The sequence below is a fragment of the Chelonia mydas genome, chromosome 13 (genome assembly GCF_015237465.2).
Source record: "Chelonia mydas isolate rCheMyd1 chromosome 13, rCheMyd1.pri.v2, whole genome shotgun sequence".
NCBI lineage: Eukaryota > Metazoa > Chordata > Testudines > Cheloniidae > Chelonia > Chelonia mydas.
This window is the reverse complement of record NC_051253.2, coordinates 13,106,070-13,250,248: the sequence shown is the minus strand read 5'-3', so window position 1 is coordinate 13,250,248 and position 144,179 is coordinate 13,106,070. Positions and strand designations below refer to the sequence as shown.

At 41.3% G+C, this 144,179-nt stretch overlaps 2 protein-coding genes across 5 annotated transcripts; both read right to left on the bottom strand.

Moving 5' to 3' along the window:
• Window positions 1–39,775: 39,775 nt before the first annotated feature.
• On the bottom strand, window positions 39,776–48,518 carry CBLN4 (cerebellin 4 precursor). Its single transcript, XM_007059760.3, has 3 exons — window positions 47,679–48,518; window positions 44,807–44,923; window positions 39,776–41,050 (listed from the first exon to the last, which is right to left on the bottom strand). Exons 1-3 carry the CDS (start codon window positions 47,967–47,969, stop codon window positions 40,853–40,855), a joined length of 606 nt encoding a protein of 201 aa, XP_007059822.2. The 5' UTR covers window positions 47,970–48,518; the 3' UTR covers window positions 39,776–40,852.
• Window positions 48,519–61,514: 12,996 nt separating this feature from the next.
• On the bottom strand, window positions 61,515–124,628 carry LOC119563663 (formin-like protein 19). Of its 4 annotated transcripts, none has more exons than XM_043527224.1 (17): window positions 124,412–124,628; window positions 107,246–107,377; window positions 104,315–104,401; window positions 101,503–101,676; window positions 99,186–99,334; window positions 94,546–94,722; window positions 93,544–93,946; window positions 90,789–90,951; window positions 85,381–85,492; window positions 80,525–80,615; window positions 79,863–79,949; window positions 76,903–77,055; window positions 74,150–74,279; window positions 74,006–74,038; window positions 72,276–72,379; window positions 70,446–70,529; window positions 61,515–64,738 (listed from the first exon to the last, which is right to left on the bottom strand). In XM_043527224.1, exons 1-17 carry the CDS (start codon window positions 124,445–124,447, stop codon window positions 64,634–64,636), a joined length of 2,220 nt encoding a protein of 739 aa, XP_043383159.1. In that variant the 5' UTR covers window positions 124,448–124,628; the 3' UTR covers window positions 61,515–64,633. The 4 variants fall into 4 exon arrangements, with proteins under 4 accessions (XP_043383159.1, XP_043383160.1, XP_043383161.1 ...); XM_043527225.1 differs by lacking the exon at window positions 124,412–124,628 and adding an exon at window positions 108,040–108,152; XM_043527226.1 differs by lacking the exon at window positions 124,412–124,628 and adding an exon at window positions 107,994–108,140 and having other exon boundaries at window positions 63,705–64,738.
• Window positions 124,629–144,179: the final 19,551 nt, after the last annotated feature.

The window sequence follows — 144,179 nt, the reverse complement described above, 5'->3', positions numbered from 1 at the left end:
GGAGTGGGTGGTGGAAGTTCTGTGGCCTGCAATGTGCAGGAGGCCAGAGTACATGATCATGATGGTCCCTTCTGTCCTTAAAGTCAGAGTCACTAGAATTGTGTCAGTTTACACCATCTGAGGATCTAGCCCATAAAAAATAGAACATTAGCCCAGAAAAATTGTTATATGGCAAGATAAATTTCTGGTTTCTGATGCATCCCAAACCATTATAGCAAGGGAAGCTGCCAACATTGTTATTATTCCAAGAGATTTCGAAGTTTTAATACAGATTAACAGCATTTAATGGGTTTATTCTCCTATGCATGCATGCACATTATTTCCATTAACACTAACATGAGTTATTCATTTCACATTCTGAGAATGCTAGACCCCCTTAAAGAGTATGTTAATCACTTGCTCTACCCATAAAACCTCACTTGGTAAAATTAGAAATGTGTAAAAATCTCCTACTGTTTGGGTACATATTAATTAAGAGCCTTCCACATTAGGCTGAAGATTTTTTTTTTTATTTTTATTTTTTTTGCATAACGGTACACTGACACTTTTATTAGCTGACAAAGCCACTCCATGAATTAAAACAGAAACACAAAAATAAGTTTGTCATTTAAAAATAACTGGGCTCTATCTTAAGTTTTTGGCAAGAGCGGGGATGATGTGTGCCTGACTTGCATGGGCAATTACAGTAATTGTGCATCAAAATTGGCTAACTGATTATGCAAACGTATATTTACGTCTATAATTACCTGATTGGGATGCACAGCCATGGGAATTGCTCAGTCAGTTTAGGAAAGCAATTACACATGCATTTTATGAATTGCATGGCTACACTATATAAAAATCAGTCTCTCAATTCATCTAATCTAATCTAATCTGAGGGCACTGCAGGACTGTTATGCGATATATGTAATGTTAGTTTGAGCCTCTATGGCACTTGTACTATGTTCCCTACAGTATATTTGGCTTAGACCTTTCCAGATATGCATTTAAATGTATATCCATGGAAAGAGGAACTTTCCATGTTCTTCCTGTTAATTGTAAATCCTTGTTATATCTGCATTGTCTAAATTAATTCTATCAGCAACCATTACTTTCCATGATGGTGGAATATTCCATAAATAAATTACCAGTCCAGAGAAGGCAATGTTTGGGCATAACAGGGACACACGCACAAGGTTAGCTATTAACCATTATATGTATGGGCTTTTAAAACAGTGGAGAACAGTGTGGATTTCCAAAAATTGCTGAAGGAATTTGGAATCTTAAATCCTATTACCAAAAGTGACTCAGGCACTTAAGATCTAAGGTCTCACTGACTTGTGATGAGACTTGGGCCCAGATCGTCAAAGGCATTAAGGTACCTAACTCCCACTGAGGTCAATGGGAATTAGGCACCTAAATATCCTCGAGGATCTGGGTACTCTTTAATTTCAGAGGGAGTTTGTCTGACTAATGTGAGTGAAAGGAGTTCAGGACCAGGCCTCCATTTTTGTAACATTAGGGTTTTTAGTATGGCCATGCTTAATATATAAGTACAATAAGAAATATTTGGGAGTTAATCTGGCTTTCCAAATATAGACGCAGCTTAATAACCACATGTTTTCTAGCTCTGATGGCACAAAGGAGTCCACGTTTATTTACAAGTGTCAAATTACCTGTTATCTAAGGTTCTGTGTACCACTGATTTACAGTGAAACGAGCTAATTAATACAACATATTTCAAGTGGCAGGACAGTTTTTGCTACGTCTTAAACAGAACCCTTGTTATGAATTAACATACACAAATACAACTAATAACAGTAAAGGCTCAGTTGTTAAAAGTGAATGGAAGGATTTGAAGTCCAGAGACCACAAACCTGACACATTGGGATGATTGAAAGACAATAAAAAGAAACTATAGTACCATCTCTCGTCTTGTCCAAGAGATGAACCCCTGACTGTCGCATGGAACGATCCCTGACCATGCAACGAGGATGGTTCTGGAATCCTGGACAGAACCAATGAAACTGGAATGCTGGATCACAGGAACACTGGAATGCTGGAACACAGGACACAATGACCACCAGGTAAGTGGCTTGTCCTCTTCTTTCTTCTGTCTTCCATCTCCTATGTGTTGTCCTGAGTGGTAGTGCGCGGACTTGCTGATGGAAGTGGAAACGGGTGTTTGCGCTGCATAACACAGAGGTAACCTGGTATCATAAATTATAATCCTGGCCTAGCTAGGACTCCTTTCAAAGGCTAGCAATATGGCAGACACTGACTGTCACTCGGATGGACAGCTCCAAGCAGGACTGAGGCTGCCACCTAAATAGTCTGCGGTTGCTAGGCAGATTATTCAGTCATGTGATCCTAACCGCTCCATGGCTTTTCCCGCTCTAATTTGAAAACGGCAGGGGAGGAGGGGCGGGAAGCTCTCCATGAAAGGGGGGGGCTAAAATGGAGTCCTAGTTGTTGTTTTGTAAAACAAGATGGAGAACCATACCAATTAAGATTTTTCCTCAACAGTGCTTCCTCCGGAACTGCATTTCAGCTCTGTTAAATGAAAGTGTATTCAATGTGTGTGGCTTATAATCTAAAGCCAAAGGACCTGGTTCCCCTCTTGATTATTCCAATGGATTTAGGAGTAACTCCAGTCCATGAAGTCAAAGTATAAAACAAGTGAAAGTGGGAGAAGAATCAGGCCCAAAATTTGTTGGGTTCTTTTGGCTAAGTAATACAGGAACTACATTTATCATCATCATCTTTAATCATCAACAATCCTATTTATGCAGATCTAAGATTGTGTAAGAGTGACTCTAACTCCTACCCAGGTAGCTGGATGAGTGAGTTTTCTGCTGCTCTTCTAAAACAGTAGGGCAAATCAACCATTGAGTTTCACTGTGGCCCCTCTAATAATTTCATCAGTTTTCTCATGTCAATCTGAGCTCATCTTCCATCCACTGCAAATGTAGCAGTTAAATCAATTGCTTTTAGTTTATTTGTGCAATACTGTTAGATCAGCTTGCGTCATAATTAAAAAAAAAAAAAAGGGAATCGGGGTGCCAGGTGCTACATGGGAGTCCAGTCTTTCAAAGCTTTCCCCTCACTAGCCTTGTTCCAGGCTCACAAAGATAATTGATTTGGAAATGTAAGGGGTAACAAATTTACTGGGCCACCCCTCAGGACTGAGGAGATGGCTGGGAGACCCCTCCAAGAACTGAAAGGAACTGCCCACCTGCGCTCACTTCAGGATATTTGAAGGGACAAAGGGATTTTCTACAGAACTTTCTGCAACTTACAGTGCTCCTCTCAGCTTTGGAATTTTACTTCAGCTCTCACAATCCACAATGTGGCACATACAGGCCACAACTACCTGGCTGTGTTTCAAACTTGCATGCAGAAATTCATTGACTCACCACCAAGAAATGGTTCTGAAACTTGAATAGACCGGCCCACATTTTGTAAAACTTGAGATGTTCCAAGTTCACTATCAAATCCAGTCTCCCTCCTTTTCTTCTAAGGATATCCCCCAGACAGACAGGGTTGCTGGAACTAGGGGTGTTGGGGGTCGCGGTAGCACCCCCTTGCTTGAAGCAGTTTCCCCCCTGTACAGGGTTTACAGTTTTGTTCAATGGCTTTTGGCACCTCCACTATAAAAATTGTTCCAATGCCACTGCAGGCAGTTTTCAAAAGAAGATCTATACTACTGCCATATATATGGAAAAATGTATAAAATGATCTGGAAAGCACTATGAGAAGAATACATGTTCTTTGTTTTGCCCAAATCATATAAAATCAAAAAAAGTGCTCTCTAGCCACCATATAATGGAGAAGACAGTTATGTAAGCACGGGCAGCCCTCATGAAACACTATCCCTACAGAGGCCCTATTTCATGCTGACGGAAGTTTGGCTGACCTGGAGTCATTTTCTAAAGATAGATTCCACTACATTGCGGAGATAAAGGAAGAAGGAGGCACGCCTCAGGGCCCTATTTCACCCCGGGGTGTTCGCTACTTCCCACCACCCAACACAGATGTAATGAGGTTAAGTGGTGTCCATATAAAATAAGTAAGAACTGTTAATTATTCCTCAAGAAAGGCTTTTAATGATTTTCGACTATAATAACAGCATAAACAAAACAAGAAAAGGAAAACCAAAGACTAGCACTGAATAAGAATTAATACAAAAGGCATATTATATTGAACACAAGCGCAAGTACATGTAATATTGTGGACCATTTGCGAGTTTCTGAACAGTGACTCTACATATGCTGATCCTGGCAGGTCATAATAAAAGCCCCAAAGACAAGCATAAGTAAAGCTATTATTCACCAGCTCTATATTTCTGGTGACAAACTATTTTAAAGACAACATAAAGCTGATGAACGACAGCACTACATGCAGCCGCTCGGACTACTTAAAAGACAAGCACAAATACATGCAAAGCTATTATGCATCAGCCACTTACTATTGATTTTGTGCTACAGTATCGATACAACTATGATCAATTCGGCTCGAGCAACCAGACTTCTTTACTCCATAGACTTGCCTTGCGTTCATCTGAAAATACGTTACCCTTCAGTCGGCTGCTTTCCACACTGGCCAGGTACAGACAGTCTAGAAGTGCACGTCCCTTTGGTTCAGGGGGTGTGGGTCAGGTTTACCGAAAACACACACACACACACAGTCTAGTGCCTTTGTTCTTTTTATCTGGTCTGACGGCCGTGTTTTAGAACAGACCAACCAATCAGGGTGGGCCACATTGTTTATGTGGTTGCCCTAGTTGTATAATTGATGTGTATTTAATTTTTATGTCAATTGTTATTTGTTTGCATAATTGAGGCCTATTTATTTTCTGTGGCCAATTAGATCTTGAATGTGGGTAATTTGGGGTTGATAAGTACATAGGAGTCAGCATAAATTGTTATCTGGTTGCAGCGTGTACTGACCACAAGCCACAGGCTTAAGCTTTGTTTTTGCAAGGCTTACATTTTGAAGTATATGTATGTTTGAGGCCTAACATTTGCAATACTTCTATTTCGTTCAAGCTTGACAAGACAGTTGCTCAATTTATTCACATACATCATGAGCTATAGAGTCCCTGCTCCACAAGAAGGTAATATTTCCTACAACGGAATGTTCATCTGCTCAGTTCAGGGCTCAGTTATTAAACCTGTAGGCTATCATATTTTAGTTCAGTCAGGAATGAATATAATTCCTTTCTGTGAATTAGGAAGCAGCTCCTCAGCTAACGTAAATTGTCACCACTCCATTGAAATCAACGAAGATATGACAATATACATCAACTGAGGATCTGCCTCTAGGTTTCAGTGTCTTGTGTCCATGATTCCCCTCAGCTTAATAAGGTTAGAATTTGACTTGAAGACTCTGGAGAGAGTCCTTGGATGAGTGGAACTCTAGATTTTGTTTCTTTTAGGCAAAAAAATTAGGAGGGAGAAAGGAGGTGGGTCAAGATGGAAGTGGCATGAAAATTTCTGAAATTTCACTGTTTGCCAATCTTCTTGAATGTTAGAAAAAGCAGCAGAGATGCTCATCTAGCCACCTTCTTTATATCCAAGAGTTAGCCACCATCTCTTGGAAGTCAGAATGCAATATTGAGGCCACTGAAAGCAGGTCAAACAATTTGTGTTATTGGATTACAAGTCACTGTGAAATGGAAAAAAAAAATCTTAAACAACAGGATAATTTATGCAGTAATTGCTACATAATGAGCGAGTTCAACAGCAGATAATTACATGGAAAGTACTTAAATGATAACTATGTACTTTAAAAATTGTTGCAAAATTGGGTTCATAATTAAATTATAATTATAGCAAACTCTAGACATTGATCATTCGCAGAGAAATGTGTATGTTTTATTTTCAGTGTTTTGCAGCTTATTCTTTCTGTGTGATTCATCTTCTTTTTCATACTCACTGTGTTCCTTCTTCTGTTGCATGAAGGATGTTAACCTTTTACATTAGATTGCATATTACTAATTATAGAAAATATTTTCAATGAAATATTAAAGTTCATGTTGAAATAAGGTTCATGAACATGCAAATTCTTAACCATGTATATTTTGTGGGCATTGGGGGAAAATCTGCTCATTTAAAGTATGTGAAACAGCAATAATAAGCTATGAATAGGAAAACTTGGGACCAGCTCCTCAGCTGATGTAAATTGGCATAGGTCTGTTGGTGTGACACTGATTTTTACACCAGCTGAGGATCTGGTCCTTTAAGTCTAAGAACAATACGTCCAATTGATCATTATGTAGCACTTTCAATTATATAAGTTTTCTACATGGGGTAAAAGGGTAAATGATAGTACAGTAGAACCCCTATTTGATGAACTAACTGGGAACTGAGAAGATAAAAATTCATACAGCTGAACATCTCAATTACAGTAGGTACAGTTCATAGGTTAATTAATTAATCATTCAGTGATGATATAATGTATACAACGTGCCCGATTTTTCTTTGCTGCCAAATCTTAGTGTTTTTAAACCTGTATAAGCAGTTGAACGTTCTCTGAAGGCCTGAAGTCACATTTGGTGTCAGCAAGATGATTTCAGCAGTTGAAAAGAGATTAATCTTTATAGATAAATCTTTGTTAAAAAAAAAGGGTTCTACTATTCTTTACACGTCAGTTGTATCTTTATATGAAATAAGGTTCTTTAAGGCTGCACTGGAGTGGCATCAAGCCTAGCTGCCTCAGGAGAAGATCAAGGAGAGATTGTGCCTCAAGGAGAAAGATAGGATGCAGTGTTCACTATCCACTGGGGAAGTGTATTCCCCCATAGGCACAGAGAGGGAGCAGTTCTGGGCTCCATCAGGCACAAGGAGTGTAATTGTGGCTGACCCTTGCCTGGGGTGAGCAACAGAGGACTCTTCTTGTGTTCTCCAAAACTCCTGCAAAAGAACCATTCATGATCTAGTGCTAATTAAGCTACTCAGCTCTACTTGTAAATAAACATATTTTCAAATGAGCCTGTCCACTAATTCTCGAGTGCCTGAACTAAGATGTCTGATTTTCAGAGTTGCTGACCACCTGCAGTGACTGCAGTTGGATCTGTGAGTGCTCAACAATCCTGCTATCGTACTTTAGATTTCTCAGATTTGGCCACCCAAAAGTCAAGGCACCAAAAGTGAGTGGACCCCTTTTGAAAATGTTGGCCTCATCATTTTACAGGTAAGTAAAATAAGGAATACATGGGTAAAGTGACTGGCTCTAGGTCACACGGTAATTCAATGATAGAGCTTGGAATGGATCCCAGATGTTCTGGCCACTAGGCCGCATTTTGTTTCCCTCTGAAATTCCTCTTACAAGGAAATGTATGTTTTGGATGTAGAAGAAGAATGGGGATTTTCCCATCTTGGATTAATTCACTGATGAAATAGTGAATAGACGAGAGTTATGGGATCTGCTGGCTACTCGTATGGCATTTACCCTCTTTTGGCTGAGCCTGTTACTAATATTGTTAAATGGAAGCAACTGAGGAACAGCCACTATGTTTTAAATTGATACTTTTGTAAATGAAAAGAGGTTAATGCTCTCACTTAAGTGAGAGAGCTTGATCTTTGCAGGTTTGAAGGAGGAAACGCTTTTTAATTGCCAGTGCACAAGATCAAACTTGATTTCTTTGAGGTCTGTTCTGCCGTTAAGAGATCCTTTTAAGGAGCTAATAGTATGAACAGGATCTAGTATTTGGTCAGTTTGCGTGGATGGTGAGGAATTTTGAGGAATCTGTAGACACACCAGTAGCCAAGAAGAAATTAAAAGTCCACAAAGCAGAGTCAGAGCCAAATCCTCATCTGGTACAAATAAATGTAACGCTACTGGTCTATATCAGTTAATACCAGCTGAGGATCTGGCCTTCAGAATTTACGCAACAAGGGATTAAGCACAATACATTGCAAGACTCATAAGGTCTGATTTGTCTTTCACTTACAGCAATTTTATATAGGTGTGGCTCATTTGAGTTTAGTGAGGTTACTCTTGGCTTACATCAGTATAAATGAGAGAAGAGGAAAACAAACCCAAGGCAAAGATTTTTTTCAAGAAATGCCATCTCTTAGTGAGTCACTCTCCATTACTTTAAATATATCTCTACACACAGATGTATGGTAACACTGCATTTCTCACAAAAATTAACTGCCCTTAACATCTCCAGCAAAACCTCAAGTAAATATGCAGTAAATACACATCTCCTGCTCAGTAACACATTCACAAACCCTCTCCCACTGACAAAGGGGGACATTTATCCAGGGTTGCGGAGAACCCCCAGGCATTTGCTTATGCTCTCCAGTGGCTAATGACAATATTCACTTCCCAATCACGGGGATTCCATCCCTTCCTCTTGAAATATGAAGCCTGGACCAAACCTCCCTGTGACATTTCACCCTGTGTTCTTTATGAAAATATACTTATGATATGAATATGACATAACTGAGATGTACTTTATGCAAGATGGGTCTTGTAAGATATCATTGGAAAGGTTATAATTTACTGAATGTGATTATCCAATTTGTATGCCTGTATCGTTTCTGTATCTGAAGTTAGGAATATTGACTATGTATCTGTATTTCAACTATGCTACTTTGGGTGACGCCCACTGCTCATACTTCAGGTACAACAATGGAAAAGCCAGACAGGGCTGATGGCCCATCTGTGAGGACAATGAACTTTGAAAAGCTTGGCCTTCTTGCTCCATACTGCCACTGACTCATGGACGCTGTGATACTACAGAGTCAGGTGATCTTGTCACCAGATACAAAACATTACCTGGGACTTTTGTAACTTTCCACTGGAAGGGAAGGGGAGTCAAGTTTGGGAAACAAAGGATTCCCGCCATATGTAAATCCTATTTAAGGGTGGGGAAGAAGGCAAACGGGACTCCTCCTCTCCATAGCCTATCTGCCCAAGAAGAAAGACTGCAAAAGCCACCTGAAGGGCAGGCAAGAGGGAGTCCATACTGAGACAGGGGTCCAGTCTGAAAAGGAATATAACTGGAACTCTGAACCACAGAAACTTTCAACCTGCCTAAAATGACATTTAGGGTGAGAATTTATATTTTGTAACCTGTTTCTTAAGTATATTGAGCTTAGCTTGCTTATTTTGCTTTATTTGGTCAGTAATCTGCTTTGTTCGGTCTGTTATCTCTTATATTCACTTAAAATCCACCTTTAGTAGTCAATAAACTTATTTCTTTATAATAAAACTCAGTTAATGCAATTTCTAATTTGGGGGGCAAGAAGTGTGCACATCTCTCTTCACATTGAGGAAGAGGGCAGATTTTTATGAGCTTGTGCTGTGCAGATTTTTCTGTACAGCACAAGACAATATTATTATGGGTTATCTCACCAAAAGGGGTGTGCACGTGAGTCCTCACACAGAGCTGACTTCAGGCTGTGCCTGCAGTGGGGTGTGGCCTTACCTGTGTGTGTGTGCTGCAAGAGGCCAGAGAGTCTAATTCAGCAAAGCAGGGAGAGGGAGCCCAGGCTGATTGAGCAGGGGAGGCTCAGTGAAATCCAGTACGTCAGTTGGCATCCCAGAAGGGGGGTCCAACGCATCATACTCCCAACTCCCACTGAAGACAAGGACATTGATCCGCCTCCAACTAATTGGTCCTCAATCACAAGCACATCCATGCCTTACTACATGACATTTAATTCTACCCACAGATAGAACTAAATGTGGAATAGAGAACTTAATTGAGACTCCTCCCCATATATAACCAAAAGCAGTTCAATAGGCAACCCCAAGTCCTAGGGCTATCCCTGCATTTACCCTGAATGATTTTGTTTCCTTATGGAGAAAGTTTTGTGGATGTGTAAATGAGTGGGGAATTTAGTACAGTCTTTTACAGTATTTTTAAATATGTTGTCATGCTAGTGACACACCAGACAAATCTGCCAACCAAAGAGATAAAGAGCCTGTTTAGTTAAAGGCATTTTTTCTTACATTTTCACATTCATATCCATTCCTGCATTTACATGTAGTTATGATGATTCTATACACAACCATTCGGTCTGCACAAGTGTGGCAATTGCATGCAGAAAATTCGGTGCTTATTTTAACACACAAGCATTCATATAAATCTCAGGTCTCTGTCAATTTGTAGCTGGCTAATATGCCATCATGTCTGCTTTAAAGGGTATACAAGAGCAAGACTTGTGCTAAACTCAAAACATCTCTCTCAAATTACATTCCTTCTATAGTCCTCACCACTTTTACTTAGGATGAGCCCCAACCCTAGAGCTATACTCAACATAAATCAAATCCATCACATTAATGTCAATGGGAGTTATTTATGCCCATAGAGAGGAGGATACCCCTTCAGAGGTCTTCTCATGCACAGAGAGATCTTAAATTATTATTTTTAATGCTTTGATTGAATGACACATTTCATTTGTGTCATCAGAGCCCTTTCCTCTTGCCTCTTCTTTCAAACTGTACAACTCTGTCAATACTTGCTTTAGGAAGAGTCACGTGGAAAGCAGTGTGGCTTTGGGAGTATAAGTGGGTTTTCTGACCAAGTACAATGCTTTAGCAATGCCACAAGGGACAACAGCTTCTTGCTGTGAAAATAACACAACACAAAAACGTCTCCTATTACAAGTATTATTTTGGCATGGGCCTTAATTTTGCTACTAGCCAGAGTTATGAGCAAAATGGCGACACTTCCATTTTTCACTGAGTTGATTCAGAAAAAGATTTGCTTTTTCATAAAAACAGTGGACAATATGGTCCCTTGGTTGGAGGAGAAGGAGAATGGCAGTCAGGCTCTGACAATGACTTGCTGCGTGACGTTGGATAACTCATTCAATCTGTGTCTGTCTTCTCATTTGAAGAAAGGGGATGAGCCCACCTATAGATGTTGAGGCCCTTTCTTGCTCATTCAGTGCTACTGGTAGTTCTTGTGGCTCCTGACACAGTGTTCAGGGAATGCAAGGAGCTATGTTATGGGTACAGAAAGAATGAGTTCCTTATGCTCTTTCCAACCCGCCTACTATGTGTCTATCCAAGTCCATAATTTAACTTTAAACAGGTATTTGTACAGATCACTACAGGCCTAATCCTTTCCTGCATTGTATGGGGTTATTGGAGGGAAAGAGGTTTGCTTTGAGTCATCCTGCCCCAAACCAATGAAATAGCTCTAAGGGACAGATTTACACATTAGCATTACTGAAGATACAGATAGGTGCCTAACAGGATTTAAGTGCCTTTGCAGGTTAGCACCTAACTCCCATTAATATTCCGCTCACTCAATGCTAGCACTGTTCCAGTTCAAACTCTCTTCCTCATGCCGCTTCACACATTTGACCTACTACATGGATAGGGTGACCAGATAGAAAGTGTGAAAAATCTGGACAGCGGTTGGGGGGTAATAGGTGCCTGTATAAGAAAAAGCCCCCAAAATCGGGACCGTCCCTATACAATCGTGACATCTGGTCACCCTATACGTGGAATATTGCTCCAAACTAAATCGCTAAAAACATAATTAATATTTGCCTTCCCCATCACATGTACATGGTATCTTTATAGCAATAATGCTTAGTGAGCCAAGAGTACAGTCTGCATTTTCTTCTACTTTGCAAAATCTAGACAGTCCCAGTTCCTTTCTGCAAATGCCAACTAGCTGTTGGCGTCCAGGTTCCTCTATCCAGCCTTGAAAACTAATCATATTAGCTGCCACTCTGTGAAAATCCTAGTGACAGTACTAGTTTCATTGTCTCAGATAAGAAAAATGTGACCCTGATGGATATTGTCCACTTCCTCTATACGAACAGGGTAGGGTAGCTCTGCTATTGAGACCAATATAAACAGCTTTTGCTTCACAATCTCTCATGAAAGAGAATCGGCATAACGAAATAAATCAGTACGGCAGCAGAGCAGCCTTCTGTTAAACCTTTTATTTGCATCATTGTGATATGAATCTCTATCTCTTTGCTCTGATAAATATTTCACTTTCTCCCTCCCTCCTGCTCTAGTTTCCGTTAGCACTATCCCAAATCCCTCACACTGTATTACAGACTTGTTTTATTTATAATTAAGCAGTGTTGCAGACATATATATTGTTGCATTTGATAAATACTCTCAACTCCCGCAGTAAGTGGGGGATTCTAAACAGAGTGCATTAAGGTTAATTACCTAGTAATTTACATCACAAAATGCATCCTCAGACACTTTGATTTTCACTAATTGTGGCATTGAACAAAGTAAACAAGAGTTTGCTCAAATTCCAGTAGCGTGACTGCGTTGAAAGGAAGCTTTATAGGAATTTGTGGTGTCCTTTCTTTGTCCTTGAGTGCAGTTGCACATGAACAGCCTTCTGTAGGGCATGAGCTAGAGTACTGGAATCTCACCATATTGGTTTTATAATGATTTTATTTTCTTAATACAATTCAGATGTCAAATATAGACCAACTAAATGTTATTGCATTTTAGTATATCAAAAATGTCATGCTACAAAAGCAATACTAATAAGGTTTGATGATAATTCCCAGGGTCTCAGATCTAAGTGGAAGGACATACAACAAAGGAGCTGAATGGAAAGAATGCTGAACGGCAGGATCATGCTTACTGTTCTGTTAATCTGAGACTTCACAACAGACCATGAGCCAGATCTCCAGCTAGAGTAAATCATTGTAGCTCCATTGACTTCAGCAAAATGTTCAACACACTAAATGTTACAAGAGAAATGCTTAATGCTGGTAATGTATCTGTGTCACTCAACCTGTAATTCCACTCGTCATAGTTTGTTTTATATAACTAAATAATTATTTCTGTCAAAGAGAGGCTGAGGGGCCCAAATCTGCAGCCTTTGCTCCCATGAGTCTTACTGAAGGCAAAGTAATTTACTCACAGGACCAAAGGATTCAGGTCAAGCCTTAAGGATTCAGTGTACTAGCAATCACATTGGTCTGAATTTTCCAAGGAAAGCAAAATGGGTGTGGGTTTTGCACCTGCAAAAGCATTAATTTGTATGCCCAAACATGCATTTGCACATGCACCCTGGATAACTGCACACTTAACCACTCTTTTTTTTTTAACATATCTGTCTTGCATGGACAAATGCCTGTTTGTTGGCACAACAGGAATGTATGCGACTACAAAGGTGCATCTACTGCTTTTTTCCTCTAACATCCCATCCCTTAATGTAGCTGGGTCGTATGTCTAGTAATCAGTCACTGGGAGATATGCTAGTGACTTCAGTGGGGCCAGGATTTCATTTTTAGCTTCTAATTCCTTCTCTGACACTGTCTTGTTGTGCGATCTTGGTGAAGGCATCTATCTTCTCCTTGCCTCAGATTTCATATCGGTTAAAATGGGGCTGATTCTTACATTACTGACATATCAGGAAAATTGTGAGGATTAAGCAAGCAATTGTTGTGAACTGCTTGGATGGACGGTGATTAAAAAAAAGGTCATGTTATTAGGCTGAGATTTCTCAGTGCCTACGGGATTTGGATACCTGATTCTCTTTTAAACGGTATAGAGTATTTAAAAGACATAAAAATTATAACTCATTTGCAACTGGAACTAAGAGCAGAATTAAGAAAAACCTTAAATCCCGTCTACAGATTTGTTTCTGTGTGGAAAAAAGCCCATATTACAGTTTTTTCAATATCCACATAAGAACAAAGGAGTTTTTGCCAGGAAATTATATATTGTTTGTTTTGAGAAGCAATTAGGAAAATTTTTGTATGGGTTATAGAGGAAATGGATCTGAAAATCCAAAATGTCAGCTCTTTGTTTCTTTGGATGTCAAACTCAGAATGCACTATAATCATTAATTGTGAAAACCATTAGATTACTGTACAGCTTTAAAAAACCACCAAGTAAAATGGAATAGAAGATGAGAGCAGAGAAAAAGGTGAAAGTATTAGAATATATGCCATTAGACATGGAGAACACCACAGCTGTTCACTCTACTACAGAAAGGGTATTTTTCCACTGGCCAAGGTTTATCCTAATGGCAACGAGATGATTCCAGGTAGGCTTCTCTGGAATACTATCATAGGAGCCCAGCCAAAAACAAGCCCCATGGGCACAGAAGCAACTCACCAGCCAGTACCCTCTTGTGACTGTGTGTGGGGTTCCTGGGCCTTCCCCTTGGTCGTTGCCTCCTGTTGGTCACTCCATCTGAGTCTTCTATGGCCAAGCCTTCCAGCCAGGAGCCTTAAAAGTTCCAGTCCCCTTCCAGGGTACAGGAGTCCCCAATTCTCTTCCTGGAGCAGGGTGTACCTTAACCAGCAAGAGGGCCTTAGCCAGCTTCTCCCTCAGCAGGCCTCTTTTCCCCCAGCTACTCTTAGGGTCAGAGGATTAGGCAACCTTCTCCTGCTGGTATCTGTCCCACTAGTAGAAAGGAGGCAGCATTTATACTGGTCCCCTTGTCCTAGTTCATCCCCAATTGGTTGGGTGAGAGGGGACCCTTGCCCCACCCTCTCTGCAAGGCTCTAGGCCCTGGGCACAACCGCTAAGCCCTTAAGGGGCAGACTACCCCATCACAAAGACAGTTAATAGATAAATGAATAATATTATTAATATTCATCACTGCATTTATATTGCATACTTTCATCCATGGATCACAAGTTGCTTTACAAAGGAAATAAGTATTGTTTCTATTGCTATACAGTATATTTCACAGCTGGAGTTCTTGAAAGAGAAATGAAGGGCCAGCTCTTTAAAGGTAAGAGATGCAGATATGTGCTGGTGGGATTTTCAAAAGGGCCCAGGCACTTTTGAAAATCCCACTGTCTCTCAACATCTTTAGGCACCTAAATACCTTTAAATATCTAGCCCAAAGTGACTCATTGAAGGCCACAAGACAGTGAAGGTCACAAGAGAGTGTAAAGTAGGTCTCCAGACTATAGCTGGGCAAAGTTTTTTCAACCAAATTTTTTTTTGGAAAAAAAGCAGATTATTTTTCAAAAGGAAAAAAAACTTTTTAAAAATTCTGAAAAAATCAAAACATTTTGCAAACAAAACATTTCAATTTTTCCATTCAAAATTGTACTTAATTTTGAAATTTCTTTTAATAATAATATTTTTTAAATAAAAAATCTTAAAAAGTGCTTGAAATCACAATGAAATGTTTTGTGTTGGGTTTAAGGAAATGTTTCCTTCAACTGAAAATTTTTTTTTCAACTTTTTGATTTCCTGAAAATTTTGAAAAATATTTTCAGGATGACACAACATGAAATTTTGATTAATTTTTTTTTTCATTACCAGTGAACCAAAAAAGCTGTTCACTGAGGTCTGTTCCTGATTCCCATACCATATCCTCTTTCTTATATGGCTGCCATTTAAACAGGGGAAATCTCAGTATATATTAACTGTCTTACATGTAAATTAAATGACCTTATTTCAAAGACACAGACTGCATTCAGGCCTTGACATAAAGCCTCAAGACTTTTCTGTGAGTTACAAATGGAAAAATATTAATCTTTCCTCATTGGATAAGTGGGGATTTTAAGTTTACCCTCTAGATATGGCACTATCAAATGCATGCTAGGGATATAGAGAATACATTACATTAAAGGAAAACTCTTTTTGTACCGAGGAAGCAGCTATAATCTAAAAACTAGGAAATTTAGTTGTACTGAATATGGAATTGTTTTACTATAAAGTTAATAAATAGATTAATGTATAAATTACCAAGGATGATGGTTGAAGCAAAGATTATGAGTTAAACAGATACACTTGTTTAGAGAGAGGGAGTGAAATTGATATGCTGAATAAACATGGAAAGATGAAATTAAAATCATCCCCAAACCATGTAGGCTTTTCTTTAACTATTTATGTATGCCCGTTCTTTTCTTATTCCCATATCATTACCATTGAAAAAGAGAGATCTTTGTAGAAGAATTTATTTCCACCTCTATGAAGACCATTTGTTCACTTCTTTATTTAAAAATACTGGACCAGATTCTCAGCAAGTATACATTGATTAACTGTCCCATTAAGCCAACATTCAAGGAAGTAGCAATTCACAGGTTCTGTTCTGCCCAGTATCATTTTTTGGAATACTACTGTTCATGACAGACTTCCTGTTGCTTCTTTACTTAACTTCTCTATTGAACTGCACAGTAAATAATTCATCTATATGTAGATACAAATTACATGAGTTTCCCAACATTAAACACAGACACAATACATAGGAGTGATGTAGATTATTTACAGATTCCTGTGAACATACTACATTAGTCTTTGGAATAACTGTGGGAAATCTATATTGGAAACAATGGTAACCCACTGACCATGCACTACTTACTATTTGTGCCACGCTATCTCCAACAGAAATATTCAATAATTCATGTCACCGTGGTAAATATTTATAGCTTATCCTTCAGAAAGTTGATATTCTGGCTTCATCATTTGATTACTATTATTTTTGATTTAGATCTTCTCTGGCGTTTTCCAAAATGGTTTTTCTTTACTGAATTCATTGCTTTCTATGTATATGCTTAATGCTCCTTGGATGAAAATCATCCCTGCACAGATTGCTGCATCTGCCTTGTACTGGCACTTAAATTCCTTTTAATCCTTCCCTCTGTACACGGATGAATTTCACGCAGTTACCAGATGTTTTATAGCCAACTTTTTGTGACATTGACTATAATAACAGTCTGACAATCCATTAAAATACAAGAAGGGAAAAGTAGCTTATTATTCTCTAGAGTTAGACAAAACAATTTACACATTTTTGACAAATCTACAGATTTGAAATCACTTATTTGAGGTGTAAATTGAAAGTGAACGCTTTAATTGCACTGAAGAATTCTTCTCCAGCTTCCCAGAGTTCTTTGACAATGGTATACAGGACATAGGCGGTGAAAGATCTATCCTGCACCAGGTATGTCACCCTGTGTCTAAACAAAGGATAAAAAGACCAAGCACAGGCACCTGCTTGTAAAATGATGCTACAACCAGAGATGATTGACCACTGTGTTTTCTTTTTCCCATGAGAAAATTTTTTCATTCCACGTTCATTTTGAAATTTTCCATGAAAAAATTTGAATGAAAATTTTTCACTTTCACAGCAAATTTAAAAAAAAATGAAACAGTAATTTTAGTTTCATTTTTGTTTGTTTCAACTTTAATAAAAAAATTGGTTTCATTGCAATTTATGAAATCTAAAAAAGTTAGTTTTGCCTTCAAGTTCTGGAGGTGAAGCATAAACAAGTAAAATAAAATGGTAAAACCACACTTTTTCAGACTTTTTTACCACTAGAAAAAGTTGGGGGGAAAGAAAAAATCTTCATATACATTCCAGTTTAAAAAAAAAAAGGGCGGGGGGGGTGGGGAGAATCATCAAGAAAGTGTTTTTCCCATACTTTATCAGACTTTTTCCCCAAACTTTTTTCAAAGTGTTGAGAAGAGAAAGTGGTTTTTTTTCACATTTCTCAACTTTCCCAGCCCACCTTCTTCCAGTGGAAAAAGGGAGGTAAAGTGAAAAAAGGAGAAAGTAAGAGGGAAAAAACCCAGAACAAAAAATTGAAAACTTGAGATTTAGACAAAAAAGAAAATAGTGCAATTTGAAACTAAACAAAAAAAAAGTTTTCATTTCAAAATTTTCTGTTGAATAATTGAAAATTTTCATTTAAAATGACATTTTTTGTCAAACCCTCATTTTTCAGTAGAAAAAATTTCAGCCAGCTGTAGTCACTAGTCACTTCCTCCTAGAAGCAAGGGTAGAAAATACGAGGAATTGTGTCCCTTTGAGTCATGAGATCTTCCTTGGACAACGGTGCTACATGCTAACCTTACAGCTCAGTCTCTCCCACAGTAAGTTCGTGGAAAAGCCGGTTATAGCATTCGTGAATGGGTGCCAGGCATTTCTGAGTTCTCATACCATCTCCGATATTGACTTTTTGTGGCTAAACTTACCGCTTAACCTTTTGTATCTCATTTTTCTCCATCTTTAAAATGGGATAGTGCTTAAGTAGCTACTTCCTTCAGAAGAGTGTTGTGAATATGAATTAATCAAAGCATATACAGCATTTCACAGATAAAAGTCATAGATGTGCTAAGCAGTAGTATTACGAGTTTGTTTTCCAGTACTGTGCACTAAGCATTAGACCCCACTCTTTCCACCACACACATGCATACACTCCACATGAACCTGATTCCATAACCCTACTCACATTGAGCAATACTTCCTTACCAACTAAACTCAATATGACTACTTACATAAATGTTACCCAAAGGTGTGAGCATAAGGTCCTAAATGTGTACATACAATATTGGACCTGTACAATTAATTAAAAGAAAGATCATTAGAAAAAGAATATATATATACATTTGGCATTGCAAACTGATTAACTTTCTTTTAACACATACTAGAGTTTTCATTATTAAAAAGCAAAAAGACATTAATTTATGAAGAGACGCAAGGTGGGTGAGGTAATATCTTTCATTGGAACAAATTCTGTTCATGGAAAGGACAAGCTTTCGAGCTTCACAGAGTTCTTCAGGACTGGAGAAGAAAACTAGTGTGACCAAGCTACATAGAAGGTGGGACAGATTATTAAGCAGAAGGTGTTCACATATGTTGTCGGCAACTACTCGAAATGAAATAAAACAGTATTGTTAAACCAAGGGTGATTTATTAAAGAAGAGACCTTAACGAACCAGGCAAAATCTTTTTCTCAAAGATGCCATTGTTGCAACTGGAAGTTGAACGGTGCAGTCTTTATATTCGAAGGGAAATCAGTATAATTGATTAAACAAAATACAAGCTGCTCCCGAAGAATCTATTACTAAAGTTGGCCATTGAAATAACACTGTTTTTAAATCAAACTGATAAAAATCAGTGAGAGTTTCGTATGGCTGAACATGATAACTAAACTGTACAATGGAAAACAGAATTATGCATTTTATGAAGAAAACATATGCCACTAGTTTGAAAGAGCTTCTTATGAATCCTGCTTCTTTCGCATGTAAACATCATCTCTGCAGTGAGCAATTTGCTGGGGGCCTTTATTTAACTGTAACATTTTAATAGATTTCTTTTTCTTTTTCAGGAGGATGTCTGCAGCAGTCAATCAAATTATCATCAAAGCCCTATGCACAATAAAAAATATCTGGCTTAGAATGGTTTTTGATGGCACAGCCCACATATTTAGTTTTGTACACCTTTATAGTGCAGTCCTGAGCTTCCATCCCTTAATACTTCAACCTAACGCCTTGTATATTGGAAAAAATTTAGTAATGCCAGGAAAGAGCTAAAAGGCTATTTTTCCATTTTAGTAGCACCGTTCTAGCCTGGCACTGAATTTCAGTTTTAATAGTTTTATCAGTATTACAAAGGCTGACATTAGATAATTAAATTGGCATCCAGATCACCAATGTAAATGTACAATAGAATACTTGAAGGCATGGAATGAAATAAATTATGCCCTAGCCTGATGTAAAACAATTTTTTTTATGATAAGCAGAGTTTCTGCTGCATAGATTTGTTTCAGGAGATTGTCTTTTTAAGAATACAATCATTTTAAAAAAAATCAAAGTAATTGTCAAAAATACTATTAATTTTACATTTTTTCCCCTCTGGTAGTCATGCTAAACAAGCTGTTTTTAACATTTTCACACCTGCTAATAAACTCTTTGTGATTTGCAAGCAGAATTAATTGTGGAAATTAAAGAAAGGATTTTTAAATTGAAAATATGGGTTTTGTCATTTGTTGTTATGGCTAAACTCTGTGTGGCTTATGTCATAATTAAACCCAGGGGTAACATTTTCAATACATTATTAAGATTTTCATTAAACCTCATGTAGGGAAATATGTACAACAAAAGCTAACACTTCAATAAACATTATGATGTAGTTCATGATTATGCTACAGTAAAACTCAGATGGCTATCTCATAAATATGTTTCCTTTATGTTTGCCAGAAGAGCTGATTAAATGAAATTTTAAATGAAATTGAATGCTCTATACTTTGTGAAAGAATAACAAAGATACCTGCATTTAGTAGGCAGTCAAAGCATTTTTTTGCCCCTGATTTATAAAACAATTAAATGAAATTAGACAGTTGCAAGGCCAGAGTTTGTTCTGGCCTGATATACAACACTGTGCATGGGGGGCTGGGAAGATATTCCTGAAGTTGTCATAGGAGACTTTGCTTGTTAATGAATCACCCCAAAGAATCTCAAGAGTGAAATAGCATAACATGAGAGAGCTGTTACATTATATTGACCTCTCTCTGCTTCAACAGGTGTGAATGCTGCTGCTGCTTCTGCTCCGCCATATACAATAAGATGCATTTTACTAAGGTAGGGAAAAGCTGCTCACTGATAATAGAGGACTAGAGCCTGAAGTTCTTACTCAATTATTTATTCAGTTTCTTACTCAGGCAAAACTCCCATTCACTTCAGCAACCACTGAGTCAAAATTAAGTAAGGACTTTGAGATTTGGTCCAGTATTTGGAGGCGTTCTTAAGTAAATAGTTAGACGTCACCAGTCAGTGTTTTTAGACTTGTAGATGTCTACTGACTTTGATTCCAATAAGCTTTTCAGCCACATTCTTTGGCTGGTCTTCTTAATAAAAAGTTCTGAGCTACTGATCCCACATTTTTCTTCTTTCACTTTTAATTCATTATTTCTATTCCTTTAAGTCAGTATTCACATAGTTTTTGTATTCATGTAACTGTGTCTGTTAAGGGTGTATTATTTTTATTGTATAATTATAGCAGTACAACCCCTAGTGAGGCCACAGTTATAGCATGGTATAAAGGTGCCTTATGCTAGTTACATTTAGTACCCTTCCCAGATGGGAGAAGTTATACCACTCTAAAGCATTTTTATACCTGTATAACTGTAGCCACATCAGGAAGATTGTACAACTTGTATATGTAGATTAAAACGTAGTGTAACCCTTCCGCCCGTCAGAGTTGGCAGCAACAAGGGCCGGGTTCAATATCTAGGGGATCCATTCCAATAACACAATGCAAACCGGCTCGAGCCCCCACCCAGTGACCTGGGACAAATATATACCACCCCCGCTGGGCGCCTCCAAGAGGCAATACTTCCCCTCTCGCAAGCACATAGTCTGAGTGTAGCAAAAAGCCTTTTAATAACAGAGAGAAACAATGCTGCATTATGTTGGGGAAACACCACCAACAGGATTCATAACACAACCCATGAACAAAAAAAAACCCACCCCAAGCAAATTGGGGCATGCCCCTTTCCCTTTGGTTCTTGAGTCCAGCAACCCCAAATCACCCAAAGTCCCAAAAGTCCAATGACCCAAAAGTCTCTGTCCCTGGTCAGGGCAGCCCCAGAGTTCGAAAGTTCATCTGTGAAGCTTTACCTCCCACCCTGGGTGGAGATGGGACGGGGGTAAGAGGCACCTTACATGATCTGAAGCTGACCGCCCCACAGCTCCATAGGCCTTCGCTCCGCTCTGCTCTGCCAGCCGCCCCACAAACTCCTTCACTCAGCTCCGCGTCCCACCAACAGCTCCCCCCGTCCTACGAACTGCTCTGCCAGCCTGTCCACAAGGCACTCCAGCCATCCCGCAAACTGCTCCACGATATATCTTCAGGCTCCCCCACTACTTAACACAATGCTCAGTGATTTCAGCTCTTAGGTGAATTCAGCTTGTAGTAGGGGAGCCTCAGTGCTGGTGCACTATTAGCCCAAAGTGAGCGCAGCAGCCTGTAAATAGACTTCTAATGAAATCAAAATTAGCTCTGATATTCCACAGTGGAGAGAGGAGGAAGTGCAATTAGCATGTAAGGCCCTCACCAAGGGGCCCATGCCACCAAGTATTAATACTTGTCCCCAGCCTCTCTCAATTCACACAGTTTTGGAACCCATGACCCTTGCCTAGCGAGTGCTACTTAGTTGATGGTGAGTCCCTCCATCATAACAAAAGGCCAAGCACAGTTCCCATAATCAGGGTAATAACAATTTATTCTTCCTGCCCCAATAACAGAGACACTGGGGATCCCACAGCAGCCGAAGTGACCATTTGGGCAGCTATGGCCTCATTCTAGGCGGGGTGGGTGTGCCTATGCAAATGAGATCGGCCCCTGAAGTTTTTTTCCACAACTTGCCACACCTCACCACCAGATGTCAGGGTGGAGCTCATCCTGACACTGCTTACATCAGCACTAGGGCTCCGTTGCTTAAAGTTAAGCCTGTGCTTAAAGTGCTTTCCTGAATCAGGGTCTATTTTTTGGCCACTGGAGCCACTATCACAGGGAGCAAGGAAGGAGAGATGGCTAAATTTGACTGTTGCCTGGAGTGAGTCACCAATATCTTACTTCTTCTTGCCAGGACCCCACCTGACTTGCCTTCCCACGTGTCTTGCCTAATCCCTCTGTTAGTCCCAACCCATCCCTCAGGCTGAGAACCAGCAGGTGGGAGGCCTTAGTGTTTGTGGTTTATGCGGTACAGTTTGATGTCTTATTCAGTTACCTGTTTGGGACACTGACTGTATTTTCAGTAGCACACCGAGCATGGAGGAAAGTGGAAATTATAAATACAATTATTGGGACAAAATCTCTAGATGTGGCGCACACACAACTTGGTTTGGCTTTTGATTTTGATACTTATCATTGCAGGAAACTCACTGAACAACACTCCATTCTCAAGAGCCATCAGACTATCTCAGCTTTATGTTCCTATTAGTTAGCACTGTGGATTTCCGATGCCCTGACCCCATCCTGGGTGCATAGCGTGTGGTTTCTGATCCCTATAAGGCAATCACTGTGAGAATAATAGAGCTTTCTTTGCTGTCATCTCATACGGACCATAAGTGTCTTCCTCAACACCCACTGTAGAGCTGGCCTTTTACAAGCGAACAGGTTGCATAAGCCAAACTTTCTTCTCTGTGTCCTTGTTTGCAAAACCCATGCCCTTGATTTTCAGTGGCACTGCCAGGAGTGAACCACAGGTTCTACACGTTGTCATAAATATAAAGGGAAGGGTAAACACCTTTAAATCCCTTCCGGCCAGAGGAAAAACCCTTTCATCTGTAAAGGGTTAAGAAGCTAAGATAACCTCACTGGCACCTGACCAAAATGACCAATGAGGAGACAAGATACTTTCAAAGCTGGAGGGGGGGAAACAAAGGGTTCTCTCTGTCTGTGTGATGCTTTTGCCAGGACCAGAGCAGGAATGCAGGTCAGAACTCCTGTAAAGAATCAGTAAGCAATCTAGTTAGATATGTGTTAGATTCTGTTTTGTTTTAACGGCTGATAAAATGAGTTGTGCTGAATGGAATGTCTGTTCCTGTTTTTGTGTCTTTTTGTAGCTTAAGGTTTTGCCTAGAGGGATTCTCTATGTTTTGAATCTGACTACTCTGTAAGGTATTTATCATCCTGATTTTACAGAGGTTTTTCTTTTACTTTTTCTTTAATTAAAATTCTCTTTTAAAAACCTGATTGCTTTTTCATTGTTCTTAAGATCCAAGGGTTTGTGTCTGTGTTCACCTATGCAAATTGGTGAGGATTTTTATCAAGCCTTCCCCAGGAAAGGGGGTGTAGTGCTTGGGGGGATATTTTGAGGGGGAGACATTTCCAAGTGGGCACTTCTCCTGTTATTTTTGTTAGACACTTTGGTGGTGGCAGCATAAGGTCAAACATAAGGTCCAAGGACAAAAGGTAAAACCTTTGGGGAAGTTTTAACCTAAGCTGATAAAAATAAGCTTAGGGGGTCTTTCATGCAGGGCCCCACATCTGTACCCTAGAATACAGAGTGGGGAAGGAACCTTGACACAGGTCTTAGCCATGCAGAAATGATATTTACCCAAATAGCAGAAATGGTATGAGAAAATATCTATATTTTAGAGGTGGACCAAGGGGGAAGGGTTCAGATCCAGATAAGGTATAGGCTGGGTGTCAAGAATAAAACAGAGATAAAGTTCAGGTGTAGATCTGATTGCACCAAATTCTCACATCCTTGTGAAATTTCAGGTCCATATTGTGAAAGATTTGGGGCCGAAATCTACTGAGAATAACTCATGAGATTTCAACCACATCAAAAGGAAATCCAAAATCCAAAAAATCAGCAATTTAGGACTTTACAAATCAGCCTCATTATTTGCAGATATAGCTTGTGTTTGTTTGAAAGTGGTCAAAAACTATCACATACAAATAATTGCTGGTCTGTGGAGCACAGGCAAAATATCTGTACCTCAGTATGCAGGTGCTTTGAAATTGCTCATCCAACCTACATGGTTTTCTTTCTGTTCCCTGATTACTGCTGCTTAAAATAACAATCACTCAGATAGGCACTGAATAAACAATGTCCATGGCAATAAGTGATAGATGAACATTGGAACATGCAAAACACACTCAGTTTTCTCCATGTTTCTGACTAGGATAGCTAAAGGACTGTCGATAGCTCCAGGATGAAAACTGTGGTTGACAAGTACATTCCTCTGGCACAATGGAGTGAAGTTCATCTGTGCGGGAGACAGAACTTTCCCTGGGGATGGTCCTAGGCTGTGGAATGAACTCCCCCAAGAACAGCCTACCACAAACCTCACCATTTTCAGCTCTAAGCGCAAGGCATGTTTCTTTGACCTAGCCCTATGTAAAATAGCATTGCAAAAGGTACATTTATTTATTTTTTTAAATAAGCCACACTACCAAAACAAGCCACTCCACTGTCCATGCTTCTCCCTCTGGGGAAAGGATGAGAGCTCAGATAATACATGACAGATATGTTGTCACGTTGCTTAATGCATTATTGGGATGCACTCAAATATTACAATGTGAGCCTGGTGTTAGACCCTAAATAGAACAGAATAGAATGCTTTCCTAAGGGCTTGACTACATAAACATTTAGTTTTCAGCAAGCAGGGGTATGAATCTACCCAATACTAGCCATGTTTCAAAGAGGACTAGATCAAAGCTTGTTAGCAAACTGTTAATGCATGTCAGAAGGGTAGGTTCAACTTTTAGTCCATGGCAGGCTAGTGCAGGGTAGGTTCAGACCCCAGCTTGCAGCAAACTAATTGTCTGCGTAGACAAGCCTTAAGTCTCCTGCTCCTGCACTAATATGTGACAAAGAGAGGTCTAGTACATTTAGGGCCGGAAGTGGGGGCTATCTATTAGTGGCTCAAATACGTATATTTGTTGTCAAATACCCCATTCAACCAAAGTCTCTCAGAGCTTTGCAAAGTTGCAAATACTAACAGGTTTGAATGAGTCAAACTAAAGCCCCAGTATTTATGAAATGTTCATGATTTTTTTCCCAGTAGCCGACCATCTTTAGAAATAATCCCATTCTAATTTTGATATCACTTGTATCAAGGCCACAGGGATGAATTTGGTGCCTGTGAGTTGAATCCAACTCCACTATCACCTGAAATGTGAAATTCAGAATTCTGGCTTGACCCTATCTTTCTCTCATCGCTGTCACACAGAATGCTTTCTAGCGGAAGTTTTCTATTTCGAGACAGAATATTGTATTTTAAGACTCTGCATGTCCTTTAGATCATCCTTTGAGTGGATCTGTTCTGGACAGACTATTATAATACAGCATAAGGTTTCTTGTTAGTGCATCTCTAGGTCATCATGCGGAAAAAGGTTAGCAAAGACACATTTTCCCTTATTCATACATTTAGTTGTCTTTATTTCAGCACTCAGACCTGTAACTCAGCCTGATCAGCCAGACAGCCAGTCCAGCCCCTCTGATACACAAAAACCCTGAGATTTGCAAATTCAGTAACCAAGGTGATGCTGAGACCACCACTTTACTGTAGTCCCAACTAAGCAACTGTTGATTTTCCACAGTCCCCCTCACACTGCAGGTTTTGGAAGCTATCAGTTATTGAGCATTGCGCTGACGGGGATGCTTTTGTAGTGAAGTAGAATGTTGCACACTGATTCTAACGTATATAATCTCAGGACCTCAGTATATACAGAATACATTCAAATATATTTATTTAATGTATTTATTGGCATTTCTATAGCCTATGGCACCAAAATAATGAGAATAGAATGAGGGTAAAATATGCATAACTTTAATGTAGAAGGCTCTCATATTTTTATAAAGATAGTGGAAAGACAGCAAGACTGGGAACTAGGAATTTCTCCAGCCTAATCCTGGCTTTGATACTGAGTTATTCTGTGACCTTAGATGAGGTGTTTAACCTATGTTCCTCAATTTCTCCAACTTCCAGAAGAAGCATAATACTTACCTTTTTCATATGGCTAGGAAACCTAGATTCTGTGCCCATTTCTGATACTGACTCACCGTGTGACTTCAGGCAAAATCAATTAGCTTTTCTGAGGCTCAATTTCCTCTTCTTTAAAACAGAGATAACTCCTTCTGCCTTCTGCACAGTGTTTTGAGATGTTTCAGCTGCTAAGAGCATTAAGTATAGTGTTCGCAAAAAGAAAAGGAGTACTTGTGGCACCTTAGAGACTAACCAATTTATTTGAGCATAAGCTTTCGTGAGCTACAGTCACTTCATCAGATGCATACCGTGGAAAGTGTAGATACTTTCCACAGTATGCATCCGATGAAGTGAGCTGTAGCTCACGAAAGCTTATGCTCAAATAAATTGGTTAGTCTCTAAGGTGCCACAAGTACTCCTTTTCTTTTTGCGAATACAGACTAACACGGCTGTTACTCTGAAACCTAAGTATAGTGTTGTTATTGTCATGTCTCAATTAGGGAGGGTCTCATTTCTTTAGAACCTGTTCACCCGTTTGAACCATTTACACAGGAAGAAATAAGAGGGTCAAAACACCTACTTTCCATCTGCTAAAAGGAATCCTTTCTTTTTCATGTTTTCTTCTGACCAAGTGTATGTAAAATGATACTTTTGCTCTGAAACACTAGTTACTTTGCTGTAAGAGTCCATTTCCCAATGTTTTGTCTGAGCAACACTTTTATTCCCAGCCACAAGTACACTACATAAATAAAGCAGCTAAGATTTTCTTTTAGGGAGTGGAACATCTGGTGGTGATGTCCTATGGCATGGCAACACACTGCTTACCTCAGCGAAGGCACATGTCTTGGTGCTGTGGCTGGGATGCAGGGTCTCGATGTGAGGAGAGTGTTAGAAATTCTGGCAAGAATGAACATTAAGGATATTCCCCATTTGTGTAGGGAGTATCTAATGCAAACCTAGTGATGTTGCTCCATCCAATCAAACAAACAAACAAAAAACCACCAGCACAAGCACACACTTAATGCTGGAGAGAATATACTAAAGGCCAGTTTCTAGAAGGCTTCTGGTGGGATTTTCAGAAATGCTTCAGTGATTTAGCACCCACTGAAAGTCAATTGGACTTATGCTTTTGAAAATCCCACTTTCGATCTTCCCTAAGTGTGGGTCTTTGAACAGAGGAAGAAGGAATAATTGTCTTGACAGACAGATTCCTGCTGGGGATTCTGCTACTTCAGCACCTCCCTTTTCACAACCCCTAGAACAGGGAAGTTACTGAAAATGGGAAAGGGAATGGCCAGAAGGCAATACTCTCCTCAGGAACCATCCCACAACTAACACAAGTTAAATCAGCCCCCAAGAACCCCTGTGCCATTGCACAGAATTAAAGTTATAGAGCAGACACAAAAGGACAAGTTCTGTCCTAAAACAGGATCAAGTTTACCTCAAAAAATGGATGGCATTGTAGCTAAAGTGTTAATGTGCATACAGATTTTGGATTAAAGCAGGCTGAATGTATTTCTGCACATCATGTTTCCTGGAAAGAAGGTGTGGTTCAAATACCTACTCCCTGACCAAATGTGTACCTTCAGTAACATAGCCTATGCTCATGTATCAGGGTTTCAGTTGGTCATCGGTAGGGTCAGGAATGGATCCCCCCCACGCAGTGAATTCTGGGAGGGTTTTTAATCTCCTTCCTTTGAAGCATCAGGGTTGGCCACAGGTGGAGCTGGGACATTGGGCAGGGTGAGCCAGGGCACCAATCATTCTCTCTCTTCATTTCAGGTGCTTGAGTGGCTGGTTCTTGGTCATATGCTCAGGCTCTAACCGATCACCTTGTGTGGGGTTGGGAAGGTCTGATTGCCAGTTTCTTCCTCTGCAGCATGTGGGTGCAGGTTGTTTGCCAGGATTATCTGTATATATCTCATTTAATTATTTCCCTGCCATTTTGGGGGCCTCGGGGACCGGTTCATCTCTGTCCCTCCTATTCAATGCCTGTCGCCCATCGTCGTCTAGTGTCCTGTGGGTCTCATTTACTTTGATCTCATTTCAGTTGTTGGGTGTAGTGTGTGGGTGCTGGATGGCATTGGTGGCCTGGAACAGGAGTCAGACTAGATGACTGAATGGTCCCTTCTGGCCTCAAACTCTGTGATGCTGCTGGAACAGTGCATTGCTAAAAAGGAAATGTGAGGCGTGCTGCTGTGCTTACACCTGCCCACTCATGCAGCGTATTTTGGTCCAAGCTGGAAGAGCAGGTGAAATGACACATTACCCAGTCAATTGGCCATAGATAGCGGCATTTTCAGAATTAGCACAACTCCTTTAAACGTGGCCACACACAGATCATGAGATAGGGCACTCCATGTATTTTGAAGAGGCAAGGACTGGGGTACAAATATTTCTACAGACCTTTTTGCACAAGTTTTTCTTCTGTATCCACAAGCGTATACAGTGGGCCAGGAGTCTGCCTGACTTACAAAGGCTCCTGCAAACTGGGAGAAGCCCTTCATCTTTGAGGAATGCTCTCAATTTACCACAGCTAATGATACGACATTTATTGAAATTAAAATACCAAATTAATTTCAAAGGGCTATGGCCAAGTCCTGCAAGGCCTTGCTCATGGGGGTAGTCCCATTTAAATCAATAAAAAAAATGAGGAGTACTTGTGGCACCTCAGAGACTAACAAATTTATTTGGGCAAAGCTTTTCGTGTTTTTAAATCAATAACAGCGCATGCATGGCTTTAAAGCATGGAATCAGCCCCCATTAAAAATCAATGGAACTATTTCTATGTTCAAAGATATACAGATGCTTAAGTGTTTTGCTGGATCTGGGCCTACTTATGTGTGTAAGGCTTACTTGTGTAGGATACTGCAGGATCTGACCCATAATTTTAACTAGTTATGAGTTTTTACATTTCTTTACTGTCTTCCACTCATACTCAAGAGAATACCATTCACATAGGAATTCCTCTAGTAGGCTTGTTTGCCTTGCAGAATCCAAATACCATAAATAATGTTTATTCTTTTCAAGTTAATTTCAATTGGAGATGGTATACCATCAGTTCAAATCTCTCTCCCAAACTGAATTAATCTTTATTCAGCTTTAAAGTGTGCTAAATTGTTCAGATATTCTAAAACGCCTCTTCCCTAAGACTTCTGAGTGAAATACTACATTTATTCAATAAAGCAGCCTGGATTTACTAGACCAGTAGTGGTAAGCACTTTTTACTTTCCTCAAGATAGATTAGAGTTGACTGTATACTTTTTTTTTTTTTGCTACAACTGCACAAGTTTACAAGTCACAATTGAATTACCAAACCGAGGAAAAGAAAGATTATTCCTGGGGGTGCTGTGCAGGTTGCAGACTTGTTTTCTTTTTTAAGACGGGTTTAAAGAATTAGTAATAAATGTTATCAACTGCAACTAGAAAATGATGCTGACTTATTACTTTGTGTGGGCCCTAAGGGGGGTCATGAAAAGCAAATTCTTTAGCTGAGCTTTCCAAAGGAAAGCAGAATAAAATATAACAATGACTCTGAACATCTTAAACTCAGATGTATTATATAGTGAAAAAGATCAAGCTCATAGAAGTGTGTGGCTTGACCCAGGAATTACATAACTCTCCAATGCTTAAATGGTTAGTAATTTTTTTTTAAGCCTCACGTTTTCATTTTCACTAACAACAAGGTGAGGACTTTTCTATTGACAATGCTTCATAACACTGGAAAGCACCAGCTCTTCCTCCTTCCACTGGAACCACTGTAATTAAAATATACTAGGAGGGTGCCCAACTTTATTTTATAAACACATGGGGTCAAATTCTCTGCTGATCTGGGCTGTTCTGAGGATAAATACCTTAAAGATTGTGAGCTGCTTTGACACTTTGGTGAGGGAATGTTGGACTTACACACACGTATATTTTCTGTGCTCTAGTGGCAGGCCTACAATGGGGAAATAACCCCTCAATGGCAATTTTCCTTTAGCTCAAGTGGTAGAAACCCGTGCTTTGTGAAATAAAGATCTTGAGTTACATCCCCTAATTCAAATACATGTGGTAAAACTTGACACTGTAGCCCATAAAAACAAATCAATTAACATTCCCACCGCCAAGCTTAACCTTTTTTCATCTTGTCTGTTTCCTCGATTCTACCCAGGCTGTCTAAGACTCCGCCCCACCTCTAATGCCTTTATACTTATTTCCTGGCCTTTTATGGTTCACGATCACTCCCTTGTGCCCTCCCAGTGTTCTTGACTTTTTTATTTTTTCCTGAAAGCTAATAGTCTAATAGTCAGAAAACATAGCACAAATACTTGTTTGAGCTGTTTACTTAAGAGTTAGAAGTAAACAGTCGAGCTGGTCGAAAACATTTCGATGAAGCTTTATTGCATCAAAACCTAAATGTTTCATAGAAATGTAGACGTTTCTATTACAATTTTGTGAACAAGGTTTCTCAGGTCCAGGATGAAATCTGAAAGACTGAGACCTAGCGCAGGATAGCCAGTAGCGTGGTGGTTAGGGAACTCACTTAGATGCGGGAAATCGAGATTGACGTCCCTGCTCCGAGTCAGGGGCTTGAATCTGAGTCTCCTACATCCTAAGTGAGCAACCCAAATTCCACCATATTGCATATTATATGGATGCACTCGCTCGTCTTTTTTCATGAACATTTTTCAAAAGGTGTTTTTTTCATTCAGCATCAGAATGAAAACAAAATTTCAAAATCCCTCTGCCCAAAAAATATCGCAAACCAGAATTGTTTTCTGGACATTCCTCATAAACAGGTTCTGCACACTTTGAGTCTCTTAGAATATGTAAATGATAACATTTCTTATGTCAGGCTGGGTATTTTTAACAACACATCCAACCTTTGAACTAGGTTGGGTTGCTATCTTGAATGATATCACTACAGGAAACCCCGTTTTACAAAAGCTGTGGTTTTCTTACAGTCAAACGGACACTAACATCACTACCAGAAGTGCACAGTCTTTTGCACAGTTGTTCTAGCGGATGTATATGCACGATAATGTGTGGTGTTCAGTATAACCTGGATAAATCAGGGGCTTGGATCACAGATGGCCGGGGAGTCGGACATCTTAATCCCCCCACACACACTGTTTCTAAGATTATCACTCAATCAAAGTTATATGGCTTCAACTATCTCTCAGTGACCTAAAGGAAAACATCTTCCATACTCATTCAGTTAAGTAATTCTTTTACAAAAAATACGTGACAGCTGAATCATGCCCAGTGAATCACTGTTTACAACAATCTAAACCTAGATTATCTTACTTACGCTATGTTGAATTTGAGACAACTAAGATACATGATCTTGGAGTTATCTTCTTCAGGAGATATTATTATTTTTTGTAGAAATTCCTTTTAACAGTCACGTCCACAAAAACAGAAATGCATGATGCCATTATAGAATTTATTTCTCTTATACAACAGTGGCTGTCCGAATCTTCCTGTATTCCAAGTAATCATTCTTCCAGTCTTTTAGTTATTTGGGTCATAGTTTTGCTTTCTAGAAATGAACCAGAGCTTCTTTCCCCCTAAGAAATATACTGTAAATTATGGGGGTGTTTTTGAAGCCATGAAATAAAGTTTTTTAAAAGGTATTTTCTTTTGCATCATTGACTATAAATCTCTGTCACATCAACAGCTGACAATCTTTGGCGCTGACAGTAATGACTGGAATACCCACTCTGTGTTACTAAATGTATGTCTATTGCCAATGGAAGATTCAACCTTCATGGTTCTGAGTATCCTCAAAGTCCAGTTATTTATGAAATTTTCAGCAGCAGAGCAGTTTTGTGGGCACTTACAATATTTAAAACAAACAACTGTGGAATAACATAACATCAGCTAAGTGAACTGCCCACAGAATAATAATGCACATGGCAGTAATTGCTGCACTAAACCCAGCCTATTGGTCAGTATTTTAAACCAGCTCCACTCCCCAACCTACCTGCTCCCCAAATGTCTGAGAAAATGATTTAAGATAATGCTTCCTATTATACCAGAAAATGCTCTGTGCGACTGTATATACTGCAAAAATAATGACGCCTCAGTAATGTGAGCCCTTACTACCTCACTCTGCTCCTAGTTCCAGAAACTCACTCATTCTAAATCAGCGCAGATCCATTGACTGGGACAGAGCCAGAACATTTAACCCCAGCTGAGATTTGTCCCTTTGTTCTTTGCTGAAAAGTGTGGAGAGATCATTTGATATCATTATTATTTATTTGTGTAACATTAGCACCTAGAGACCCCAAATCATGGTCACTGTGCTAGGCACTGTACAAACGCTTAGTAAGATACAGTCCCATCTCAAAGACCTTACAGTTGAATAGACAAGACAGATAAAAGGTGGGAGGGGAAATATAGGCCCTGTGAGCTGAAGTCTTTCCCGAAGTTACACATCACACTGTTAGTTCACCCTATATTTCATTTTCCATATAGTCTGTATGTAGTGTTGATATCAAGCACACTTTGCTACAATGAAGTGTGAGTTAAAGGAAGTACATAATGGTTCTGGACCCTAAACTCAACACCATGTAAAACTATAATTTATGTAAGTAGAAGACCATGACTTTCCCATTTAAATTATGTGAATTCAATATTCAGCCAGCTAACAACCTGGGGAAGACATGGAATATCAAATGAAGTAAAGGATTTCAGTCTGCAACCTCTCACTAGTCCTTACTCACATGAGTGTCAATGGGACTAATCATATCAGTATGAAATATTCATGTGAGCAAGGGGATTTGCAGTACAAAACACTTATTAAGAATGCCCTGTAAGAACTAGTGAAATGTTTTATGCATTTTAGTTCCAACAACCAAGTGGATTTATGTTTACAACTGTAAGGGATAGACATTGGTTTTCTTAATGGAAAGCTTGCATTCTGAAGAATCTGAATCGTTCATGGGACCTGGATAAATACATAAAGTGGGCTGGTTGTTTAACGTTAGGTCATTTGTAATAAACAAAAAAAGATTAAGTTAAAGGCCACAGTTTTCTAAGCCAAATACAATCATGCGTGCCTTTCTGTTACACCTCCTGAACTGAAAATTGTGCTGTTTCTGGAGTGGTTTTGTGATTCTGTGACCCAAGAGCCAGTAAAATCTTGGAAGAAATGGGCAAACTCATTTTCATTTATTAACTATATGAGAATCAAATTCAGGTTCCAAGAGAGAAACAGTCACTGTATTGAAAGTTTTGCACCACTAAACCCTCCATTAGCAATCATTTCTGTTTCTATACTCCATAAATTTAACGGGTGCCTAGATACTAAGGTCAAAAATATAGAAGAATCTCAAACACATGACGTAAATTGCTGAATTGTAAATAATATTTTATAAATATGAAAGATGTGGATTATGAACCAATATCTAATTGTAATGTTTATTACTTTCCTGGTGATATGTAGCAATGTCTCAGGAATAAAACAAATACTGACCAATTTTTGTGCAAACAAAACAACTGTCCCTTAAACCTTTCTCACTAGAGTTTGTTCTTCTGATCCTATTTTAATTCCAAATGCCCACTGAGATCAATAATCCACACAACATATACTACAGTATATGTGTGGGGAGAGAGAGATGGGGGAAGGAGAAAGCAATTAGACTTCTGGGGTACCCAGAATGAGAAAATATATGCACTAGTAGGGATGGGCAAACTCATTGTTTCTAACTTTGCACCCCCAGGAACATCAATTCCTATAATGACATAAGCAGTTGAAGTAACTGCACGCACAAAGTGCACAACTAGGCATACATTTTTGCATGTATTATTTTTCTAAATATTTAGGCCATACTTCATGGAGCCCTACTGTCTCCATGTGGGTACAGAGATTACCTCATTTCAGGAATGGGGGCTTATACCATATTGAAACATCCTCACCACTGCAATGTCCTCCCAAGCCCAATGCTCAAACATTCCAACACTCAGCTGTCCTCCACACCAGGATACCCCCAAAGGGATATATGTTAATTTGGGGTTTGCAGTGTCTTGTGGGAGTAAATCCAGGCACACACACGGGCAAAGGATTAATGCTCTTTTATTTTCAGAGCTCAAGCAATCTGCTCTACACTCTTACAGCTGCTTTCTTCCAGCACCACTGGGGTGATCTGATTACAATATGGTGGCCATGTAGGGACCATCATTATATCATTCGCTGTAGAAAAATATTAAGCATATATATTACTATATATCTAGTCAATCTACTGAATTTGACAATAGGTCAAGAATGTAGCGGGTCAACTTGAGTTGCACAGTATAAAGCGTTTATACTTGTTTTTCTTTTTGCCCCCCCTTCTTTCCCTCATCAAACACAAGTAAAAAGATTTACTCTGCACCCCCCCTCTTTAGAACTGAAAATTTTCTGACGATTTAGCTCTGTTTATGATCACATATTTTTACAGCTAAGCTGAACTGCAAGGCAAAAGAAAAGAAAAAAGAAAAGAAAGAATCTAAAAAAAAATGCAACCAGTTTTTCCCTCCCCCAGACTGTGAAGATTAAAATAGTGATTGCTTCCATCAAACGCCTTAGATCACAGCTTTCACTATACAGACTATTCAAGCCATATTTCCATTATTCTCATCATCACTTATATAACAGTGGCTGATTTTATCACCACTCTTTGTATGCTTTTCCCTTAGTGCTTTAGAGTAGGAAGGATATTTTTCCCCCCATACTAACCAGCAACAGATAAATAACTTCTCAGCCCAGTGTCTAAGACAATGTGTTTTCTCAAAGGAACTCATTCAGTATGGACAAGAATAGTGCAAAATATATACTGATGTAGCCTGTGACAAACCATAAATTCTGTCATTGGGGATCTTCTTTTATGCATAGGGCACCTTCTGTTTAATATTGTCTTTAGAAGACAAAGAGTTTGAATATATAAAGACATGTTGCTATATGCAGAGTAACTGTGGAGAGAACTGCTAAGGTAAAGTATTAGCAACTCAGGTCCAGATTCTCAAAGATATTTAGATACCTAACTCCCGTTCATATGAAAGTAAGTTAGGCATCTAAATACTTTGGAGGATTTTGCCTACAGCAACCCTTACAAAGAGGGTAGATCATATCTCATATTCTTGCTGCAGACTATATTTCATGTTAATGGGTCAGCTATTTGTTGTTATTATGACATACTGCTTCTTGCATTTATCTTCTCTATCCTTAATCCTGTGTGCTAAGAGGACTGGCTGCACTGTATATGTATCATTTTTTAAAGAAAAGAGTTGATAACTAATTTTTAATTTCTCCGAGTACTTATAGGCAGCATAACCTAGAGCACTTAATTAGGAGTTAGGAGACTTGGGTTCTATTCCTGCCTCTATCACTAGCCTGTTTGGTGATCATGGCAAGTCACTTCAGCTCTGTTTTCCCACCTGTACAATGGGGATAATGATACTGGCCTCCTTTGTAAAGTGCTTTGAGAGCTACTGATGAAAACCACACTATAAGAAGGAGGTATTATTATAACTGATCTGTTTCAGCTGATTTAACTTTCTAGACACAGAAGTATACATAGTATAAAGACGAAATTTTGGAATAGCCTTCCAAGGGAAGCAGTGGGGGCAAAAGATCTATCTGGCTTTAAGATTAAACTTGATAAGTTTATGGAGGAGATGGTATGATGGGATAACATGGTTTTGGTAATTAAATATTCATGGTAAATAGGCCCAATGGCCTGTGATGGGCTATTAGATGGGGTAAGATCCGAGTTACCCAGGAAAGAATTTTCTGTAGTATCTGGCCGATGAATCTTGCCCATATGCTCAGGGTTTAGCTGATCACCATATTTGGGGTCGGGAAGAATTTTCCTCCAGGGCAGATTGGAAGAGGCCCTGGAGGTTTTTCGCCTTCCTCTGTAGCATGGGGCACGGGTCACTTGCTGGAGGATTCTCTCCTCCTTGAAGTCTTTAAACTACGATTTGAGGACTTCAATAGCACAGATATAGATGTGAGGTTTTTTTGTAGGAGTGGTGGGTGAAATTCTGTGGCCTGCGTTGTGCAGGAGGTCAGACTAGATGATCATAATTGTCCCTTCTGACCTAAATATCTATGAATCTATGAATCTATGAAATACCCCTTTGTACCATTCATTCTGACACTGTCCTTTAATGCAGAATGCATTAACTCAGCAAGGGGTGATCCAGTGAACTGAGCATGGGACTAGGAGCCAACAGCTGCCAAGTTCTAAGCCCAGCTTTAACACTGATCCCCTCTATGGCCTAAGGCAAGTTGTTTAAACTTTGCTGCCTCCATTTCCCAGCTATAAAATGAGGACATCTACACTTACCTACTCACCTCCTAGGGGTTCCTGGGAGGATGAGTTAATTGGCACTTGGGAAATGCTTTGACATTGCTAGGGTACAATATGAATATAAAACATTGCTTCAGAGCAATACAGAAGTGACTGCAAGGAATTACACTTTGATCAAGTTTTCATTTTTCTTTTTTATACCTTAAAGTTAGTTTAACAAGTTTTCTCTGTGAAAAAGATAATAGGTAAAATTTACAAAAATCCACCTGAGTGATTTAGGAGCTTACATCCCATTTTCAAAAGTGATTTAATAACAGGTGCTTTTGAAAATTGTATCGTTAAACTCATAAATCACGTAGGCATTAGCCCACTCACTCCTCCATCATAATGGAGGGGCAGTTGGACCAAATCTGAGTGGCACTAAGATCCCATGAACCATGTCACAATGCCATTTGCTCAAATTTAGCTCACCCACCCCTTTGTCATGATGGAGGGGGTGAAAGGGCCAAATTTGAGTGGCATAGGGGGGTGCCAAACTGAAGAGTTGCCTGGGGCAGCAGATTGTGTTGAGTGGCCTCTGCTTGGAACCGAGGGATAGATACATTAATCACATATTTCTCAGTGTTTACGACAGATAGGCAAGAAAGCTCTCTAGGATCCTAATATGGTCAGCCTTTCTATATAAGCAATCTGACTATAAAATGCATATTTGTATAGAGAGGGAAGATAGGGAATACCAAGCTTAAATTCCTGCAACATATTGCAGCTTGGTCGCATATATAGGGTGAAATTCCAGGGTATGTCAACCCTGCAGTTACAAACCCACCACTGACCCATGCTAGCTGCCTCTGGTTTGCAAGGCTTGGGCTAAGGGGCTGTGTAGACATTTGGGCTTGGGCTCGAGCTCAGGCTCTAGGACCCTGCAAGGTGGGAAGGTCCCAGAGCTCAGGCTACTGCCCAAGCCTGAATGTCTACGCGGCAATTAAACAGCCCCTTAACCCAAGCCAAAGTCAGCTGGCATGGGCCAACCACAAGTGTCTAGTTGCAGAAGACATACCCCAGTCTCCGTGAAACCAATGAGAGTTTTGCCATTGATTTCAATGGGGGACAGAATATCACCACTAATCTTTAGTAGACAGCTCAATACAACATACACAATAGGATAGATTCATATTTTCTTCCAGAACCAATTTTTGCCTTTATTAAAATGCAGTATTTGAAAGCTTTAAAAAAATAACCTTAGATACCAATTGAGCAGAGACAGTCTGTCTCTTTATCTTTTTTTTCTCAACAATATAAACATTAAGATTCATGTGAAAGAAAAAAGAAAACAGTAGATGCTAAACTCTACTTTTCATAGACTAGACCACTATTCTGAATGCCTTTTTCAGTCAAAGCTCCCATTGATATCACTGAGAGCTTTGTGAAAGAGCTGAGTAAGGCAATCAAGACTGGGACAATACTAAGAAAACTTGATAACTTTATCCTATCCCAGTTTTTAGACCCAGGACCTTAGTTATTTCCAGTTGATAAAGATGTACCAGGGTTCTGTGCCCTAAGAGGTTTTTCACAATTGGCCATTTTTTATTACCATTTTGGCTATGCTGCTAAAGTTTTCATTGCTCTTGTTAAATTATGAAATATGTTCAATGGTCCAATGTGCACCCTTGTTCCATCAGTTCAGAGGCCACCTTTGAGTTCCGCAGATTATAGATCATATAAAGATAGATGTGTCTACACTGGACAGGTTTTAAATAAGAATATAGCAAAGTAGGTTTTTTGTGTGCATTATTTGGAGCTCGGAGAAGAGAGTACAGGAACATCTCATCAATACATACCTCCATATTTTAATAACTGCTTGGACTTCCTGGTTAAATTTTAAATGACTGTTAATGACTCTGATGCAGTTGGAAATGTTTTGCCAAGAGGAATTATTTGTATATTAAGGTGTTTTGGTATCATTGGTGAATGCTAAAGGCAGCCTTAAGAATCATCTGTTCATAAATTAAAGCAGTTATTTTTATACAGGGTCCTTCTCAAATAAGGTATTGGACAGGGTCTAAACACCAGACTCACTTTACAGCACATTTAAATGCATACTGCCAGTTTTACCCTTATTCCTTCCATAAATCTGAATGCAGTGTTTTCCTTTATATTATTTATATAATGATGGGTAAGGTGAACGTTCAGATTTTGCAGATTTTATTCAAATTTTTATGTACCTCTCTGGAAACTCCTGTGGCAATGAGACAAATTACCATTCCCATATTCCATACAAATTAGGCACTGCAGTCCCACTTCTTAATGAATATATATACTTGTTTTATGTGGTGATATATTCTGATTAATTGTGATGACAAATATGTTCATATTTTTACCAAATGTAAATCAGATACCTCCTGGCCATATCTTCCTGTTACCTATCAATTTGCAGTACTGAAATGTTCTATCTGGAAACACTTTACCATCCCTAAAAAGTGATACTCTCCACACACACACACACACAATCTTGAATTGTGTATATGCTGGCATCACTTCTGAAAGTATTTTACATTTATGCACAATCTTGTCCCACTAAAGACAATGGAAGTTTTATCAGGGACATGAATGGGCTTTGGATTAGGCCCCAAAATGAGTGGAATTTCTGAAATGCCAGGCAATGATAGTAGGGAAAATGTGACATTCTGTACAAGGTGGCAAAAGATTACTCTAAGGGAGAACCCAATTTAAGTCAATGGGGGTCTTTTCCTCAACTTCAATGGGCTTTAGATCAGGACATCAATGCCTGGACACTCACATCTTCATGAATACTCTCATTTTCATAGCGTTTCTGCATTGTCTCTCATTTTGGGTCAGATGCTGCATTCCATGCAAACTCAAAATTCCCATTGAAGTCAGTGGGTATTTTAGGTGCACAGGGAATGCAGGACTGGGAGCTTTACTGACAGTCTGTGTAAAAGCACTTCCACTAAGAAGACCATACAATTTCTTATTCATTAGATTTTTTGTGTGACTGCATTGGCTCTTACTTCACAATGGTAAAATCCCACTACCAAGGCCTCAATTCAAAGCCCACTGAAGTCAGCAGGATCCATTGACTTCAATGAGTTTTAGATTAGATTCTAAGGGTGAAGTCAGTGGGACTTTTGCCATTGACTTCAATGGGGTCAGGATTTTACTCTCAGTATTTTATTTGTAAAACGCACAGGTTATTTCTAGCTAATGCAGACTACCTTTAGGATTCTGCCAGGCAAAGCTAACCCACCAGTTTCTGTGACTCCAAAAAGCTTAACTTTGCATATAATAATTATAACTAATTAAAGAGAGCGTGTGAGCGTCATAGTTTGAAAATCCAACCGTGAAAAAAATCCAGCTAATATATTAACTTTTATTATGTAATGCAACATAATAAATAAATCTATGAATTCATACGACCTGTACAAAAAGACAAAAAAGTTAGATACCAGCTATTTGGATGGAATATTTGCTAAACAGATGATTTATAATTATATACACATTTGTGGAGTTAAGGAAAAAACATATGATACCTTTAACACAACAGAAGACTTGAAACATAGACACAATTAAAAACAAGGGGTCTTATCTCCAGCTAATAAAGTAGTTATGTCTAAGGAAGGCATCCCTTCGGTTTTTAATAAAGTGGATATTATCAATCATGTTAATTAAAGTTGAAGAACAAATGGTAGCTTTCCTGCAGGGTAAAGCTGTTTTGAAGAGATATGCTGGACTGATCACTTTTAACCCTGATAAGCACTTTTTTAGTATTATAATCTGCACTACATGTCCAATTAACATATAGCTTCTTAGCTTTCAGTAGGGTAGTCTTCATTATGATCATTGACTGAGAGTAAATATCTTGGTGAACCATCCAACCCCACTACATGTAGAAGAGAAATAAAGTCAATCACTTATCAATAATAATAATAATCTTTCTCCAGAAAATTGAATAAATTATGTCTGTAGTGTCCAAAAGAACAAAAATATGTATAACCAAATATGTCAATATACAGTTCTTTGGCAGCAACACGCTAACTCTTGATTGAAGTCTGAAATCAAAATCTCCTAAATTATAGACCCAGTTGCCAGTCTTTTAAAAAGAAAAGAAAATCCACTTCTCCCACGAATCCAATAAGTCCAGTAAATGAAATCTGAATAAATCTTGCAGGCAGCTTTAGACTGTAACATTAAGCATAGATATTTATGGTCTGCTTTAAGTCTTAATCCAAATATACTGTATTTAAACACACAAAATTCTGTGAAACTTCACAGTAGTTCAGATAGGGCCAAAATCCATAAATAGAATCCATATTCACCCATGAGAAACCAATAAAGAAACATCAATCCCAATGATGATAAAATGATCTTCAAATAGCAGAGGCAATGACTGGTCCACACCAGGATGGATGTCACAGGGAAGTTGACTTTTACAGAGGGAAGACCAGAAACCCAGAAAATGTAGAGTACTGCCATCCACCAACCAGATTACCTTTCTCTAGTTTCAGGTAAACCTTATCCTCCTTGTCTAGATAGAGCAGGACTCCATTAGTTGCAGCTTCACGAGTGACATCTTTGTCCCCAGCAAAGGCAGAAATTACTGGTTTTCCATTTAGCATTAAATTAACCTACAAGAAAAAAACCCACTGAAAAGTTGTAGTTAACAGAGAAGCATCTGATGACATCAAGTATCTAAAGGGTGGTGGGGCCTGGTTAAAATCCCATTGTACAGCATGTATACTTTATTTCCTTTCAAATGAATAATTAAGGTTAGTATGATTGTTTGCTCTTTTGTCAAGTGTATTATTGTTTATGTGCCTATTGCAAGAATTTTCTGTAGTATCTGGCTGATGAATCTTGCCCATATGCTCAGGGTTTAGCTGATCACCATATTTGGGGTCGGGAAGGAATTTTCCTCTAGGGCAGATTGGAAGGCCCTGGAGGTTTTTCGCCTTCCTCTGTAGCATGGGGCACGGGTCACTTGCTGGAGGATTCTCTGCTCCTTGAAGTCTTTAAACTACGATTTGAGGACTTCAATAGCACAGATATAGGTGTGAGGTTTTTTTTTGTAGGAGTGGTGGGTGAAATTCTGTGGCCTGCGTTGTGCAGGAGGTCAGACTAGATGATCATAATGGTCCCTTCTGACCTAAATATCTATGAATCATTGGAGTCAATGGGATGCTGTCAATGGACTTCAGTGGGCTCTGGCTCAGATAATATGCTAGTTCCTCTAGGTAATGTGGACTTTCGATTCATGATTATGTACAGGCTTTATTTTTTAAAGGTCTATAGGAGCTCCCTATCCACTGATAATGATCTGGCAAGGTGACGCTGTAAGACACTTGCATCACCTTAGCCCTCTTTGCATGCCTGGATTGCATAGGTCATTTAGATATCTAACTGCATGTACATATCAGTAGAGGAGACAGATTTTCAAAGTATTTAGGTACACAAAGATGCAGATGATGGGATTTTTCTAGTGGGATTTTTCAAAAGCCCTAAGTAGGTTAGGCATCTAACTCCCACTGTAATCACAATATATGGCTCTTCGATTTTTGATTGCAATTTGGTTTTAAAATCTAGAACAAATCATCATCTTTATATGCCGCTCCACTGTATTTCAGTATTGATTCTATTCAAAACTTTGTCATTCACAAATGCCTAGGCTTCTGAACCTACGCAGATGCAAAGGTGGTCAGAAAATGAGGGAGAAAACACAAATATTTTCTAAGTTTTAAATAAATTGGTGAAATGTATTTTTTGCCAAAAATTAGAACATTTCTTAGAAGCCTTAACCGTAATGCAGTCACAGAGGGAGAGACTATGAAATGGTTGTTCATATTAAGTATTCCCTCCTGGTGAGTACTCCCATTAATTTTAATAGGAGCACTTGTAGAGTAAGGCAGCAGAATCTGGCCCTTAATTGGGATTTGCTTATCTTGGAAATCCACTTAATCAGATGTCTCCAGGGAACCAATTTCACTCTAATGATACTTAATGGCACTAACAGATGTTTCAGAGATGTGGTAATTCCAGTTATGTGGGAAGCCTTCTGGTGATTTAGTGGTGTTCAAGTCTGTGTGGGTCTGAGACTCAAACTGGTTTAGTCTGTTGGTGCCGCTGCAATAGCATCCAGTCCCTCCTTAGCTGTGATACATGCAAAAAGTGCATGAGGGGTTTGATCACTGCCTGTTCCCTGCTACTATCTTACTCCTTGGGCATCAGCTCCCATGTTGGGCATCTCACAGATGTCCTTGTCACAGTACTGGAGAAATAGCAGGTTTAGTCCCTATCCCATTGGAGATAATGCGTCCTTCCAATTATTTGGACTTTTAACATGAAGGGCTTATTAAAGTTCAACAGTTGCCTTGGATGCCAGCATTATTACTGGCTTAAGAATGAAAGGCCATTTACCGGTACAACCTGATTAAAAGGGTCTATTGTATTTAATTAAATATAGCTAAAAAAGCAGCTATGCAAAAGATGCAAACTTTGGACCTGTACTACTCATACTTACATTGGTATATGTCCACTGGATTTAATGGAGCAGTTCCTGATCTAAACCCATGGAAGTGAGAGGAGAATCAGGCCCTATCCATGTAAATATCATGACATTATTTTAAAGTGATAAACAGAGATATTTTCAAAAGTGACTAGTGATTTGGGGTACCTTCGCTTTGGGTTGTGCTGTTTGAGACACCTCAAAAAGGGATCTAATTTTCAGAGAGTGGGAGAGTTTCAAGGGGTCTCAGGTTGGGCATCCAAAAATTGGGGCACTCAAAATCTCTAGGCACTTTTGAAAATCTTGGCTTCAGAAATTACTCCTAAATATATAATTTTGTTGTGTTTCACAGTTGCAGGCCTGAAACCCACAGTTCTGAGATTTTAGCCCATATACATGAAAAAACATGAAACTATGAACTGAAACTCCATGGGAAACCATGCCGCAATTGGCCCTGCATTGTCCCATAACAAAATTTACATCTTATCTTTTCCTTTGCCAACAGGTGTGTTAAACACATAGACCATTAATGGCACAGTGATTCTAGAACACATTTAATCTTCCATCAAATACACATTTAATAGGGTAGAAAGAACAAAAGTATGAGCTAAATATATAGCCTTTAAATAGATTATGGATGAAATCCTGACCCCACTGACGTCAATGGGAGTTTTGCCATTGACTTCAGTGGGGGCCAAGATTTCACTCCATATCTTTAGGATGAAATTCACTTGTGATGCCCAGGATTCTTGCACCAGTCTGCTCCATTGAATCCTGCACAGGGAATGTATAGGCAGTCTACAGGCAGAGCAACCACCCAAAGGTGCCCATGCATCATATACATGCTGCAGAAAGGTCTCCCCGCTCTCGCATAGGCCAGTACAGAAGGCCATGTTCAGGGAAGACCAGAGTTAGAAAAGAGGCAGATTAAAGAGAAACCACAGATCATGTTTTCCATGGATCCAGTGGTCTCAATGGAAGCTTCAGTCATTATTCCAGCCCTGGCATATCAGCTCTGCAATGAGAGACTGCACTGTAGCCCCACAGTCTGACCCTGGGGTGAATTTCACTCTTTAGGAGTTTAGTTCGTGGCTTAATGGGAGGACGCTCAGGACCCTAGAGGTTGGTTCTCGGGGCTGGTGTGTATGTCAGACTATGAGCTCAACATTGCTATTGAACTGCAAAGAAAAGTATAGTTTTCTGTGTTTTTCCAACATAACACAGTAAAATAACTGCAAACCTCTCTAAGACAGTCACCACCACCACCATCATCACTGAAGATTTATAATATTATAGTCGTGGCCCAGTGAAGTTAACTTAAATAGTCCTGGCCCACAGTAAGGCCATTTTTTAAACAGCTACCTGGTGTCATCATGTGGTTTCTAGAAGTTCCTGTTAGAAAAAATTACCAAAAATGAAGATGACTTATTTATACAGAATGTGTCCCCAGAAATCTAGACATCATTACAATGGATTTCACCTAGTTTCTAACTAGCAATATAAGATTGTTATGAAGGATTCACTCAATTGAATTAAATTAAATTAAAAAGTGTATTTTAGTCATGGGTGACTTTTATATTTATTATTTTAAACAGTCTAGCCCAGATCTTCATCTGGTGTGAATGAACAAAGCAATGGAGCTATGAGGGTTTACATCAGCTGAGGATCTGGCCCTACATTTTTATATCCATTAATTTCAGATGTATACACTATACTGTATAATTAAGGAATATAATACAATAAAGTCACTGGGTTTCTAAATGAACCAAAAAATGCTCTTTTTATGTGAACTGTGTGTAATAATATTTTGTTGTCACCATTTTAGTCTCATTCTAGAATGCAAGCAATTTACATATACATTTCTCATATTAAATCAACATACCTGGATTGTTTGACTCTGATAGACTTTAATTACATGAAAACTGAAACTGTAAATTCCTTTTCTTGGTGCTACAAAGACAGACTCCAATGTGAAAAAATTGCCCACATTTACTAGGATCTACAAATAAAAATACATAATGGGAATTAATACAATTATTCAATATAAAAGATCAAGGCATCCAATCACATTTTTCTCCATCTAACTGCATGACTTACAGAATTCTGTTTTTATTCCTATATTCATGGACATTAAAATATGGCATTTAAAATTATGGGTTGGTTTCATTTGTAAGTCATATTTATCAGTATAACTTAAGTAAAAATCAACTGGCATAGAAATACGTGTCCAACTTGGCTGCCTGTAGATATCTCCAAATATTAGACCTATCTGTGGGTATAGTAGATATTAGGGGGATGGCATATCTTCCCATTAGTCCCACAATACCTTCTCAAAACACCAATAATTCCCGGAATAACATACTAGCATTGGCCAATCAGTACTGGTCAAGGCAATGCCATCATCCCTGAAAGTATCAAGCTATGAGGCAGTACGTATATGAATGACATAATTCATGACACTGGGTTGAAGGTGGATTGAGTTGCCAAAATACCTGACCTACCTATATTAAACAACCCTGGATTTACAAATATGTGCTATTTCTCTTTTCTGTTGTATCTCTAACTGAAAACACTCTTCTAACAACTTAGACTTTCTTAAATGGCTAAAGGCAAGTAACCAAGGAGAGGACATTAAACAACTACAGCCTTCACATTTTAAATATCTTCTATAACGAAGTGTCGTCCTTCTTCTGAATTATTTATCCTTTATTTTAATTCATATTTTCAAGTTCTCTTAAAGAAACAGACTTCTCAAAGAGTCAGTGGGAATAACCAGGAAGTTTGCTTAATTCTAGCATTCTAAATTACACTATGTGAGGTATCTTGATATGATATAGTAAGGAAAATAACTCTCAGTCTCAATTATTTTGGATCTGCTCTAGCACAAGGCTGGTAGATGAAACAGGAATGCAGATGTGTGTGTATTCATAGGTATGACTGAGATGAAAATAGTAGTATTACAAGTTGTGGATTTTAGAGGGGAAAAAATCATTTGAAATTTTGTGAACTAATTCCCAAGAATTAATGAAACAATGTTGAAACTTTGGGTGCATCAGCTGCACCTGAGAAAACACCTTTTAAACCTCTCCCTGGCTTTCCTTTCACTTAAAAAGGGCTAACTCTCAGATGCTTTGCACATTTCCAAGTCTCCTACACATCCCTATAGGTCTTCCTGTATCCTGAAAAGATTATTGACAATGTGGTGAATAAAACTCAAGAATTCCAAGCACATTTTGTCTTTACTTTAGTGCAGAAAAGCCTAGTTATTGCCCATCTCTAGGCTGAATATAGGAGTCTCTGGACCTTAAAAAAAGTAATTTAGTAGGATCAATTAACCAAGCAGCTAATCATTCCAAGAAGCTAACTAGGCTTCATTAACTATTTTATATACTATCCAAGGGCTGAAATAAGTCTTTCTGGTCACAGAGTGGGAAAGGCAGCTCACAAGACTTAAAGTAAATTTCTGAGTGGAGTTGACTTCACATAATGACTATGTCTATCTCAGCTATATTTATCATTTATCCTAAGACACTTATTTAAATTGTGTGTGTTCAGATTTCTGTGAAGGAGACCTCCCTTCTTATTTCTAACTGACATGAAGGTTCTAGAAGAACAGCATGATCTCTTTTAAATCAAAAACCTCACAGTGTTTTGTGTTATTTTCTGGTTTTTAATTTAAGAGGAATTTTTTCAAATATGATTTTATTTTGTCTGCAAAGACTGCTCATCCACTGAGGTTATGTATTTGGGGGGGGGGCGTTCATTAGGGTTGTAAAATATTTAAAAATTCAGACAAATGATTTTAAATATTGTAGGGATGCAACTAAGATGTGATGGGTATTTTAGAAAACTATATATGTGTCCTGTGTTTTCAGTATTAACTAAATGTAATCCATACAAATGATACATTATTGGCACGGATTTTCCTTTCCACCTTCTCTACTGCACATGTGTATTCTGAAATAAGGGGACCCAAAAGCTACTTTGTTAGGGGTGTTATTGAAACTGTAGGTAGGCTGCAAACCTCCAGGGAGCTCCCAGTCTCCTTGAATACTTCCCTCCGGCTTTACAGTGCTAAATGAAACGACGTTTGATAAACTTAACTGAAATACCACAGGATCATAACATTTGAAGAGCGTCCACATCAACAATGCGAGCTGAAGGCTTTTTAAAAATGTAAATAAAGTCTCGGTTCCCCCCTCAGCTAGCTGAAAACCTGCTGCTTGTCTACATTGCCCTCAGTCGAGCCTTGAGATACACGCAACTTTTTAAAAGTACTTGAAGGCTCAATGCGAATTAGTCTTGGCTGCTGCTTTGGACTTCAGAGCAAAGCAAAAATACTCCTGCCTGGTCTGTGCCGGGCTGGCATTTAAATGAAGACAATCTTGATCGGGTGAGATGACTAAAGTACCAGACTCCAGGGAGTGCTGGAGACCCAGAAAGTGCGGCTCTGAAATACACAGCAACGGCCAAGCCTGCCCCCGGAGTAACTTTCCCGACGCTCACTTTCAGCGGGGACCCTGGATTTGAACAAGCTCGCAGCTCTGCTCGCACCTGTTGATGAGCCCCTTTATTAGCCGCCGTCTAGATGCCGGCTGGCTCGCAAGGGGCGCACCCTGAAGCAATGGCTCCCTAACCCGTGGGCAAACACGGGTTCCCTAACGCCTCTCCTGCTTGTGTGGGGTCGATTCAAACCACGCACGCCCCGAAAACACGGTGCTGGGGTGGAGGGGGGGGGGAAGAATTTTCTTTACCTGGTCGAAGTAGATGATCCGGGTTTTGTTGCTCATTTCCGAGGGCTCGTGGTTGGTGCTCCTCACGGCCGAGAAGGCGACCTTCGAGTTGGCCGCCCGCACCGAGATGCCCAAGGGAGAGGAGGAGGCGCCCTTGGCATCGGCGGCCGGGTTGGAGTCACAAACCACCAGGCATTTCCCTTCCAGGACGATGGGCTCGGTGTCGTTCTGCGCCCAGACCGGGAGGCTGGGGAGAGCCAGGGCCAACATCACGGTGGGGACCACGGCCAGCGCCCTGGTTGGAGCGCCCATGTTCAGCACCGTCGGCGGGCAGCGCAGCCTCGCTCGGAGCGCCCCAGCCTCTCCGTCCACCTCTCCGCAAGCCCGGCAGCAGCGGGGGGGAGCCAGCACCCGCCGCCGCTTCCCCACGCGCGGGTCCAGCAATGCTGGGGGGAAAGCCAAAGTCTTCCCCGCTGCCTTTTGAAAAAAACAACAAAACACCCCAAACCCAAACCTTTGTCCTTTAACGGTCGCCTGAAAATACCCCACCAAAGCAAACAAACACCATCCCCGCTTCCCAGCGCCCCCCCGTTTGGCTTCCCCACCTCCACATGTAAAAAAAAAAAAAAAAAAAAAAAAAAGCAGCCCGAAGGTGAATTATTGATGAGCGAGAAAAGCGCGAGAGATCACGAAGAAACAGAAACATTTGCCGTGGCCATGATTCCCTCTGTCCGACCCTGCTCGCCCCCTGTGGGGCTGCTGGGGGCGGAACGGGGCTGCTGATTCCAGAGGCGGGCGCTCACCCCCAGCGCTGGCCAAGACTGGGTGCCTGATATCACCGCCGGGGCGCTCGCAGAGCGGAGTTTTCTCTCTCTCTCTCTTTGCCACACTTCCCAGAAGACTTATGTCATAATCAGCCTGCCCAGCTATCACCTATCGGAACTGAGAGACTACAGTAATACATGAGCCCCCCCCCCCCCCCCCCCCCCCACACACACACACACGCACACTCTTGTCCCAGACCTAACTTCTTTCAAGAGACTATAAAGCTTACGGGAAAACAATAAACATTTTACACCCCTTGAATACGTGCAACGTGTTTTTATTATTAATTATTATTTACTATGATTATTGTTTTCAAAGGGAGAAAGGGAAACGATTGACCTCAAAGACAATGAAAAGCTTCCTGGAATACAACTTCCAAAGAAGGGGGGGATCCGCCAGGACCATGGTCAAATGATGCTGTGAAAGTGCAATGGGTCAGGAATTTATAGCACAATGGCATGACTTGATTTTCACTTGAGCATCCTGCAGTGCACGCCTCTGCCGTATACACCAGGCAGATGTGCACACACTCCTTCATCGCAGCATGTGAAGGAATGCAGCCCTACTCAAAAACAAACGAGGACCAATGATGGGCTAGAAAATTAACATATTCTTTTGTATTTCCCATCTCTGAAGATTAACGTCCCTGGATTTTACTTGATGGCGCTGCCAAGTGGCTCCTTTTGGTAATGTTTTTATAAGAGACATTGCATATGAGTTGAAGGGTATTTCTTTTTAGTGTATCCTGAAAGGATAGATATAGGGATGCTAGAGGAGTAGGAAAGTGGCATTGCCTCGGATTCCCTATTTCAAGGTTGTTTTAAACCTGGCTGGGTTTTGTTTCCTGGAGCACATATTTCCTTGCACTTTCCTCCAGCAAATATTTCCTCCATTGATATTCTAGCTGCACGACCCCCTATCTATTCTGGCCATTGGTTTAAAAAAAAGTGCAGTCCTTCTAAAAGCTGAACAGGATAAAATAGATTTTCTTCCATAACAACAGCACACAAACAGTGGCCATTGTGTATAGGGTAAGACAGAACTATTTTGAGAATATCGGTACAGCATATTTCTATGCACTTAACATTATGGTAGCACACCAGTCTTTGATCAAATTGTTATAAAACAATAGCATTCATTCCTTTCTTGTTCAGTAATAATATTTTGTCTGGCTCCATCTTTCCTATCTCCTAAATGCAGGGGACCCCTGGATTGGATTTTGACTCACATGTCAGAGGAAGATTTGATGCCATTGTGTTGAGCAGGATGGTTGGGAAACTGACAGCTCAGCTGTTGGATCAGCTCAGTTTGCAAGCAGAAGCTGGCTACAGTCTTGTGACAAAAAGACAAAATAAAAGGGTTCAAGAAGCAAGAAGCATTTCAGGAATCTTAAAGAGGATTTGCTGAGAAACCTTCCTAAGTCTGAAAAACTCACCATCTGCTGAACCTTAAGGTCTTCTCAGGGCAAACACTATGGACCAGTGTTTTAGGAAAACATTTTGTGTGTATTGAAGTCAATGGGACATTAAGTCCACAATTGTTTGCAAAGTCTCTGCAAAGCTATAAGCATATAAAATGCTTAGATTTTAGACTCCTGAACTTTAATAACCATCCAGGAATAAATGTCATTCTTCATAAACTACAGAAAGCAGGACTCAGATTTAAAGAAGTCTTAGCGTTATTCTTTTCAAATCACATGTGGATGCCTTCTCCTTAACCTGACACTGACAGAGATTAATAGGACAGCCAAATTGAGAAGAGCCAGAAGCAGTAAGAGACAAGAATGAAAAGGAGATGAAGAAGACTCATACCCAAATATTGCTCTTTATGTAGAAAGTGTGCCTGCAGCTAAAAGGTTCTTACCACATGGCAACATCTGTGTAGTAGATTCTTTTGCCAAATACTAGAGCTGTGTGAAACATTTTTTCTGTGAAATTATGCACATGCAAAAAAAATTTACAATTTCATTCCACACCATTTCACCACTCCCACAAAAAAGTTATCTACTTCATGCCGAAAACAATGTTGTAGTCCAGGAACATACAGAACTAGTCAAAAATACAGTGGAAAAGTTGTGATTTTTTTCAAAAAGAATACTATTTTTAAATTCTGAAATTTCAAAATTTTGAAAAGTTTGAAAAATCCATCAAAATTTCCAAATATTGAAAAAATAGGAAAATATCTTCATTTTTTCCCATTGAAAATCAAAATATGTCAACAATAATTTCCATTGGAAAAAATCAAATTGAGAAAATTTTGACCAGCTCAAGTGGAGAGATCAGAAATAGGAAAAAGGGAGGACAGAGATGAAACCTTGTTTATTGTACTGGTCAGCATAAGTAAAGACATCATGAGAAATAAGAGAGTGAGGAAGATAAAATATGACCCAACATTTAAAAAGTTGGTTTCCTTTTCCTTTTCTGAATCTGCAAATTGCAGGCACAAATATTTGGAAGCTCAATTTTGGAACCACAATTTTCAGATTTAACATATCTCACCTTGGATGTCTAAATACGTAATCAGACAGAGATGAGCAGGCACAAAAAGGGAAGCTGGGTTAAGGTTGGTCTGAAAAACATAGGCATAATTTACCTTCTATATTCGGGGGGGAGCTCCGGTGAGGCCAATGCCGTGCATGGTGGGGGGGAGAGAATTCTATGCCTACATGAGGCTTGCAGAGTTCGGCCTGCCATGGGATCGCCACTGGTCTGTGGGGCCAGGCACCTGCCCCGGTGTTTGTTCAGGTCTCGCACATGGACACGGGGGGGACTTAACCAGGACCATAGCATGGTTAATGCAAGAAGCCCCCAGCTGTGGGGGAGGGCGGCTTCAAAAGACCTGGCTGGAAATCATGCAGCCTCCAGGGGCTCGGGGTGGGGCTGCCTCACTGTTGCGTATGAGTTTCCTGTTGATTTAGAGCTGGCCCCATGCTCGGTCACTTGGTGCCACCGGGCCCCCTCCCTGCACGGCAGCTGGCAGAGCCAAGCCAGTCCAGTGACCTTGGAGACCGGAGGAGTTGTGCAACGATCTGCACCCTGTGGGAAGAGGCAGGAGCAACAACTGGGCACTGCAGGGAGGTGCCGCTGCTTTTCAGGAGAGGAGACTGAGGGCAAGGAGGGGGGCCTCATTGCCTGGGGTCGAGGGGGCATGACTCGAGCTGTTCAGTTGGTGGCCAAACCTTTAAATTGTGCCCCCCCCACACACAATGTACACAGTTTGATAGTGCCCCCTCCCACCTCCTCCACCAGGCAAGCGAGTCATCAGGCTAATCAAATGGGAAATCAGGCAAGGAGCTGCCGAGCATGCAGCCTGGCCTTTTCGGGCCCCCACGCATCCACCTGGGACAGGGGCCCCACAGGGCATGTGCAGCCCCACACCTTAGCAGGGACCAGGGCAAGCAAGAGGGCAAAGGGGTCAGGCCAGTGCCACAGCCAGCCCCCACCAACACCCTCCACCTCAGCAGCCTGATGAGTGCCTTGAGCTCATCACCTGGCAGCCCTGCCCCAGTCACCCACCCCGTACCCTGAGGTGCCTCACAAGCACCCCTTGCCCAGGAATGAGGGAAGGGCCCAGGGGCCCTGGTTGTCAGTGCCAGGCACAGACAGGCACTGAGCCCGGGCCCAGCCATTACCTGACCACGGCATTGTCCAGGTGGAAAAAGAGCAGCGCTGCCGAGCCCCAGTCCCTGGGGCCCATACTTCAGGGGGCCAAATAGCCACAGATCACGAGGTGAGGCGGCTTGGAGCAGGAACGGCCATGAACCCTCCAGCTTCCTCCAGCTGCACTGGGAGCTGCCACCTCTTGGGACCAACCTCTTCTCTTCACCCTCCACCTGGCGACTCTGCTTCGCCTGCTGCCACCTGACACTACTCCGCCTGTGTGGGGGCTGCTGGCTGGCTCCCAGCATGGGATTACTCATCACTGACCACTTCCCAGTCAGATATGGCAGTGGGGTGGGACGGGGCCTGCCCTGCGGGGACTGACTCAAGCTGTACAGGGAGCAGCTGAACCTTTACATTACCCCACCCCCCACACACACTAACACTGTATACAGTTGCGGGGGGGCAATGCCCTCCCATGCCCCCCCCCCCCCCCCACACACACACACACACAACTCCACCCAGGCTGAAAAGCAGGCCTTACTGGTCTTTTTTTTTTTTTAATTTTCCCCATGTTTTGTGCATGCAGGTATCTTGATTGCACATGCAAATCAGTAGCTGATCATGCAGATAACTAATTATGGCAATTTGTGTGTGCAGTTATCTAATTTCACTACTTAATTGTGGTAAATATGAATGCAAATTAGGAACATAATTGGATATACTTTTTGCATGCACAGCTATATGCGTAACTTGTTTAAAAATCAAACCCTTCATAAAGTGCTTCAGTTCACATAATCTATTCAGAAAGAATCATCCAAAAAATGTAACAAAATATGGCTAAAACTGTTTCTCAATTTGCACAGTAAATTCCAAGTAAGAAATATACTAATAATTGATTTTAAAGCCCTTATCAGTTGCTTTCATTTTGTGGACAAATAGTGAGACATCTAACTTGGGGGGAGGGATAGATCAGTGGTTTGAGCATTGGCCTGCTAAACCCAGGGTTGTGAGTTCAATCCTTGAGGGGGCCATTTAGGGATCTGGGGCAAAAATTGGGGATTGGTCCTGCTTTGTGCAGGGGGTTGGACTAAATGACCTTCTGAGGTCCCTTCCAACCCTAACCTTCTATGATTCAGCTTCATATTTCACTTGAAAGATGGCACTTCTGGCATCATCAGGGCTGTTACAGACCCTGGAGGTGGTGGGGTCTGGTGGCTAGGCTGTTAGGGCCCTGGGTCCTATTCCTGGCTCTGACAACTGGTGTGTGTGCATGACCTTAGGCATGTCCTCTCAGTTTCCTCATCTGTAAAATGGTTCTGATAGAATTTACCTGGCTATATGAAGCACTTAGAGATCTCTGGCTATAATGTGCTATTGACTTCAGTGGGCACTGGATCAGACCCTGTAACAGCTCATTATTCTGAGCAGTACTTCATGTCACGGGTAACATATTGACTCAGAGTAAGAAGTATCAACCACCACTTCCTACAATACCTGGGTTTTCCTTCAGAGTTTGCAGCCCACTACAGAAGAACCTCAGGATTATTTATCTTAAAAATCTGATAAGATCACAGCCAGGAGTTTTATTTCCAGTTAAGAATAGAAAAATACTAATAAGTTTTCAAAAAAGTACTCTGCTAATAAAAGAGAAAGTGAGATATTGATGACCCAAGTAACATTATTGAATAAGACAAATTCAAGAGCTCAGGACCAAAACTAAAATCTTTTTTTTAATAATATCCCACCTGCAGGGTGGAAAAAGGGGAAAGAGGAGAAAGCAGCAAAATAGAGGACCAAAAAAAATTCCCACATGGCAACAAAACTCAATAACTGAAGGAGAAATGGTACCTCTAACGTTTCCCCTACCCCAGGCAAAAGAGTGGAGAGGTCATCCAGGAAACTCTAGTGCAGAACAGTAACATGAAGTAAAAGTCAAAATGCAATATGACGCTTTTTGATTTTTTTTTAATGTTTCCCTCTAGGAAAAAATACTAATCAGATTAAGAAAATGTTGATACTAGTGCACTTGGCAGCGCAAAAGCAGATATAATATCAATATCATCAACAAAACAAAGCAAACTCTTTATTATTTCAATATTTGCTCACAGCACCAAGACCCACCAACCTGGCACTCATGCTGGCAGTTAAAATAGATATTTGGGTGCCTAAGACCTAATCAGGCCATCTAAATGTGGAAGTGGGCACACTATTTTAGATTCACAAGTTTCAGAATTGGGCCTTTGTTACCTTTGACCTTCATCCTGGAAGTAGTTCTAGGTAGGCAGACTCCTGCACTCATACTAAGCCCTGCTGACTGCAAAGGGACTCCATGCCAACACCAGGGGCCTATTTGTGAAGAGCTGCTAGCTGGGTCACAGCCTTTGAGATCCTATGAACATTGAAAGTATTCCCATGATGATCTATTTAGTTAATAAACAGCAATTAGCATAATCCATCCTCCTATACCTATCTATGAAGGTGCTTATTTGAGCACCTATCACCATGGTATTGCAATCACTCCCACAAGAAGCAAAAGACAAAGATACTCTCTTTCTTCCAGCCCAGCCAGTAGGGAGCAAGCTTAAAAGTTATTGGTAATTGTAGGATGCTGGTTTGGGTGTTTTTTATTTAGTAACTGTATGAAGTGTGGTATCTCTGAGGGAGATGCCATGGGAAGGCTAAATTGAAGAGGTGGGGTTTGCTTTTAGTTTTGAAGCAATAAAGTTAGTGGTCATTCTTATTTCATCTGGCAGGGAGTTGCTTAGTCATGGTATAGCTCCCTCTAGCAGGGAGTTTTTTCTCCCTTAAAAAAAAGAAATTTAATGGCAACAACATTACAATAAAGGAAAGTCAGTGAGACTAAGCGAATTTATTATATATAGAGAGAAAGGCCAGCACCCATCTTTAATTAAAACCAACAGTGCTTTAGAGCCCTTTGCACAATGATTTTTCTCTGCCAGATAGGGCATGCTTCAATACTCAGATGGAAAGGAATGAGCTAAGGATGGAATGTCAGACTTAACTTTAAAATCTTTCTCACAAGTTGGCTTGTAACCTTACATTAAATATAGCTTGTGTCAATACTGCACACAGTCTATTCCAGATCACTAGGGAAATACTTGTAACTTTGAATAATTACTTTCTTTGGCTTACAACAGGGACAAGGAATCCACCCCAAATTTCTTCTCTGTATTCTGAAGTGCTAATTTGTTCCCAGAGGTCCTAAGAATCCTGCTTATCTCTGAATAACTGAAGCCTTACTTCCTTTTACCTTTTCATTAGCTACACTTGCTTAATCTTTATAACATTTTTTCTTCTATCAATCTGTAGCTTTCTGGAGCTGCTGAATTTTTAACTTTGTTTTGTACATAGTTGGTTGCTTGTCTACTTAGCCACCTTATAGGCTTAATGGTCTGTCTTTTGTTCTACCTATCTTTCATAATTTGTTGATTTTAAGATAACGGGCAGCCATATAAAATTAGATTTTTGGGTGGTGAAACAGAGGGCTATAGATATAAGAATGGAAGGTGGAGATGTAAGAATGTAGATGGTTGCTCTAAAATACAATGTGATGGCTCCTGTTCTAAATAGTTCATTCCTTTACTGGCTGACAGACTCTCAAGCTAACTAGACTACTGACAGACTTGGCTCTTTCCCTATCTGTCGATTGGCTCTTGTACAGACTAACTTGTCTTTTAGACAGCTGGCCCTGTGGCTTTTAGCTGGATAAACATTTTGTTGGCTAAATCTAAAACTAATTCTACTGACTAATTATGAGCTTAATGGTTCTTTTAAAAAGTCCATAAATACACAAGCAACTTCCTCCAGAAATTCTGCAATATTAACAACCTCCCTCAGAATACCATCCAGAACTGTCACCATAGCGGTTACTTTCCTATACGCCAACATCTCTCACGATAATGGCATTACTGCCCCAAATATCTACAAGACAACGGATAACAACACTCAGATATCCGTCCCAAACTTATCCATTTCATCCTCACCCATAACACTTTTACATTCAACAACAAACACTTTGTCCAAACCATGGGAACAGCCCTGGGCACTAGGATGGCTTCTCAATATGCCAACCTCTTCATAGAAATCCACGGATCACCACACCTTTCTTCATAGATCCAGGAACCACCTCAAACACACCAAGGAGTGCTGAACAGGTCTTAATACTTTGGATCAAATTCTACTACCACTTATGCCACTGTCAATGTGGAGTTACTGCATTGGTGTCACTGGAAGTACTCCAGATTTATACTGGTTATGGTGACACCAATAGTTATTTTGGATTTACACTCATGTAAGTGACTTATTTCCTCCTGGCTTTAAGACCTGGGTGAACAACAAATAACAAATGCAACAAATAATGAAGTCATTGACTTTCATCATTTTTTCTAGTTTGTGGAAAGTTCATAAATAATTTGAGATATTTTTAAATTTAAATTTGAGATATTCAAAATATTTCAGCTACATTTCTCACTAATTTACACAGTTCACTATTTGTAAGGTCAAAAACTTTGTTTGGGCCAAGAATGTAAAATCAAACTACACATTAATTGACTTTATAAATTGTAGTTAACCTTGTCACAGAACAAAATGCAATTCGCTTTTACATTCCACCTCACAGTTAATTTTTATAAAAATAAAAGTCTCCTTTCCTTTGGTCTTTACAATTAAATTTTACCTGATACATTTCAAAAAGGTCCAAGAAATAATTAACTTTATGAAGTGCTAGCCATTTTGCCAGATTACACAGTGGAGACGTTTTACTTGACATTTTAATGAAGGAAAAATGGGAAGTTTCACCCAAGTGGAACTAAAACAGCTGGTGCTGCCAAAACCAAAATCAGGCAGGACAAATACAAAACCAGCATGGGAAAACCATTTCCTCCCAATATAGCATAAGCAGGAGCAATAGGCTCCCTCTGCTTGGATTGCCATTTGCTACATGCTGAGAGACCATTTAGCTGAGCAATGTATGTGCCATACACTCAGAATAGATTCTGTATGGACCCTAATTCAGCACTTTCTTGGTAGTCAATTTAGTTTTACTTCTTGAATACCCTGGAGGATTCTATACACCACCAATTCAGTGTCAGGGAAAACAGTTGATATCAGAAGGCCAGATGCTCAGCTGGTGTAATTTGGCATAACTCATTTGACCCTGATGGAGTTATGTAGATTTACAACAGCTGAAGATCTGGCCCAGATACTGCTAGAATTCAAGTTTTTGCATAGATCTCTCCAGAAGCTAATGGCCACACAAACATTGTAATAGTAACATCCTCCACGTGTGCTAAAACTCCAGAAGTGGGGATATGGAATTAGCAGCGCATATACCAATCCTAATGCTTGACGGATGTTTAAAAAGAAAGACGCTGTGTAAATCTTCCATCTTAGAAGAGTAGTTTTGAGAATATTCAGAAGGGAAAGCCCAGGAGGAATACTCTGCCTTACGATTTTTGGTAAACCCCCATTGACATATGCCAGGGGATCAATTAAAAAAGAAGTGAAAAAATGAATGGTGAATTTTACAACTGAATACAGTGTACAAGTCAAAATTCACATTTGAAGACTATTGGATCATTCAAGATGAAAAAAATATTATCCTAGGTATTTGTACTACTCACTGAATCGATAACGGATGCATTTTAATAGGCTATGGACGTGGCTGAAACAAATTCATTTCCAGATATCAACGGAAAGGTTTTTTCATTACTGACTAAGTTCCACCAACAATCAACACATCTGAGATGGGACAACACCCAGTCCTCTATGGACTAAAGACCACAGGGTTTTGTGTGTTTGTAGAGCACATAACACAATGATTATGATTGGATACTGCTGTAATTCAGGGTTTAGTGCCGAGGCAAATATTATGCATATTTGAGCTTTTCATCCATATGCTCCCCCTACAAACTTTCAAAACTCCTCCACTGATATAAGGACTTTGGTGAGAAGAGCTGGGCGGATTACTTACAATTTTTGCTTTTTTCAGAGAAAGCAGCAGTTAAAAACTCGAATATAAACCAGCATTTTGATGTATCCCTGTTGAAGTATATGATGTGTCCTGGATGAAAAAAGGTGTACACAGATTCTGAGGCCTGAATTAAATATGAAGAATGTCATGCTAGGAACGTCCGTATTATTTAGCAGCTTCACCCTATTTTATCACACTGAATAAGACACAATGCCATGTGGGCTGCTTTTCCCCTGTACTGTGCCTACATCATTTCCTTGGCAAACGTTATAAAAGGTATTTTTCTAGCTTTGTTCCTAAATCATTTTACCATTTAAATAGTGCATCAGCAGTACATTAGATAAACCACGTTCCTAATATGTCTTGCCATTCCAGGCTATAAACTCAATAAATAAACTCCAATCATTTTTCGTTATTATTTATAGACTACTGTAAGGATTTGTGGCACTTTACAGACAGACCCGCAGTAAATGTCCTTGGAGCAAAGAATTTACAATTGAATTCCAACCAAGACAATACAAACAATGATCAGCCACTTTAATGGAGACAGATACTGTACTGGAGAGATCAGTAGTGAAAGGCTTTGAAGAAGTGAGTTTGGAGGAGGAATTTCAGCGAGGACAGGTTCATCTCAGAGGACCCCAAAACAGTACCAAATTAACTATATATAGCATAGAATGCTTCCCCTGCTACTTAACTACAGACCCTGCTGAGATGAAAAAAAAATAGCAACTTAACCGCAATTTTCCATCAACTTTGGATAATTTTACCAAATCTTCCATTCTGTAATTTTCATGCAAACCTTTCTAGTTCAAAGAAAAAGCTGTCAAGTACAACAAATATCTGTTGCTTAAACTGTGAAAATAAATGCTTTTAAAAGGTACAAGGAGGAAAACAATAATTTCATCTAACAATTAAGTAGTGTAATGTTTCCATTCATTCAAATACTGTCCATCAAAATCACTAATTTCTATCATTCAGAGGACAGACATCTTTGTCTACTGATATACCCTTGTCATTTTTCTTCTTTTAAAATGTCTGTCTTAAGATTTATTGAAATACAGATCATACAATAGTTACTGGTGTATTTTATGGGGATACCCAAATAGTAAAGACAAACTACTCAAAAAAGAAAGGAGTAGAAAGACCAGATCCAAATTGCGAGTACTTCTGAGGACATCTGCACTGGATTTACAGGGGGAAATCCTAGCTCTGTTAAAGCCAATGGAAAACATCCCATTGACTTCAGCTGGGCCACTATTTAGCTCCTACCGTGTTTAGAGCAGGGGTGGCCAACCTGAGCCTGAGAAGGAGCCAGAATTTACCAATGTACATTGCCAAAGAGCCACAGTAATACATCAGCAGCCCCCACCCCTGTCAGCTCCCGCCCCCAGCGCCTCACGCCCAGCAGCAGCCCCGCTGATCAGCACCTCCCCCTCGCTCCCTTTCTCCCTCCCTCCCTCCCCATGCCTCCTGCCCGCCGCGATCAGCTGTTGTGCGGTGTGCAGGAGGCTCTGGTTGGGGGGGAGAGAGCGAGGGCATGGCAGGCTCGGGGGAATGGGTGGAGTGGGGGCAGGGCCTGGGGCAGAGCAGGGGATTGAGCACTCCCCAGCACACTGGGGAGTTAGCATCTATAGCTCCAGCACCGGAGTCGGTGCCTATGCAAAGAGCCGCATATTAACTTATGAAGAGCCGTATGCAGCTCCAGAGCCACAGGGTGGCCACCCCTGGTTTACAGGGTTTGTATAGGACATGCCCAGCATGTCTGATGCTGCTAAGGAATTATCTGAACCCCAGTGGCCTAAATAAGATTAAAAAACGTCAGAGAACAGAGTTTCTTGCATGATTTCAACGCGTCTTGTGAATCATTCAGAAACAGACTTTCAGGTGATAATATAATATGTCTACACTTGGTCCCACTCTAAATCAGGAAGGGCTAAAGCACATACAAGCATCCAGAGGTAGACAGCACTAGATACCTGCCCCTTTTTGCTCTCTGCAGGCCTTCAGACAAGTCACAGCTCCTTCTATGTGAGTATGCAGGGGGAATTCTCTCTCGCCCTTAGTGCAAATGCACTGAAGTGGCCACAATTAGGCCCTCTACATTATATGTCCAAAGATGGCAGAAAAGATGCCAGTTAGCTCGGCACATTGAAGATTCTACATGGTTACTCCATCAAATGCAATTACAATTGTACTTTAATACAGAGTCTGTTCTTGTCCTTTGGTAGGGCAAGATCATGACATCCATAATAAAAAGGGGGTTGTTTGTTTTTAATTTTCTTAATCAGCTTAATTCCTGACAACAAAGTAAGACGTCCGGTTGTATTAAATGGCAAGGCTCCAAATAACAAAGTTCAATTTCAGCATTAATGATAGACTGTTGCTAGATGATGGGAGTTAATGTTTTGAAGACCCATTGAAGAGTCAAACAAATTTCTATTTTAAATCACTTTTGTGTTTTCTGTGCTAAGTCTGAAATAATTTCTTAGGCAAAATTTAAATTAGCTACACAGAGAGTTTTGCCTTAGTAAGCACTGCAATATTTAATCATAGAATCATAGAAGATTAGAGTTGGAAGAGACCTCACGAGGTCATCTAGTCCAACCCCCTGCTCAAAGCAGGACCAACCCAACTAAATCATCCTAACCAGGGCTTTGTCAAGCTGGGCCTTATATTTTATCCTGTGCTTTTTTTATTTTATTTTAAGTGACTTTTTTAAGCAGTGTGTTAAGGCACTGTGTGATATCAAGATGGAAAACAACTGAAATAACCAGTAAATCCAAACAAATATAGAGGATGATCATTGAGGGGTTAATGCTTGGGACTGGAAATCAGGATTCCTAGAGTCTTTTCCTGGCTCTGCTACTTCCTAGCTGTATATCCTTAAGCAAGTCACTTAGCCTCAGATTTTCATATACCTATACGCATGTAGAGATCCCATATCGCATGTACAAATTTGGATATCTGGACATTAGTCTGTTTGTGTCTCATTTTCCACAGTTGTAAAAAAGCTTGTAAAACCAGGTTTACTACCTTGTGGGAGTTTTTCATAACTTAATTGTTGCTGACCTTAACTGAAATCAAATTCATGGGTGAAATTCACCCCTGGGCATGCAGCCAGCACACGGCCTGCTTATACCCCTGCAGAGGTAGGCATTTCACCCTGTAAGTGTAAGGTATAAATGAAAACCAGCAACAGAGGTATTTTCAATTACAATATAGTTATGCAGAGTACAACTCCAGTCATTTTATTTTATTTTGCTTCAAATAGAGGTGCAGTAATGTTCCTAGAGCATATTTATGTAGTGTCAGCCACATTAATGTAACTGTTTTTAAAGTATACTGCCTGGGCTCAGTGCTGCAAACTGTTTCACACACAGGGGCCACACATATGTGAGTAAGAGCTACACGCGGGAGTAGGAGGAGGGGATTTCCAAGAAGAGGCTCCTTGTTTGTTAGAAGTTCCTTGAATGAAATAGACTATTCAACTTCATAATATTGTGGCTGGTTCTAATTACAGTATATAACAACCAGTAATATTGAAAGAATGGAAGTGTGAATTTATTTGATCAACAGAACTTTTGGCAATAGAGCTTCTTATTACCAGTGAGCATTCTGGCAGTTAGGAAATTAACTTACAATCAATCTTGCTCCCATTGAAGCAAGTGGGGAAGGATTTCACCCAGAATTTGACCATCTGAATTTATGCCACTCAGCACTATGCAGAATCAGCGCCTGGATTGGATTTTTTGCTGACGTATCCTTTTTTTAAGTGAGCAGCTTGAAGTTGGTTTGTGGTTCTGCTGAGGCATCAGCAGCAGTGACTTTTTGCATCAGGAAATAAGCATTTTCTAGGAATACTCACCAGCCTCTTTATTGCTCTACAGTAAGGGCACAGTATTCTCTCTTTTAGAGGCCCCATGATTTTATTCTCTTTGATATAATTTCCTTTCTGCCACACTTTGCATTTATATTTGAATTGTAGTAAGTCACACTAAAAGGCTAGCATACATTTCTGACTACTACGGTGTTACACTCAGAACAATCTAAGAATGTTCAAAACCCATACTGTATTTTTGTTTACACTATATATTTGCAGGGCAACATTACTAGCTTTGTTAGCAAGAAGCAACCTGCCTTTCCTGCCATTGGTGACATGTTTGTATAAAAGGGGTCACATGAAGGAGGACTACTTTCACGAATAAGGATTGGCAGGAATGGACTCTCAGAATCTTATGGAAGTCATCTTCTATGATCTCAAAGATTAGGAGTCCTTAAGACTTAGAACTGCTCAAAATGGCTAGGAATGCCTACCCATGATCAGTATGTCATCAGAAAAGCAAATGAGGGCAAGGATGTGGCAGTTCTTTATCTTTACAAGTAAATATTAAATTATTGCAATACTTTTGACTTCAGCAGACATTAAAAAACTGTCAGAGAGATGCAAAGCCAATAAAAAAGAAGGCAGTGGAGGAGGAGGGAATTTCTGAAATTAAATCAGGGAGAGCTTTGAAACTCCTGGCCACTGATGTGGTAGCCTGTTCGAGAAAATTGAAACATGTCTTCATATCAAATTCCACCCAGCAAAAAAGCTTCATTCCCTCTACAGGGGCTAGAACACCTTGCCAATGAAGTACTTGGATATTATTTTTTTTAATTAATGCTCTAGTATATTCACACAAAGATGTAGATATTGACTACAGAGTATTTTTTTTTTAATTGGAAGAGACCATGCCAACTGAGCCATAAAACAAGTGAAAGCTATTATTATTTCTAACAAAAAAGGCTATGGGGTGTGTGGATAGGAGAAGCATCTCTCAAAAAGAAAACTAGTTAGTGCTAACTTAATGGAAGAAAAACATGAAAATTATCATGGCCATCACGGATGCTGTTCAGGGACACAGGGATCTGGATACCAGGGAAATGGCAATTGTATTCAGGGTTATTTTACCTGATTCACATATAAATGAAGACGATTCAGATTTGGGAATTTAATGGTCCACAGCAAACCACGTGGCTGTAATACCTGTATATTGTTGACTATAGAATATGTGGACAATAATAATGGAGACGCATAAAAATTACAGGAGATTGCCTTATGTAGAGGAAATGGTGATCTAGACCCAATTCAGCTAAGCATTTAAGCAACATCCTTAAGTCCCACTGACTCCACCATCAACCTTACTGCAGTGCCCTAATGCTGATCTGAGTAAAATGTAGCACATATGTTTGTAGATTTTTTTTCCCTAGGGTCATGCTCCTTTTCCTTGGCGGGGTGGGAGTGTTTCAAACCTTCACTGTTAATCCCCATCTCCTGAAAATCCTTTTGCCTGTTCTTAAATTTAAGCATGAGTAGTCCCGGGCAATAGGTCTTCCAAAAGACAAATGACATGCCAAAAGCTAAGCAAGTGTGTGATTTCAGGCTGTAAGTGCCTTAGAAGCTGAAGTCAAATTCAGCACTTCACTAGAGGTGAGTAGCATCTTCCAGGACTGGGAATTTAGATCTAAAATAAGTTGAGAAACATAGTCCTCTCAATCAACATTGCTTTCAGCACCAGTAGACAGAATGGCTAATCAATAAAGGGCTTGTACCACTTTCCTCCTTTCAAGGTTACAATATGCAAGACAAAGTTTTTTTTGCAGTTGTAGGCTTTTTTCCCTTCTGTAATTTGTTGAGCTTCTGCTAATTATTCAAATTCAAAACTTTACTTTCCCCAACTAATGCACCCAAAGTGCTTTTCATGTTGAAAATCATGGATGATCTTTTCCAGGATCCATTACTTAGATGCCTCATGACAAGTTTTCATTCTGCTTTTCTGATGTTGTACCCTGCCTGCCAACACAACTAAAATCTCAGCTCTTCAGTCACTCCAATAGCATGTCACCTGAATCTACAACATTAGTCTTGAAAAAAGCACAGTTTTATTGTACTGCTTTGTAAAAAAAAAAAATTTATGCAGCCTTGCACTCTTCTTATTATTCATTCTTAGTTGCCAGGCTGTAATAAATGCAGATGAACATGAATTTTTGCTAAACGTTTTCCTCTGTGGGTAAAGAGTCCACATTTCATTACAAAGCAGATGATACATTATTTAGTAAAAGTACAGTGAGAAGAGTAAAAAATTAGAACACCACACAGTTATTTTTTCCTTGGGAGGAATACATAAAATTCACCCGAAAGACTGAGTATTAAAGAAAAGTATTAAAAAAAGAATTTATAATATGCTGAGATTTTCTCCCCTCCCAATGTACAGACATTTCAGTGGATAAAATATTTTTGTCCCCCAAAATAGATGCGTTGGTAAGAAAGTTAGAAACAAAACCAGACAGATGCACATAGATAATCTGGGATTTTGAAGATCAAATTTTAAAACCTTGTTAAGTGTATAAAATCTACTTTAACTATACCACACAAGGCAAAATTCACCCCTGCTCAGAGAGTAAGTACAATTTCTATGTGCCATCTTAATACCCCTAACGCCCTCCAGGCAACAAAGTTCCATGGCACAAAATTTAAGAAAAAGTTCTTTTCCTTTAACATTACATTGGTGACTTTATGACATAATGTCTGCAGAGACCTTCCTGAATTCCCTAATAAATGCAGAAATCCAGCCAAATAGTTCTTGAGAGTCTTGATCTGGTGATTCCCCAAATTTTATCTGTGAATTTGAAAGAGAAAAAAATACTAAATGTTTAACATTATCCAAATAGCTTGAACAGCATCCAAGATTTTCATGATCAGTGCCCAATATTAAATGCATTCATTGTTATTGGTATTACAGTTATAGGGACATCTAGAGGCCACAGTTGAGACTGGGGATCCCTTCCACCAGACATCATCCAAACATACAATAACAGATGGTCCATGCTGCAAAGAGCTTAAAATCTAACGTGACAAGTTAGAGAATGGAAGTATAATTACCCCTGTTTTACAGATAGGTAATACAGAACAAAGGGCTTCCTCCTAAAAACTTCCATTCACACTAATGGTGTAGGCTCAAGCCCAGAAAGATTAAATGACTTGTCCAAGGTGATACAAGAATCTTTGGCAGAGCTGGTAACTGAATCCAGACCTCCCATGTCTCAGTACATTGCGGTTAGCTCAAGATTATCCTTCCCCTCAATTTAGTGTTATTCTGTGGTTTCAACGCCTACATCACCAAAATTCCAGGTCCATCCACAAATCATCAGAACTTATCACTGACCCATAGTGACAACTGAAAAAAGAGATTAAATAACCACAGAACCTGAGTTATCCCTACCGCTGATTTTTTCATGTCCCAGCTGAGACATACATAGGGCGCAGTGTGGCTAATATTATACAGCTGTCGCCTATGCTTTGGCTAAATGTATAACTTTGTGTTCCAGGGATAGCAATTTAACAGATTACACAATAAACACATTCAGTGTTAAGACTATTTTTAATCCTATATTTTAATTAAATCAATTAGCCAAACCACAAAAAAATAGAGCTGTTCAAAAAAAAAAAGGGGGGAAAATCATGAAAAAAGGAAATCTTTTCTTGTTTTTTATTTGAAATTAAAAAAAAAATTAAATTGACTGGCTCTAGATTTGATAAAAATAAACATAAGAATAACTGAAAGTTTTATCTACAGTTTTCTTGATTATTTTTTCAAATTATGACATTTCATCATAAATTTCAAAATTCAAATCATTTCAACCAGCTCAAATAAAAACAGTAAAGTTCTGGAATGGGTATCTCTCAATGACTCTTGCTGAAACTGTTCTACTTTGTGTAAAATGCTTGAATAATCACTGTGAGAAACAATGTGACAGAGAATTACTCTATAGCACTGGTGGGCAACCTGCGGCCCGCAGACCAGATACGGCCCATGAGGGTAAGCTGATTGCAGGCTGCGAGACATGCTGCTGACATTGACCGTCCACAGGCCTGGCCCGCCGCAGCTCCCATTGCCTGGGAACGGCGAACCCCGGCCACTGGGAGCTGCGGGGGGGCTGTGCCTGCAGATGGTCAATGTCAGCAAAATGTCTCGTGATCCACAATCAGCTTACCCTGATGGGTCACATGTGGCCTGCGGGCCACAGGTTGCCCACCACTGCTCTATAGTCATGTGGTTAGGGCACTCACCTGGATTGGGGGCAGAACTGGATTTCAGTCCCTGCTCCAATTAATATTTAACTATTTGTAAAAAACGGAACAGTTTTGGCAAGAGAGATTGATGGGGACGCACCCTACAGTCTGGTGGTGAGGGTACTCTCCTGGGAGAAAGAAATCAACTCCCTGCTCCAGAGTGCGAATTCAAACCTGGGTCTCCCAAATTAGTTCCCTAACCACTGGGGTACTGAGTAGAAGCAGGGATGTCGTTACCTCTTCCTTTGTTTTCTTTCTCTAGCCCTTAATTTCCTTTCCTCTTGTTAAAACAAAATACTGAGTTTCAGGCTGAATGACACAGTTGGTTCAACCTGAAACTTTTTTCTTTTGAGTCACCAGAAATTCTGAAAAAATCAGTTTCAGTTAGACCAGAACCAAAATTTTTCTTCCTATTTTTTTTTAGCTGTTAGCAAACTTTTTTTTTTTAAAAAAAAAAACCCTCTTCACATAGCTCTCCCCATGCTCCCATTATCTTCTATAGCCCCAGCACCCTGGTCAGATTGCATCTCCTGCAATGCACCATTTTCTCCCCTCTAGCAGCACATCCTGGGAGCTGCTGGACCTAGTTCATCGCAGGAGGCGGCATAGTCCTGCTACATAGAAGAAAATGGGGACATTTCTGCTTTGACCCAAATATTTCTGTTTTCAGTCATTTGGTTTTCTAATGAAAAAAAAAATAACAAAATTTCTGCGGAAAGCAGACACTCTGAAAAGAATTTCATTTAATTAAAAACAGAAATTCCACCAAACAAAAAAAAAAAAAGAGTTTTGGGGGAGGAATTTTGATGCTCTCTAGAGATAATTCACATAATGTGCAATCTATTAGAAAACAACAAGTGAAAGCAGACAGACTATAAAGTCTAGAGCTGGGAAAGGGATTTAAGGTTCAGATCAACTACAGCCCTCGTATAAGTTCTCTGGCTTTAGGGCATATGATGGTTCTTAACTTTAAATCATTTACTGGGGTTTAATTAAAGAGGTTTGTCATCATTTTCAAGGGCAATTCCTCAATGTCATCAGTAAGTTAAGACCCTATAGTGTTAGAAATGGCTTTTCTAACAGATCAGGAGAAATCTAGAGAACTAGCTCAACAGGTTCATAATAAGAGAAGTTTAAAAAGGCATTTTGTAGTTCTTCAAGGCTTTATCTGGTCTATAACTGAGAGCTACAGTCCTCCCAAGACTGGATAGCATTCTAGTAGTATTACAAGCTGCAACTGAAACAGAATGAATGATCTGATTAAGGAGATATTACTTGTTCAGTTGATTAACAATTTCCTGTCTCTCTCTCTCTACATTATCATTCCAATAATCAGATTCTTATTTGTGACCATGGGTCTAGCATCTAGAGAAAAGGAGATGGACCACCGAAAACATTATACGTTGGTATCAGCTCAGTAGTTTTGACACTGCACTCCTAACTGCACCTCTTGGGTGCTGGAAGCCTTTGGTCTTTGGCAGGCCTCCCAACAGGCCTATTGCTTATGGGTGCTGTTCAGTTTATAGTATAGTGTAGTTTAGTATTCATGCAAACATACACAGTTGTCTGCTTGCTTTAGACACTGTCCTATGAACCCATGTTCCAGAATAGGACCCTCTAGAAAAGAGTTCTCCTTTCTTTCTGTTTGAGGGAGTTAAGCCAAACTCACAATATTGAAATATCATTATAAAACCAAATCCTGAGGCACCTTTTGTCCACAACACAGCTTGAAACCTGTGGGTCTCCTGTGACTGGGGGACAAAGAGGTCCTATAGGGGATGATCATAGAACCATAGAATATCAGGGTTGGAAGGGACCTCAGGAGGTCATCTAGTCCAACCCCCTGCTCAAAGCAGGACCAATCCCCAATCAAATCATCCCAGCCAGGGCTTTGATTCCACACTCCACCCTAGCATGGCTTGTTGGTGCATGTGTATAGCGTAAATCCAGATGGTGGGGCCACAGAGCAGCAGTCCACATGCAGCAGCAGTTGGACCAGGTGACATGGTGCAGCTTCATGGGTAGACTGGCTGCAGGACAACAATTCTGTTTTGCGGCAACTTCCATGGTTTCAAATTTTGATTTCCTTTGGCACTGGAACAAAACCAAATTCTTTTGAATGTTTTTGCGAAAATGGAATTGTGCCAAAATGTCTGCTTTCCAACCAAAACTTGGGCTTTTCAGTTCAGGGAGGTGCATGCCAGGCTGGGTAAGGCATGGACCTGGAAGACCTAGGTGCAAGTCCTTGCTTTTCCTGATTCATCCCAGGTCACTTTGAAGCAAGCAGAGCAAGGACTTGAATCTAGCTCTTTCCCATCCCAAGCCAGTGGCCCTAACCACGAGGCTATAACCTCAGAGTTGCTGTCGCTGCAATTTCACTGAAAATGTTCTGACCAGCTCTATCCATGAGTGACCCATGCCCTAGTTCTGAGGATAAGCATCCTTTCCTACTTTTCCCACTTCTCTACTGTTTTCTTTTTACACAGGCTTTGGCTGCAGGCTCAGGATAGGATCCTTAGTGTATGTCCGGTAGTTCACATTTGGCTTGTTACACTATGTTGAGGCTGTTCTTCTGTTTTTAAAAAGCAACAAGAGATACCAAGGAACCTTTGTACTCTGTTATAATGTAACTGCTAGTAAAACCTTACTAATTAAAATTTCCTGGTCAAACATCTCTTTAATCTTCTGCTGATGCTCAGACAGGGTCCCCCAAGGTCACTCAGATGTCATCATATTTTGTAGTATTTTGCCTACCACCACGTTGAACAGCAGGAAGAAACATACTTTTAGTGCTAACTGTTTTTATACAACCAATTATTTTAAAACAAAAAAGATTTTGAGGTGTTGGCCCAGGGCTCTGAGCACAGGACTGGGAACAAGATCTTATTGTTCCAGCTGTTAATGTTGACCCTGTCTGTGGTCATGTTCAATTCATTGAGGCTAGCACTTTTAAAAAAAATCTTCTAATGTTATCACTCAACCAGTGTTAGCAAATGGTGGGAGTGCTACTGTACGGTGGCTGCAGGTGTTTCTACAATTGTCCTCTAATCATGCTCGGAGGAAGTCTAGCAGTCATGGTGGTAAAAATGTTAGCACGTAGTCACCAGTGTTCCTACTGCTGCTCCTTTGGCCTGAGTGGTTAGCCAATATTCAGGGCCTCACCTGGCTGTTTCCATTAGGAGGAGAAATTGATAAGAGTCGGATATTTCTTTGGGGCAAGCCTGTTTATTTACAAATGAATGCACACAAAGTGCTGTTTCCCTGACAGAGTAGGAAAAATCAGGAGGCAGTTTCCTTGTTCAGAAATCCAAACTTGATTTCCAGCCAGTCCTGTGCCCAAGAAGCTCCACCTCTTCTCCCTCTCAGAACACATTGTCTGCTTCTCTCATGGTCTCTCTCTCTCTCTCTCTCTCTCTCTCCGACACACCTGAAACTATCAGTCCCAGGGATCCCTTTTGGCCCACACAGTCCTGCCTCTGCCCTGGGCTTGCATGCAGTCTAGTGCCTTGGACTGTGGCTTCTATTGTTTCAGCTAATACTAAGAAAATGGCATTTAATTGCTTCCTCATTTCACCTGAATGAAAGACAGCTGGCATGCTCAACTTGTGAGGTTTGTGATAGCTCACAGACCAAAGATGTTTTCAGGCAGCCACTAATAACCTCCAGCATAACACCACTATTGCTACAGCCAGTGGAGCTGAGCCAGTGATACTACAATGCCAGGAGATTTTTTTTAAATGTCATTGTGCACAAAGCTTTAGAGTTTCTGCCTCAGTTTCCTCTCCTGGACAACTGGGATAACAGCCTGATGTACTTCATGTGGGCTATGACTTACGTTTTGGAAAGACCTTGAAGATGAAAAGTCTATGCAAGTGCTAAATATTTATTCTTTTGTTTACCATGAACCCTTAAGCCCTGTTTGTTATATAATAATGGTTTGAATTTTGAAGGTGAGCATCTGCATTTCCTGTTGTCATCAATAGTAGCTGGAGGTGCATAGCACCAGTGAAAATCCGGCTATAAATCTTCAGAAAAAAGAAATGGCAAATGCTTATTCAAATCATTCTGCCACTGATCTATACACAATGTGGGATATGAAATTTCTTACCAGAGTTACACATAAATCCATATTTACTGAGGGAAGTGTATCTAAAACATGTGTAAGTTGCATTTATGGAAAGGTTGTGCATTTTTAGAAAACAGCTTTTAAAAAATGTAGATTTCTTTCAGTTATGTTTTAATATAATACGTACCAGTGTGTCACTGTAGAGCTTCTTCATTTCATCACATCTTTTTGACAATTGGGAAAGGTGTCCTTCATACTTCTGAATTAGACCCTGTAATAAATTGTTTTAAAAACCCCACAATGTTGAGTAGATACAAGGAGACAGTATGAAAGCAATACTCGACAGCAATCAGATGATTCATTGATAACAAAAAGGAGAATGCAGGTCAAATTTTCCATGTGCCACCAAGACAGTGAACTATGCAAAATATAAGCATACCCCAAATCTTCTGCATTTCCATATAAATATCAGATTAACAAAGACAATGAGAGAGTTTCTGAATTTGAGAGCTGAGATGACTTAACTGAGATGACTTAAATCTATCAAAAATAATTCAAGTAAAAAATGCAAGTTAAATATTGCAGAGTCCTGATTTTCAGGGGATTTGCTGCTTGAGCTTTATTAACCACTATGCATGTGCACCTGCAGGCACTGTTGCTGCATTCTAACACTTGTGCATATGGGATTTAGTGCATCAAAAACATGCATGGCTTAAGTTGCACGTACTTATATCCAAGTTACCTGCTGGAAATAAGGCTACAGAAATCTAAATTTTGAAACTGGGGGTGTTTCTTAACAGCTGTTCTCTTCTAATTAGTCTTATCAAACAAGGTGTATTATTACAATAGCTTAGTATTCATCAATGGCTAAAACATGACACTTCAATCTGCCCAGTCTAAGGGATAGCACGTGGTTGCGTTGCTTCCGGAGAAGCCAGGAGGAAGACAGTGATGTGGGAAATCAGTCTCTCTGCCAGTCTCCCTGCTGTTTGGAGACAGAGTATTCCTGGGGTAGTGTACTCCCTACTGTGTCAGCACAGCCCTGACACCATGTGCACTGTGAGGGAGGAGGGGGGCTCTACCACCACACCCTACCCACCTGCATGGGGAAGGGACATAGCCGCTCTGTAGAGCCTGCTCCCCTCCCCGTGCTGCTACCTATAATGTGAGTAGTAAAGCTGGTTTAAAAAATGTTGACTGAATTTTTTCAGGTGAAAAATGCCTTTTCATCAAAACCAAAATGTTTTGGGAAGGTTTCTCGGGCCCAGGATGGAATTTCTAGTCAGAAAAGAGAGCCCTCTTTGAGCATAATCAATAGTCAGAGAGTTACCAAACTCGCCAGCGATATGGGAGACCCAGATTCAAATTCCTGCCCTGCTGGATTAGGAGTAGGATCTTGAATCTGGGTTTCACACATCCCAGGTGAGTGTCCCAGGCACCAACCTATCAGCTATTCTGGGGCAGCTCACATTGCCCTTCCTTCTCTCATGATAGGACAAGAAGTAATGGGCTTAAATTGCAGCAAGGAAGGTTTAGGTTGGACATTAGGAAAAACTTCCTAACTGTCAGGGTAGCTAAGCACTGAAATAAATTCCTTAGGGAGGTTGTGGGATCTCCATCTTTGGAGATTTTTAAGAGCAGGTTAGACAAACACCTGTCAGGGATGGTCTAGCTAATATTTAGTCCTGCCATGAGTGCAGGGGACTGGACTAGAGACCTCTTGAGGTCCCTTCCAATCCTATGATTCTATGGTTTTTTTGCAAAAAAATTCACAAGGCCTCATTTTTATTCTGCATCAGAACAAAACCAGATTCTGAAATCTCAAGAATTTTTGTGGAACAGAAATGTTGGTTTCCAGCCAGCCCTAGTAAGTAGCCATCACAGAGACATAACCATCGGTTTGTACCCTATTACACCATGCGTCAGCTGGAAAGCCAGGTTATATTGAGCCCTAACCAAGTAGAATATATTATTCATCAGCTATCTCCAGCCTAAATAAAGTTCTGGTAAATGTTACCTTTAGTTCCTTGTAGAACTGTGACTCTTGGGTTGTTGCCTTGATAGTCTTGGACTTGATAAACTTTCTGTACTGAATAACATTTTCCAATTCTTTCTTTAACACTAGCCACAAAACAGAGAGGAAGTGAAACATTTCAAGAACTTCAGTAACAGTAACACTCATTAAGTTGTGTAAAGGCCTGCCTATGCCTCACAGAAAATCATGCAAACTTGAACCTCCAGCTCCATAGCACTGGCTGCTACCATTTGAGCTATAGGACCAACTGCAGTAGATGGCAGCAAGAGAAGGCTATTATCCCAGAGGTGGGGTAGACCACTAGAACCAGGTGCTGAGTTCCAGAGGGCTGACTGGCAGTGCAGTCCAGCCCTCTTTCTCCTCTACCCGAGGAGTTGGGGGAGCTCCTGCCTTATGTGGTGTCCCCAGGAGGTAGGACTGGCCCCTGGGGCCACATGCTGGGGATGGGATTGGTTGAACGGGGAGTTTGACCCATCTCTCTTTCTCCTCCCTCCACCTTGGGAATTGGCGGAGCTACCTCTGGTGCCCCCAGAGGGAAGGGGAATGCATCATGTGATGGGTCCAGGTTGATGGGTGAACCCAGTCCAATTCTCTTTGCCCCATCCCCCAACACTACAGATAATCTGGCAGCTCCTAGTAGGTCCAAGTACACAGTGTCTGTTGTTGCAGATTTGGCCATGGCACCATGTGCCTGGCCTTAAAATGGCCAGTGATTTGGGCAGGCTGCCAAAATGCTCCCAAGGAACACAAGTGACAGAAGGAAAACAGTGATTTTTAATAGTTAATAGCTCAGCAAAAGCTGAGTGCAATTTCATGGGACATGCTAAAAAAGCACTTCAGTAGCCCAGGGGTGTACGTCCGATCAAAGGCCTGCTGCAATCAGGAGCAGGAGAGCTTCTCTGAGAAAAGCTCACAATTGTCCTTTATAAAAATGGCAATCTGAATATAGGAGTCACTACCAGCTCCCCCCATAGTTAGTGCTTTTGTCATTTTGCCTAGCATAGAAGATAGACTTCTTGGTCAACAGTTCCATTTATCATCCCTAGCACACTTTTTTAAAGGTAGATAAAACGTTTGTAAGCCTCTTGCTTCTGATAAAATTGAAATACATTTGTATTTGTTTTTTATGCCTTTGTTGCTCTGCAAGGGCCAAATCCAAAGCCCATTCACTTCAATGGTCCTCACACCAATGAATTCAATCACCCTTTACATCTAGCCCCAAATTCCTTCAAAACCCTCCCAATTGCTATCTTATATTTGACCTCCCAGTTTTGCTCCTTTATACTGGCTTCACTAGAGGTGCATTTCCACTTACTGAAGATACTGGTTTAGCTCAAATGGCTTCTTGAACTTCATTACTTAACTATATTGAGTTTTGCCTTGCTTTTCTGCATGCCTCCTAGAAGTAATTTTGATAGAGCACCTGTATCACTTAACATCTGAATTTAAGGCAAACTTAATGGATTTTGCTATTATCAGACAGTATATTTTGATAGATCATTTCTAAACCATATGGACACAACAAATATTTCTCTTTAAAATTCCACATGATAACATGACGGTTATATATAGCCATGGCAACCTCTTACCTCAATATTTTGAACTTTTGCCTCTCTTTACAAACTACAAAATAAGTGCAATGAAAACCTGTTTCGAGTGACTGCACAATGTATGAAAGTCTTTCTGTGAATTTAAAAAACGTATTTACATACCATCAACTTCAGCACGGAGACCTTTGATGGAAGCTGGAAAGGAACAGAATGGGAGATTGGAGGGAGGGAAACAAATGTTAATAAAAATTATGCACATAATGTGAAGATGGGGACTTTTGCAAAAGGGTTTTTTTATCCTCTTACCACCAGGAACAGCTTCAAATTCTGTCAACTCCTGAGAAAATTTAGCCAAATCAGGCTCATGTAAGAAGATCTGTTCCACAAGGGCATGAAGCAAGGTGATCTTCTTCTCCTTACCCCGCAGCAGTGATAACTACAAATAGAATACAGCAATAAATTGACAGTCTAGGTTATTAGACATTTTTTAAAAATTGGAAAAGCAGGGATGTTGATAGCTCCTAGGTAAATTTGACAGGAATAGAAAACACAATGGAATTAAACCTTTCTCTTTTCAATCTGCCATCCCACATACATTTCTGGTTAAAATTAACTTTGCATTTTCTCAGGTCCTTTCTTGTTCCTGTGTAATGTCTCATTTTTCTTTTTGAAAACTTAATGTATCTTAATTGACTGCAATTGATTCTGCATCTCCAAATATGCTCCTATCCCGGTTCCCATTTAAAAGCACTATGCGGTGTTCATGTAGACAGTAAGATTCCTTAGTAGAATCTGGGGAGATGCTTTGTGCAGAAAATGATTTTGAACATATTTTTCATTATAATAGATGTGGCATTACAGTACTTATAAAAAAAAAATAAACTGTCTCAGAACTGTCATTTGCATTATAAATTACACACTCGCATACTAAAGTCTCCTGTGGGAAAAGAAATCTGAATAATTAAAAAAACTCTCTTCTATTTACAGACCAAGCAAAATCTGATAATATTCTTAAAAGATTCAAAGCATCTTATAGAATATGCATTCAATTCCTAGTTCTGGGATCAGATCAGATTCCATTATTGCTGAGTGGCATGAGGAAGGGGATGCATGGATGGGAACTGTGCTCAGTGGCAACATTTACTGCTGGCAAATCTTAATGAGGCAGGGAAAGATGTGATGGAAAAGTCAGTTAAGAGATTGTTTAAGAACTAAGGGCCTAATTATGGTTGGGGGGAAGGGATAGCTAAGTGGTTTGAGCATTGGCCTGCTAAACCCAGGGTTGTGAGTTCAGTCCTTGAGGGGGCCATTTAGGGATCTGGGGCAAAAATTGGGGATTGGTCCTGCTTTGTGCAGGGGGTTGGACTAGATGACCTCCTGAGGTCCCTTCCAACCCTGATATTCTATGAACCTGTTTATTCTATGTTCCCGTGGCAAGTGCATAGGATTGATATGGCTGTATAGGGTTAATGTGCCTGGTGGAGCCAGTTGGGCACTAAGACGGCCAGCAGCTTTGAATAGCCCAGAATGGATATATCAGGATGGAGAGATACCAGCTTGAGCCTGGTGAGCTGTGTTGGGGGACTGAATCCTTTGCCTTTGAAAAGATGTAGCAGGTACCACTAGTGAGCGTGGTGCTTTCCCAAGCAGCTCTGGGACTTTTCTATCTACTTCTGGACTCTGCAGGCGTAATGCTTCCAGTCACCAGTGCTCTTCCCCCACTCGCATGCCCCGCCCCCCTCAACCCTACGCACAGCTCTCCCACACCTGGCAGCTTTCCCACAGCCCTTAGTTTAAAAAATCCTCTAGAACCTTTTTAAGATTACATGCCAGCAGTGTGGTGTGTTTTGGTTTAGGTGGAGCCCATCTTTCCTGCATAGGTTCCTTCTTTCCCAAAAGGTTCAAGGTTCCCCAGTTCTTGATGGACCTAAAGCCTTCCTCCCTGCACCATTGTCTCATCCACACACTGAGACCCTGCAGTTCGCTCTCTCTCTTCCTGTCTCCGCAAGTGGGCAATTTCAGAGAATGCAACCATGGAGGCTGTGAAACAGGAGTGCTGCAGCTGCAGAGGTTCACACTAAGGGGGTGGAAAGGCCGCATAGCCTACCCTGTGCAGGAAGAGTCAGACCCTTGGATCTGGCACACTGAAGGCGTTCCTCCTAGAGACTGTCACAAAACTGGGGGCATAGCACCGATCCTGTGGATCTGTGACAGGCTGTGGGGACACTCTATTGTGTCCCTGAAAGTCTCCTCTACATACCTGTCTGTCTCCCTTAGCTCCTCCAGTGCAGCCACTCTGGCCTCAAGAGCCCATACGGTCTCTCTGAGGGCCATGAGCAACTTGTACCGTACGCTCACCTATGCCACCAGCCCATGAGGAAGGTAATTGTACATGTTGAATTCAGGGCAATAAACTGGATAGCCCCACTCTGCTGCTGGGCTGCATTATTTTTACTCTTGCAGGTTTTTGTGCTGGAGAGAGTTATTGGCCTAAGTTTAGAGTATGTTTGTTAGATGTATGGGGAGGGGGGAGTATCCCCCCCCCCTTTTCTCCTTCCTGTGATTCTTTTCTGGGAAGCTTTTCTGGCACCCGTCTAGAACTTATGTTACAGTCCGTTAGCCTCCTCCCCTGCTGCTGAGCACTCAGCAGCCAAACTTTCCTTACCTTGTTAGCTCACTCTGTCTTATTATGCACTCTTACTCTGCCATAGGGCTCCCGCTGCTCAAGAACTGGACCTGGAAGGAGTGCCTCTTGCACTAGCTTTCTAAACTTCCTGGTTCAGAAACTCTTCTGGTCAGTTAAGAGCTGGCGTGTTAGATCATTGCTCTCTCTGAGTTGGCTCTGCCCCATGTCAAGGGATCCTAAAGGGGTTATGGATCAAGGGACAGCAGGCTACAGCCTTGGTAGTAAGCTCTCAGAGGTTAATGACAATTAGTTAACCCATTTTTAAACCCAAATGTGCTTGCACAAGGCTAAAGGAAAATCACATTTAACATTATGTTAGTTAATATGTGCTATAACGCAGTGTTTTCAATGCTAGGAAAAAGTGTTAATTCACTTTGGTCAAAGAAGACAATCGAAATCCTTTGGCCATCTCTCTTCCAGCCTTTTCATTTAAGTAGTTCCCAATGGCTAAGATGTACTCCAACACAGCAACAAATTTCTGGCTGGCTTGCAGCTCTTTGCACGCTCGGATCTTCTGGTTTATTAGCTGAAACACAAAAGTCTGACTTCAGTTCAACTGGAAGGTGAGAGTAAAATGAGGTCTTTACCTCTCTCTCTTTGTTAGGTCTAACTGTTCCTAGCTGAAGTACCCAAGCAATATTTTAGCTGTTGTAGACCTGTCTTTACATTAATTTCTTTTGGAGGACAGGCCAGAGCTTCTCATGAACCCCTTATTAAAATTCTCCCATCAAGATAAAAGGAGTGTTGGCACGATTTCCCTGCTACTGATGAGGACATGCCCTTCCTGAATCCTGCCAAATTATCCATGCCATAAAAATGCCATGAAGAACACATATTTTGCTATTGGAATACACCAGATTGCCCCATCAGGGGAAATGGATAGCCTAGAGCCCAGCAGAATGACTCTATCCTTCACCCCACTCCTGCCCATTTCTAAGTATACCAGCTGAGCACCATGCTATCTTATCAAAATACTCCATACATTTTTTACAGGAACAAACCTAATCATTTCCAGCAATCAAATTAAATATCACTGTTTGCCCACTGATGCTGCCTTCTTTCTATGGTTAGGGATAAGAGATTTTTTTAAAAAATAGGAAAAACAAGTGAATAAATTCTCCAGTGCCTCACACTTCTTGTGTACAAGATACAAAGTATACAAAGTTTGTAGGAAGGGGGAAAACTGTACATCAGAGTCAGGCACTGTAGTAAAGTATATTGATAATACAATACTATTTTATGTATAAATTCTACACATTACACATATATGTTATTCAGCCCAAGTAATAAGACACCTAGGGAACTAATATACTGTGCAGTGAGTAATAAATCACCATTTTATTATAACTTCAAAGCAATCATTAAACCACATTCCGCAAATATTCAGTTATTTGGTTTCAGTGTGGGAGGGCAGGAGTGTAACACTGAGCTAGACAGGGTCAGAAATGTGTGTCTCACCAGTGTTCTCGCTCTAGTCTTGTTCTGAATTGTGCTCAGTGTTACTATGATTTTAATTAGACCTAGGGTTGTCAACCCTCCAGGATTGTCCTGGAGTCTCCAGGAATTAAAGATTATGTCATATGATGGAACCTCCAGTAATTCGGGCAACCAAAATTGACAACCCTAATTAGAGTTGACAGGGGACAACAATTCCATTTTGTGGCAACTTTCATTTGTTTTCACTGCAATGCAGAATGAAAACAAAATCTTTTCAACATTTTTGCAAAAAACAAGTTTGTGAAAATGTTCATTTTCAGCTCAAAGTGTGTGCGCAGCCTGGTGGTTAGGGCTCAGGCCCGGGAGAGGGAAGATGCAAATTCCAGTGTCTGCTGTGCCTGATTCAGCGTAGGTTTTTTTTCCTCAGCTTACTCTGAACCAGAAAAAAGCAGGGACTTGAACTTGCGTATCCCACCTCTTTGGCCAGTACTCTAACTAGGCCAGGGGTTCTCAAACGTCATTGCACCACAACCCCCTTCTAACAACAAAAATTACTACACAACCCCAGGAGGGGGACCGAAGCCCGAGCCCACCCGAGCCCTGCCGCCCTGGGGCAGGGGAAGGCAAAGCCACAGCCCCCTGGACAGGAAGGCCAAAGCCAAAGCCCAAGCCCCGGCGCCCCGGGCTGAAGCCCTTGGGCTTTGGCCCTGAGTGGTGGGGCTCGGGCTTTGGCTTCAGCCCTGGAGGTAGGGCTCAACTTTCAGCTTCAGCCCAGGCCCCAGTAAGTCTAACACCAGCCCTGGTGACCCCATTAAAACAGGGTCGCAACCCACTTTGGGTTCCCAACCCACAGTTTGAGAATCACTGAACTAGGCTATAGAGTCAGCGAGTACCTAGCTCTGAGTGTGTGTGTCTCTCTCTCATCAAAACCAATGCATCTCTGTGAAACATTTTGACTTCATGAAATTGTTCCAACCAGCTCTAGTTTTAATGTCATTCCTCCAACTATAGGGCCAAGAGGCCCTGGAACTCAGGAAGGATTTAAATTAACAGGGGAGCACTTCTCCTGCTGGCTGACCAATGGGAGATGGAGAACCTGAGGAGGTGTGCGAGGAGGGGCCCAATCCAGCCTTCACAGGCATATACTCTCCCCTTGCTACTCTACTCTGGGCTGTCCTTCCCACTGCCAGTCCAATCAACAGCAGGGCGAGTCAGAGGAGGTAGCATTTAAAAAAAAATGCTACAGTGTTTTACCATAGCAGCTCCCCAAATGTCCTGCAATGTCACTAATATATGCTGTTCTAGTTTGGGCTTTTTGGGGGGGTAAGGGGGGGACTATTATTGTAGACTACTGTGGCTTTTTAAAAAAAACAAAATAAAGGATTCACCCATCTAGTGCCTTAAAAACGTATTCCAGGCAACATCCACAAAATGTCAGATGCGCTGATTGGTTTAAACTGTGTCTCATGTCATTCCTAAGGTCCTGCATTCTGCAGGTGGCATTGTGTTAATAAATGACCTCAAGTTTTGGCTTATCCAAGGGTATTTTAAACACACCAGCAGGTAGTACATATTGTATTTCAAATCTAGACCATCTTTAATTTAGTTTCATACTAGTTTTGACTCCCTTGGCTATAAAAGCCATGAGCCATATAGATCAAAACTCTTTTGCACATTGCTTTTGAATAATGCAGTGAAATGACATCTTATACATCAGGCTGCCTGCATTATTACAATATGAGCTGTCAACATTATGGCTGGTGAACTGTTTTCCCATTGAAAAGCTCACCTCACATACACTGACTTTTAAAATTTGCATCAAAGACATCTGGTGCTTTAATATGTAACTGGTGGATTTGAGTTAAACATAAACCATAAGCAAGTCATGTCACTTACAGGCTCCAGATCACCCATGCACCCAGGAAGTTCTCGTATCGTAAGCAAGAGATCCAATCTTTGGCCTAAATGAGGAATTTTACACATCTGCATAGGACAGGATAGAATCTGAATCAGTTGTGAAATGATCATCCAGCAAATATTGTGTTAATCAAATGTGTACTTTTAATAATGGGTTTGTCAATTCAGACCTAGACACAGATTTTTATAGCACTATTCTCATGTATTAATTTTACACTACCCCTTAAAAATTTAGTCATACAATTGCACACATAAGGTGTATGTGCAAATTAAGCACACAGATACACATGCATTTGCGGCCAGATGTCATTAAAAACAATGACACCGACCTCTTGGGAATAAGAATGGGCTCTTTCTACACACAATTCTGTGTCTAAAGTTTCTGGAAATCTGGCCCAAAACAATCCAATCCCTTCTTATTTTCAGTGGGAGCAGGGAGGATCATAAGATGTGCTTAACTTTTCTCCATATGCTCTCCCTCCTGAGTGCCTCTCCATATCCTGACTCTGGCTGGGATTAGAAATATAAATGCCAAAATATCATAGGAAGGGCAGTTTCTTGAAGTGTTTTAACCCATGCTGGAAAAGGGAATCCCAGAAATCTCACATGACATGTTTTTAATCACTGCTACATTTGCTTACCTCTAGCATAAACTGATCAACCACATGCAGCTCTGAAGGAGATCCCTTGAAGGACTGATACATTTCTAAATCTTTTGGAGTTGGCAGATATCTGAGAAATAATGAATGAAAATAAGAAGTTTTCTTTCCGAGAAAAATATTGTATGTATGTATACAGTTTGTCCATTCCATATATTGTACCTTTGGTATTTTGTATTATATTCTACTTGTTCTCTTTCAGATTATTTAGTAAGCATACTTCCCAGGAGTTCAGTCCAACTGCAGGGGAAGCTAACAGTAAGTGGCCACATACATATCTGGTGATCATAGTAATCAGTTAAACACAAACATGTGGCCTGGGAAATAATAATAACATGCAGTACTTAAGCAGCAGCTTTTCATTTGTAGATCCAGCAAGAATCTTAGAATCATAGAATCATAGAATATCAGGGTTGGAAGGGACCTCAGGAGGACATGTAGTCCAATCCCCTGCTCAAAGCAGGACCAATCCCCAACTAAATCATCCCAGCCAGGGCTTTCTCAAGCCTGACCTTAAAAACTTCTAAGGAAGCAGATTCCACCACTGCCCTAGGTAACACATTCCAGTGTTTCACCACCCTCCTAATGAAAAAGTTTTTCCTAATATCTAACCTAAACCTCCCCCACTGCAACTTGAGACCATTACTCCTTGTTCTGTCATCTGCTACCACTGAGAACAGTCTAGATCCATCCTCTTTGGAACCCCCTTTCAGGTAGTTGAAAGCAGCTATCAAATCCCCCCTCATTCTTCTCTTCTGCAGACTAAACAAACCCAGTTCCCTCAGCCTCTCCTCATAAGTTATGTGTTCCAGTCCCCTAATCATTTTTGTTGCCTTCTGCTGGACTCTTTCCAATTTTTCCACATCCTTCTTGTAGTGTGGGGCCCGAAACTGGACACAGTACTCCAGATGAGGCCTCACCAATGTCGAATAGAGGGGAACGACCATGTCCCTCAATCTGCTGGCAATGCCCCTACATATACATCCCAAAATGTCATTGGCCTTCTTGGCAACAAGGGCGCACTGTTGACTCATATCCAGCTTCTCGTCCACTGTAACCCCTAGGTCCTTTTCTGCAGAACTGCTGCCGAGCCATTTGGTCCCTAGTCTGTAGTCTTCTGTCCTAAGTGCAGGACTCTGCACTTGTCCTTGTTGAACCTCATCAGATTTCTTTTGGCCCAATCCTCTAATTTGTCTAGGTCCATCTGTATCCTATCCCTACCCTCCAGCATATCTACCTCTCCTCCCAGTTTAGTGTCATCTGCAAACTTGCTGAGGGTGCAATCCACACCATCCTCCATATCATTTATGAAGATATTGAACAAAACTGGCCAGAGGACTGACCCTTGGGGCACTCCACTTGATACCGGCTGCCAACTAGACATGGAGCCATTGATCACTGCCCGTTGAGCCCGACAATCTAGCCAACTTTCTATCCACTTTATAGTCCATTCATCCAGCCCATACTTCTTTAACTTGCTGGCAAGAATACTGTGGGAGACCATATCAAAAGCTTTGCTAAAGTCAAGGAACAACATGTCCACTGCTTTCCCCTCATCCACAGAGCCAGTTATCTCATCATAGAAGGCAATTAGATTAGTCAGCGATGGAGACGAGGGCAATGTCTCGACAGTTGCCACAGACAGCGCTGTCTCCCTTTTTGAAAATGGTGATGATGTTAGCATTACATAAGTCAGCAGGGATTTCTTCGGTGTGCCAGATTTTGACGAGCAGCAAGTGAAGCTTGTTAGTCAGTGTTTCTCCCCCCACTTTCAGTACTTCAGCTGGTATGCCGTCAGGACCTGCTGCTTTTTTGTTCTTCATTTGTTTAATTGCTTTGCAGACCTCCTCAGGTGTTGGTAGGTTGGCAAGAGTTTCCCAGATTGGGTGCTGAGGGATATTTTTGGTTTTCAGCCAAAAGTACTCAATTTTAAGTTTTCTGATTTAAAAAATCCAAAAAATTGAAAGAAAGATGACACTTTCTAAGAAAATGTTTGTTTACTTGAAAATCTGATTTTTCCCCAAAACTTTTTTCCAATGGAAACTTTATACATTAGTCTAATATGTACATAGAAAATTGAAAGTTCAAAGCACCAAACAATGAAAGCCAGGAGTGGGAAAGTAAAGATTTACCTTAACTTTTTATAGATTCAGCCACACAGCTCCTCCAATGGGATTTATATGATTAAACCCCATTGATTTATATGATTTATTTCATATTTACTCCAAAATAAAAGCAGAATTTTGCCCACTAGTCATGACCTTAATATTTTAATGTTGCATTTAGCTGTAAAATGTTGTGCATTTTCCTTTGGTTAGTAGGCTTTGGATTTCCCATTGATGTTTTTATACTGTAACAGGTTCATTTTACACAGAGGAGGAATGCTTCAGAAAAAGTTTCCTGACTCATTGTAAACGTGTACAGTGTTTAGGCTCCTAGAACATACATCAGTTTTCCTAAATAATTGGGGCCAAGTTTTCAAAAGTTCCCATTTCAGCACCCAGATGTAGTGGGCAGATTCTCAGAAATGATCATTTTCCTGAAGCTTCTGTTGTTCTGAGTCCAGTGTTCTGAAGAGAAACTGCTAGGTACCGAACACTTTTGAAAATCTGCCCACTTCATTTAGGTGTCTAAACGGGAACTGAAGGACACTGAGCTGTTTTGAAAATCGGGCTCTTGATTCTGAAATGTATATGAAATCTGTTTCATATAAGGAGAAAAAAGCTCTCAAACTCTTGCTGAAATTTGTAACTACATTAGACTCTGACAATACATTAGCACAGAACAGAATACCTGCCCTCATATAGAATCTAACACTACACACAGCTGCATCTGTTAATGCTTCTCTCAACATCATCACTATATAAAACAGCACTTTGAAATCTTGAAAAAATCCTTTTCCATTTTATATCAGTGCTTAATGAGCTAGTACCCCAGCTGGTGTAAATCAATGTATCACCACTAACTTCAATGGAGCTGAACTGATTTAAATCAGCTGAAGACATTGGTGTAAATAGAGAGTGGTGTTTTGAGGTCTGAACGCGGGGTATATGTTTGGGGAGGATATGTGTTTGCACATACAGGGTAGGTCTAGGGTAAGAGCATTGTTTAATATCCAGGGTCATAAGGATTGTTTAATATCTGAGTTATTCCTGTAAAAAAATGCTCCCTGAACTCCCTCCTTTAACTTCAGTGAGAGTTCCCGTAACTCGTGCTTTCTCTCCTAAGAGAGAGTTTACATAGTTGCCACCTGCAACTAAGATTGAACTTGTCCTGTGCACGCTGCCAAATTATGTTATCAGTGGCATTTGTTCACTCCTATTAGCCCCACCCACCTGTTTGCTTATAGACTGCCACAGATTAACAAAGTATTTCAGGAGAGTTAATTCTTGGCTAGCATGTACTTAAGTCAGGATAGTTAGGAACTAGAGAATAAAGTCACTTTTTGTAACCAAGGCTTCAGAGTCAGATCCTGTGCTGGTGTAAATCAGCATAGCACCATTAACTTCCACAGAGCCAGGCTAGTTTTCACCAACTGAGAATCTGGCCCACAGACTGTATAAACTAGTAACTTAGTTGCACCCAGGTACCAGGAAATCTTTCACCAGAATATCAATGCCTTTAAAAACATTAATATGACTTTGTTTGTGCCTATGATAGGGGAATTATTGAATTGTCTAAATCCTCTTCTATTGCATGCAGGTTTTTGTACAAACTTCCCCCGCACAATACATGCAATACCACTGATCTTCCAGTTCTGGTCAGCTTCTAAGCACAAATATAATTCCAGGCATTTATAAGTGGTGTGTGATGTGGACAAACGCCCGGTGGAGAGTAGAGTCAGGGTTCCAAAATCACTTTTCAAAGGGCAGATTTAAACCTACCCTCTAAAGCAGAAGGAGCAGTGTTTTAATAATTTTTTTAACACCTGCATCCTTCACCTCCCCAACAATATCTTGATCAAATAAGTTGAAGATGTTCTTGATTGGGGAAGAAAAGCAGCTGCTTGACAATTTTTACATGAGTATTTTAAATTTATGGCAAAGGTACCAAACCCCTGGAATAGGCACATACACATCTGTATGTATTATGGGGAAGATTTTCAAAGGCAAAAAAGGGCAGTTAGGCATCCAGGCTCACAAACTATTTAAAGGGATACTACCCAGTTCCTATACACTGCAGGTGGTTATGTCCTACTTGTGCCTTTGAAAATCTGTCCCTATGGATATAAATAAGCACAAATTTAAAAAAGTTACAGAAACTTCATATTCGGTGTTGGATCAAAAAATCTCTACCCCTAATAAATACTCTGTGTGATGTCCATAACATCCGTCTGTCCGAAAAAAGCTTTTATAAGACCCGCCCACCTTGCCCCTCTCCAAACCGGTATTCAAAAGAGAAACAGGATTCTCTTTATTTGTCTTTTTCTCAAACAAATAACTGATGGCATAACAAGCTAACACTATATTGGATTGTAGTGGATTTTCCCCATAAAGATAATGCTGTCATGGACATGGGAAATCCCACTGACCCAATGCATTCTCATTTCACTCACTTTGCACTACACATAACCACTAGACTTAAAATCATGTCTGACTTGCTGTCACTTCCCAAACTCCGGCTTTCCTGAAGCTTGCACAAGCTATAGCAGGTGGCTGCTGGTTTCTTTGGGGAACAATGGATAGCAGACTATGACATTTATACATGCTCCTCTAATTTTCAATGCAGCAGTCAGGGTACATCGGATGCCTGGGTAAACATTTTCCCTGAATGTTCCTTTATTTGCAGAAAATGAATCTGGTAATAGATATCATAAAGAATTGAATCCAAAAGGTTACCTTCTTAGGGCAGTAATCTGCTCATCTGTAAGTCCGCCACCGTCTTCATATAGAATGTATAATTTTTCTTTCAGCTGGTTTGGTTTTATATGAAAACTTTTCAGAAAAATGTCTAGAGGGAGAATGATTCTTTGATTACTTGGAGATAAATGTACAAGGGAGGGAAAACATGGGAACATTTCACATTCACTTCCCTGATAAAATTAGATTTCACTTAGCAGCCACTAAAAGTTCAGGTGAAAACCCTTGTCTTTATATTCTCTTCAAGTACAAACAGCTGTAGAGCAGCAAAAATCCAGATTATTTTTTGTTAGAATGCAGTCGTTGCATTAGACAGAACTATCAAGATACTGTCAGCTGAAGGCACACAAGTGCTTACTATTAAAATATTCCTAAAAAGAAAAGGAGGACTTGTGGCACCTTAGAGACTCAAATTTATTTAAGCATAAGCTTTCGTGAGCTACAGCTCACATTCCTGTTGAGCTCAGCCTAGTAGTCAGAGTACACTTTCATTTGTTTGGAATAAAAAACAGCATACAATTACACACTGATCTTTATTTTATTTCTTCTAGTGCTTTGAATATCAAAGATATTAAACCTTCCATTTATTTTTGGTTTTTTTTAAAGCTCATGAAAGGTACCAATTGACAGCCCTGGAGACTAGTCATCTGTTTATCCACAAAATAAAGGCAGCAGCAATGCAAGCTTCCCTTACACTGCACTTCAACCCTCCCCTGGAAGGGCTACCCCTAAGGGTATGTCTACACTGCAAAAAGTATGTTCTTAAGTCAGGTTAGCTGCAAATAGCATTGAATACAATGGCAACTCAGCTTTGCAGCTAAAGTTCAAGCCCAGCCTTTACTATAGGTTTTAACTCAAGCTGCTAACCTGAGTTGTCATGTCTTCACTGCTATTTTAACTTGGGTTAGCTAACTTGAGTTAAGAACACACCTTTTTAGCAATGTAGACATACTCTAAAGGGACATGGTTTCCTGGGGTTCCATCCTCTGAGTATGGTTGTTTTGGGGGGTTTTATAATGTGCTAGAGACAGCCTGGCTCATATTAGAAGCTACAAAAGAGAAATGGGAATAATCAAACAGGCTTATTTATCTGTTCCCAATGATGGGTAAAGATCCTGCATTCTAAGCCAACTACCTGAAAAAAATGACTGCCAACCTCTCTGTGAATATCAAAGTTCAGTCCCTAAAGGCACAGCCCATAATACCACAACCTGTTTGGTATTGTGTTCTCAGCCTTCAGCATCATCAACACAGAGCAAAGGGGAAAATATATATAGAAACAGAAAGAAAAGTGAGACGCTTAAACATGCTTCTAAATGTTGCTATAGACTTTTTGGCTCAGATTCTCTGCTGGACTGGAGTTCAACAGAAGAAGGGGGCTGTCAGGAACCACACTTATGGGTCACTCATTCTCTGCCTCATCCCAACCCAGGTTACAGTAGCTTTGGGGGGTTGCACCAGCTGGAAATGGACCCCAAGGGACCGTCTGCCAATTGGGAAGAGATGGAGTATAGCATGTTCAATCTCTGCCTCCTCCCACACCCTGTTCTGCCCACTGCATTGGTGTCATGGAAGCCTACAAAGGATGAATCAGGATTAGAATATATTCCTGTTCCAACTCTCTCTTTAGTAATACTGTTGGTGTGAGACCTGAAATACAAATGGATCAGAACTGTGACATTTTATACACATGCTTGGCTCAGAGTGAATCTGTGGAGACAGGAGAGCAGATGGGAAGAAGAGATGAAATTCTATGCACTGAATGATTTAGTCAACAAATTTAGCCTCTTCCTGATCACAAACTGTCCTCAAACAGTTCATGATTTTCTTGAATGTATTCAGACTTTGAAATTAGTCACTGACTAACTTTTGGCCTGCAAACAGGTGAAGTTTTTCAACTCAAACATTTTTTTCTGGTGAAAAATGCACATTCACCAACACCATAATATTTTGTAGATTGTGTTGATTTCACCAAATTGTTTTGGTCAAAAAAATTTTTTTTTTAAATTCTAAAAAAAGTTAAACATTTTTGTCTTGACATTTTCACAATAAAACATTTCAGTTCAAAATGACTTTGTTTAGAAATTTCTTTTAACTTTAAAATGTTTAAAACCAAAAAATTCTCAAAATTGAAACAATGATTTTTTCAGTTGCCAACAAACCAAAAAAAAAAAATCCATTATTTGCCTAACTTTAGTCAGGAGCAGTCCAATGCAAGTATTTAACAGATAAAATTCAAGCTGCTGTATGTTGGTTAGTCACACAGGTCAATGGGCTTGCTTCAGTTTCTAGAACTCTTAGAATCAGGTTGCTAGTGCAAATATTTGTGGTCTGAGTTCAGAATTGGCTTTCCACTAATATTCTCTAAATAAAGGTGCTTAAAATTTATCGTGTCCATAAACATTGGTGGCATTGAACTTATTTTCTAGAATAATCATGGAAATCTGACCCAAAAGGGATGTACACAAAGGTGAACTGAATTGAGTTGTTTATTCAAGGGAATGGCCACTATTTTTTTTTAGGTTTTCCCCTAACTTTCACAGTATCTGAGCCGAAATCTCCACTCTACTTCTCCTTCCCTAACTCTAAGTCACCTTCAGTAACTTTTACAGTTCCTTCAGAATTAAATGTGTTACCAACAGCTCCCTGGAATAATATTTTGCTCTCCTTACAGAGCTTTCCATTTACAGATCTCAAAGCATTTCCGAAGTCAGTTAAGGATTTTCCCCATTTTGCACATGGGAAAATTGAGGCTCAGAAAGGTGAAGTGGCAAGCCCAAGGTCACACAGCAGAGTCTGGTTTTCCAACTCCTACACCAGTAATTTATCCATTAGATTAGACCACACACTTTTCCATTAGCATAAATTTTTCATTGAGGCCCTAGACCAGTGGTTCTCAACCTTTCCAGACTATGGTACCCCTTTCAGCAGTCTGATTTGTCTTGCATACCCCAAGTTTCACCTCACTTAAAAATGTGGGCTTTGGCTTCAGCCCCATGCAGCAGGGCTCAGGCTTCAGCTTTCTGCCGTAGGCTCCAGAGAGTCTAACACTGGCCCTGGTGACCCCATTAAAAAATGAACTTGCCCTCAGTTTGAGAACTGCTGATATAGTACATAGAACAGGATAAGCAAATCATTGTCTACATGAAATTGTAGTTTGTATCGAGTTCGCTAGTGCTTTTTATGTAGCCTGTTGTAAAACCAGGCAAATATCTAGATGAGTTGATGTACCCCCTGGAAGACCTCTGTGTACCCCCAGGGGTACATGTACCCCTCATTGAGAACCATTGCCCTAGATGTCCACTTTCCTGGTTGACTGACAGTACTGCTCTTGTCTCTGTCACACTGACACATGTAAGCAGGTTCTAGAGCAGTTTATTTCTTGTACAAGAAACCATGAAATAGCTAAAAATAAATTAAATAAAAATTTAAGCTATATTGGGCTATAATTCTAGCTATATTTTAAGCTATATTGTGTGCTTTCTTATTCTTTTTTCTCTTCCAATTCCTTTCCAACTCTCTTTGCTTTGAAAAACATGTAAATTTTTAAGAAATTATAACCTAACGACTTTTTGAGACTCATCTTGTTATTCATTAATTTATTTAAGAACTGTGGTTGCCAGAACTTACTATGAGATTAATCTAACTTTCTTTTTAGAATTAATTTAACTTTTGATCAAAGTTTGATCAGCTTGTAAGAGAAATCAAAATAGTCTCTGAAAAACAATTATTCTTGATCCTTTTACAACTACCACTCCTCATTAGAGTAATTGAAAGAGTTTCACGTCATCTTACTACTAAAGTCAAGTTAACCCATTGATCTGTTTCATTAACTGTGAGAGTTCATTCCAGTTTAGGTCTTCTGCAGAGCCAATGAGTAGTACCCCAGATACAAGGAGGAAGACTCCAACTGATGATCTGTCATTCAGACTGGTAACTTACATTAGTAGTTTGAACTACCTGTGCCTGCATGGAAAAAGAGCCAGTGCTCTCCCTGCAGGGGTCTGTAAATAATCCAAGGCAGTGGTGGGCAACCGGCAGCCTGTCAGGGTAATCCGCTGGCGGGCTGCCAGACCGTTTGTTTACATTTGCACGGCTGCCCGCAGCTCCCAGTGGATTACCCTGATGGGCTGCAGTTCGCAGCCCACAGGCTGCAGGTTGCCCACTGTAACTAGATTACTCCAGCTCTTCGTGTGTCAGTGTTTTAAATTCAACAAAAGAAAGACATTGTACATTTAGTGCACTTGGCACATCTGAAGAGCGTAAGTGTATTTTATTAGAAATTTAGAGGAAGTTATGAACAATTTCTCCTTCTCTGAGGCTAGGTATGGAGGCAGCTCCATAAATTGGCACCTGTGCAACCTTGACTATGAGTTACATGCTCACATTTCCAAAGCACTCAGAATATTAACTGTATCACTGTTTTCCTGATACACTGTACCTCACTCTATCCCCACCACCCCCTACCAGTGACATGTGCCATTAGCCTCATGCAAAGCTCTTTAAAGTCAATGGGAGTCCTGCCATGGACTCCACTGGCCTTTGCATCAGGCCCCACATGCCCATCTTCTGTGACATCATGGGACTAGGTGCAATATATCCACCAAAGCACGAAAGAGGAGTACAGCTCTACCATACAGAAATATATATTCACCTCTTAGAGAAAGCCAGGTTCTAAAAGTAAAAAGTCAGTAAACAGCAACTGAGCTTGCTTTGTGACTTTTAAAGATAGCTTTTGTGGCCGTGGAGGTCCCTCCTGAAATAGGGCCAAAACCTCAGCAAGCAGGGCGATTCCGGGAATAGGAGCATAGAAAAGAGAGAGGGAAAAGCCTTGGATCATCCAGTCCATCTCCCTGTCAAAGAAGGACTATGCTCTGCAGGACGTGCTCACATGTTTTGTCTAGTCTAGATTTCAGTGTCCAAAGCATGAAACTTAAAACTGCTTCCCTTGGGAAAATAATCTACAGCCTAATAGATCTCACTGTCAGGAAGCTTTTCCTGATATTTAGTCTATACTGCCCCTTTTTTCAGTTTCATCACACTGCTGCTAATTATACCTCAGCACCCTAAATAATTCTCCTCTCATTTTGGTGCTTCTGCCCTTCAAATATTTGTAAACTTTGCCCTTGTCCTTCTTCCCAAAGCATCTTCTGGGGGGGAGGGGTAGGAGGAGGGGCGCACGCGCACACACACACACACACACACAATTTTTAAGAGTCAAATTTAGAGAAATTGGGCCATTCAGTCCTAAAATTTCTATTTAGACATTTACATGTGAACCTACCTGATTTACACATGATATTGTGGTAATCGTAAATACAAGCTGCAGGCAGGCTTTGCCTTATGCATTCAGAATATGTGCACACAGTTCATATTATTACACTTACTGAAGGTATGTGCAATTTTTTGATTTAACATAATATGCCGATTCACTGAAGGTTCGTTGCCTGAAAATACCGCCATGTCCTGGATATGAAACTGGTCATAGATTCTAGATTCATCTATTTTTTTCTTATGTAGGCTACATGATGCCCAGATCGATTTCTGAATCTAAAAATACAGGAGCAACAACATAAATTTAAGTCACAGTAACATTACCACAAAGTTTCCATGCAAACAGCTTCTTTAAATTACTGTTGTTCTTACAGTGACAGACCCATCATTTGACAAAACAAAACCAGAAAACAACTGGCAGGAGTACCAGCTACATGGAAGTATGAAATCACTCTGTGCAGGCCAGGGTATAGCTGCAAACAATCTGCACGTGTGGTAAGTGGCCATAATGTACCCTCCTATGGGAAGGTATGCATTGAACCTTGCAGAGTTTCTGACACATCCTCCCTTTAGCAGGAGACAGGCTCCAAACCTCCCTGAAGGTGATGCAGGTATGCAACTGACACTAGATGCTATCTAGACAACCACAAGGTTCCCAGAGCAGTGTTCTACAGAGAACAGCTGTTCCCAAGTTCCACCTTTCACCCAAGCTATGTTACCCCTAACTGCATGATATGTACTGTGCTCTCTCACTCTCTCATCACCCATCCCCCCTCCACACACAGATCTATTTTAGCTCACCTCAGGCTATGTTGCTGGAAAGCACAGCACCAGACTCCGAGTTGGGAGGCTTTAGGTCAAAAGTCATACATGTTTCCAGGGTTTGGGATGGGGGCACTAAGACCAAAGGAGCTAGCTCAGAATGGATGAGTTGTCACAGGTGAGGGCAAGGCCCGGTGTTTCAGCTCGAAGTGGAAGTACAGAGCCAACAATACTGCAGGAGCATTCTCTGTGTATCTGCTGGCTTGCCAGAAGCAGGAAATTCTGGGCATCTCACAGGAAAGCCTGTTCTCATCTTGTGAGCTTCAGGACATTGGCTCCAAGCCAAACAGGCAGAGTCAGATAAAGAAAATGGATGGAGTAACCAGGCTTGAACTGCCCAACGCTGTGTGCATAGTTTTCCTCAAGGAGGAAATAACACTAGCAAGTATAGGGAAAGCCTTCATGTATTATCAGGTGTAGCCTTAGGCATAGACTATGTGGCAGGATAGGGTGTCATATCTAAGGAAGTGTCTGAAGAATACTAATCCTGCTGTTATCATTCAGCAGCAGTCTAGTCTTAAACTGCTTTTCTCTAGATATGAAGTTTAATTCCCACCAATACCCCCCTCCTTTCATTTCTGGAATAGGTGGCTTGGTAGGTCTCTTCCCCATCTGTTATTTCTAGGTGCAGCTGGTGCTCTGATGGGCCCCAGAACATTGAGTGCAGCGCTGCTTCCTCTGAAGCACCTGTGTCACTCAGACAAAGGATTCTGGAGCATACTGGGGAATTCAAGGCAACCACCAGTTGTGACTGAGTAAACACTGGCTCTGGCTGGAAGAAGTGACAGAGAAGACAGAGCAGGTGGTCTAAAAGATGCCATTAAGGATGTGCATGGGATGGGCAAATCCCATCTTTGACAGATATGGCAATCACCTGTCATATCCTTGGGAATTATTGAATTCACTTTAAGTATCTTTGCAGTCCACTGTATTAAATGAATGGTTTATGTAATATTGTGGGCCAGGACTGTGTGTAACCTTGAGAGAGGGAAGGCATCACAGATGTGACACCTGGGGGTTCAAGGGACTATATTGACCAATGAGCCAGACGAGAATAGATTTTTGGAACAGAAAGTGTTAAGAGATTTTGCAGGGGAATATCTGGAGGAAAGTGAATGCAAATTCCCCCTCTACAGTAATGCAAAGGCCCAGCCTTTTGAAACTATGCCCGGAGGAGTGCATAGTCATTGTCTGCTGATCTCCTGTTATGTGAGGCCAAGATCAAAAACCCAAGCTGTATAACAGAAAACCATAGTTGCTCTGCTTCTGAATCTGAGATGGCTATGAACTTGAAACCACAGAGAAAACCCAGTTGTGGGTTTTGAAGGACTGACACTTACCTCTGTTATGCTTTTTAGCATGCATGTTGGTTTTTAATTTTAATTTTAATATTGTTTTTAATACGTTCTCTCTGTAATGCAGGCAATTATGCTGTTCTTAACTCTGAAGAGAAACGAAATCACAGATGCTGGCCGAGAATATCACAATGTGGGCAGGGAACCGGGCAGCCTTTATAAAAACCCAGTCAAGAGTGGAAGAGATGCAGGTTTCTGCCCAAGAAAGGTGATGGCTGAGGAGCTGAGAGCCTAGAATGGGTGCTCTCGAGGGACCGTGAAGGAGTAATACAGGTGCAGTTGCCCTGAACTGTGACATCTTCAGCTAATGTGCCTGTGGATTTTGCCTATTCTCAACATTTAAGAAAAAAAACTGGCATGAGAACATTGTCACGTTCATTCCTTGGTAACTGTTAAATATATTAACATATAGATTTTCAACCAAGGGTACAACTTCCTGTGCAAAATCTGTGTGTACAACTTTACAACCAATGTGAATGAATATTTACTGCAATCCCACTTGCAAAGTGGATAATTGCACATGCAGTTAGGTGACCAGGTTCTTTCATGGAATAGTTACTCCATTTGCATGGATAATTACTGCAGTAGTACATGCAACATAGTTGCACATCCTGTCATTTTTTAAAAAAGTTTTCCCCTTCCTGCATCAGCTACTTGACCATGATGAAGAGCAGTTACTTTTTATCCTGACCTTCTCTTGAGGAACAACATCCCAGTGAAAAGCTTTTGTTCTTTTCAATGCTGGCAAGAGGCAGGAGGGCGGCAGGAAAGGTGGTGGTGGCGGCACCCCTGCCTGAACTCTGGAAAGCGGAAATGATGATGATGATGCTGGGGTTGCTTGCTCTGTCAGGGGGGTTGATCGGGGAGCTGCTTCAGAACCCAGAGCAAGGCAGTGGGCTCCTTCTGCCTGCTTATTTGGAGAGAAGATGAGTTTTTCATATACAGCCTCTGAGGTGTCTTCTCCAAAGTCTTCCTGAGGTTCTGAGCGATTCTTCCACAGCAGACAATACCTGTCTATGAGCGATACCCATTCATTCTGGAGCTTGCTAATGTCCTCTGCCCTGTTATTCAGAACAGTAAAGGGTATTCGAAACCTAAAATTTAAGAATGACATTATATAAACCCAAGATAGTGTAAATAACATGCTGACTAACACAACCACAAGTATTTCTGATTTAAGCAGAATGGTGCTAGACAGCTTTACTTGTCAAAGGAGACTAGCGCTGCTGACTCTGACCTTTTCAGTCAGAGTTAATTGCTTAGGTTTCTAAAGTTAGAGAGCTGAAGCTTTACCATATATTGACTCTATGGTACAGTTTCCTCATAATTCCTCTTCTCCTCATGGGGGAAGATGAACAATCCCCTTGGTATTACCCTTGTGCTTACTCTACAAGCTAGTCAAACTATTTACAACAACTAAGATAGCCATCGAAGGATAAATCCCTCCATGAACTCTAAAGTGATGACTAAACAGCCTTTGTTACCCAGGTTTAAATGTAGGCATTTGACTTCATTCTGTGGTACTTTGAGACCCACTTCTACAGCTCAGTTACCCAGTCATTTATCCACATGGTTGTGACTGCCTGCTTTTTCCTGTTGCTGTATTCTACTTTGGGGCATCTAGAGACATGGTTATTCAACCTTATTTTTAATTGCTCTGTTTATCAAATTATTAATTACTAGCTATACTTACAAGTAATTGTGTTCCTTGGTCTGGATGGAGAAAGTATCATATCCATTCTCTTTAATGACACTCACATTTCCACCTGACAAATTAATTGTCTTTGCTACAGGGTCTGCATTCTTGTTCTCTCCATTGTTGCCGATGCAAGATAAACTCAGTTCTGTTTCACTTAGCTGCACCAAATATCTCAAGGACAAAGGGATAGAGGTATCAGCACATTCCTCGCTTAACCGCTATCACCACTAGCCTTGCCTTCTGCTTTAAGCAGCAGAAGATAAGTTCTTTTATCAAGAAGTCTTCATACTCCCATTACACCTTTCATCCAAGATCACAAAGCATCTAACCAACGTTAAAGAATTAAGCCTAACACCACAACCATAAGGTAGGCTTTATTACCCCCACCTACTACATGGGCAAACTGAGGCAAGGGAGGTGAATGCCTTGCATAATATTACAGTGAACCAATGACAGATCCAGGAGTAAAACCCAGGAGGCTTGACTAAAGGGCGAAGAACTGTACATATCCTACTATTTTTGTTACCCCATCTTCCCTCCCAGCCGCAACTGCTTATTTCTCTCATCTGCCGACTGCGTCTCTTCTTTTAGATCAGTGGTTCTCAAAGCCGGTCCACCGCTAGCTCAGGGAAAGCCCCTGGCAGGCTGAACCGATTTGCTTACCTGCCACATCTGCAGGTTCAGCTGATCGTGATTCCCACTGGCCACAGTTCACCGCTCCAGGCCAATGGGGGCTGCAGGAAGGGCAGCCAGCACGTCCCTTGGCCCACATGGTTTTCCGCAGCCCCCATTGACCTGGAGCGGCGAACTGCAGCCAGTGGGAGCCGTGATTGGCTGAACCTGTGGACGCGGCAGGTAAACAAACCGGTCCAGCCTGCCAGAGGCTTTCCCTGAACAAGCGGTGGACTGGCTTTGAGAACCACTGTTTTAGATTGTAAACTCTTTGTGGCAAGGACTGTCATTTACTATACATTAGTACAGCACCTAGCACAATGGGGTTTTGAGATGCTTGGTTTCTAGGTTCTACTGTAACATAAGTGTTAAATAATAACATAAGGCCCAAATTCCTCTACTCTAAATACTAGCCATGTTTCTGACCCACCTCCCCTTTCCCTGACTTAAGAACTATCTCCTCTGCAATGTGGAGGAAGAGAGACTACATGAGTGAATGCAAGTTAAACTATATAGAAGAAGGACAACGCTTTGCTGAATTAAAGGCAGAGATGGTAGTGTGGTCTTGTGGTTAGGGTACTGAACTGGGAGTCAGGAGACCTGGGTTGTAAACCTAGCTCTACTATTGATCTGCTGTGTCACCTCGGGCACATTTCTTCACCTCTCTGTGGCTGTTTCCCCTTTCTCTTGTCTATTTAGATTGTAAGCTCCCAAGGACTGTCGCACTACATACAGCCTCTACCACAAGAAGGCCACAATCTTGGTTGGGTCTAGCCCCTACTTTAATAAAGGTCTTTCTCTTGAGGGTTATTTTGCTTCTTTATCACTCTGACACTAGTTTCATCAGTGCTTCCCTCCCACTCCTCCCCAAGGTGTGGCAGGTTGATTACGTAATTATGAAGAATTACACGCATAGACTTTAAGGTCAGAAGGGACCATTATGATCATCTAGTCTGATCTCCTGAACATCGCAGGCCACAAAATCTCCTTCCTTAGAAGTTTTTAAGGTCAGGCTTGACAAAGCCCTGGCTGGGATGATTTAATTGGGGATTGGTCCTGCTTTGAGCAGGGGGTTGGACTAGATGACCTCCTGAGGTCCCTTCCAACCCTGATATTCTATGATCTCACTCACCCACTCCTGTAATAGACCCACAACCCCTGGCTGAGTTACTGAAGTCCTTATTTAAAGACTTCAAGTTACAGAGAATCCACCATTTAAATCTGCAAGTGACCCAGGCCTCATGCTGCAGAGTAAGGCGAAAAAACCCCAGGGTCTCTGCCAATCTGAGCCAGGGGAAAATCCTTTTCAAACCCCAAATATGGTGATCAGTTAGACCTTGAGCATGTGGGCAAAACCCACCAGCCAGACACCTGGGAAAGAATTTGCTGTAGTAAATCAGAGCCCTCCCCATTTACTGTCCCATCACTGGCCATAGGGTATAATTTAAACAAGTTTAGTTACTATGGAAGAAGAAAACATAAAACGTAAGTTACAGCTACGCCTACATGCTGAGTCAAAGCGATAAGAATTGTTTAATGGAGCTGGCAATTATATTGATTGCTCCTTCCTTTAAAACGGGGACTTATGGCTTACTAGGATCTCCGGGTGTCTCCCGTCATTATTTACTTTGCCAAAAAAAAAAAAAAAAGAGGATTAATATTATGTGAGAAGCAACCAGGGATTTGCTTTGCAAGATAAATAAAAGTCAATTTTTGTTTGTTAGCAAACCTGTTAAATGTAGCAGGGTAGCAAATCCTAAGATGCTCTTGAGGATACTGTTTACAAGACATACAATGGTAGCCTTTTAAAAACAATTAAAATCATTTCCTGGGAACTCTGAATTCTTTTGAGATAATTACTATGTGCAGATAATTACAATGTTAAATGTTTTCTTTCTTTCTTTCTTGCATTATGAGGGGTCCCCATAGGCCTCTTTCCCCCCAAAATCTTTTGACAGGATGAACTGACATAACAGAACAAACTGAAGGGCCATTTTAAAGCCTTCACTGAGAGGTTCCTAGTTCAATAATGGCTGAAGGGGTAATAAAAAGTCATTGTTACCAGCAGATGGCTATTTAGTGGCCTGTGTAAAAAATAGTTGGAGGTTCCAGTCTAAATCCTAGCCCACCATTATTCATAGCTCTAAAGTTACCTCCCTTTAGGGCAGTGGTTGGTCATCTCTACAGGAAGGCCAAGAGGAGAACAGAGAATGACTTATTGGCTGCAGAACAGCCAATTGTCCAGTGAGAGAAAACTGTCCTCTAGCAGAGAACTTATGGTGGACACTTACCTTCTTTAGCTACTTTGACAGAAGTTTTACTTCTTTTCATTAGTGGTTGAAAATGGGGTGGTTAGGAAGGTAAAAAGAAAAGAAGGTGAAAATGAAGGAGAAGGAAATTCTCCAGGCTCACCCATTAAAATCATTGTATTATTTATTTGTATTGCAGTAGCATCTAGAAGCATCTGCCATGCACTCAGGACTTCACTGTGCTAGGTGCTATTGCAAGCCTACTAACAATACTTACCTTTTATATGTTCTTCATTTCAGACAGGTTTCAGAGTAACAGCCGTGTTAGTCTGTATTCGCAAAAAGAAAAGGAGTACTTGTGGCACCTTAGAGACTAACCAATTTATTTGAGCATAAGCTTTCGTGAGCTACAGCTCACTTCATCGGATGCATACTGTGGAAAATACAGAAGATGTTTTTATACACACAAACCATGAAAAAATGGGTGTTTATCACTACAAAAGGTTTTCTCTCCCCCCACCCCACTCTCCTGCTGGTAATAGCTTATCTAAAGTGATCACTCTCCTTACAATGTGTATGATAATCAAGGTGGGCCATTTCCAGCACAATTCCAGGGTTTAACAAGAACGTCTGAGGAATGGGGGGGGGGGGAACAAGGGGAAATAGGTTACCTTGCATAATGACTTGGCCACTCCCAGTCTCTATTCAAGCCTAAGTTAATTTGCAAATGAATTCCAATTCAGCAGTCTCTCGCTGGAGTCTGGTTTTGAAGTTTTTCTGTTGTAATATCGCAACTTTCATGTCTGTAATCGCGTGACCAGAGAGATTGAAGTGTTGTCCAACTGGTTTATGAATGTTATAATTCTTGACATCTGATTTGTGTCCATTTATTCTTTTACGTAGAGACTGTCCAGTTTGACCAATGTACCTGGCAGAGCAGCATGGTCAAACTGGACAAGAGATAAAAGGATAAAAGAATAAATGGACACAAATCAGATGTCAAGAATTATAACATTCATAAACCAGTCGGAGAACACTTCAATCTCTCTGGTCACGCGATTACAGACATGAAAGTTGCGATATTACAACAGAAAAACTTCAAAACCAGACTCCAGCGAGAGACTGCTGAATTGGAATTCATTTGCAAATTGGATACAATTAACTTAGGCTTGAATAGAGACTGGGAGTGGCCAAGTCATTATGCAAGGTAACCTATTTCCCTTGTTCCCCCCCCGCCCCCATTCCTCAGACGTTCTTGTTAAACCCTGGATTTGTGCTAGAAATGGCCCACCTTGATTATCATACACATTGTAAGGAGAGTGATCACTTTAGATAAGCTATTACCAGCAGGAGAGTGGGGTGGGGGGAGAGAAAACCTTTTGTAGTGATAAACACCCATTTTTTCATGGTTTGTGTGTATAAAAACATCTTCTGTATTTTCCACAGTATGCATCCGATGAAGTGAGCTGTAGCTCACGAAAGCTTATGCTCAAATAAATTGGTTAGTCTCTAAGGTGCCACAAGTACTCCTTTTCATTTCAGACAGACTCATTCACTAAATTTGAATCCATAAAGTGAACCAAAATGACATTTCTTGATCCACAAGTTAAAATCCTAGTGTTAAATAATTATCAGAGCCTCTGAAAGATCCACCCCCTTCCTGCAATTGGGAGATAGAAATTACTGCTATGAAAAGAAAAATATATTTCATACTTCACCCATTTAATGGATGCATAACTGTCTTCCTGCAAATCCAGTAGTCCTTCATGTATCACATCACATTTGGCAGGTCTTCCAGAGCAGAACTCTACAGGTCTCCTGTATGAATTACTCTGGGTAACTTTGTTCACCAGGTGTGATATCTGTATAATAAGCGACAGTAGCTAGTGTATGTTTTACATACCAGCACCCTTGCAAACTATGTTAATGGGTTGGGTTTTTTAAATGTATCTGTGAATAAAATGGACATCTAAAGAGGGAGATTAATTTCTCTTACATAAACTAAGTAAGTGATGTAGCTCAATGCAAATTTGCTGGTATGCCTCTACCCTTAAACATGAAGATGTGTAAGCATGGTATATCCTCCTCCTAAAAAGGCTTATTGTCAAACACAGATCTCTCTGTTACTGTTCTCATATTGTTTCCTTACTTAATTGTACAATTCAAGTTTCTGAAAATCACCAAGCACTCAGTTAAAAAACAGGTAACATTTGACTAGGTTGAGGTCTCATTCCAAACTCTAGACTCGGAGTGACTTCATTGACAGCCTTGTGACCCATTTCAGCTGAACCCAGGCCTAGTGTTAAATGAACGTGGACAGAAAAATGAGCAAATCTAAACTAAAATATGGTTTTGTTGGGAAAACCTGCAAACTCTTATAAGCTTTGCAAGGTTCCAATAGAGATGGGCCCAAACGAAAACCTGAGAGCCAAAACCCCTCCACATTTTGAGAGAGTTCAGAATCAGACCTGAACTCTGTAGCTGGCTCCACGTCTACATTTGGCTGAATCAGAACACCCAGGGGCATCGTGAAAGTTTGAATTCTAACCCAAACTTTGCAGTTGACTTTAATGCCTCCCATATAATGGGCTGAATCAAATCTCCAGACCTGAGCATCCCTGCCCTTATGGAGAGTTTGGAGCCAGATGCTTCAGTCCATATCTATCTAGACCCAGTGTGAAATTTGGTGAAATTTAGGATTTGTCTGAGCCTGAAACTCAAAGGGAAACTCACCAGTTGCAAGCCTCCAAACCAAAGAAGGGTTCACATGAGCCCTTACAACGTTACATTGCCGAGTTACTGCAAGCTTTGGTAACTGTATCCAAGTTGGTTTTCAATTATGTTCTGTCCCCACTACTTTTATCTCCTGCCACTCACTGTATTTTACTGGGGAAAGACTGAAACCTCTGGCTCTTTCTGCAACCCAAGGATGGCCTCAGTTCATTTTTCTCATAAATATCTACATATATATTTTTTCTCATATAAAGAGGAAATAGCTGCCTGGAGAAGTTTAAGCTTGAGTCTGAGTTAAAGTACAGGCAATGGGAGAGAACTGAGTTGATTTGTTTAAATAGTTTCCCAACCGAACCACATTCCAGCTGAAATTAGGGAAATGAATCCATCTTCTTTGTGCTGGACCTCCAATCACAAAGCTGGACATGTTTCTTTAACACTAGAGTGAGTTACAGAAGAACTCCTCAGGTCTCATTTATGGTATGCTTTCCCTACGCTAAAAGCAGCCATTTACTTAATGACTTTTGATTTGGATTAAGGAAAAGAACAAAACAGGGAAATAAGAAACATGATGTCTCCCTGAGAGAGCAGAGTGTGTCTTCTTGCTAGCATGCTGCACAAACAAAATGGCAGCTGCTCCTATAGACAGATAGCTCTTTAGTAATTTAAAGATGCAGCACACAAAATTGAAATATGTAACAGCTACTTGACTACATATGCCACATGCCACTGTGTTAAAGGAGGCTGACGGGGTGCGACTAAGAACACAACTGTACCCCTTACTTAAGGGAATGTGTATTTTATTAACTTGGTGGAAAATTGTACCTACTAATTAGTTCTCATCATGAGGGACTCTCTCTTCAGAGTTAAAGTGTTCCCCTTACAGGTCTGTCTGAAAATAAAATTCTGCCCTACATGTTATATCCTTGGGGAAAACAGTTTTAGGAAGAACTCACTGGAGACACAGAGAGCTGTTAACCTTAAAAGCAGCCATTTATTGCCACACACTGAACTAACCAAAAACCAGCCAAAACCAGCTGGGCTATCCCCTAATAATCTAACTCAGTTGCCGTAGCAACAACAAGGTTCTATTACCACGACAACCAAATACACAACACTACACTTACATTCCTATGTCCCAAGTACACCCAATGCAATCACTAAAGTGTAAATTAGGTGGAAGTCTGTTAAAAAAAATATATTAAGGATGTATCAACCTCTCCATTTGCACAACACATAGCACATCCTAATATTAAATTGATGATAATAAATAATTTATTACAATAGATTAACCTACTTTTCTTTTATCTTCAAGAGACATTGCTTCCAGCTCATAATGCGGATGCCCGTGAAATGCGATGCTGAAGCGCCTCCCTTCACCGTCTTCACAGGATTTAACTTGTGGAAATGGGAACTGTTTCTTGATGATCCCTTTCTCAATGTTAAAAATGGTCTCTGTGTTAAAATCAATCTGGAAGAGAAAGGTCTTTTTCATTTAATTTCACCTCTTCCCTTCATTAACAAGGAAAGGACTACCACCAATATTAACATGAAATATTTTGGTTCCTGGCTAAGGGGCCAATTGAGAAAATGTATCTGTTCTGTTGACAATTAGAATCAAGAACAAACTTTTTCTTATCCAACCACTGTCCTGTATTTACTGTCGTTACCATAGAAATATATATTTATTGCATCTGCGTTTTCCTTATCTCTTTGATAAATATACATCAATTCATCATTCTGAAGCATTGTTTTCTTTGAAATTTTCCACATATCTTCTATAAACCAGTATAAGAGCTTGTTCTACAGCAGCAGCACAGGCTAGTGGAATAATTTTCTCACTGGAGCATTAATTACTGGGCAAAGAACAGGTGTCAAAGTTGACTGGCAATCACGAGTCAAGTGGCCATTCTTTAGCAATGGAGGGGAGCAAAAACAGATTGATCTCGCATTTTAACAAACAACAACATGGAACTTCTTTCACCATGAGGCTCCATGTCTCTGTCCTCAGGGTGGGAAGGAACTTTATTTAGGGGTAACCCTCAGGAAAATACATTTCAAAGGGTGACTGGTCTATAAAAGTGAGGGACAAGAAACACCCCAAATATGCCCTCTTTCTATCTCTATCTCTCTTACACTTGCTGTTATACCTAAGACGACAAAGGAACCGGCCCTTTGGCCTTTGAGGGCAGATCCTAACTTTAGAATTTGGTCAGCTATATTGCCGAGAATATGTGGAAATAATTTTACCTTGATCCAAGTCTTGTTTGTTAAGTTTTAGTTACTAGGAAGCATTTTCATATTGTTTCTCTTGTAAGCATTTCTTACTTTAATACCTTATACTTGTACTCATTTCAAACCTACCTCTTTGCAGTTAAATACATTTAAATATTCTTTAATCAGAACTAATCCAGTGTTGTGTTTAAAGTGAATTGTTTGGAAACTCCAATTACAGTAGCAAAGTGTTGTACTTTGACCCCATACAGTGACAATGGACCTCTAATATCGGAACTGGGCAGGAGAGGGCTGGACAGTACAGAACACACATTTTGGGGGAAACTTAGGACTGGACATGTGTTGGGGTTACCTGGCAAGCAGTAACCCAGGCTGCTGGAAGCCAGAGTGTGGCTGGTGTGTTGCTAACAGGCTGCTAGATTCTGTGTCACTGGACCAGAACTGCAGCTATACACAGACATTCAGGAAGTGACCAGCATGCAGTCTGTTTGTGAGCAGCTCAGTGTGGAAGCTACAACAGCAAAGCATTGCGAGGCATCCAAGGTTGCAGGGCAGGTAGTGACAACCCCTCACTGGTTTAGATTGCACCCTGGAATGTGATATGTCTACACTTAAAACACCAGCACTTCAGTGAAGACGCTACCTACGCCGATGGGAGGGCTTCTCCCATCGGCGTACATATTCCCCCTCCCCAGGAGGTGGCAGCTAGGTCACTGTGAGAATTTTCTGGGGCTAGGCCAATTTAACTGTATCACTCAGCCGTGTGGATTTTTCATTCCCCTGAGTGACGTCATTACAACTGACCTAATTTCCTAGTATAGACCAGACCTCACAACAGCAATGAGTGTAGTTCTCCCTTCACTGTAGTTAATCCACCTCCCCTAGAGGCAATAGCTAGGCTGACAGAAGAATTCTCCCACTGATATACTGTTTTAACATAGACATCGCCTAGGTTATTATCCTTCCTGCACAGGAACAGAGTCTAGTTAAAGCAGTATAATTTGTGTGCAGACAAGCCCTTGCTCTGACTGGGCTCACTTCATCCAGGACATTATGTTTCATCCAGGACATTCTGAGAACACAGGGTTTTGCTGGTTAAATGAGGTGTGAATTAGATCTATGTCAATTTACACCAGCTGCAGGCTTGGCCCAGTCAAGGGCAGGGGCAGGAGGGAAGAGTGGTAAATTTGCTGTGTTACAGGGTTTGCGAAGCTGTTGTAAACTTTCTAAGATAATCAGGAAATCAGGTTTATGATTTGAAAATATCTGAATGTTTTAGAAACTAAGTAGCTAAATCTTAACCTAATGATTTGTAGATCAGAACTTTGGGCAGAGATTTTCAATAATGCATAAAGGATTTAGGAGCAACTAGTCCCACTGACTTTCTATAGGACTTGTGTTCCTAAGTCCCCCAGGCATATTTGAAAATCTCTCCCTTAGTTCTAAAGCACACAGGTAGGATTTATAGATCATTACTACAGAGACGTGCTGTCAAAGGAAATTTAAAAGGAAAATAATCACTTTATAAGTGCCAACTTGTAAACAAAGAATAGTGTGCAAAGGGAAACCATCGCAATCAAATATTTTTGTCGTGGAGCACAATAGCTAGAGATGAAAGATGTCTCAGATCTTTAAGTCCATCCTACAGCCTGCAGGTTATAATTCCCCAACAGAGGAGGTATCAGATATTAATTGCACAGAAGTTTTGGTCTAAAAGGCAGAGTATTAGTTTAATATTTCAAACATCTCCACTGGATTTTAATTCAGGCAATATATTGGACTACGGAGTATATTAAACCCACTTTCACGTTTATGCAAAAATATAGTAAGTGCAATATTTCTCCAGAGGCAGGAGTTTGTATTCATGAAGTTACCTGCAAAATTCGTTTCTGCCACCTATATCGTTTGTATTTGTAGACACTGAAGTTGAACTGTGAACCAGTCAGCAAATCCTGCGAATCCTGGAAAACATTATTGATATCAACTAAAATCTTATGTTTTTTCAAAACGTTAATATGAAATTAATTAAGACTCTCAAGTGAAGTCTCCCTCTGTGCAGTATGTCAATGGTGTGAGTGGCTTTGTCAGGACCTCTGCACTAGGAAGAACTGTACCACCATAATGGCTTGATTTTCACACAAGCCAAGCATCCACGAATCCTACTGCAGTAACCGAAGCTAAAGGTAATAGCATGAGAGGGAGAAGGATTGAGCAAGGGAGAGAAAGAGGAAGAAACAGAATTGAGAACGGGTAGTAAGGTGGAAAGGGAGACCTCAGAATTGTACTAAATGCATTTAAAACAACATAAATGCGTAGCCAGTCTATTAATCAAACTAGCAAACTAAAAGGGCATCAACCTTTGTAGAAAGACACTTTCATCATCAGATTACTGAACAGGATGAAGTAGAACTAGAGATATAGGATTTGCCCATGCCCATAAATGCTGGGGTGCACAATTTACCACCTGGCTTGTAAAATTGGCTATTACACTTTCACATGCACTGATTTTGCAAGCTACAGGATAATGTGCTCTGTATTTGTGCACCACTGTGAGGATATAACTGTGTTAAAGTTTGATTTAGCTCTCAGTTTAATTATCACAGACTATAGTACTGTGGGCAGTAGCCAAGAAACCACTTATAATGCGTTATTTCTAGAACACATCATCCATATAAATGTCCTGTTAGTGATAATATACTATAATAGAGAGGATTTCCTCTGCAACAAAGACTTATCCTTTGTATTAATTCACATCAACACAGCCTCTTTAGTGTTGTAAAATTAAAGAGAGGCATTCATACAGCCTGAAATTTTGATGCAATCATCCTTACTGCTCTCCCATCTCATATCACAGAGCTATAAAGTCTAAACCACCAGGAGCCAAATTCTGAGTTACTTACCCTCCATCTGAATTTTCCATACACAAAGAGCAACCATCTACTTACAGTATGAACTGCTTTTACTTTAGATTTAGGGAATGCAGAAAGACTCACAAAATGCCAGCTGCCTCTGCTGACAACTGTCCAAAAATGTTAAGCTGCAGTACGCAGAAAACAAAATGATAATATCACATAACTACAAGCACCACAAAACAGTTCTCAGTCACTCATTGCTTTTACCCAAGTAAAAAAACTTAGTATAAAAGTGAGTAAGAACCATCAAGATCTGGGTCCATAACTGCTAGTTCTAACTTCACTATGTCCATACAGCCCTCTATGTTCCTGGCTAATCTCCAGCTGATAGACTGTTCAGTTCTGTGTTGCAAGAGGACACCAAACTGCTGCTTAGTTTTTTTCTTCCTTCTAGATTAACTTTATACAAGCAGAGCACTTATTAAGTAGTGTAGGAACTTATTAAAGAGCAAACCCAAAAGGAATTTAGAAGAGGCCTGATGACTCCTATCTCTCACTAACAGCTTCTCTGGCATGAAACATTTTCAAATTGTGCTATTATCATTGTGTGAAGATTTCTCATAGACATTCCCACTAGGTTCACTGAAAAGCAATAAATAGCTGATTAACAACTTCCCCTTTTGTTTATGACACATGGAATAAGCTGACACCATGCGGCTCAGGTAGGAGTAGAAGTGAGTTGAAATGGAGCAAAAGCACAAGCTCTACGCTGGTTTCATGTAAAGTGTGGGTTTGAGCCCAGACACTCCTCCCTCATCCACCAGTTCTCATCCTCTTCCTCCAGTGGGCATTTCCTATCTCCTACTTCTAAATCTGGTCCTTTCCCTTCTTACTCTCCTTCAGTTCTTCCAAGTATCTCCAACTCCTCCTTCTGCTCTCCAATCTTTATACCATGATCTCTCTCCAGTCACCATCAGAATTCATCAGCTTTCATTAATATTTCAACCTCTGCAAGCCCCTTAGGGGCTACCTGAGCCACATGGTGTCAGCTTATTCCATGTGTCATAAACAAAAGGGGAAGTTGTTAATCAGCTATTTATTGCTTTTCAATGAACCTAGTGGAGGTTTTAATGGCAAATAAATCCAGTCTTTGTGCCAAGTCAAATGGAGCATACCACGTCATGTGGTTCAGGCCGGGTCTACACTAAAAACTTATGTTGCCACAGCTACAGTGCTCAGGGGTGTGGAAAAGCCACACACCTGAGTGCCATAGCTAGCCAACCCATGGACACAGCTGGGTCAATGAAAGAAAGCTTCCCTCAACCTAGTACTGTTGTTCGGGGAGGGAAAGTTGAAAAACCCCTTCTGCTGGTGTAGTCTGCATCTACAATACAGCCCTCGCTATGCCACTGTAGCACTCATATAGTGTAGAAATGGCTTCAGACACCTACCTAGGAACTCTACTGAAAACAACTGAAATTAGGAACCTAAATAGCTTGGTCCAGGCCTAGATTCCCTTGGCTCATGTGACCTGTGCTCAGCACAAGGTCCAGGTATGGGGACAGGAATCTTTAAGCCACTGTTATGCTCCCCTTATCCTTGGTGGGCCAGAGACCAAGCCAATCCCGAGCATAAGTAAAAGTTGCTCTAACTTATACCAGACTACCCTCCAAGGCTGGGGACCTGTTCCTTTACTCCCAGCCATGACTCCTCCACTAGGTGCCATACAGACTGGCATCACAGGAGTGTCTATGGTGGCCATACCCCTCTCGAGGACTCTTATACTGAGGGAATCCCCAGAAAGTAGATCCATGGCATTTGCAGTTGCTGTGCAGCCAGAATGGCACAAAGCAGCTGGAGAGGGACCCAAATCTGGCCCAGAATATATAAGTGTTAGACACGCAAACAGTCGGAAATTATTGTAAAATATATTTTAAAAGTAAGCAGTCTTACCATCGGGAATACCAAATTCATTGCTTCCTTTTCTGCATGCGTCTCTTTCTGTGCCAAATCCAAAGCTCCTTCGATGCTCAGTTCTTTATTTTTCACCATGTTCATAATTTTCAGGATTTTTTCTTGGCTTAGCTAGAGCACAAACCAATCAGAAGTGCTTTTAAGAAGTGTGTCACTCAGCTAGTGAGGCTACAGCAGAACCTGTGACAGTTACAGCTACAATATCTGCCATAAAATTTCTGTCATTCATATTTTGTTTTATTGACAACCTGGGTGGCGAATATAAGCTCCCATTGAAACAAAGTATGAGCCAGTAAGATACCAAATATACAAAGACTTGTACAATTTCAGAATACAGGGTTGGTTGTATTTGGAGCTGAAGTTGCTGGGAAGAATTTTTTTTTAAATTTATAAAATTTAGCAAGAGGTGAGAATATTAGTTTTATGTGCATGCCTGTGTCTTAGCCATGGTGCAGGGTATTGCATACTAACAGTGTGAAAGCAAATCAGAAATTTGCAGGGGGGATGGAAAAAAAGAGTTTGAGCTGCGTATCACCAGCTCTAACTGTCACTGAAACTTGTCAAAATATGTTAACAGCAAAGCACTGTGCAGTTGTACATAAACAAAAGGTAACATTGTTAATAAGTCTAAACATAAATAAAATTGCTTTTAAATTAACCTAATGGAGGCTTTACTATCAGATAAAACTCAAGCAAGGCAAAAAAGGAAATTGGAGTAAACAGACACCTTAAACTACCATAGCTTATGTTGTTAGCAAAGCACTTTCACGGACTTCATTTCTCTTTGTAGCAGCATGTACAATTGCCATGTCAGATCAGACCAGTGGTTGATCTGGTCCAGTATCCTCTCCCCAGGAGAAAGTATATGCAACAGCACATACATGGGGGGAAATTGCTTTCTAACGCCAGACAATTAGGCCCAGATTTGTAAAGATATTTAGGCATTGCTCTGCTCAGCATTACAAGACCTAACTGACTAGCCTGAGTCTCATTTTCAAAAGTGATTAGGCTTCTAAATTAGGCCTTGCAACACTTAGCGATGCCTAATTATCTTTAAAAATCTGGGCTTAGTCTAATGGTCAAACTAACAAGTACGAGGAAGCCCCAGGAGAGATCTATTTAGATTTGAGAGGCACTGTGGAGTAGTTCGCCCCCACCTCCCTCCCACACAGCTGTTTTTCCCTCTTCAGTTAAAGCATTTTCCTGACATGCTGGAAACTCAGACACAATGACATTGTGCTACAGCAGGTACCCAGGAGTTAAAACTGATCGGGTCATTATCCAAACTAAATGAAATGCAAAAGGCAAACAAACAGCTTAAGTGAATTTGCTATTTAAAATTCTAGGGGATTATTAATAGCTCAGGTAAGGATTTTGTTTCTGAATACAACTTTTATCTTGACAGTGTTCCTTTAAAGGACAACAAATACTTGAAGTCTCATTAGAGTTGCTAGAGAGAGAAAGAAGGAGGGGAGTAAAGTTGATAATTCCAACTGCAGTTTGCTTGTCTCCTTCATACTCCCATTGGACCACACTGTACGTCTCCAGGAGGTCTGAGTCTGCCACACGCAGCAGTATGGAGGGTTTCACTCTCCAATTTCTCTCCAAATATTGCTTGCTTTCAGGAAGAGTTAGGAAAACAGCAGTCACTTCTTCCTCTTCCCTGCCAGGATCCCTCCCAAGGATTCCTTTGTTCAAGTTTTTGGGATTCTGTGTGAGGCCTCCCGGTGCTGTACAGAAGGCACTGCCCAAGGCAGGGGCACTTCCAGTTCTGGCTGTTCTTGGGGCCAAAGCAGCACTTTGCAGGGGCTGCTAAATTACAACTGTTTCCCCTTGCAGCATAAGCCAAAAGACCATAGTGCTACAACCTAAAGTCCCATCCCTGAGTCTTGTGAGGGTCCAGTATATACAGTCCAATACAACATCTGCAGTGGGGAAGTTCTCCCCCAGGCCTTTATAGCTAAGTATAGGGGCAGAGTGGGACGTAAGAATCCCCCCCTCAGTTTTCTTCTGACACTGTGTCAGGCAGTGGCGGGCAACCTGCGGCCCGCAGGCCATACGCGGCCCATCAGGGTACTCCGCTGTCAGGTCACAAGACAGTTTGTTTACATTGACTGTCAGCAGGCATGGCCGCCCGCAGCTCCCAGTGGCCGCGGTTCACAGTTCACGGCCAATAGGAGCTGCGGGAAGCGGTGGCTAGCACGTCCATGCAGTTCACACTGCTTCCCACAGCTCCCGTTGGCCAGGAATGGCGAACCGCGGCCACTGGGAGCTGCGGCCAGCCCTGCTTGCAGACGGTCAATGTAAACAAACTGTCTCTTGGCCCACCAGCGGATTACCCTGATAGGCTGCGTGCGACCCGTGGGCTGCAGGTTGTCCACCACTGGTGTTAGGTGTCTGGGTTTTGTTTTTGTTTTTTATTTCGCAGCCCTAGCCATCTGATATGGGCCTAGGTTATAACAGGTCAATGCCCTGTCACGTGACAGATGTCCATCTCTGCTCCTGTTATGCATGGGCTGCCACACTCTGGCTATTTCATAGTGATGGTGACTGCAATGTACGTTTAGCTCCATGCTGCAGTGAAAAGCAGGCCTTGTCCACATTGTGGTGTGTAACTACATGTGTCAGAGAAACCCCCTTCAAGAGCTTTCTCCCATTGCTAGAGTCTCTCTCTGTTGTGGGAAAGGGCTCCAGCTGCCTGAGCCTTTCCCCACCAGAGGCTTTTCTTACGGTGGAGAAAGGCTTTGGCAGTAGGGAGAGAGCCGGACATGACACTGTTAAAAATAGCCATGTAGACGGGGAGGCCCATCTTGGGCAAATAGAGAGTCATGAAAGGTATCTATTTGCTTACATACCCACTCTCTTCAGGCGTGTCTTTACCTGCCTAAGCTGCGTCTTACAAGCTACAATGCTATTTATATCCATGCTGGGAAGCTACATGCATAGGTTCGCTACATGCCGCTAAAAAAAGCATGTAATGGAGACATACCTTATGTTAATCACCCTTAGCATTACTGAATTTGTAGCATGTAAATCAGCTTCTGGATCAACAGGTATTGTAGAGAGAGAGTAAATAAAACTAATGCATATTTCTTTTCTTCTAAGACCTTGGCATTTTTCATGCTAAATGCAAAGGTATCTTATGGCACAGCTCCAAATAGTAATACGAACTGTGAGGAGTGAATAAAAGCATGATAATTCTTTCATATCTGCTGAGGCACATACGGTTCTTACAATAACCTCCACATTGTGTATTTGAATTTTAAATGGTACATATACTTACCACACACATATACAATTATCTCTAAACAATATGATCCCCCCACTGAACAGTTTCAATGTAAACAAACAGGAATTTGCATATATTTGAATTTTTAAAAATGGTTTCTTTAAGGCTAAATGCTGCCAACTTTTAACTACCATATCCCATTTGCAAAGCAAACCATCTCCCTATAAGGAGGTGCTTAATGTGACCAAAATTGTTGTGAGAAAAAGGTGCAAAAATTTTGCACAGGAATGAAATACCGTATATAGTCCAAAGGTAATATCCTGGCCTTATTCTAGTCAGTGACACAACTCTCATTGACTTCAACAGTGCCAGGATTTCACCTCACTTGTTCAAATCCCAGTTTAAGTGGACAAATACCTTAATATATTCGCACTGGTCTGGATTTGTGCATATAACCATGTTGTATGCCTGTACAATGCATGTGTGTAAATCCTAATCTGTGTGCATGCATTGGGGTACTTTCTCACTTAAACAGGGTATACAGAAAAGAGCGACATTTGTGCATACAAAAATCCAGCTCTGCGTTTTGTCTCACCAGTTACATTTCGCTGATGAAAGTCTTCTTTAAATTAGGAAAACTGAGCCCCTAAGACATGAGAACAACATAGAACGTCTTTTAATTTTCTTAGTAATGCACAAAGACTAATGGTTGCAATAGAGAAGCAAGTGGTTTAGCGAGTCAGAAGTTTCAAATTATTAATTGCTCAGGTAGGCTGCTGCCATTTCACAAATTCCCCAGAAAGCACAAAATATAATGCTTGTTACAGTTCTTTTTAATAGCATGATAATTTCTAATGCCATTACTTTGCTCCCATTGTAACTGTCAATGGGGGGAAATGTTTTAAAGACAAAAGAGGAAACAAGGGAACTTTTCAGTTGGTGAGATCTGTCAGCATTATTTGTCAGAAATCTGTCTGGGTTGTTGAGGTTTTTGACAGCCACATGGTAGCATGCTATTTTACTTGCAAACAAGACTTGAGTAGCAGATCCTGACCTTTATGGTTTAGTACTGAAAGAGGCTTTTCTCTCATCATGTCACAACTTCTGTAATATTCACGCTTTTATTTGTTTGGGAGGGGAGTAATTTTCTTAAAAACAACACAGCTTTCCTCAAATTAACCACTAAATGTCACCAAGTCAGATTGTTTGATATTGTCTAACAGAATGTGACTGGTGCAACCGGAAGGAACATTCTAATACAACATTGGGCAACAAAGCAGCTTAAAAAGAAAAATTAAACTGTATTTATGATAGAAAATACACATTATGGAAATAAATAATAATTCCACTAATAACATATGCCTGCTACTGCCAGGTTAAGGTTGCTTGTTCACTACATCGTCTACCTGAAGGATGGTCCAGTGGTTAGAGCCATAGCATAGGACTTGGGACACCTGTGTTCAATTCCCTTGCTCTGCAACAGACTTCCTGCATGACTTTGGGCAAGTCACTTAACCACCCTGTTCCTCATCTATAAAAATGGGGGTGATGATCATTCTTCTGTACCTCACAGGGTTTTGTGAGGGTAAATACATTAAAAGTTTGTGACATGTTTTGAGATATCCTACTGAAAAGTGCTATATAAGAGCTAGATATTTATTATTAATGTGTTTAAAGACTTAGGGTGATTTGAAAGTAAAATCCACTCTCACAATTGAGGAAAGGGTGCAGGAACTCGTCACGTATCCAGTACTTCTGCCTACAGGTTGGAATGGTGGATAATGTGTTTATATACTACTTGGATATGGTGATAATGGATCTTTGTAATGGTGGGTTTTGTGATCCCTTGCTTTCTCTGGGCAGCTGGCATGGATAGCCCTAGATGACCTCTTGCAGGATTTTCCGTCATTCTCCCATTCTTTACTTGAATCTTTTCAGACCTTATATGGATACACTGAAGAGAAGAAGTTTAGTCCTTTTACTTGTCATGTAAAATTAGATTGAAGAAAGCAACAGAAAATATACACAACTATAAAACAATCTGGGAATAAAATGGACTAAGTGACTTATAACTTTTTTCATCTCTAATCTGTAACGTTCATTTAGTTATAAACAATGGGCATTTGCTATGTACCCACAGGCAAAATGCAAAGGATAACCGACACTAGTTCCCCTTAGGGACATTCCAAGCAAGGTCTGATGCTCAGGTTATTTCATTCCACGTGAAATCCCATCTCACCAGGCCAGTATTTGGATCATAACAAAAGTGGGGCAATCTGACAAAGAAAATATCCAGACCTGTAGATTATTTGCCATACCAACACCAATGCAAAACACAGTAGGTTGTGCAGCAATGAACCTGTCCAGCTAATTGATGGGTTTAGTCAAATGTGTGTGATCTCAGTTAATTTACTACAATCAATGGGGATACCCACAGTAAGGTATCCTTTCAAGTTTAGTTAGCTGAAAATCACATGCACGCACTAAGCCACATCATTTTCAATGTGAAACCAAATCCTGTTCTCCATATAAACAGACCAAACTTTAATTCTAATCCAGGGAAAACGTGGATTGTTATCAACGAGAGATTTTGCTGCCTTGATTATGGGCTGAGAGCAACATTCTCCTCTTCATTTACACAAAGGAAGAGGACCAAAACAAGTGACCCTTGGCTGCAGGGGCCTCCAGAAAAGGGCAGCACTGACTCTGAGAACTTGTTCCCTATTCTTGGGACTAAATATAAGCCTCTCTTTCTGGTGCTCAACAGGATCAGTGCTTTAGGGATGAATGCCCTCCATATTGTCCCTTACACACTTAGGTGCTGGAAATAGGTCTGCTGGGGGTGCTGCCACACACCCCCGGCTTGAAGTGGTTTCCATCATATACAGGGTTTACAGTTTGGTTCAATGGCTTTCGGCACCCCCACTCTACAAATTGTTCCAGCGCCCCTGTTCACATCCCATGAATTTCTGAGTGGAAGTTTGATTGAGTGTCAGTGCTGCCTGAGACAAGGTGAGGCAATATCTTTTACTGGACCAACTTCTGTAAGAGGTATTAATACCTAAGGAGAACGTCCTGCAATTGTATCTGTACAGCAGCCGGGGATGCTGCCACCACTTGGTAAGGGGAGAGGGAATAGCAAGATGGGTAACATTTCTAATTTTACTAATAAGAAATTAAAGTGGAGCCTTACATCTGGATAATTTCTTGGATTCTCGAAATTTGCCATTACAAGGGAAAAGAAAATCCCAATCTTGGAAAATGAAATAAATACGGGAAGGAAAATTATCTGAGCACATCAGCCTGATTCTTTATATCCAGCATCTGGTTGCACTTTCATTCGTTTTAAGGTCTGGTGCTTCAAAACTGAATCTTAAAGAAACAATAAAAGGGTCTGCTCTTATCTGGCAAAGCAGGATAAAGTGACTTTGAGGTAAAGCCTTTAGGGGATTTCCTGTTGACTCAATGCCTTCTAGCTACAGGGCCTTCTGCAAAACAGGTTTAGTGGGCAAACTTAAAAATAAATGCCAAGATGTAGTGCAGTTATTGACTTGTGATGAAATTTATCGTAGCAGCTTCTGTGTTCCAGCCTATGCCTTTAACAAAAAAGAATAGCTTGTTTCAGTATGCTTTTTAAGGGAGCTGGCTTAGTTTGTGGCAAAGAAGCCTAGGCATTTCCAGACCTCACCGTAATATGTTGCACTCCATTCTGCTGGGGAATCAGAGATGGTATTTAAGTGAATTTATGCACATATGGCCAAATTCAGAGCTGGTGGATAGGGGTTCAATTCCACTGTTATCAGTTAAGTAGCACACACTTACTCCAGTTCTCAACCTGGTGCAGAGCATCCATCCCTCTGCCCCTACACATTCATTTCTGGCTTTTATGAGTAGGGGATATTTGAAATCCATCCATTTCTGAGCTAGCTTAATTTACAATGAATATCAGTACTGATGATTAATGGGATATTCCTCACTGGCACCACTGTCTTCTGTAAACATTTGAGGAGCTGGTCAAATGTTATTTTTTGAACAATGCTTCTATTCCTCAAATAAATTGTCTAATAATATTTTGCATTATTTGACCAGCTCTTTAACTGGCTGAATAATATCTGTCAACATTTATTCATAGAAGATATTCATCAAAATATATTCCACTCCCACTGGAGTCCCTGGAAGCTTTGCCATTGGTCTCAATAGGAGCAAGAGGCCCAAGGATATATTATTATAATTTTTTCCTTTCGTGGCATAAGGTGTATGGTACTTAAAAGACAACAATACACAGGGTCAGATTTCCAAAGGTATTTAGGCACCTTAAGATGAAAAATAGGTGCCTAGTGGGATCAATGGGAGATAGCCACATAACTACTTAGGCACTTTAGTAAATGCATATGCATCTTTAGGCACATCAATTCCATTGTAAATCCAGCCCACAGTCCCTACTCTGAGAAGCTTACAGTCTAAAGCCCCAATCATGCAAACACTTAAGTATGTGAATAGCTATACTTATGCAAGCAGTCCCATTCAAGTAAACTTTATGCAAGTGAGTAGTCACATTAAGTAACTGCATAAGCATAAAGTAGCCCCTGTACTAGGAAAAGGGCCCCTTTGCTCTGATATCAGCTAGGGTTGATTACAATTGGCCACTTGGATAGACAGGACCAAACCATTTTCAACTCCCAAAAAACACGGTGGACTCCTGCTGAAACAACAATTCAATAAGGGCTAGGAAGTAACATTCTGGATTCCTTTTGTCACCATTGGGTCACTTTCGTCGTATAAAGAGACCCAATGTGACAAATAAATCTGCACTGGGAAAGCCCAGTGGAAGCCTTAGGATGATAGCTCCCTTACTGATTTTGCTCTGTGCCTTCACCTATTGTTACCTTTGCTTGCCATACTATTTGTACATGTGCATATTATACACACACACACACACACACACAATTTATTTGTTATAGCTTTTGCATATTTATTTTGCATATTAAGGCCAAAATCTGAACATGCAGGATAGACAGTCTCATTACTTTTTCCAATGAGGAGCTTCTAGGAAAACTGCCTGGCAGATAATCAGGTAAACAAAGATAACAAAGCCTTTGACTGCAGCAAGCTCTCAAAGCCCAGAAAGAAGGATGTTCTTTAATAATCCCTCGTTAAAAGGGAGCATATGCTTCTTCCTCAGAACTGACAGTGCTTGGTTTATTATTACACAGCCTCAGCATTACTGTTATGATCAAGTGCAAAACCCAGAGAGAGAAGCCCTTTGCAGCAAGGGAACTCAACATAAGAAATATGCTGACGTTTCATGGACTCTAACTTCACACAATATGGATCATGTTTGAGATGGCATGAAAAATGGCCTGGGCAATGCGAGGCAGGGGAGGGGCGCCACAACTTTTGAAAAAAAAATGCATTTTGATGTGCAGAACCCCAGACAACCCCGCTTTGCACTCTGATTAAATTGGCTTCCCTCAAAAATTCTTCCACTTCCTGGAGGCTGAGAAAGAGGATAGGGAGGAGGCTCAGGTGCACTCTCCCAAGTGCTCGTTAGAGACCAGATAGCACCACATTAATGGTCAGCTTACTTTTCTGCTCATGTCCATTAAGTGTCAGTCATCTATTAGCTCTTGAGAGATTAGGCCAACACAGAGGTTTTATGACGTGCTCTCCAGGAGCACTGAGGAGTAATTTTTACACGTATTTCTTCAAAGAGAAACTTACCATGGCCTCTGAATGGAGTAACTCCTCTCTTTTGTCATTCCCCTCTCCACCCCCAAATATCAGTTCAATTGCTTACAAAAACAAAGAGATATGAGCCATCAGCAAATTCGAACACTGGTGTCAGCAACTGAAAATCCATAGATTTGACTGGAGTCACACTGGCTTACATCAAGCTTAAAATTAGACAGGATATATCAATTGCCTTTGAATTTGCCTTGATTAATTATGCTCCAGTTGTTTCTCAGGTGTCTGCCATTAGAGGCAGAGTTTATTTCTATATGGCCTGTAGCTATAACCCTTGGTGGTAAGTTTCCATAGAATTTTTAGTGCTGAGCTATTCATTCATTTCATGTTCATGCTGGCGCACCACAGCACTCACAGTGACAGCCTGCTGTGGGATCAGCTACAATCTCTTTGTTCCTGAAGCCAGTGCCATGACTTAAAAGACAACTGCATCCCCTTGGCTCAGGCCACCAAAATGTTTGGTCAGAAGGCCACTGTGAACGGGTTGTGAAAACATTTGTTTAAAGTTTTTAATTGCAATTGACACTACCAAGCCAAGCGCTGAAGGCAGCCATCTTGATAACAATAAGAAAAGGAGTACTTGTGGCACCTTAGAGACTAACCAATTTATTTGAGCATGAGCTTTCGTGAGCTACAGCTCACTTCATCGGATGCATACTGTGGAAATTGCAGAATATCATTATTATATACACAGACACCATGAAACAATACCTCCTCCCACCCCACTCTCCTGCTGGTAATAGCTTATCTAAAGTGATCATCAAGATGGGCCATTTCCAGCACAAATCCAGGTTTTCTCACCCTCCGCCCCCCCACAGACAAACTCACTCTCTTGCTGGTAATAGCCCATCCAAAGTGACCACTCTCTTCACAATGTGTATGATAATCAAGGTGGGCCATTTCCTGCAGAAATCCAGGTTCTCTCACCCCCTCACCCCCCTCCAAAAACCACACACACAAACTCACTCTCCTGCTGGTAATAGCCTATCCAAAGTGACCACTCTCCTTACAATGTGCATGAAAATCAAGGTGGGCCATTTCCAGCACAAATGCAGGTTTTCTCACCCCCCCCCACCCCCATACACACACAAACTCACTCTCCTGCTGGTAATAGCCTATCCAAAGTGACCACTCCCCTTACAACGTGCATGAAAATCAAGGTGGGCCATTTCCAGCACAAATCCAGGTTTTCTCACCCCCCCCACCACACACAAACTCACTCTCCTGCTGGCAATAGCTCATCCAAACTGACCACTCTCCCCACAATGTGCATGACAATCAAGGTGGGCCACTTCCAGCATAAATCCAAGTTTAACCAGAAGGCCGGGGGCGGGGGGGGGAGGAAAAAAACAAGGGGAAATAGGCTACCTTGCATAATGACTTAGCCACTCCCAGTCTCTATTTAAGCCTAAATTAATAGTATCCAATTTGCAAATGAATTCCAATTCAGCAGTTTCTCGCTGGACTCTGGATTTGAAGTTTTTTTGTTGTAAGATAGCGACCTTCATGTCTCTGATTGCGTGACCAGAGAGATTGAAGTGTTCTCCGACCGGCTTATGAATGTTATAATTCTTGACATCTGATTTGTGTCCATTTATTCTTTTACGTAGAGACTGTCCAGTTTGACCAATGTACATGGCAGAGGGGCATTGCTGGCACATGATGGCATATATCACATTGGTGGATGTGCAGGTGAACGAGCCTCTGATAGTGTGGCTGATGTTATTAGGCCCTGTGATGGTGTCCCCTGAATAGATACGTGGGCACAGTTTGCAACGGGCTTTGTTGCAAGGATAGGTTCCTGGGTTAGTGGTTCTGTTGTGTGGTATGTGGTTGTTGGTGAGTATTCGCTTCAGGTTGGGGGGCTGTCTGTAGGCAAGGACTGGCGGAGGGAGAGAAAACCTGGATTTGTGCTGGAAATGGCCCATCTTGATGATCACTTTAGATAAGCTATTACCAGCAGGAGGGTGGGGTGGGAGGAGGTATTGTTTCATGGTGTCTGTGTATATAATAATGATATTCTGCAATTTCCACAGTATGCATCCGATGAAGTGAGCTGTAGCTCACGAAAGCTCATGCTCAAATAAATTGGTTAGTCTCTAAGGTGCCACAAGTACTCCTTTTCTTTTTGCGAATACAGACTAACACGGCTGTTACTCTGAAACTTGAAAACAATGGATAGCATGGCAGTAGGGGTTCCCAATGTGAACCAATTTCCAGCCCGCTTTAATAGCAGTTTCTATGCCACACATACACACACACACACGTACGTTAGTTGGAACATTCAGCAGAGAAATCTGGGCTAACTCAGTTTTGTTTCACACTCCACCTATAAACCATTATTAAAACAGGTTGGAAAGTGACTTACATTCTCTTTGCCTTTCTTCAGAATCACAAACTATCGGTAAAAGCTTAAATCAAACAAAACCCAAACATTTGAAAGTTTGTTCAAGGTGAAAAGAGCTTCTTACTTTGCTGTATGTTTCCAGACTGTTGGGATATGCTGCATGCATGACATCTGGTTTAACCAAATGGATGTAGATTGTCTTTAAACTAGACACTAAGGTGGAATTTTCAAAAAAACACTCAGCAATAATCTAACTGCTCCCACTGAATCTATATTATAGGATTCCAAGATTGTCAGTCTGGCTTTGTGTGTGTCACTCTTGAAGCCTGGAATGTCTGAGTCAGTGTCAAGTGATGAAAGCAGTTACAAGCATGGTTCAGAGCTCTCTTTGTTCAGAATATCAACAGTTTCAATCATCACTGGAATTCATGGTCTCTTACCACCCAATATTTATGTTCTCAGCCATTTGGGCCTTTTTTTTTTTTTTTACCCTTTACAAATTACACCCAAACGACATCATGGGCTTTTAACTAGTTTGAAGGTAAAACTCCCATTGATTTCAATGGGAGTGGAGTTAAGCCAATGCTGAGTACTTTTGAAAGTCCCACCATACAGTGCCTTCAGTTTGTGTCTGTGTTGTTTGTTTGTATAGCACCTAGTACAATGGGGCTTAAATCAAAGTTTGGGTCCTTAAGCACTATCGCAATAGAAATAATAAGAAAAAGATGTATGTGTCCTGCATATTTTAAAGGGTATTGTATGGGCTTATCTTCACTACGGGCTAAATTGGCACTGCTGCAATCGTTGGAGCGGGCATCGATTTAGCTGGTCTGGTAAAGACCCGAAAAGTCAATGGGATAGTGCTCTCCTGTCGATTTCAATACTCCACCTCCCCGAAAGGCAGAAGCTATATTGGCAGGAGGGTGTCTCCAATCCACATAGGATGGTGTAGACACCACTGTAAATCGATCTAAGCTACGTTGACTTAAGTTACATATCTTATGTAACCTAACTAGCATAGCTTAGATCAACTTACCTCGTTAGTGTAGACCAGACCTATGATTTCAAAACAGTGCATAGGAGGTATGAACAAACTTACTTTTAATTTTCTCTATACAGTTGCATAGATCCCAGGTGCAACTTTCAATTTTTACTACTTAATGGACTGAAAAAAATATTATAGAAAGTGGTTGATATTTCACTACATCAGTTCATTACTAAAGTAATAATGCCCTATGTCTTTTAATTACAGTAATTAAAATAATCCACAGTGATAAGAATTATAGAGATTATCATATTTGCTTATTAACATGATAGTCCACTTAGTTCTGTGATGGAACAATGATTACTAGGCTATTATGCGGTGACATCTAATTATTCTGGAGAAATTTATGAGTATTTCTGTTTGTAAGTTTGTGTGCAATCACATCTCATTCTATCATATCTTGATAAAGCAAGGATACACATCAGGGAAGAATCTGGTTGCCAGGTGCCAGACCTCTGAAAAGCTGGTCAAACCAGGGGGTTTTCTTAACTGAAATTTAAGGGTGTGTTATTGGAGCATATTAGTTAACACATTCTAGTTAACACATTCTAGCACATTAGTTAACATGATCCCATAGTCTAACGTATATAAGGCAAAGGAGACTTTCAGATATGGTTGACTGAAGTCTAGGCTATAACTCAACCAGTTTAGCATATTTTAAACTCAATACTCCCTTGTCTCCAGGAGTTTTAGAGCATGTTAGAATATGCTACCCATTTGTTCTAATAACTTACCTTTAAATCCTAGTCAAGACAAGGCCCAAGGAGTTAAGGTTATCAACTGATCTGTTGCTGTTGACAAATTTGGGGACTAGTTCTTAGTTCTGGCCTTGTGAGTTTCTCCTCTCAAATGCCTCATTTTATTGACATAAGACTAGATTGTAACTCAACAACATGCCTGCCCAGTGCTGTCTCGTTCCCTTTACTCTGAGTCAAGTGTTTTGACAAAGTTATGTCACTGATTATTCAGAGTCAATGTAATTCCAGTTATGGGGTGGTCCCTCTTTAAAGATCTTCTGTTATTTTACCAATATTCCCTATCCATCCACCAAACTATGGGTGAGAAGAAAGCTGGGAAAGAATTTCTGGCCAACCTGTTCATTCTGAATGACACATTGACAGGATTTGGTTTATTAATTGATAATTGTCTTAAATAAAATGTTTCTCTCATTTATTATTTCAGAAAAGGAGAAGGGGTTTTTCTCTTTGCTGTTCTGCTTTTGCATTTCAATCATATTATCACAAATTATGCATATTAGTTATGCTTTTACTGCTTCCCTGCAAGTAAACTAGAAATAGCCATAAAGTGCAGTAATATAAGCTTTCTCAGAGTCATTTCACTAGGGTTATCTGGTTTCTGCTATTTGATTTGGCCCTTTCCTAATTTTAAACCAGTGGCATTTCCCTTCTACGACACCTGTGCTATGCTCATTGGGATCCAAATTTCAGGATCTTGTACAATGCTGTGGACAAAACACGGTCCATTAATAAGTCTCTTGAGACGGCTCCAAAGGGCTCAGTGCAGGAGGCTTCAGGAATTCCCACACAGGTTAATCTGTACTTTTATCTCTAGCTTGCCCAAAGGGTTTCTTCACTACCTTATCCTTCATGTTGGATAGCAGGTGCATGGAAATGCAACATTCACAATTATTCTTCTTTTAATCATGCTCAAGGAATCCAACGTCACTATCTTTTAAGATGGGAGAAAAGGAGGTTGAGGTTGGGCCATATGACAAACCATTTCCAAGTAGATTTGTTATCATGTCTGCAGGTGGTTTGGTGTTTAAATGCAGATGGAAACCCAAAACATTTCACACTGAAACAGTAACTTTCATCCAACAATCTCAAAGTGCCTTGCAAACATTAATGAATCTGAACAACACCAGAGGGAGCAGAAAAATTGTTTTACCCTGTGCTATGTTTGACATTCGGTAGCAGTTAACTGTAAAGAGTTGGCGGTGCTGCACCACCATCTCTGGTCATGTAGTAGGTGATTAGAAGTCCCAACTGAGCAGGATGACAACAGAATGCTGAATGGGATTCTAATGAAAATAGTCTATCTTTCAAGCTACCAGCACTACTCCAGAGGCCAGGTACATGTGCATGAGTATGCATATCATAAGATATGGATTCATTTGGCCTTATTTAAATAAAATTGATCCCTTGATAAGTATACAGTAAAAACGCGCCTTAAGCAATCTTGCAAAGGACCAGCAAAAAAAAAACCCACACACCCAACAATCAAGTAAGAGAAATGGTCTTTAACTAAAGATCTAACAAAAATTGTGTGGGGAAGCCTTGGACATATGGTACTTTAAAGTGGTAAATTAAAGCAAAACAGGGTGTGTAGGCAGTAGGGGAATATTTGACCTAAAATCATGCCACCTAGCAATGTGATCCTATCAGCTCTCACAAGACAGGTAGAGTTAACACTTACATGAGAGGCCTTAAGGGAGATTTAGGGCCAAATTTTCAAACAGTTGTACAAAAAAGGCTTGTGCGTTTTTGCAGGTTTGTTTTATGCACAAGTACACAAGTTGGGATTTATGCACTTGCACAACTATGTGTGCATGCAAACCCTGACTTGTATTAAGCATCAGGGTATTTGCATGTCCACTCTTTGCCCTCCACTCTTCCCATATTAGATGCTGCAAGAAATGCTGTTAATGATTCACAAGATGCTACTCTGGCCTCTGAGGGAAAGCCTGCACAGCACCAGAGCAACCTCTCAGTCCAGGTGAACAGATTCACGCAGGGGTGCTGGAACAATTTTTATAGTGAGTAAGTGAGAGTGCTGAAAGCCATTTAACAAAACTGTAAACCCTGTATATAACGAAAACCACTTCAAGCCAGGGAGTGTTGCAGCACCCTCAGCATCCCTAGTTCCAGCACCTATGTACTCAGGTTCACAGGGCTCAGGCAAGTGCTCTAAAAAACAGCTATACAGACAGCAATTTGAAGTTGCATTTCGGGCTGGAGCCCACCCCTCTCCTTGGACTTCGGAGCCCAAACTCCAGCTCTAGCTGGTAGCTGCAACTTCAAAGTGCTCTATACACAGCTATTTTTAGAGTGCTAGTAAGGAGCCCTGCTAGCCCAAATCTGTTCATCCAGGCTGGCAGGCTAACTCCCACTTGCTCCATAATGCTGCACAGATATACAGTGCTGAGCAACACCACACAGATGGTAGACAGTGAAGAGAGAGAACGTTGCTAAAATTCGATTTGCACGTTCTTGACATCGTTGTCAAAGCTTCTATAGACGAAGCCTGAAGCTTCAGCACATTGTTACGCTGAGCAGTGCAGGATGGGACATGCAATATTACTAAAGTTGAGGTGTTATTTCTTAGGGCTTGTCTACAATTAAAACACTACAGTGGCACAGCTGTGCTGCAGTAGCGCTTCAGTGTAGCCACTACCTACATCGACAGGAAGTATGTCGATCAGTGTAGGTAGGCCACCTCCTGGGAAGGCAGTAGCCAGGTTGACAGAAGAGTTCTTCCATCAACCTACCGCTGTCCACACAGGGACTTAGCTACACCACTCAAGGGTGTGGATTTTTCACACCCCTGACCAACATAGTTAAACCAACCTAATGTTCTATTGTAGATCAGGCCTTAGTGTGCAACAACTGACATCTGCAAAGCTGAATAGCTCAGCCTTTGGTTGATCAAGTACACATCCCTCTGCAAAAGCTTTGAGGACCAGACTCTGCCCTCAGTGACACTGATGATATTGTGTGGGTGTCACTGAGGTCAGAATTTAATCCTCTGCCTCTCGTTCTCTCCCATGAGCCAAATGAGCAATAAAGGGAGTCTTCACTCCATTCTGCCTAATGTGATTTGTTTTTTAGTAAGCCTATCCAAGGAACTTCTCATGTTTCCCAGTGGAAGATGAACTAGCTTCACAAACAGGACTCAGACTTCTGATTTTGTGCTGGCCCCGACTCAACCTAGCAGCTACTTCCTCTAATTTATGCCAGTGGAGGGCTGGTATAGCTCCACTCCAACATGCTACTGATACACCCATCCCCTCCCCCAGCACGCTCTTTAAACCAGGAAACCCCCATGATGATAAACCATCACTGTCCCTCTCCACAAGGGTAATTCTCCACTGGCCATTTATGGCCTGGATCTGAATCTGGGCCCAATCCAATTAAGCATGCAAGTTCTTGTAACTATAACATCACTTTCTGAACCCAATATTATGCTACAAAGATATATATCTGGCAGACACTATGGGATAATTCAAACCTGGTGTCAGTGGTGAAACCTCTTTGCCTTTGGTGGAGTTGCAGCCACTTACATCAGGTAGGACTCTGGTATTGAGGGAGCTTATCCACTTTCAACACGAACCACTTTGATTCATATGTTACACTTTCTCTGTATATGGTCTTTAGTGAAAATATCCTACGGGTTCTATATTAACAAGGAATCCTCCGAAGAACTGATTTGGTAGAGAATCTTTCTCTGTTTGCACAATGTTCATTACATTTAACACTATTTTTATAGCAATAGAAAGTTACTTATTTACTTTAATATTAAAGAAGCAGAGTTCCTGTGACAGGTGTTACATACTTACTACCCCTAATGCGTACAGTCTCTAATATTACATATTAAGCAGTGAAGGTTGGTATCACATACTAATCAATGAAGCTAAACAGTCCTACTGCAAATTCCCTGCCAACACAATACAAAGTTGTTCTCAGTTTTTGGAAGGCTGTCTCTTCAGTTATGCACAACAAACGCAACTTTTACATAAGCAATAACAATTTCTGCCTTTACCTGTGGAATAGTGTCTTGAGTTCTTGTATTATCCATGGCTGTGAAACTTCTATTTGTTTCATCAGTACCCAGAGGGTTACACACTATAGTTTATTCATGAAGCACACCTGCTTTACAGCAGCACAGCTCTCTCTCACTCTCTCAATCTTGCAGCGAGTGTTGATTATTAACAGTTACTTCCTTGTACACTGAGACCTCATAGAAACTAGAATGGTGCAGTGCTTCCTTACGGCAAGCCTGCTCTGTGAGAAGAGAAAAAGTAGAAGTTGATTGTTTGCTTTCTCTTGAATTGATACTTATCTTTTAGTTACTTCCTGAAATCAGTGAATTATACTCTATTATTAGACACTGATTCCATGTGAACTCAAAGCACGTACGTTGCTAAAACAATGTTCAGAACTAAATACAATAAAATCTTCCAAAGAAATTTTAAATGTTACTGCCACCGGGACTGGACTTTCATAAGTATGGTTCAGTGCATACCCAGCAACCCTAAGTGCATGTGTTCAAACTGCAACTTGAGCATGTGCATACTGGGCAAGGGCACAAATGCACCTACACTGAAGCTGTAATTTCCAGCTCAGGTAGATGTACATGTACTACCTTTGATCAAGTGTAGAAGCCCTACAGTCCCTCACTCTGAGGTGGGTGGCTGTGGACCCTAAAAGCCCTGGCATCCCCAACCCCATGGCAGTCATCCTGGTCAGCTGCCCCAGAGCCGCGGACCCTGAAAACCTAATTTCCCCAGCAGCCCACTGGGCAGGCTTTCTTCCTAGATCCCACATCCTCCACATGCTTCCAAAACCTGTGTTGGATCCACTGGAATTCATCAAAATCATACTCCGTAAACATTTCAATTTTGACAAATTGGCAACTTCTGACAAAATGTGTTTCATCAAAATTTTTCTGAGCAACTTTAATAATGAAAAGGATGCAACCGATGAAGTGAGCTGTAGCTCACGAAAGCTTATGCTCAAATAAATTTGTTAGTCTCTAAGGTGCCGCAAGTACTCCTTTTCTTTTTGCGGATACAGACTAACACGGCTGCTACTCTGAAACCTGTCTAATAATGAAAACCTTCCTCCTTGCAGTGAGGCTTGATGGCTGTACAACACTTGGAGATCCTTGGAGGAAAAGCATAATAGAGGTGCAAATAAATGTTGCTAAAAACAAATTTCCTAATTTGAATAGACAAAGCGTAGGGCCTTGTTTTAGTAAGGCTATTAACTTGGACATGGGCTGTTGACTCAGTAGCTCTGGCAAGCACTGCTCTGTTGAAAGTTTAATAAAAGATTTTCCTTCTTCACAAACACTTTTGACCCATGTTGCTCTGATATCCAAAGTGATGGGGTGAAAGCTGTCTATTATTTTAAAAAGTGACAGTTTGGACAATATATTTACACAATTGTATGGGATTTGTTGGAACATTTTGATACATTCAATTCAAAAAGTACATTATTCATAAAATTAAATATCTAGACATCTGATTTCCCTTTAGAATCTTTCCAGTTCCTGAAGAATTTCTATTTTTTTTTGAATGAAGGAATCCCATGGAATTTGGCTATAATCTGATTATGGCACTGCAGAACATTTTAGTATTGCACAATTATGGGTTTATTTTATAAAAATTCAGTGGAATCATTAGACATGTTCCCTCTACAGTCTGCAGAACAGCACTTTTTGCAACGTTCATAATATGTGAGAAAGCAATTAATCAGAATGGAGCTCAATTGCTACTTTTAGAGCAAACATTTTCAATTAATCTGAAGTCGATAATTACACCTTCCTTTAATAACTGCTCGTGTGATTTTTTTCCCCAAGGCCTTATGTTAATTGACTCAAACATATGCCAGGATCGTGGGTTGCAGCAAACACATGGGAACACTCTTGATTTAAATAAACTCCTCTTCCAATCTCGCTTATGAGCAAGAGCTTCATGAAGAGGTGGGACTTGCACCTCCATGCAGGACAACACCACGTTTGGAGTTCAGAGTGCAGTGGCTGACTGGAGGGATGACAGGTCGATGGGGCAAATTGATTCTGTAGGAAGTCTACACTACAATGCTACATGGGCGCAGCTGCACTGGTGCAGCTGCACCGCTGTAGCGTATCTGGTGAAGACACGCTATGCCGTCAGCATAATTAGTCCACCTCAGTAAGAAGCATAAACTACCTTGGTGAGAGAGCATCTCCTGCCAACATAGCACCAGTGTGGACAACGTGAAACTTGTGTTGCTCATGGGTGGGTGGGGACTTTTTCATACCCCTGAGCGACAGAAGTTAGATCAGCTTAAGTGGCCCTAACACTCCTCCACTCTTCACAATGGGTGAGATCCAGAGAGTCACCACAAGGACAATGCATCACTAAACACAGCTTAGTTTGGACTTAACTGATGCTTAGGAATTGTGCTGACTCTGTGCAAGCAGAGGAAAGGGAAATTTTACGCAATATCATAGAATCATATACTGCATCACTTCCCCCTCCCTCAAAAGATTCTACAGTTTCGTTGAGATTGTTCTTTAACAAAATAACGGCCTTTCTACCCGGCTTATCCACAAGGCCCCTACTCCATCCACCGTTAAGTCCCTCTTAAAACCCATTTCTGCCATTCTGGCTACAGTAAACTTAGCTGAGTTGTATATAAATGGCTTATTGTTGTTCCCTAATTTCTGTCCAGACTTAGCCTCTGAGCTCTTCAAACTAAGAAGTGTCTTTGTATGTGTTTGGAAAGCACCTCACCCGTAGTGCTGCATACAATAACAAAATATTGTTACCTCTTTTTGACCCTGCCAGTTAATATCTGTAAGAGGATAAATTGATGCTTTGATGAAAACTTGCTATTTACAAACAATGTACAGAGTCCTGTTTTCCTGAGCACAGGAGCACTAACAGCAGGAAGCCATAGCATAGAGTTATAAGATCTCAGTCCTAGCCCCCTACCCTGAAGCCAATGGCAAAAAACTCCCCTTGATTTCAATTATGCAGGTTGAGGCCCTGAGACAATACAAGTAGTAGTAACTATAAATATAGGGCATGAGTGGAGCTAATGGCACTTGGAGCCTTCAGTTCATGACAATGGGAGACCTGGGTTCAAATCTCCCCTCTCTGCTTGAGAGACACAAGAACTCGAACCCAGGTCTTCTGCTTTCTCAGTAAATGTTCTAAACACTGGACTAGGAGGAATCCTGGGACAGTGCTCTCATCCTCTGCTTTTGAAGCTGTTCCACTTTGTATAAAATAATTCAAGGGGCTAGAGACTGAGCAACTGTATAGCCCAGTGGTAGAGACACTCCTGTGGGTTGGAGAGGAGCTAGGTTCTAGTCTCTATGCCAATCAAAGTAGAACAGGTTAGACCTGCAATTATGAACCTAACTTCCTTTGAGAGGTGGGACTTAAGTTACACCCAGCATTGTAATGCGTAAGTCCCTTTTGTGAATCTGGCCCAAGGTGTGCAATGTATTTAGCAAGTTCTTGCTTTGTGTTTTCTCACTTATTCTTTGCATTACAATACCACCTATCAACCCTACCATGCATGGCACTAGTACAAATTCCAGGAACAAGCGTCATACACTAGTGGTAGCTTTCTTTCCTGCTTGTTTTAATTCCCATCAACTTTTCAATAAGTGTATCCTACACCTTGGGTGTGTTCTTCTTTAGAGCAGCCTCTGAAAAGAGAAGACCAAAATTCCCAATGATGCTGCGTGCACTATTATTGTTTTTAACCTTGTACAATGGAAACTGTATCAGGACTATCAATGGGAAGAAAGATGTAGGGAGACAAAATCATAGTAAACTAAGAAAAAAGAGCTGGGAAGAAATGGAGTGTAATGGAAAAGAAGGCAGGTCAATTTTCTGAGGGAAAGAGAGAAAAGAAAAGTTCCCTGAGTTCCCCTGAAAGAATCAGAAGAGGTGGCATATGTATTCCAAAGGAAATATATTGCAATTGAAAATACTATTCTTCAGCCTTAGCTAATGGGTGCATCAGGGAACTAACTAAGATAGATAAGAAGCACCATGACGTTAAGAATTGGAAAGGAGAGTGTCACAGTGAAAGAGTGACATGTACAGTTCAGCCACCAAAGCAGAGATTTTGCATTGAACTGCAACAATCAAAAGAGGAAAATGATACATTTAGTGCAGTTATGGATCTTCAGGGCAAGATGAGAAGACAAGTTGAGAAACATTTATATAAAAGGAGACCAGTAAAAAAATAAATAAAATAATAAATAATAATAATAATAATAAAGCTTACAACACTGGAACAGTTTTGTATTTCAGTGGGCTGCTTAAGCACTGTAGAACATTGCTTCCCACTCAAACCTCCACTCACCGAAATCTGTAAGCTTTTGGCGTGTTTTAATTTTTATCTTTAGTTGCTATTTTAAAGCTGCCAGCTTGGCAGTGGGGGAGATTGATGTCCTTTATAAACAGACCAAGTGTACTATGGGCCCTGTAAGCTTACACACACACACTGCCCTGCCTGTGTGGCCTCAGTCCCCAGTCTGGAGCCACCCCAGGTCAGATTCTGCATGGCTCCTTTGAGGTCAGTGGAGCTTGGCTGAGTAAGACCAGTTATCTCTAGGGGTGACAGTCGTACAGCCTGCAGGTCCATTCAGTCCCAGCCCCTTTGCTGAGAATGCTGACAAATTATATGTAACTCCTTTCTTTTAATAGTTTAGATACAAAGATTGAAGAGGGGCATACAGGGAATGAAAAACATCAAGGGGGGTATATTACAGTGGCTTGATGAGTTCAGTTTTCATGACTAGTATGGCTGCCTCATTACTTGGCCACCTCCATGGTTGGTCACTGACCGAGGGAAGAGGAGGCCATGGGGTGCCACCTACACAGATTTGCAGTTCAAGTAAATAAAGCCAAAGAAAGGCTCTTCACACACAGACTTCACTGAGTATTATATTATCTACATTAGACCATTTATCATGCATCCTATCCTGTAATACTATTTGATAACAATAATGATTAGTATTGTGGAAGCAGCCAGAAGCTCCCAGCAGAACCTAGAACCCACTAATGGGCTTAACCCCACAAGAGGTTCCATTGACTTTGAAGGCACCACTCATGTATGTGAGGCAACAAAGATCGGGCCCCATATGCATGCCCTTTCCTCTGGGGAGGGGTGATTCCCAGCACAGTCCAAACTGAGGTGGAGAGCAGCTCACCTGAGCTTCCTCTTCTTGAAGTCCCTCCACAGAGAGTACTTCCCTCCAACCAGGACTGATTACATTCCCATCATGGCTAGGTTCACCTGGTAATCCCCTCACTGAAGGCAGACAGTAGCCATACATTCTCTACTCAGGTGAGAGACTTACTTTTACTCCTCTTCCTGCTAGCCTAAGGAGGAAGTCCACATATCCCAATGAGCAGGCAATTCATAAAAACCCCTTGCCCTTGTATTTTTACTTAATACTATTATCTCACATCGTGATGATGCTTCATTGCACCAGGTGACACCACTTAGTCACTGGCCCCTCTCAGGGCTACAGAAGCAGCACAAAGAAGTTGTGTGCTATCTCCACACAGAATGCCTGGGACTGTGAGATGATGAGCAGCTTTCAACTCCCAGTAAAGGCAGTGAGAATGCTGTCTACAGCCACAAGTTGTCTCTTGTCTTATACTTAGATTGCAGTCCCTTTGAGGCAGGGACTGTCTTTTTGTTCTGTGCTTTTACAGTGACTTCCTGGTCCCTAACAGGGGGCCCAAGTACTATTGCTATGCAAACAATACGATCACTCAATATCTGACAGGGGTGGAAGAAGGTGCTCAGTACATGCTAGGAGGTACACACCGCTTATAGGTTTGGTCTCAGAGCCAGTAAATATTTCAGTAGAGTTGGTGGCACGGCTTGGCTCACTTGTGGAGGTAACATTCAAGGCCTGCATTCACAAATGAATAGGAAACAAAGTAATTCAGCCTATTCCTTCTCCTTTGTCAGCCCTGGGGTTTGGGGTTTTTGTTTGTTTGTTTTTTTGTTTATTTGTTTGTTTGGAGGGTGTGGGGAGAAGGTAAGAACATAAGAATAGCCATATTGGGTCAGACTAAAGGTCCATCTAGCCCAGGGGTGGGCAAACTACAGCCAGCGGGCTGGATCCGGCCCGCCAGCCATTTTAATCTGGCCCTCAAGCTCCTGCTGGGGAGTGGAGTCTAGGGCTTGCCCCACTCCAGCACTCCATTTGAGGAGCAGGGTCGGGGGCCGCTCCACGCGGTTCCCGGAAACAGCGGCCTGGCCCCTCTCTGGCTCCTACACATAGGGGCAGCCAGGGGGCTCCACTCTACACGCTGCCCCTACCCCAAGCGCCACCCCCACAGCTCCCATTGGCCAGGAACCGCAGCCAATGGGAGCTGCGGGGGTGGCGCCTGAGGACGTGGCAGTGTGCAGAGCCACCTGGCCATGCCTCCATGTAGGAGCCAGAGAAGGGACATACCACTGCTTTCGGGAGTCGCTTAAGGTAAGTGCTGCCTGGAGCCTGCACCCCTGAGCTTCCCCCCGTGCCCCAACCCCCTGCCCCAGCCCTGATCCCCCTCCCGCCCTCTGAACCCCTCGGTCCCAGCCCAGAGCACCCTTCTACACCCAAACCCCTCATCCCCAGCCCCACCCCAGAGCCCGCACCCCCAGCCAAAGCCTGCACCCCTTCCCACACCCCAACTTCCTGCCCCAGCCTTGATCCCTCTACCGTCCTCCGAACCCCTCCGTCCCAACCCAGAGCACCCTCCTACACCCCAAACTCCTCATCCCCAGCCCTCATCCCCAGAGCCCTCACCCCCGCCCCTGCATCCCATTCCCCCACCCAGCCCAGAGCACCCTCCCACACCCTGAACTCCTCATTTCTGGCCCTCCTGGAGCCCACACCCCCAACCAGAGCCCTCACCTCCTCCCACACCCCAACCCCAATTTTGTGAGCATTCATGGCCCACCATACAATTTCTATTCCCAGATGCGGCCCTAGGGCCAAAATGTTTGCCCGCCCCTGATCTAGCCCAGTATCCTGTCTTCCGACAGTGGCCAATGCCAGTACCCCAGAGGGAATGAACAGAACAGGTAATCACCAAATGATCCATCCACTGTCGCCCATTCCCAGCTTCTGGCAAACAGAGTCTAGGGACACCATTCCTGCCCATTCTGGCTAATAGCCATTGATGGACCTATCCTCCATGAATTTATCTAGTTCTTTTTTTAACCCTGTTATAGTCTTGCTATAGTCAACACCAGGTATTTGTTTTGTTTTGGGGTTTTTTGTATCTTCAAGCCCTTCCGCATCCACTCAGGAAATTTTAGTCACAAGGAAACAGTGGATCTCAGAGTAAGACAGAAGTCTTCTGAACTTTGGGTATAGAACAAGAAGTTTGGTGCAGCACAAAATCACGGACCATCAAAACCCAAACACTGTGCATTTGAAAGGAAAATGCAATGAAATAAAAATCACATATTATAGGACAACCACTATAATCTTAAACATATGCAAAAAAATTTCACTAGGCAGCAAAGCTAAAAGGCATTGTGGACTGAGAGGCCCATTTTGTCGTTTTAATTCCTTAACATGTTACATTTTTGCCCTTATCTGCCTATATATTATAACAGCTTCAACTAGTTTGGGAAGTTATGAAAATCTACCCAGAGGTATTAAACGAGGTCCTCCTCCAGCCCCCCTTTTTTTTTAAACAGTGAACACCCCAGGCATAGGACTGAAAGATTCAGATGCTTCTATTTGACCTGATTTTGCTCCTGATTTTAATTAAGAAAAATATTTATGAACAGATTAGAAATTGGAGGGTCCCTTGTCCATCACATACAAAGAAGGAAAAAAGTCTGAGTTTATTCAAAATACAAACTTCTGACTGATCCATCAGTTTGATACACACAAGTATAGCAGGTCAACAGGGACATCTAGTGGACATCACTATTCAGTACAAAATTCACAAACAGCATGTAGCACCCTACATAAGAGAGCCTTAGGAGCATGTACAGCTAACTAAAAGACAGGTATCATACATACATCATTGTCACAGGCCCCATAGCACCTCTGTCTGGCCACGCGTGGCACTGGAGGAATTCCCTTCCTCCATTTCCCCTCACCAAGGGCTGCCATCGCTCTCAGGGAGTCATGTAGAGGCTCAGACCTCTAGCTAGGTCAGTCTCAGAGTTCAGCCTCTTTCCAGGGTAACAAAAGTCCAAGCATACAAAAAATTTCTTCCATCCTGCTTGGGCTCCTCTTCAGCCCACCCTCGGGGCTCCATTCCCAGCCCCTTCTGTGCTACCTTTCAGTCTTTTCTGCTCTAGGTTAGAGCCCTGACTCCCAGACTGCTTCCCTGGAGCCCCCTGCTTCTTCCAGGCCCCACTTCAGGACCTTCCATAGCAGCCCAGTTGACTCCCTGTGGTTCCTCCTCCTCCAAACAGTACTTTGCCCTTGTATGAGGGCCGCGTGTTTATTGGGCTGTTACCTCACCCCAGTTAATCCTGCCTCCTAATTATGCAGCCAATTATGGAATAGGCAGGGCAGAAGCTAATTATGGTACAGGCAGGGCCAACTGAATAGGGCCTAGCCCCAGGTTCCTGGCCATTAAAGAGGAATGTCACCCCATTACAGTCATCCTTGGTTATTTCTATGCTCAGCCTCTCTTTTTAAAACAGAAATTATAAACGGTGTCTTTAAATACAAAAATTCCTTTTTATTATGTTCAGCCACCTAGTTATCATTAGATTAGGACCTGATCCAAAGCTCATTGAAGTGAATGGGAGTTTTCAATCTTTCCTGTCACAGTGTATCTGCAGTCATGGAATAGCAAACTTTAACATTGTGAGAGCTGGATTTTTATTAAATGGTGGATGGGGTTTTACAGGAAGTTCCAGGGCCAAACCTTAGTTGGCAGAAGGCAGGTGTGAAGGTCAAAGGTGCATGATAAATAAAGAAGAGGACAGGTCACTGATGCACAGTGATCTGGATCACATGGCAAGCTCGGTGCAAGCAAACAATATGTGTTTTAGTGTGACTAAATGTAAATGTACACATCTAGGAACAGAATGTATGCCCTCCTTACAATATGCAGGACTCTATCCTGGGAAGCAGTGGCTCTGCAAAAGATGTGGGGATTGTGGTGGATCATCAACTGAACATGAGCTCTGGGGCCAAAAGGACTAATATGATCCTTGGATGCATAAACAGGGGAACCGCAAACAGGAGTACAGAGGTTATATTACCTCTGTTTTTAGCACTGGTGCAACAGCTCCTGGAATACTGTGTCCAGTTCTGGGGTCCACAGTTCAAGAAGGATATTGATACACTGGAAAGGGTTCAGAGAGGAGCCACAAGAAAGTTTAAAAGGATTGGAAAACCTGCCTTAGAATGATAGACTGAAGGAGTTCTATCTATTTAGCTTTATAAAGAGAAGGTTAAGGGGTGACTTGATTACAGTGAAGTACCTACATTGGGAACAAATATTTAATAATGGGCTCTTCACTCTAGCAGAGAAAGGTATAACATGATCCAATGGCTGGAAGCTCAAGCTAAACAAATTCAGACTAGAAATAAGACAAAGTTTTTAACACTGAGAGTAATTAACCATTGGAATAATTTACCAAGAGGCATTCTACATCACTGGTGATTTTAAAATCAAGATTGTATGTTTTCTTAAAGATCTGCTTTAGCAATTATTCTGGGGAAGTTTTCTGGCCTGTTTTATACAGGAGGTCAGACTAGATCAGGGTGGGCAAACATTTTAGCCCGAGGGCCACATCTGGGAATAGAAATTGTATGCTGGGCCATGAATGCTCACAAAATTGGGGTTGTGGGCTCCAGGGTGGGGCCATAAATGAGGAGTTCAGGGTGTGGGAGGGGGCCGTGGGCTGGGGCGGGGGAGTGGGGTGCAGGGGGGGGTGAGGGCTTTGGGGTGGGGTTGGGGATGAGGAGTTTGGGGTGTAGGAGGGTGCTCTGGGCTGGGACTGAGAGGTTCAGAGGGCAGTAGGGGGAATCAGGGCTGGGACAGGAAGTTGGGGTGCAGGAAGGGGTGCAGGCTCTGGCTGGGGGTGCGGTCTCTGGGGTGGGGCTGGGGATGAGGGGTTTGGGGTGCAGGAGGGCGCTCGGGACTGGGATTGAGGGGTTCAGAGGGTGGGAGGGGGATCAGGGCTGGGGTAGGGGGTTGGGGCGTGGAGGGCGGCTCAGGGGTGCAGGCTCCAGGAGGCGCTTAGCTCAAGTGACTCCCGAAAACAGCGGCATGTCCCTTCTCCGGCTCCTATGTGGAGGCACAGCCAGGTGGCTCTGCACGCTGCCACATCTGCAGGCGCCACCCCTGCAGCTCCCATTGTGGGGTTAAGGCCGTTAGCCGGATTAAAACAGCTGGTGGGCCAGATCCGGCCTGCGGGCCGTAGTTTGCCCATCCCTGGACTAGATGATCAGTGGTCCTTTCTGGCATTGGAATCTATGGATATATTGATTTTATACAAAATGGCTCTGCAATTTTTACTATATTGATATTACCTTTATGGGTTTGTCTTCACTGTAGAGTTAACTTGAGTGATGCTGGCCCATCAGAGGGTAGAGAGACTTCAAATCAAGTTAGCAAAACTCCTCAATTGATAATCCAGTCACCCTATGCAGCTCAGTGTGGCCACTCTTACTCAACCTATGTTAATTTTAAAGGATTTAATTGTACAGTGAAGACAAAGCCTCAGTGTTTATGTATACATGCCAGATTCTTAAAGCTAGAATAACCCCAAAAATTAAAAGCTAAGAGAAGATGGATCATAAGGGCAATGGGCCAGAGTTATAAGAGAAAATAGGGAGATAGTGTAGCAAGCACATGTGAAGTCTATTCATTACAATTTGAAAGCAGGTAAAATTTTTTATTTATGGCTTATTTTGTAAATACCAAATGTTCATCTCTTCCATGCTATTCTTCTACTTTCTGCCAAATGTAGTTGCATTTGGTATAAATAAAGCAAATCAATAATTAGCAGTGGGACTATTAGTTATCCCTTTTTGAATTGGTAATGCATAATAATGCTATTTAGTCATTAAAGTCTGCAAAACAAAAATATTTCCCAGTTCCTTGCCTTTGATAGTGGCTCATTGTTGCTGTCAAGTAGAGAAGGAATCCACCTATATGTGTCTAAAATTAACATCTCTTTGTACATCTAGTGTAATTTCCATTCTATTGGGGAACCCAGTGTATTTTAAAAACATTAATGAATTGAGCCGCAAAATAAGTCTGTGCAGGTGTGTCACGACTGAGCCCAGACCCACACTGCACAGACACCAGTCTGTGGTGTGTGGAGCCAAATGCTGGATCCCAAGTGCTCCAAAGCCAACCAGGTCTGGGCAGAACCAGGTCACTAATGGTACATCTACATGGTGGGGGGGGGGTGGAAAAACCCACCACGCATCATGCCAGCAAGCCTTTAGGCTTGTCTACACTATGAAATTAAGTCAACTTTATCTCATACGACCTCGAGCCCCCAAATTAATGAAGTCGATTGTGCATGACCACACCATGCTCATTGTTTTGATGGAGTGCATCCTCACTAGCAGCGCCTGCATTGATGCACAAAGCAGTGCATCGTGGGTAGCTATCCCAAAGTGCAACTTTGACGCAGTGTGTTTTGGGAAGTTTGTGCAATGCCTCATGGGATCAAAACGTTGTTGCAGGGGAGAATGGGAACATTGCATTGGCACCCCATGATGCATTGTGCTCCCTCCCTCATATCAACAGCAAACAACCCAGTGGTTTTCACGCCTTAAAACCACCACGCGTATGCCATAACCCCAGAAGCATGGAGCCTGCTCAGTTGTGCACTCTTGCTGTGAGCGTCTTCTCCTTCACCTGCAGTATTTCCAGAGCCAAAGTAGGGCCCGCCACACGGAACATACCGATTTCCTGCAAGCAGCCCTGCTGCAAGCCATTGAAAAAAACAATTCACAGAGCAGCTGCATTCCGTAGAGCGCTGTTACTGGTCCTGTGAAACAAGCACTGACTGGTAGGACTGCATCATTTTGCAGGTATGGGATGACGAGCAGTGGCTACAGAACTTTCGAATGCGGCAGGCCACCTTCTAGGAACTTTGTGCAGGGCTTTCTCCAGCCCTGCAGTCCAGCAACACAAAAAGGAGAGCTGCTCTGACAGTGGAGAAGTGCTCTGACAGTGGAGAAGTGAGTGGCGATCGGTATTTGAAAGCTTTCAGTGCCAGACAGTTACCGGTCAGTGGGGAATCGATTTGGAAAAGGTAAATCAACCGAAGGAGCTGCTGTGCTCCAAGTGTACAGGGCCCTTAATCAACTTCTGCTACGAAGGGCAGTGAGTCTGGGAAATGTGCAGGACATAGTGGATGGTTTTGCCGTGATGGTGTTCCCTAATTATGGCGATAGATGACACACATATCCCCATCTTGGCACCACACCACCTTGCCAAAGAGTACATAAACCAAAAGGGATACTTTTCAATGGTGTTGCAGGTGCTGGTGGATCACAGGGGGCGTTTCACCGACATCGGCATAGGATGGTTGAGAAAGGTTCATGATCCGCGTATCTTTAGGTCTGTTCAAAAAGCTGCAATCTGGGACTTTCTTTCCAGACCACAAAATTAACACTGACGACGTCGAGATGCCTATAGTTATCCTGGGGGACCCAGCCTACCCCTTGCTCCCATGGCTCATGAAGCCATACACTGGCCGTGTGGACAGCAGTAAGGAACTCTGGAAGTGAAGAATGTTGGTTGAATGTACCTTTGGTCATTTGAAAGGGTGTTGGAGAAGTCTACTAACAAGGTTGGACTTAGTGAGGAGAACAACCCCACAGTTATAGCTGCCTGCTGTGTGCTCCATAATATCTCTGAAAAAAAGGGGGGAAATTTTCCGCCGGGGTGGGCAGTTGAAGCAGATCGCATGGCAGCCATTTTTGAGCAGGCAGACAGCAGGGCAATAAAAAGAGCGCAGCAAGGGGCACCTGCGTATCCGCAAGGCTTTGAAAAGCCGTTTCAATAATGAGTCACAGTAATGTTAGCTGCTTGTCTGCATTGTGCTTTCCCAAACCTTCACCTGGCTTGTATCACTGTCCCTGTAAAGCCAACCCTCCACCCAAGCCCACTGCTTCTACTTAATAAAGAATATTTATTTCTCAAATCCATTTACTTTATTTAACAAACATAAGTAAAGAGGGAGAACAGAAAAAAAAACGGTAACCTTGGGGAAAAGGGGTTGTAAAGTTGGAACGGGAGAAACATTTTCAGCTGTGTGACATAACACTGCATTCCAGACCATCAAAGGTCTGTGAATGGGCACCATCTGTTCCTTGTACCCTCTCCTCCCACACCAGCCCTGAGTTAAGTGCAAGGGATAATGGACTTTTTGCCCACGCCTCATGGAATGCTTGTGGGAGGGTGATTCTGCGCCAGGCAATGCTGGCTGGCGGTCCACCAGGGTCTGCAGAGGGACTCTACCCTCCTACTTCTGTTCCTGCACTTCAAACAGATGCCTCAACATGTCTGCTTGGTCCCTCATAATCCAAAGCATCTCATCCTGCGCCGCACACTCTCGCTCATTGGAAGCTTTCCTGCTCTCCATGTCCACGTCTAACTTCTTGGACAGTGAAATCCTCCATGATCTCAGCTCGGTGTCAGCTGTCCCGGAGGCATTCATTATCTTGGTGAAAATGTCCTCTTGCGTTCTCTTCTCCTCCTTCTGATCACCGAAAGTCTGCTTTCAGGTGTTGATGACACGCTGAAGGACACATTTCCAGCTGTCAGTCAGGGGAAAAAATAAAGGAGCCATTGTACATGAATAAAATGTTTCCATAGCAAGGCTGTTTTCATTTAAAAAAAAACAACCTATTACACTAGGTGCAAGCTGTAACATAATCAGAATCCATAACTGTTCACTGTGCCATTTTGCTGCTCCAGCCACGGTGAGTAGGCCCCCCCGACACACACACACTTTTAATGAAGTTTATGGCAGGCTCATGTCAAGAGCGGAGGTAGCTAGTTGAACAATGGCCCTTCTCTGTAGCACTGCGGGAGCTGTTTATGAACGGGGCGGGGGGAAACGTTTTCACTCCCAAATTGTGGAATCTCTCATGTGGGGCCCCAGTCCCCTATCAGCCACTTTGCCGACCCATGCCGAGCATAGTAAAGGCACATTATCTGCCACATGGTTTGGCGATCTGGAATGTGGGGGTGCGGGGTGGGTCTACATGCCCTTTTTTTCAGGTAAGAGCACTTCTAATGAGAACTTCCCCCATTTCCCCTAGGCAACCCTGTGTGATATCAGTCTCCTGAGGGTAACAGAGGTAGAAAGGGAGCACATGCTGCAAGCATCTGGGTATAGACCCGGTCCTTATGCTGCTATGCTGTGTACCGCAATGATACCAGCAGAATTAATTCAGGAGTTGCGTGGGAAAGTGTCCTACCGTGGTGGAAGAAATAAGACTGCTCTGCCCAGAAACCTTCTGCAAAGGATTGCAGAGTAGCTCCATGAAAGTTTCCTAGAGATCTCCATGGGGGATTCCTGGGCTATCCCAGTCTACATAAACAGTCGTTTCCTGGGGCCACCCTCTGCATAGTTGGAGCGGCCTATTGTAAGCAGAGAACCACAGCACCTCGCTTTTTCTTCACAGTAAACTTGCAATACCAGGGAATATGTGTGTCCATTAAAGTTTAACTGGACTTTCATTGTAATTGTATACTCACCAGAGGTGCCTTCCCTGGCATCATGGTTGGCCACTGTGATGTCCTGTGACCCACAGGGCTCCTGAGTTAAAAATATTTCATGGCTCTCGAAGAGATTGGATCCACTGCTCGCCTGTCTCCCATTCTCCTCCTCCTCCTCTTCCTCATCCACCATATCATCCTCCTTGTTGTCCCTAGACTCACAAATCTATGAGGTGTCCACGTTGCTTGTGGAGGTGCTGGTAGGGTCACCCCCAAGAATCGCATGCAGCTCGTTATCAAACTGGCATGTGTGGGGTTCAGCATCAGAACGATAGTTCACCTCCCTTTCTTTCTGGTATACTTGGCAAAGTTCTTTTATTTTCACACGGCACTGCTGTGTGTCCCTCGTGTAGCCCTTCTCCCCTATTCCACGAGCGATCTTTGCATAGATGTCAGCGTTTCTTCTGCTGGATCGGAGCTCTACCTGCACAGACCCTTCTCTCCACACAGCGATGAGATCCACCACCTCCTGTGCAGACCAGGCTGGAGTGCGTTTGGGGTGTATAGTCTCCATGATCAGCTGTGCTCAAGCTGGCATGCTCCCAGTCCTGATACAACAGGAAATGGGAAATCAAAAGTTCCCAGGGCTTTAGCAGGGGAGGGGCTATTTCCTGTGTACCTGGCTGCAGTGCAGCAGAGTTGAGAATGATCTCCAGAGCAGTCACAGATGAGCATTGTGGGATACCACCTGGAGGCCAATTAAGTCAAATTATGCTGCGTCTGCACTACCTCGCAGTCAGTCCATGAAAATTGAACTAAGCACCACGCCTCTCACAGAGATGGATTACAGAAGTCAACATCAGAGGCGACTTAGGTCGACGTAAAGGACCCAGTAGTGTAGACACATACATTAACAGGTCGACTTACGGCGGCTTCCTTCGACCTAGTGTAGACCAGGCCTTAGAGGTTGGATCAACTGATTCAGGTTCCTGGGGCTTACGCTGCTGGGCTAAAATAGCAGTGTAGTGTATATAAGATAGACAAGGTGGGTGAGGTAATATCTTTTATTGGACCAAATTCCGTAGACACAGAGCTCTTCTTCAGGTCTGGAAAAGGTACTCTCAGTGTCACAGCAAAACGCAAGGTGGAACAGGTTGTCTAGCATAAGAAGTTAGCACATATTGTAAGGGACCATTCAAGGTAGAATGGCCTGTTAATACCTCTGCAGTCATAGTACTGAAAGGGGGGGCTCAATGGGTCACAGATGGTTGTAATAAACCATAAATTCAGTGTCTGTTTAGTCCATGATTTTTAGTGTCTAGCAGAGTAATAAGTTTAAACTCCCAATACAGTGTATATTGTCAGGGCCAGGCTGGTCTTACAAACACAGCACAAACTGGTAATCTGACAGCGCACAAAATGGAAGACAACCAGCATGGAGTTCACAATTCAATGCAGACATGCCCCCATCGCGCCCCTCCACACACACACACTTCACCAAGTGTATGTACAATTAACCCATTTTTACATCTGGAGAAACTGAGGCACGGAGATGTTAAAGTCCTGATTAAAGCCACTGGGAGTTGGATTGGACCTCAAGGGATCAATCCAGTGTAAAGCACAGAACAATTCATGAAGTTGGTGAGCACATTCAACTGCCATTGAAGTTAATAGGAGTCAAAAGTTCTAAGCATCTTTCAGGATAGTGTCCTAAATGACCTGCCCAGGCCATCTCTTAGTCTCATGTTTCATTCCCCCCGCCTCCCATTTTTAGACTATTTAGAGGTACATGAACATTCATGAAATAAAAAAGTCCAAAGTTTGAGGTCTCCTGTGTTAAATTAACTTCAGAATAAAGCCCTTTAAAAGATTTTAGGTACGTTTTGCAAAACTGGATATTTTTGAGTGGAAGTGGGCCCACTTGCTCCCAGAGATTAATCTGTATTGATAATCTGTGGAAAGACATTTAGTATAAAATGAAGTTTGGGGCGATGTGGAATGTTACAGATGACAAACATTCTCCCTCAAAATTTGGGGGGGGGGGGGAATGGAATTTTACACTACAAAATCATCTCTGGATTTCACTTGCAGTAAATTAAAGCCCAGCTGGCCAGCACCAGCATCACTCATGGAAGCAAAGTCTGACCACATCTTAGCTGGTGCAAATCAATGTAGCTTTACTGAAGTCAATGAAGCTACATTGATTTACATCAGCTGAGGATCTGGCCCCAGGTCATTTTTCTGCTGCGTACTGCATGTTTTATTCAGAATCTTGGGCCTTTATGGGTTGAAAGTGTGTCATGCCTGGTCTGACCAAGTTTAATGCAGAGGGCCTCATCCAGTGGTATCTGAAGCAAAGTGAGTCTCCTGATTAAAAGAATTATTGCCAGAGATAATTCTAGAAATACTCAGCCACGCCACAAGGTGGTGCCAGACCCTACCTTACCTTCACTAAAGATGCTTTAAAATCCAGCTTGCAAAGCGGAGTAAAACTAAAAGCCATACATGAGTGTTGTAACTAACTCTAACGCCTTAGGGATGCAGATCAGCCTGTGGGCAAAGCCCATTACATAGTACTGCAAGTTAACCAGCAGAGTTTCAGAGCTTCCACATCTTCCAGTTACCCCGGAAAGGTTCTCCACATTGGTCCCACATATACCTGTTTTAGGGGTGCATGGAGGTCAGGCTACTCAAAGCACCAGGCTAAACTGTGGTCCCAGTGGTCTTTTAACAGAGTATGATGAAATCATTGTTGAGGGATAAGGCTGCTATTCCAGCTTCACTAGTGACATCACACTTAATCAAGGGCTGCAAAATTACTGCTTTTCCCCCTCTCCTGTCCAACAGTGCACCTATACTGCAATTGCAGGGTGTGACTGCACCTCGCCTCGACATGCCTGAGCTAGCTCAGATACTGATGCAGTGAAGTTGTGGCAGCATGGGCTGTACTAGCCTGACCAGAACCCTGGGTAATTACTCAGGCAACTAGTCCATGTCAAAGACCATGCTGCTGCTGAAGGTTCACTGCTAGGGTGACCAGACAGCAAATGTGAAAAATCGGGACAGGGGGTGGGGGGTAATAGGAGCCTATATAAGAAAAAGACCCAAAAATCAGGACTGTCCCTATAAAATCAGGACATCTGGTCACCCTATTCACTGCTATTGGTTAGCAGGGTTGTGTCATGTCTCTGCCAGGCCAGACACAATGGTGAGTGCTGCTGATCATTCACTAATCATCTATTCAAAGTAAAACACCTTGAGACACTTGCGTTGCTCTACCTGGGAGAAGACACTTCCTCCTCTTTTCTGAAGGGAGCATGAATAATAGAAAATTACCAAAAGGCAGATGAAAATGAAGCAGGCGGCCCCAGCAGGAATCTATAAAGGGTGTCCTAGGGAAGTGGGGGAGGGGGGGGCATGGAAATTGAGGGAGAGCCATTTTGCATCTACTAAGAGGAGGGAGGCTGGTCAGGGACAGAGTAGGCAGTGAGGTGGAGGACGCTGCCTGACAGACAGAACACAAGTGATTCTCCAAGGTAAGTGTGAGCTAGACATTGCGTTCAGCATGTTTTATTGTTTTGTATGATCTATGCTCTCCTGTGCTTTGCATAATTAAAATAAAAGAGCATAAAGATGTTAGACTGGGCTGGGTGGGGTGGGCGGCGTTGGACTGCTTCAGAACTACTGCGTGCCCCTGAGAAAGAAACTGTAAATCAGAAACTTCTCACCTTTGGGAGGAGTTCTGGGCGTAGACCGCGTTCAAGTACCGGCGAGTCCGAAGAGTCAGCACTGCACCTGAAGGAGCTCGGTGGCTGAACAGCAAGTTCCAACAATCAGAGAGGGGGTACCAGATAGAAGGTCTGCTCCCTGAGAGTATGTCTAGGGACCCCGAGATTGGGGCAGTGACTAGACTTTGTTCAGACTCCAGAAACTTGAAACACCACAGGATACAGAGCAGAGAGGCTTGGATTCCCGTTCATCAGTCCTCGTGGGCCCAGGAAGGGGCGCTCACTAGAATCTGAAACACCTGTAGAATAGAAACCTTTTAAATACTTTAAATGTGTCACAAAATCCTTTTCCTGTGTTTTGACCCATTCTAGATTCCAGTTCCTTCTCCTCACTCCATGGGTAACCCCCCACAGAAGAAAATAGTGGAACTTGGCAAGAAATGGTTTTCATGTCCTATGAGACTGAGATTTTACCTTTTTTTCTGTCCTGATATGGGATGAGAGGTTGAAATTTTCAAAGTGTTCATAGACTGACCAAAAAAAGTGAGATCAGATCAATAGAAAGGTTTCATTTTGAGAATTTTTAAAAGTTTTGTTTTGATTTTTTTAAACCAAGTAGAAGTTAACTAAAATTTCAAAACAAAAAGTTGTTTCGATTCAAAAACAAAACAAAAAATTTTTTTTCAAATCAGGAGACTTGTCAAAACCGACCGTCTCTCATGAACAGTTTCAGTTTTGACAAATTGACATTTTCCGAGGAAAGCATTTGGTTAGAAAATTCCTGACCAGCTCTAGAAAATGGTACTCCTAGGGAAACCAATTAATGCTCAATGCAAGTGTGGCAGAAGTGAGACCTTACTGGTGAGTGATAGTCTCTGTGTCTATCCTCATTTCTAGAAGGTTCATTCACACACACTTTGTTTAAAGACCGAGACCCAGTTTACACTTAAAATTTAAGTCAACATAACTGCATTGATCGGGGGGGAGGGGGCGTGAAAAATCCGTACACCTGAGCAACATAGTTATGCTGAATTAAACTCTCTCATAGACACAGCTATGTTGATGGAAGGATGTTTATTAACCTAGCTACCATCATTTTGGTAGCTAGAGTCCTACGCGGTGGAAAAACCCCTAGCGTCAGTGTAGGCTGCATCTACACTATGGTGTTATGACAGCATAGCTACAGCAATACAATCTCCATATTGCAGACATAGCCCTAGTCACTGAGGGCTGGGGTTAAGAATGAAGTTTCCGGTTTCCATTGATAATTTCCATTTCTTGTTTGATTTTTCAGTCAGGCACTTAGGACCCAGTTTTCAAAGGGTTATGCACACAATTGTGTATCTAACTTGTACATGTAATTACTGCCATTACATGCTCTGGTTAGATA

Coding starts and splice junctions, on each gene's coding strand:
- LOC119563663 (XM_043527224.1), bottom strand. CDS start 124,447: ATGGATAATACAAGAACTCAAGACACTATTCCACAG. Junction 93,947..94,545: donor ACCAAGGAACACAATTACTT/GTAAGTATAGCT, acceptor CTTAAATTTTAG/GTTTCGAATACCCTTTACTG. Junction 64,739..70,445: donor AGCTCTACAGTGACACACTG/GTACGTATTATA, acceptor TCAAATTCACAG/ATAAAATTTGGGGAATCACC.
- CBLN4 (XM_007059760.3), bottom strand. CDS start 47,969: ATGGGCGCTCCAACCAGGGCGCTGGCCGTGGTCCCCACCGTGATGTTG. Junction 44,924..47,678: donor GGATCATCTACTTCGACCAG/GTAAAGAAAATT, acceptor TTTTATTTGTAG/ATCCTAGTAAATGTGGGCAA. Junction 41,051..44,806: donor ATCAGAGTCAAACAATCCAG/GTATGTTGATTT, acceptor TTTTTCTTGTAG/GTTAATTTAATGCTAAATGG.